General features: G+C 45.0%; 6 protein-coding genes across 25 annotated transcripts in view; 1 reads left to right on the forward strand and 5 right to left on the reverse strand.

Moving 5' to 3' along the window:
• The window catches only part of snapc4 (small nuclear RNA activating complex, polypeptide 4), a 12,412-nt gene extending 657 nt beyond the window's left edge, over positions 1–11,755 (reverse strand). Inside the window, exons 1-21 of one of the 5 annotated variants that reach the window (XM_047381595.1) lie at positions 11,088–11,745; positions 7,902–8,015; positions 6,923–6,966; positions 6,708–6,833; positions 6,501–6,623; positions 5,991–6,128; positions 5,819–5,903; positions 5,537–5,618; positions 5,364–5,465; positions 5,139–5,211; positions 4,905–5,069; positions 4,664–4,814; positions 4,473–4,579; positions 4,249–4,343; positions 4,083–4,177; positions 3,909–4,000; positions 2,400–3,594; positions 2,062–2,366; positions 1,528–1,848; positions 458–1,250; positions 133–383 (exon numbers count right to left, since the gene is read on the reverse strand). In XM_047381595.1, the coding sequence (XP_047237551.1) occupies positions 133–383; positions 458–1,250; positions 1,528–1,848; positions 2,062–2,366; positions 2,400–3,594; positions 3,909–4,000; positions 4,083–4,177; positions 4,249–4,343; positions 4,473–4,579; positions 4,664–4,814; positions 4,905–5,069; positions 5,139–5,211; positions 5,364–5,465; positions 5,537–5,618; positions 5,819–5,903; positions 5,991–6,128; positions 6,501–6,623; positions 6,708–6,833; positions 6,923–6,966; positions 7,902–8,013 (4,455 nt within the window). In that variant the 5' untranslated portion in view covers positions 8,014–8,015; positions 11,088–11,745. Of the gene's footprint in view, positions 1–132; positions 384–457; positions 1,251–1,527; positions 1,849–2,061; positions 3,595–3,908; positions 4,001–4,082; positions 4,178–4,248; positions 4,344–4,472; positions 4,580–4,663; positions 4,815–4,904; positions 5,070–5,138; positions 5,212–5,363; positions 5,466–5,536; positions 5,619–5,818; positions 5,904–5,990; positions 6,129–6,500; positions 6,624–6,707; positions 6,834–6,922; positions 6,967–7,901; positions 8,135–10,966 lie in introns of those variants that run through there. The other 4 variants (XR_007040631.1, XM_047381591.1, XM_047381594.1 and 1 more) reach the window with 4 other exon arrangements.
• An 8,932-nt stretch (positions 11,756–20,687) lies between these two features.
• On the reverse strand, positions 20,688–49,420 carry pomt1 (protein-O-mannosyltransferase 1). 5 transcript variants are annotated; one of them, XM_047382055.1, is made up of 20 exons: positions 49,112–49,408; positions 48,093–48,214; positions 47,912–48,018; positions 47,782–47,832; positions 40,990–41,136; positions 40,554–40,662; positions 38,522–38,581; positions 38,352–38,436; positions 38,070–38,225; positions 37,487–37,617; positions 37,298–37,393; positions 24,824–24,916; positions 24,583–24,679; positions 23,521–23,613; positions 23,306–23,426; positions 22,585–22,682; positions 22,380–22,493; positions 22,173–22,299; positions 21,914–22,091; positions 20,688–21,093 (listed from the first exon to the last, which is right to left on the reverse strand). In XM_047382055.1, the coding sequence occupies exons 2-20, from the start codon at positions 48,203–48,205 to the stop codon at positions 20,919–20,921; spliced, it is 2,151 nt and encodes a 716-aa protein (XP_047238011.1). In that variant the 5' UTR covers positions 48,206–48,214; positions 49,112–49,408; the 3' UTR covers positions 20,688–20,918. The 5 variants fall into 5 exon arrangements, with proteins under 5 accessions (XP_047238011.1, XP_047238009.1, XP_047238010.1 ...); XM_047382053.1 differs by having other exon boundaries at positions 38,343–38,436; positions 49,112–49,404; XM_047382054.1 differs by lacking the exon at positions 49,112–49,408 and adding an exon at positions 48,321–49,083 and having other exon boundaries at positions 38,343–38,436.
• A 4,339-nt stretch (positions 49,421–53,759) lies between these two features.
• Positions 53,760–78,107, reverse strand: LOC124877125 (rap guanine nucleotide exchange factor 1-like). The gene is made up of 23 exons (XM_047380143.1): positions 77,750–78,107; positions 75,734–75,867; positions 72,860–73,071; positions 72,631–72,787; positions 72,208–72,446; positions 70,803–70,923; positions 69,873–69,939; positions 65,695–65,817; positions 65,460–65,615; positions 65,188–65,372; positions 63,778–63,812; positions 63,538–63,652; positions 63,388–63,463; positions 63,071–63,155; positions 62,483–62,572; positions 62,087–62,275; positions 61,918–62,002; positions 61,748–61,842; positions 56,967–57,045; positions 56,761–56,862; positions 56,577–56,674; positions 56,321–56,461; positions 53,760–55,609 (listed from the first exon to the last, which is right to left on the reverse strand). The coding sequence occupies exons 1-23, from the start codon at positions 77,775–77,777 to the stop codon at positions 55,474–55,476; spliced, it is 2,748 nt and encodes a 915-aa protein (XP_047236099.1). The 5' UTR covers positions 77,778–78,107; the 3' UTR covers positions 53,760–55,473.
• A 1,145-nt stretch (positions 78,108–79,252) lies between these two features.
• On the reverse strand, positions 79,253–99,944 carry LOC124877126 (dynamin-1-like). Of its 2 annotated transcripts, none has more exons than XM_047380144.1 (23): positions 99,647–99,944; positions 98,213–98,286; positions 97,980–98,129; positions 97,564–97,767; positions 97,368–97,466; positions 97,048–97,208; positions 96,464–96,606; positions 96,239–96,374; positions 96,093–96,160; positions 95,868–96,006; positions 90,900–90,986; positions 90,747–90,817; positions 89,523–89,574; positions 89,395–89,406; positions 89,122–89,235; positions 86,642–86,751; positions 86,412–86,523; positions 86,291–86,302; positions 86,036–86,203; positions 85,871–85,957; positions 85,617–85,771; positions 85,368–85,541; positions 79,253–81,756 (listed from the first exon to the last, which is right to left on the reverse strand). In XM_047380144.1, the coding sequence occupies exons 1-23, from the start codon at positions 99,805–99,807 to the stop codon at positions 81,696–81,698; spliced, it is 2,550 nt and encodes an 849-aa protein (XP_047236100.1). In that variant the 5' UTR covers positions 99,808–99,944; the 3' UTR covers positions 79,253–81,695. The 2 variants fall into 2 exon arrangements, with proteins under 2 accessions (XP_047236100.1, XP_047236101.1); XM_047380145.1 differs by having other exon boundaries at positions 79,253–81,297; positions 99,647–99,943.
• Positions 99,945–118,193: 18,249 nt separating this feature from the next.
• fhip2b (FHF complex subunit HOOK interacting protein 2B) lies at positions 118,194–136,428 on the reverse strand. Of its 4 annotated transcripts, none has more exons than XM_047382279.1 (19): positions 136,292–136,409; positions 135,316–135,401; positions 130,377–130,455; positions 130,216–130,301; positions 126,525–126,608; positions 125,483–125,587; positions 125,225–125,344; positions 124,998–125,159; positions 124,579–124,778; positions 124,404–124,485; positions 124,135–124,211; positions 123,902–124,058; positions 123,658–123,827; positions 123,467–123,583; positions 122,926–123,016; positions 122,316–122,459; positions 122,098–122,238; positions 121,917–122,017; positions 118,194–120,813 (listed from the first exon to the last, which is right to left on the reverse strand). In XM_047382279.1, the coding sequence occupies exons 4-19, from the start codon at positions 130,249–130,251 to the stop codon at positions 120,663–120,665; spliced, it is 1,938 nt and encodes a 645-aa protein (XP_047238235.1). In that variant the 5' UTR covers positions 130,252–130,301; positions 130,377–130,455; positions 135,316–135,401; positions 136,292–136,409; the 3' UTR covers positions 118,194–120,662. The 4 variants fall into 4 exon arrangements, with proteins under 4 accessions (XP_047238235.1, XP_047238237.1, XP_047238236.1 ...); XM_047382281.1 differs by lacking the exon at positions 136,292–136,409 and adding an exon at positions 135,516–135,556; XM_047382280.1 differs by lacking the exon at positions 136,292–136,409 and adding an exon at positions 135,516–135,551 and having other exon boundaries at positions 135,316–135,404.
• The window catches only part of LOC124878365 (gelsolin-like), a 22,170-nt gene continuing 6,482 nt past the window's right edge, over positions 126,537–142,224 (forward strand). For 3 of the 8 annotated variants that reach the window (XM_047382270.1, XM_047382271.1, XM_047382277.1), the window contains exons 1-2: positions 135,411–135,652; positions 139,198–139,398. In XM_047382270.1, the coding sequence (XP_047238226.1) occupies positions 135,484–135,652; positions 139,198–139,398 (370 nt within the window). In that variant the 5' untranslated portion in view covers positions 135,411–135,483. Of the gene's footprint in view, positions 126,667–126,703; positions 126,874–135,410; positions 135,653–135,680; positions 135,839–136,736; positions 136,873–137,810; positions 137,938–139,197; positions 139,399–142,224 lie in introns of those variants that run through there. The other 5 variants (XM_047382272.1, XM_047382273.1, XM_047382276.1 and 2 more) reach the window with 5 other exon arrangements.

Below are 142,224 nucleotides of genomic sequence, written 5' to 3' on the forward strand. Positions count from 1 at the left end.
GAACCTTCTCAGATGATGTTAAACCTTCTGTCAGGTGTTCTTTTTAAAGTCTGACTTTATGTTCAGTCAGTGGTGAAATACTGACATCTGGTGGCAGTTTATGGTGCAGCAGCTCTACCTGTCTGGACTCACCTCCGCTCTCCTCCTCCTTCCTCTCTCCTGGATTTTTTTCAGCTCCAACTCCAGCTCCTCATCCTCGTCCTCCTCCTCCTGATTGGTTGAACAGTGTGGCTTCTTATTGGTGATTGGGTGGATGGTAGCCAGTAGCGCAGGGACAGTAAAGCATGACAGGAAGCGGGCCTTTAGCAGCTGGTAGGCGGGGTTTGAGGAGAAACGCTCCGCCACCAGCTGACGCACAATCTTCACCTGCTCCTCCTGCTGGTCTGCAGAGAGAAAACAAACACACCTGAGCTGTCTGAGCTAAGCACTATGGTTTACAGTGGGTCTGAAGGGCTACCTGGCTGCTCCTCAGCTGTGCTGCGTTCAGAGACGGGTTCGTCTGAGGCAGAGTGGGTCGGGTCAGGAGGGGTTCGGGGGCATCGATGTTTGTCTGTGATGTTCAAGAGCTGCAGAGACGACATTGTCAGAGACTTCTGGGCCTGCAAAAGTGCACTGAGCGTGCTCAGAGTGCTGACACATGGCGGCAAGTAGGGAAGGGCAGACCTCGCTCCAGGTATGGCCACGCCTCCTTTCCCGCTCAGCCAATCATGCACGGCCTCAGGGGGCTCCAGGAACAACAGGGTGGAGTCAAAGTGCACTCCGACCCTCCGCAGGGGAGGAGGCTTCATTGGGTCCACCTTGACCACACCTTTATAAGGCAGCACAATCTTAGGGGGAGGCAGGAGTGACGAGGTAGGGTTGAGATCATGTGATTGGATAATCGTTGGGAGGAGGGGCCTAAAATTACAGGTGGGTAGAATAGGTGAGGGTCGGGGCTCATTAAGGACTGTTGTAGCAGCTGGATTTAATCCAACAAGCTGTGAGCTTCCTGCTGTCAGGGTGGGCGGGGCCTGAGAAGCTAGCAGTGCATTGTTTGGTACCCTCACTTGTAGGGCAGGGGGTGGAGCCTGAACCAAAGGGACGGGCCCAGTCGAGGTCATGACCCACATGGACTGACTAGGAAGTAAATAAATCCCTGTGGTCTTATTCGGGGGTGGAGCCGGACAAATGGCGCTGTTCTTCGAATGAGACCTGCGAGCACGGCTCTGCTTAGGCGAGGAGGCGGAGCTTCTCTTGTTCTTCCCTTTTGCCTGGAAACAGAAACAGAAAAGCATCAGACTGAAGTCCTGACCAATCAGAGGTGGACCTGAATTTTCATCCCATTCTGATGTCAGCAGCTTTGTTCTGGAACATGAAGGAAGTTTCAGAGCTCAAAGACTCATCGTCTGACTAAACTGTAAATCTGAACCAGAGCCGGGTTCTGGTCCCAGTTGTTGTCCCAGTGATCCAGTCTGACCTCAGTTTGGTTCCCTCAGAAGAAACTGAGATCACTGATCAAAAACCTGCAGCCCGAACCTCCACCCTCACCTGGACCTCCTTGGATTCCCTGATCTTCGGAGTCAGCCTTCGAAGTCTCTTCCCGTCCTGGATCACACCTGTCCCTGCCCCGCCCACCTCCACCCGCCTCCTCTTTCTGCCTCCACTCTGATGAACGGTGGTTTCTGTGGAGGTGAGCGGATCAGTGGAAGAAGGTGAGAGTGATGTTTCAGGAACCCGAGGATCAGAAGGAGCCGCAGATAGGAGTGAGAAGGAGGAGCTAACTCCTGCATAGGGACGAACTGAGCCAACAGGTTCCGGTTCCTTTATCAAATCCGATTCTGGAGAACATGCTGTAGTCACTGATTTAGGCTGAAAGAAGAACCAAAGAGAAGTTAGAACAACAAATCACAAGAACATCCTGACCTCAAAGATCCTTAGTGGAAGACCTCAGCAGAACCACAGACTGGAGCTGCAGGTCCAGATAAACAGGTAGGATCACCTGGAGCCGTTTCCTGGTTCCGGCTGTTTAACTCCACAGTTTAAATGTGAAACCTCTTCTGCAAATAGGACTTTAAACCTTACCTTAGAATCCAGAACTGCTTCCTCCTCCTGACAGGATTCCTGGAGCTTTCCTCCTTGCTCAGAGTCACCTGGAAGAAGTCCATCAGCAGGTGCTGGAGTCCCTCCCTCACTATTCCTGTCCACACCTGCATTAGCCCCGCCCATACCAGCACTAGTCCCAACAGCAGGGATGAAGGTTGGTTGGGAGTTTGGCAGCAGAAGGTTAGGAGGTACAGAAAGAGACGCTCCAGCAGGAGCAATGTAGATGGAAGCAGCAGGAAGGAGGACACTTTGAGGAAACACCTGAGGAAACCTGTTAGGAGCACCTTGAAAGAGGAGCTGCTGGCTTTGAGGAGCACCTTGAAAGAGGAGCTGCTGGCTTTGAGGAGGACCTTGAAAGAGGAGCTGCTGGCTTTGAGGAGGACCTTGAAAGAGGAGCTGCTGGCTTTGAGGAGGACCTTGAAAGAGGAGCTGCTGGCTTTGAGGAGGACCTTGAAAGAGGAGCTGCTGGCTTTGAGGAGGACCTTGAAAGAGGAGCTGCTGGCTTTGAGGAGGACCTTGAAAGAGGAGCTGCTGGCTTTGAGGTGGCCTCTGCAGGATCGGCCCCCTCTGCCTGTGTTTCTCCTGCAGAGCCTCCTCAAGCTGCTGCAGCATCAGTCTGCGCTGATTGTCCTCCTCCTGCTCTGTCCTCCTGCTCCCCATTTTCTTCAGGAGTTCTGAGACGCGTTTTGGACCCAGCATGGTGCTGGTGGTCGGAGCAGCAGGCGGGGCCAGCAGGTCCACCTTGTTCTTCCTCTGCTCAATCATTTCCCTGCAGCCCAGCGTGTCCACGTTCATGGCCTGGAGGAGCGGCAGGAAGATGGAGGAGGTGGAGACCCCGCTCTTCTCCCCTCGCTCCCTCAGCTCATCTGCAGCAGTCTTTCTCCGGGTTTTGGGGATCAGCAGGTTCCCGATCCACGGCATGACGGCGGCCTGCAGCTCGTACTCCAGCTCCCGGCTGTGGGAGGGCGGCGGCCTCCCCTTCTGTCGGGGGGTGCTGAACTTCTTCTTCATGGAGCTCAGGTGGAGATGCAGCTCCTCGTATGACGCCATCAACATGGCAGAAGAGCTGTGGCGCTCCTCCCAGGACAGCTCTCTGGGAGGAGGTCCGGTGATGACGGAAGGTCCGGACCTTTCCAGCACGGTGGAGCGGACCAACTTCCCGTCTGGACCATCGCAGGAAGAAGGGAGCTCCACTGGCTTAAAGTTCAGGGAGGTGGAGGTTTGTGTCTTCTCAACTGGAATCCACTCCTCCATTGGGGGGATGGTGTACTCCTCCTGCTCCTCCTCCATGCTCTTGTCCACGTTCTTCTCAGAGTCTTCATCAGTGTCCATGTACTGCACCACCTCTTCCTCCTGCTGCTCCTCCTCCTCCTCAGTCATCTGCTCCTCTTCTTCCTTTTTGATGTTCAAGATTCTTCTCCGGATTTTGGCTTTGGCAGCTGCTGTCCTCTTCCTTTCTCCTCCTACTGCTGCTGGCGACTTGCGGGTCTTCTTGGTTCTCCTTTTCCTGTCCTGTCAGAGAAATGGAGATGATCACATCTTCATGCATCCATGATGCATCCATGATGTATCCATGATGCATCCATGATGCATTCACTGAGCGTCAGAATGATTCAGTTTTAGTTCTGTTCAGCAGTGAGCTCCTAGCAGCAGAAGACCTGACTGAGAACTTTGAGAACAAGGCTCCTTCAGAACTGGGGTTGATCTTCTGAATGAACATTTCTGATCTTCTGTTAGACATTAGAAAGTCTGATTTCCCAGCAATTCCTGCATTATCAAGCTAAGCTCTTGGACTTCAGTAAACCCAGCAGTGATGAGGACAGTACCTGAGCAGAACATCGGGTCAGTTTCCTCCACTGTCTCATACACTGAGCATCCAAGCGATGAGGGATCTCTGCGGCGATCTTCGCCCAGCGACCTGAAACACACCGACACTCGGCTCACATCCTCTCAGCGGCTGATTCAGAACATCATCATCATCATCATCATCAGAACCTCACCAACTCCATGTTTCTCCACCAGCTCCTTCAGCAGCTCCACCTCATGTCTCTCAAATGGTCCTTTCTTTATGCTCTTCTTCAGACAGTCCAGATACCTGCACACACAGACACAGTCAGAGGTTCACTGAGGAGCACCTAGACACTCTGTCCTCCTGCAGGTTCTCACCGGTCTCTGCAGGCCGAGTCCGTGCGTCCAGGAACTTCCAACCGGACCTTCCACCAACACTTCTCCCCATGACAAGACACGGCCTGCAGCAGGAGCTGAAGAGACAGATAGTTGGACAGAGAAGGAGACAGAGCATGAAACAGGTGGAGACCAGAATCATTCAACGCTGCTGAACCAAGATGGAGCAGATCTGGGTCCTTCCTCCAACTAAGACGGACTCATACCCGGTCCTCTTCTTTGGTCCACGGGCCTCTCTTCAGGCTCGGGTCCAGAACCTGGTTCCACCTGTAGATGAGCTGAGTCGGCTCACGACCTTCAATGAAGTAACTTACTGAAAGCAGATAAGAAGGACCGATCAGAGACCCAGACAGAGGGAGTGATGTCACAGCGTGATGTCACAGCGTGATGTCATTACTCTGCGTGTAAGGGATGAAGTTTCCGATCCTCATCTTCTGGACAAGTTCTCTGAGCTGATCATCTTCTTCTGGAGTCCAGCTGCTGCGTTTCAGAGAGTTGGAGACATAACGCTGGAACATCTGGAGACACATGAAGGCCGTCCTCCCCGTCTGTGAGACATGGGGGGGGGGGGGGGTCACAGAGAGAGGAAGTGAGACAGATGTCGCTTCTCCCTCAACCCTTGGTCCACAGCTCCTCACCTCCAACTCCTCTGCGATTCTTTCCCAGCGTCTCTCCTCGTTTCTTCTGCAGATTTCATTTAGCTGCTGCACCTCCTCGTTACTCCAGGGAGTCTTGTTGATGGATGGATGAAGGAAGTTCTGCCAGAACAAGCGTATGTCTTCTGCATCCTTTGTCCCTTCAAACTGAGGAAGAGGAGTAGACCTGAGCGGAGTGACCACCTGATCGACTGGTTGGTTTATTTAGTTACTTACATCGATGTTTGAGATCTTCTGCCAATCATGTTCTTCATATCTCTCACCAATAAGCTCCTCCTCGCTCTTCTTCCTGACCAATCAGAGCACAGAACCAGACAGAAGTTACCGTTTGATGATCAGCTCTAAGGTTCATCCATCAAGCTCTCGGTCCATGTCTGTCCTCTGTCAAAGTCTCCTACTCCAGCCCAACAAGACCAGGTCTCTCTCTAAGGCCCGTCTCACCTCAGCAGCTGGATCTCTTTCTCCAAGCTGTCTATCTGCTCCGTGAGCTGCTGTCTGTCTGCTTCCTGAGCTGAGAACAGCTTCTTGGTCAAGAAGTCCAGCCTGAGGGACACACAGAGACAATAAAGACCATCCAACTCCAACAGAGGACCAAGAAGAGCGGGTTCTGGTACCTGGACAGTTTGGGCTGCATCAGTCTCTTCAGGCGGTCTCTGGTCACCGAGTGGATCAGTAGAGTCTTGTGCCAGCTCTCCCCTGAACAGAGACAGTTTATTAAAGAACCAGTTCAGAACAGAACCAGCCCATGTCACACGTATCAGAAACGCGGCAGGTTTAATTAGAACCACATCAGAACCTGGCCGGGTCACATTTCTAATACATTAGTTTTAGAGAGGGTACATCAGAATCACTCATTTTATTTGAGGAGTTGAATCAGAACCGGGTTTTCCACCTACATCTTCTCACTCGGAGCTTCTTGTCATCTAGGCATCCTGTGACCTTCAGAGCCTTCAGCTTAGCCTCCTGATTGGCTGGAGGACCCTGGTCAGAACCACACAGTGTGTCATTGGTCAACTGCTAACACTGTATCTGTGTGTGTGTGTGTGTGTGTGTGTGTGTGTGTGTTACCAGTCCTGTCAGTCTGTCCTTGAAGTACGGCTTCAGGAAGCTGCCCAGGAACATCTTGGATGGATGCTGATTGGTCGAGGTGGGACAGTCTCTGGCGGACTCTTTGACTGGTCCAGAAATCTGAGCCTTTAGCTCCCCCTGCAGGCAGAAATGTCACTGAGCAGAGGGATGTGGACCTTATCTGGGCGACTCAGTTCTGGATACAGGTCAGCTCAAGTGGGCCAGACACAAGCATGCCAGTTGTTGGGCGGGTTACAGCCAGAATTAGCCCATGTTACCAATCAGCATTTAGTTTGAAATATGGCACAATATGTCGGCACTAGAACCGGGCCAGATGAGACCATTAGGTTGCATTTGAATTTGGGTTTGTTATGTTTGGGCCAGATGTAGCAAACTAGAGTTTGGTGTTTGGGTCAGGCCATCTCTGTTTCTTTAGAAGATGTTCTGGGTGCCTGTGTGTAGTTCCTGCATCCGGGCCACAACTGGACCACTTGGGGGGTCGGTCCTCACCTGCTGTTCCTGGTTATGAGTCAAGAGTATCTCCAGGTGGTCCAGCGTCTCTTGAACAACCTGCTGGTAGACGAGGTTGAGCTGAAGACAAGAGTCCACAGACGGAGACAGGCCAACGTCACTCTGTGGACAAAAACACACCAGGAGTAAAAGTCACACCTGAGGGGGACACTCATGAACCCAACCACTGACCCGATAGGTACCGACCTCGTCACTGGAGTTGCTGCTGTCATTACTGGACACACTGATTGGACTGTGGGAACCCAACATGTCCTGCAGGTTCTGAATCTCTGTCTGGATCTTCTCTCTCTGAGCCAACAGGTCTGCTGGACTCTGAACACACACACATACACACACTGACCCGTTAGAACCTCTGTGGGGTATCAGAGCTACACTGTGATTTGCTCGCTACTCTGTCTTACCTGTCCAACCTCGTCCTGCTCGTCCTCATTTTCTGATCCATCATCTAAGTACAGAGACACAACATCAGAGAGGACACCGACCCTGTTCCCACCTGGCACCAACATCCATCCTAAATGACCCAAACGGGCTCCTCAGACCATCTTCAGAGGTGTTACTTCATCAGTCTGTCTGGAGACACTGAGGGACCTTCCCAGCAGCAGAGTTACCTGATGGCTCTCAGTTAAAATACAGAATTGATCAAACCGTCACTGCTGCTGGATGATCTAAAGCAACCCATGGAAGTCCTCCTAAACGTTTCAGATCTTTAGACAGAGAGAACCTGAGCTCACAGAAATCATCTAATCAGGGACAAAAGCTCCGCAAACCAACTGGACCCTGTGTGAAAAATAGAATTATGCTCTTGTTAAATCATGAATTAATTTCACAGCCACAATCAGACCTGATTACTACCAGGACCGTAGAATCACAGAACCTGTCTGGCAGCATGAAGTAGACTAAAGGATCTGAAAAGGCAACAAACTGTGTGCCGATCTAAAGAGCTTCAAGAACAGGCCAGAAACAAAGTCTGGAGAAGCTTACAGATCCATTTCTAAGGCTTCGGGACACCAGAGAACCACCCTGAGAACCATGATCCACAAAGACAGGAAACATGGAACAGTGGAGAACCGTTCCACAAGAACCCAGAACAACATCTAAACCTCTGCGGGATGCACTCAACACTGCTGCTTCAGCAACAGAACAACTTACTGTGACTGATGGAACTATGGATTCTGCTCTCTAGCAGATCGAGTGGATCTGAGCTGGTACAGAAACATCAGCAGACCTGTTCAGGTTCTGATGGTGCAGCTAGCAACCTGCTCTGTGACCCATCTGTATCTTTATCTTCTGTAAAGATGCTGCCGAGGTGGGGTCACTGAGGACAGATTTAATACCGGGTCTTAATACCGGGTCTGAACAGAACCTCAGACAGACAAGTACCTGTCTCACTGCTCAGCAGGTCCAGCTCATTCTGAGTCACATCCAGACTGCGTTCCAGCTCCTCCACCTGTCTCTGGATCCTGTCCCTCTGAGCCGACAAGCTGTCAGACATGTCTGGAGGACAGAGAGACAGACAGGTGAGAGACAGACAGGTGAGAGACAGACAGGTGAGAGACAGACAAGTGAGAGACAGACAAGTGAGAGACAGACAGGTGAGAGACAGACAGGTGAGAGACAGACAGGTGAGAGACAGACAGGTGAGAGACAGACAAGTGAGAGACAGACAGGTGAGAGACAGACAGGTGAGAGACAGACAGGTGAGAGACAGACAGGTGAGAGACAGACAAGTGAGAGACAGACAAGTGAGAGACAGACAGGTGAGAGACAGACAGGTGAGAGTACAATGGTATGTGGCAGTCCTCCTGTGGTTGCTTCTGGTAATATTCTGTCTCTGTGCTGCTGGTTCTGTTGGTTTAATCTGCAGGTCCGGTCAGCATTTCCGTCCAGCATTAGGACCTGACCAGACTCAGCAGCTCGGTTTTGACACATTTTCTGGACAGTACTTTTGTTCTTGAGTGGTGTTGGCTAACTACTGTGTGATCGGTCAGAACTTTGAAGTGGGTTTGGTCACTACACACCCACTTCAAAAGCCAGATCCTTTAGTTATCAGGCTCCTCTCCTGTGGAACCAGCTCCCAGTTTTAGTCCGTGAGGCAGACACCCTGTCTACTTTTAAGGCTAGGCTTAAAACTTTCCTTTTTGATAAAGCTTATAGTTAGAGTGACTTAGTTTATCAGGGAGGAAGTCTTCTTCCCTCCCTGTTGGTTGGAGTAAGGGGGAGTCAGGTTTAGCCTAAACCAGCTCAGTTATGGTTGAGGTGCAAACACACCCTCCATTTCTGCTACCTGTATGACCCCTTCTGTTTTCCAATGGTTATAATCAGTCTGACAGAGAGAGGTATCCCAATCCTTGTGGTTTTTAGTATAACAAAGACCACCAGTGGGACCCTTTGTGAGGTTCCTTGAGACAACATTGTTGTAAATAAGCGCCGTTTAACTAAATAATCTGAACTGAAACTATCTGTGTAGTTATGCTGCTATAGGCTTAGGCTGCTGGAGGACATAACGACCACTTTCACCCTCTTCGCTACATTCTCATACTACTCTCCAATTTTGCATTATTTGCTGTTATTTCAGCTTTTAACTTTGTTCTCTCTTTTCTCTTCCTAGAAGCTACACCTGGCCTGGCTCTGTGTCTACCTGTGACACCTTTCTAGAGAGGGGCATCGTCCGAGCTTCTGCTGGTAACAACTTAATGCTCACCTTCTACCGATGATCCACATGGCCCTGTCTTTTAGTGTTTAACCCTTTCTCTCTCCTAGACATGGCTACTGACTGAGCTTCTACTGTAACTAACTCTATGTTCTCTCTTTCAGACTCTAACCTTGAAAACTGGATCAGAGTTTATCTGTTCTTTCTTTCTAGATGAAACGACTAAAGGAGCTACATCCATTAACATTTACTTTTCCTTCCCATAGAAAGTACTCCTGGATCAGTGCTTCTTTGTTCTCTTTGTGTCTCTGCTCTGTTCTCTCAAACCTCCAGTCGGTCGTGGCAGATGGCCGCTCACACTGAGCCTGGTTCTGGTTCTGCTGGAGGTTTCTTCCTGTTAAAAGGGAGTTTTTCCTCTCCACTGTCGCTACATGCATGCTCAGTATGAGGGATTGCTGCAAAGTCAACACCAGTGACTGTCCACTGTCTCTACATGCTCATCCAGGAGGAGTGAATGCTGCAAGTCACTGACTGGATGCAATCTGCTGGGTTTCCTTAGATAGAAAAACTTTTTATCCAATTTGAATAAATAACTGAATCTGACTGAACTGTTCAATGGTTACGATTAATAGGAATGTATGAACCTGACTGTTGTGAAGAACCTTGAGACGACATGTGTTGTGAATTGGAGCTATAGAAATAAACTGAATATAATTGAATTGAATTCAATGCTTCAGCCAACCTTCTCATTTCCTGTTCATGCTTGATGGGTTTCTGTCCTGCTGTCCTAAACCCTGTTCTCAACCATTGCTTCAGTTCAACATGCACTGCGCCTGTGGCATACGCTGAGTCTGTGTAAATGTTTATATTTTGTCGACATGTGTTGTGAATTGGAGCTATAGAAATAAACTGATTTGAATTGAAATATGAATGTTAGAATGAAGATATTGGAACAGACACTGTGTTGAAGATTATGGTGATGGCAAGGAGGACCTCCAGCCTGAATGACTCTGTGCTCTGAAGGAAAATGTTGAAGCATCAGTGGAAAAGCTGGTTAACACTTCAGTCCTTCAACATCAGTAAATGTTTCTCCACTGATTATTGAGAAGACTACAAATACTTTTCTACATACCATTTTATTTATATTTACTTCTAATACATTGTTATATTTTGAACTACACCTGCCTTGTTTCCTACCAATTAAAATCACCAGGGCTTTGAATCATGTTGGGCTTAACTTTATTGTTTTACATTTGGGATCTATTTCATAGGATGGATCTGGCAACAAAAATGTGTTTTAAAAGAATAAAGTAGACAAGTGTTCAGTGATACTCAGAAAGGTGTATTTTTGTTATCAGCAGACATCCAGAAATGATCTCAGATCAGTTTACATGCTGAGAATGTGGTTTATCAAGCCTTAATGTTTTTATGAATGGACTTTATACTGACGTGATTATCCTCTTATTAGGTCAACGCTGTCGGTTTGTTCACGTCTGATCCAATCTAAGAACAACAATAAAAACGTCATTTTCTGTTACAAACCACTAACTGAACGATTAACCAACGACCTCATCTTTAACTAAAGCAAAACTTCACTACTTCCAGGTCTAGTTGGTTAGAACTGAGGGGGAAACAACTGGTTCCGCTCTTCCTCCCGACTCAGGGATGCAGATTCTGTTGGGGATACGGACCTAGTCACGACACCTATTTAAGATCAGAACCTGCTAGAACCCTAGTCCTCGTGTCCTTCCTGAGTCCTAATGATGATGCTGGTTGGATGAACGTCTGAGCCTACCTGAGTGTTCAGGTGTTCTCCTTCCTTCGTCACTGGACGTGGATCTTCAGGTTCTAAAGGACTCAAGTGGACTACAGTTCTGCCTTAAGAACTGGGCCGAATTCTAGCTGCAGCAGCTTACCTGGACCAGTTGTCTCTGCTACCCTGCCAGTGTGTGTCTCTCTGTCTCCACCAATCACCGCCGATCAGTCGTTAGCATTTTACCCATCAAGCAGTGCGGCACAAGAAACGCCGTCTCGACGTTTCCTAGGTCGGATTCGGTTCTGGTTGCTCAGAACCACTAGCATGGATTGCCCTGTTTTGACTCTACAGTAACAGACAGGAAGCTGTGGATTACTTCCGGTTACTGTCCTATTTTTTTTTTTTACCTAACTTTATTAGCAACATAAACATAGGGGTTCCACTCAGTGGCGGCAACACGTCGGAAACACGTGATCTTTTTTCCTTCTTCTTCTTCTTGTTGTTTTGATAGATTGCATCCATGACTAAGGTGCGTACCGCCACCTGCTGTATCGGAGTATGTAGCCTAAACTATGTTAGATGGGATTACTTTATATCATATAAAAAAATCCTATAATATATTCCTATATTTTTCAGATTTTGTATAAAATCTTTCTGTGTTTCTTTTCTCTTTATTTTCATGACTATTTACATTGTAGATTCTCACCAAAGGTCAACAAAACTATGAAGAATATACATGGGATCACGTAGTATTTCAGATTCTTCCAAACAGACTCCCTTTGCTCTGATGACCGCTTTGCTCTCTTGGCGTGTGTGGCGCAAGCTCCACACACAGCCCCGCTCTAAGAATCCCCGCCGCACCCCGCTCCCCCACCACACAGTGCGCCGCAACGGCAAGGCAAGGGCCCTGCGCAGCGCCACCCCCGCCCACCGGCGCAACAGGGCAGACCCCACCCAGCACCGCACCCACAACCGGACCGCCGACCCCACACCATGATGGAACATGGTGCTGCATTTGATACAGTCGACCATAATATTCTCTTAGAAAGGCTGGAATATGTTGTAGGGATCAGGGGAAACAGCGCTAGGCTGGTTTAAATCTTATCTGTCTGACAGATTCCAGTTTGTTCATGTAAATGATAAATCATCTTTAAACTCCAGGGTTAATTGTGGAGTACCACAGGGTTCAGTACTTGGGCCAATTCTCTTTACTATATATATGCTTCCAATAGGTCAAATTACATGACTCCACCATGCCCCTGCAAAATCTTTGCATATGTGTTGCTTTCCCATGCTGTTTTTTTTTTTTCAATGTCTCAAAAAATGTTTTTACACCAGTGACTCAACTTCCTTTGTCAGAACTCAGTGATTGCTTAGTTAAATTTCAATGGATGCAAATGACTGTTATTATGGCAGTACAACTGCATTATACCACCAAACCCAAGGATCATTGGCTACAGTCCCATGGATTTTAAATTTCTGAATAATATGTGCAATTGTAGTCACAGCAACATGAAGCTGCTTGGAGATGGTCTTATAACCTTGACCTTTAGCATGATTGTCTATAATTTTCTTTCTAATCTCCTGAGACAACCCTTTTGTTCGCTTCCTCTGGTCCATGTTGAGTCTGGTACCATGTCACCAAACAGCACAGTGACTACCTGTAGCCCTATATACAGGCCCACTGACTGATTATAAGAATGGAGACACCTGTGATGCTAATTAATGGACACACCTTGATTTAACACGTCCCTTTGGTCACATTATTTTCAGGGCTACCATCATTTTTGTCCAGGCCTGTTTCATGAATTTATTTTTTTAAATAATTCTGTTGAAGCATATTTGAAAAGCAACGTCTGACTTTAATTTGTTAATTTTCATAGAATTTTTATTCATTATTACTTTTGTCAGATTCAAGTTATTTCTGTGACCGTTGTGGGTTTTTCTTTCATTAATCGACTGGTACCAACGATTTTTTCCACGTGAGTATCTTGTCTGCTCCCTTATTCCATTTTATACCTACATGGGCAGGTACCCAACCGAATCTCTTATCTATATGAAGCACCTGTAATTTAAATAAACTCTGATAAATGTCTAGCATTAAATCTTCTGTTAGATGGGCCGCTACAGAATCAACATATCACCTTATCTGGTCTAATCTTATAATAATCAACATCATATCGCCATATACACTAATGCCTGATCAGGTAATCTCTTCCCAATATTTCCATTCATTGTTGGTATGTGTATTCATATTCGGCCAAGAACTTTTCTCTAATGTAATCAGTTTCCAGACAGGCCTGTTTCCTTATGAACAGAACAAAGAATTCATTTTATAATAGTAAACACAATAATAACACTTTTAATCTAACAAACAAAGCTTTAAACTTCCACAATGGATGGATGAATGATGGATGGATGAATGATGGATGGATGAATGATGGATGGATGGATGATGGATGGATGGATGAATGATGGATGGATGGATGAATGATGGATGGATGAATGATGGATGGATGAATGATGGATGGATGAATGATAGATGGATGAATGTTGGATGGATGAATGTTGGATGGATGAATGATGGATGGATGAATGATGGATGGATGAATGATGGATGGATGAATGAGGGATGGATGAATGATGGATGGATGAATGATGGATGGATGAATGATGGATGGATGAATGATGGATGGATGAATGAGGGATGGATGAATGATGGATGGATGAATGATGGATGGATGAATGTGATGGATGGATGAATGATGGATGGATGAATGATGGATGGATGAATGTTGGATGGATGAATGATGGATGGATGAATGATGGATGGATGAATGTTGGATGGATGAATGATGGATGGATGAATGATGGATGGATGAATGATGGATGGATGAATGATGGATGGATGAATGAGGGATGGATGAATGAGGGATGGATGAATGATGGATGGATGAATGATGGATGAATGAATGATGGATGGATGAATGATGGATGGATGAATGATGGATGGATGGATGATGGATGGATGGATGAATGATGGATGGATGGATGAATGATGGATGGATGAATGATGGATGGATGAATGATGGATGGATGAATGATAGATGGATGAATGTTGGATGGATGAATGTTGGATGGATGAATGATGGATGGATGAATGATGGATGGATGAATGAGGGATGGATGAATGATGGATGGATGAATGATGGATGGATGAATGATGGATGGATGAATGATGGATGGATGAATGAGGGATGGATGAATGATGGATGGATGAATGATGGATGGATGAATGTGATGGATGGATGAATGATGGATGGATGAATGATGGATGGATGAATGTTGGATGGATGAATGATGGATGGATGAATGATGGATGGATGAATGTTGGATGGATGAATGATGGATGGATGAATGATGGATGGATGAATGATGGATGGATGAATGATGGATGGATGAATGAGGGATGGATGAATGAGGGATGGATGAATGATGGATGGATGAATGATGGATGGATGAATGTGATGGATGGATGAATGATGGATGGATGAATGATGGATGGATGAATGTTGGATGGATGAATGATGGATGGATGAATGATGGATGGATGAATGATGGATGGATGAATGTTGGATGGATGAATGATGGATGGATGAATGATGGATGGATGAATGATGGATGGATGAATGAGGGATGGATGAATGAGGGATGGATGAATGAGGGATGGATGAATGATGGATGGATGAATGATGGATGGATGAATGATGGATGGATGAATGATGGATGGATGAATGAGGGATGGATGAATGAGGGATGGATGAATGAGGGATGGATGAATGAGGGATGGATGAATGATGGATGGATGAATGATGGATGGATGAATGATGGATGGATGAATGATGGATGGATGAATGGATGAATGTTGGATGGATGAATGATGGATGGATGAATGATGGATGGATGAATGATGGATGGATGAATGATGGATGGATGAATGAGGGATGGATGAATGAGGGATGGATGAATGATGGATGGATGAATGATGGATGGATGAATGAGGGATGGATGAATGATGGATGGATGAATGATGGATGGATGAATGATGGATGGATGAATGATGGATGGATGAATGATGGATGGATGAATGTTGGATGGATGAATGATGGATGGATGAATGATGGATGGATGAATGATGGATGGATGAATGATGGATGGATGAATGAGGGATGGATGAATGAGGGATGGATGAATGATGGATGGATGAATGATGGATGGATGAATGATGGATGGATGAATGTTGGATGGATGAATGATGGATGGATGAATGATGGATGGATGAATGATGGATGGATGAATGATGGATGGATGAATGAGGGATGGATGAATGATGGATGGATGAATGATGGATGGATGAATGATGGATGGATGAATGTTGGATGGATGAATGATGGATGGATGAATGATGGATGGATGAATGATGGATGGATGAATGATGGATGGATGAATGTTGGATGGATGAATGATGGATGGATGAATGATGGATGGATGAATGAGGGATGGATGAATGAGGGATGGATGAATGAGGGATGGATGAATGATGGATGGATGAATGAGGGATGGATGAATGATGGATGGATGAATGATGGATGGATGAATGATGGATGGATGAATGATGGATGGATGAATGTTGGATGGATGAATGATGGATGGATGAATGATGGATGGATGAATGATGGATGGATGAATGATGGATGGATGAATGAGGGATGGATGAATGAGGGATGGATGAATGAGGGATGGATGAATGATGGATGGATGAATGATGGATGGATGAATGATGGATGGATGAATGTGATGGATGGATGAATGATGGATGGATGAATGATGGATGGATGAATGTTGGATGGATGAATGATGGATGGATGAATGATGGATGGATGAATGTTGGATGGATGAATGATGGATGGATGAATGATGGATGGATGAATGATGGATGGATGAATGATGGATGGATGAATGAGGGATGGATGAATGAGGGATGGATGAATGATGGATGGATGAATGATGGATGGATGAATGTGATGGATGGATGAATGATGGATGGATGAATGATGGATGGATGAATGTTGGATGGATGAATGATGGATGGATGAATGATGGATGGATGAATGTGATGGATGGATGAATGATGGATGGATGAATGATGGATGGATGAATGTTGGATGGATGAATGATGGATGGATGAATGATGGATGGATGAATGATGGATGGATGAATGATGGATGGATGAATGAGGGATGGATGAATGAGGGATGGATGAATGATGGATGGATGAATGATGGATGGATGAATGATGGATGGATGAATGTTGGATGGATGAATGATGGATGGATGAATGATGGATGGATGAATGATGGATGGATGAATGATGGATGGATGAATGATGGATGGATGAATGAGGGATGGATGAATGAGGGATGGATGAATGATGGATGGATGAATGTGATGGATGGATGAATGATGGATGGATGAATGATGGATGGATGAATGTTGGATGGATGAATGATGGATGGATGAATGATGGATGGATGAATGTTGGATGGATGAATGATGGATGGATGAATGATGGATGGATGAATGTTGGATGGATGAATGTTGGATGGATGAATGATGGATGGATGAATGATGGATGGATGAATGTTGGATGGATGAATGATGGATGGATGAATGATGGATGGATGAATGTTGGATGGATGAATGATGGATGGATGAATGATGGATGGATGAATGTTGGATGGATGAATGTTGGATGGATGAATGATGGATGGATGAATGAGGGATGGATGAATGATGGATGGATGAATGTGATGGATGGATGAATGATGGATGGATGAATGATGGATGGATGAATGTTGGATGGATGAATGATGGATGGATGAATGATGGATGGATGAATGTGATGGATGGATGAATGATGGATGGATGAATGTGATGGATGGATGAATGATGGATGGATGAATGATGGATGGATGAATGTTGGATGGATGAATGATGGATGGATGAATGATGGATGGATGAATGTGATGGATGGATGAATGATGGATGGATGAATGATGGATGGATGAATGTGATGGATGGATGAATGATGGATGGATGAATGATGGATGGATGAATGTTGGATGGATGAATGATGGATGGATGAATGATGGATGGATGAATGTTGGATGGATGAATGATGGATGGATGAATGATGGATGGATGAATGTTGGATGGATGAATGATGGATGGATGAATGATGGATGGATGAATGTTGGATGGATGAATGATGGATGGATGAATGATGGATGGATGAATGTTGGATGGATGAATGATGGATGGATGAATGATGGATGGATGAATGTTGGATGGATGAATGATGGATGGATGAATGATGGATGGATGAATGTTGGATGGATGAATGATGGATGGATGAATGGATGAATGATGGATGGATGAATGTTGGATGGATGAATGATGGATGGATGAATGATGGATGGATGAATGTTGGATGGATGAATGATGGATGGATGAATGATGGATGGATGAATGTTGGATGGATGAATGATGGATGGATGAATGGATGAATGATGGATGGATGAATGTTGGATGGATGAATGATGGATGGATGAATGATGGATGGATGAATGTTGGATGGATGAATGATGGATGGATGAATGGATGAATGATGGATGGATGAATGTTGGATGGATGAATGATGGATGGATGAATGATGGATGGATGAATGATGGATGGATGAATGATGGATGGATGGATGAATGATGGATGGATGGATGTTGGATGGATGAATGATGGATGGATGGATGTTGGATGGATGAATGATGGATGGATGAATGATGGATGGATGAATGATGGATGGATGGATGTTGGATGGATGAATGATGGATGGATGGATGTTGGATGGATGAATGATGGATGGATGAATGTTGGATGGATGGATGTTGGATGGATGAATGATGGATGGATGAATGATGGATGGATGGATGTTGGATGGATGAATGATGGATGGATGAATGTTGGATGGATGGATGTTGGATGGATGAATGATGGATGGATGAATGATGGATGGATGAATGATGGATGGATGGATGTTGGATGGATGAATGATGGATGGATGAATGTTGGATGGATGGATGTTGGATGGATGAATGATGGATGGATGAATGATGGATGGATGAATGTTGGATGGATGGATGTTGGATGGATGAATGATGGATGGATGAATGTTGGATGGATGAATGTTGGATGGATGAATGATGGATGGATGAATGATAGATGGATGAATGTTGGATGGATGAATGAATGATGGATGGATGGATGATGGATGGATGAATGATGGATGGATGAATGATGGATGGATGAATGTTGGATGGATGAATGTTGGATGGATGAATGATGGATGGATGAATGATAGATGGATGAATGTTGGATGGATGAATGAATGATGGATGGATGAATGTTGGATGGATGAATGTTGGATGGATGAATGATGGATGGATGAATGATAGATGGATGAATGTTGGATGGATGAATGAATGATGGATGGATGGATGATGGATGGATGAATGATGGATGGATGGATGTTGGATGGATGAATGATGGATGGATGAATGATGGATGGATGAATGTTGGATGGATGGATGTTGGATGGATGAATGATGGATGGATGAATGTTGGATGGATGAATGTTGAATGGATGAATGTTGGATGGATGAATGTTGGATGGATGAATGATGGATGGATGAATGATAGATGGATGAATGTTGGATGGATGAATGATGGATGGATGAATGATGGATGGATGAATGATGGATGGATGAATGATGGATGGATGAATGAATGTTGGATGGATGAATGATGGATGGATGAATGATGGATGGATGAATGATGGATGGATGAATGAATGTTGGATGGATGAATGTTGGATGGATGAATGATGGATGGATGAATGATGGATGGATGAATGTTGGATGGATGAATGTTGGATGGATGAATGTTGGATGGATGGATGAATGTTGGATGGATGAATGACGGATGGATGAATGATGGATGGATGAATGTTGGATGGATGAATGTTGGATGGATGAATGTTGGATGGATGAATGATGGATGGATGAATGATGGATGGATGAATGTTGGATGGATGAATGATGGATGGATGAATGTTGGATGGATGAATGTTGGATGGATGAATGATGGATGGATGAATGATGGATGGATGAATGATGGATGGATGAATGTTGGATGGATGAATGATGGATGGATGAATGATGGATGGATGAATGTTGGATGGATGAATGATGGATGGATGAATGATGGATGGATGAATGATGGATGGATGAATGAATGTTGGATGGATGAATGTTGGATGGATGAATGTTGGATGGATGAATGATGGATGGATGAATGTTGGATGGATGAATGTTGGATGGATGAATGATGGATGGATGAATGATGGATGGATGAATGAATGTTGGATGGATGAATGTTGGATGGATGAATGATGGATGGATGAATGATGGATGGATGAATGATAGATGGATGAATGTTGGATGGATGAATGATGGATGGATGAATGTTGGATGGATGAATGTTGGATGGATGAATGTTGGATGGATGAATGTTGGATGGATGAATGTTGGATGGATGAATGATGGATGGATGAATGTTGGATGGATGAATGTTGGATGGATGAATGTTGGATGGATGAATGTTGGATGGATGAATGTTGGATGGATGAATGATGGATGGATGAATGTTGGATGGATGAATGATGGATGGATGGATGAATGATGGATGGATGAATGATGGATGGATGAATGTTGGATGGATGAATGATGGATGGATGGATGAATGATGGATGGATGAATGATGGATGGATGAATGTTGGATGGATGAATGTTGGATGGATGAATGATGGATGGATGAATGATGGATGGATGAATGATGGATGAATGTTGGATGGATGAATGTTGGATGGATGAATGATGGATGGATGAATGTTGGATGGATGAATGTTGGATGGATGAATGTTGGATGGATGAATGTTGGATGGATGAATGTTGGATGGATGAACTTTGGATGGATGAATGTTGGATGGATGAATGTTGGATGGATGAATGTTGGATGGATGAATGTTGGATGGATGAATGTTGGATGGATGAATGATGGATGGATGGATGTTGGATGGATGAATGATGGATGGATGAATGATGGATGAATGTTGGATGGATGAATGTTGGATGGATGAATGTTGGATGGATGAATGTTGGATGGATGAATGATGGATGGATGGATGTTGGATGGATGAATGATGGATGGATGAATGTTGGATGGATGAATGTTGGATGGATGAATGATGGATGGATGAATGATGGATGGATGGATGGATGAATGTTGGATGGATGAATGTTGGATGGATGAATGATGGATGGATGAATGTTGGATGGATGAATGTTGGATGGATGAATGTTGGATGGATGAATGATGGATGGATGGATGTTGGATGGATGAATGATGGATGGATGAATGTTGGATGGATGAATGATGGATGGATGTTGGATGGATGAATGATGGATGGATGAATGTTGGATGGATGAATGTTGGATGGATGAATGATGGATGGATGAATGATGGATGGATGGACCGATGAGTAATGTTCGGCTCTCACTGAGCAAACAGAGGCTTCAGTCAGTTGATCTGCAGACAGGAAGTCTGTCTCCTTCAAAGTAAAGGAGACAGTTTTTATTGTTTGAATCGGTCATGACAGAAAGCAGATCTGTTGACAATCATTACTGTTACATTATCAGGTCACATGACTAAAGCTCCTCCTCCAATATGACCTCAGAGACGCAGCTGATGGTGCATTCAGGAGGCTCTCGTCAGGTTGTAAAGAACAGTGTTTTTTAGTGTCTCTCTGTCTCTGTATGTCTCAGCGGCGGCGGTACAGGATGTCCCAGGTGTCTCTCCACTTAAGTGCCTGCAGCTGATTGGCTGACAGCTCAGGGCTGCCATAGGTCAAAGGACAAAAGTTCCAATAGGACGTGAAGATGGACACGAGGACAGCTGACGTGCATACACACAGTGCACGGCGGGGTGTCCCACTGCTGCAGACAGAAACAGATTTATAGATTTAGAATCGGATTCTGGATGAAAACCATCATTCTCCTCTGCAGCCTGCAGGCAGCCCCAGGAAGCAGATGGACAGGCTTTCAAAGTAAAGGCAGAATAAAAAGCTTCTGGTTTGATTTTAGGTTCAAATCCCGGGTCAGGACTTTCTGCTTGGGGTTTGCATGTTGCATGCTTGGTTCTGTCTGGGTACTCCAGCTTCCAGTCCAGAAACATGACTGTTGGGTTAATCGGTCTCTGAATCGTCCTGAGACAACGGTCTGGACGGGTGTCTGTCCTGTGGTTCTGTGTGCTTCTGCAATGGACTGGAGAATCTTTTCAGGGTGGACCCCACCTCTCTCACCACTGGAGATAGGGACCGGACCCCCGAACCCAGCAAGGACAAGCCGGTATGGATGCTGGATGGAATGATAATAATAAAACAGTTCTGGGCCCGGTTCTGATCAGAAACCTGAACAATTAACAGGGTAGAGAGAGCCTGTTCTGTTTGAGGAACCAGCTTTAAATAGCTCCTCCTGTCCTAACATAAGAGGAAGAAACTGTGGCTCTGAGCTGTGATTGGTCAAAGCCAGGCAGCACCAGAACCAGAACCCGATCAGAAAGAGTTCAAAAACCCAGCCAAAGTTTAGGTGAGGAATGAGGAGAACTGCTGGCTGAATGTTACTGCAGAGCTTCTTTCTGCAGGGGAACTAAACTCTGCAGATCCCGTTCAGAGCAGCACAGCCCTTCATCCTGACAGGTCCTTCTCCCACTGCAGCCTACAGCTATGTGTGTGTGTGTGTGTGTGTGTGTGTGTACCTGAACAGGTGAGTGTACACATGCTCCAGCAGGGCGGGGCTCAGCAGGTACAGGTAGCACAGTGCAGGCAGGTAGTGATACAGGAAGAGAGTCTTGTCCATCAGCAGGAAGGGAAGGAAGTTCATCATCCAGCCACCGACACAGACCACGCCCAGAGATACAAACTGCTGCCACGCCCCTGCAAACACACAATGAGGGTCAGAACCAAACATCCGGGCTGGGTCTGCCACCAGAACTTGGGCCTGCGAGGAAACTGTACCATCAGTCAGGTCTTTAAGTCCCCGCCTCCTTCTTAGCATGTACACAGTCGCCAGCAGCTGATAGGCCAGCAGGCTGAGATTGGCCACGCCCCATGACACTGGGTTACCAATGAGATGGATCTGAGCCTAAAACACAGCTGGCCAATCAGAGATCAGGACCACAGGTTAAGTGTGTGTGTGTGTGTGTGTGTGTGTGTGTGTGTTACGTTGGTGGAGGCGTGCAGCCAGTAGGCAATGTTGGTGTTCATGGTGATCCACTCCAAAGGGGCAGAACTGTACTTGTGTTCAGACTCTTCTTGTTTCACAGTCAGCATCTTCCACTGCAGTGACATCACGACATTACATCATCAGGGAGATCACAGTATCACACAACAGTGATGTCACTGTATGATGATGCGTTCACCATCATACCTGGAGCTCCATAAACTTGGACCAGAAAGAGATTTTTCTGTCCACGTCGATGTGCGTTGGAGAATGAAGCTCCGCCTCCCGCTCCTTCCACCCCTGACCTGCAGGTGATGCATCATGGGAGATTGTGACGTCACTACAGCGATAATGACTGACTGACTTCCTGGAGGGGCCATCAGGTGAGCTGCTGCTGCCAATACCTTCATGTTCTCCTCCTTATAGATGATACAGCTGACCTTGCCTGCCTGTGTTTAACCCCACTGAAGGAGTAACTATTACCAGGAGAACTCTACTTTTCCTTCCCATAGAAAGTACTCCTGGATCAGTGCTTCTTTGTTCTCTTTGTGTCTCTGCTCTGTTCTCTCTAACCTCCAGTCGGTCGTGGCAGATGGCCGCTCACACTGAGCCTGGTTCTGGTTCTGCTGGAGGTTTCTTCCTGTTAAAAGGGAGTTTTTCCTCTCCACTGTTGCTACATGCATGCTCAGTATGAGGGATTGCTGCAGATCCAATCTGCTGGGTTTCCTTAGACAGAAAACATCGTCATCAGGTTCTGCAGAGACCTGCTAATGAACCATCATTCAAGCATGCTAAACAAGGAAGCATGTGAAACCTGCAGGATTTTGAACACCATAGGATGGAATGACAGACCCATAACAGCGGCTGAAGATCAGATGGTTATTTATGTTCTATCTACAGGGGGAGGACTTTGATCTAATGCTCCTACTGGTTCCATATCGGTGCTCCTCCACTGTCCAGCTCAAACTGCTTCTGTGTCCCTTTGGCAGTTTCTCTGCTACGACCTCCAGCTGACGGAAACCCCAGTCTGGAAGAGGGACGCCGCTCAGCTACACACAGACACACACACACAGGTTAATACTGAGACTCTGCTCAGGTGATACTGTGACACCATTTCCTGTGAGGGTTAGTGTCCATGAGCACCTTGAGGACAGCTGATGTGTTAACATGAACCAGTCGGACTTCGGAGAGGATGGTCTTCCACACCTCTGACTCCGCCTCCCTGTTGTTGATGTCCTGAAGTCACAAGAACAAAAACTCGGTTCAGTGAAGACAGAAGACTCAGTTGCTCCCTGCAATCTAAACTCCTCCACTAGATGGCCCTGCTGGGTCTGTCATTATTAAAAGATGATTGACGTAGTTGGCCTGAAAGTAAAAAGCAGTCAACAGCTAAGCTTTCCCTTTCTATTTTATCACAGCCTGAAGACCTTGAATGTTTAATGTCATTTCAACTTCATTTGGATGGATCCATGTTCCATGAACATGGATCAGATGGATCAACTCTCCAGATGTTTGGTGGTAAAGGAGCATCCAGCATGTGGTCAGCAACCAGTCAGGCTCTGTGATGGTAGGAGGTTGTATCATGGTATGGACTTGGATCATCTCGTCTACAGTGATGGCAGCACTGATGCAGCAAACATTTTAGAGTAACATCTGCTGCCTTCAATTCAATTCAAAAGATCCTTTATTGATCCCCGAGGGGAAATTAGAAGTCCAGTACAACCCATCCAGACAGACATCATGACACAAGACAAGGGGGGGACCGGTCACCAAAAGGACCACATCTTCTCCATACCTACGTTCCAAAGACCCGGCTGAGGAAGAGGAGGGTACAGCTGCTGGACTGGGCTACCTGCAGTAGAGCTGAGCATTTAATTTGGATTTCAGCTCCAAAAGGACCACAGAAATAATGTCACTGACAAAGAAATGATTCCTTTCTGATTTCTGCTTTGTGTAAAACATTCCTGGAGGGATGAAGTGTAAACTGCTCAAGGAGATCAGTTTCTCTCTTCAACCTTCCATCATTATGTTGTCATGTTCAGGAGCTTCTACCTTCTCCTTAAATCAGACTGAAAGGTCTCAGGTGGATGTGTATTAATCCTACAAGCCAAGGCTTTGACTAGACTCCGTCTGGATGGATGTTACTGCAGTAAAACGAGGTTCAGTCTGAGGTGGAGGAGCTCTGCAGTCACCATCTGGACTCACCACCCTCCACAGGTTCTGAGCTGCCATGGACACATTGAAGTCTATGTATCCAGAAACTTCCTGAGCGTGAGGACTCATGGGAGCTGCCACATCATGGCTAAGAAAGCAGCAGCAAGAGAGAAGAAGACGAAGAGGTCAGCTGATTGTCTCTGATGGAGTCACAGCAACACACAAAGAACGGCAATTGTAGTTTTGTCTTTGAACACAGACAGTATGACATCACACCAGGTGAACTATTTACCTGTTGAGAAGACGTGAGGTCATCCCATGAACCAGCTGGATGACATCACCATGACGGATGGGTCGGGGAGGCGTGTCCACCACTAGTTCTTGTCTGAAAAATACACAAACACCAGATAGACAGGACTACATTTCCCAGCAGGCCACAGGACAAACAATAACCCGAGGTTTCTGTTCAGGACAGAGCAGACTCGTGGCTCTGGTGAACACAAATGATGACTTTATGGGATTCTTTAAAAATAAAATTGAATTCTATTAAAAAATTAAATAATTGGCTCAGGTAACTTTAAACGTCTATACTTGATTAAAACGTACCCAATAAATGACAAATATTGGCATCCCAATAAATACAATTAATGCAGGCCTGAACCACATCGTCTATTAAATGCAGAAGGTGTCTCTACACCTTATTTAATTCAGCCACAGCCGCAGGAACAAAGCTGTTTCTATGACGTTGCGTTCTGCACTTTGGGACAAAGAATCTCCGTCTGGAAGGAAGAAGCTGCAGCTCTCTGAGGAAAGGATGGGAGACACCTTCTAATGTGGAGGAAGTTCTCTGCTGTAGTTGCCTGGTGAGCAGGGACAGAAGACACGGTCTAGACGACCTTTTAACTTTTTGATTTAAGGCCTTATGCTCCTTTAAAGATGTGTGGCTGAACCATGACACCACTGAAAAACATTCAATAAAACATGATCATTATGGTTGGGTCGACCTGAAGGGATGAGAGTTTCCTTAAACAGAACAGAAGCTGCTGAGTCTGTTTCCCCACAGCTTCACAGATGGCTTCAACTTGCCATCAATGACAGTCCCCAGATATTTATGAGCTTGGACCTTTGATTAAAATGTTTCCTCCTAAAATCAATGATCATATCCGGTTCCTCCTGTGTTCAGCTGGAGGAAGGACTCTTCACAGCACTGAATGAAGGAACGTCACTGGGCCACAGCTGCTTCGTTCTCCAGCAAACTGGCAGCAGAATCATCAGCACACTTTATAATAAGTCAGTCGTCATGTCTGCTTTGACTCGTTTTTGTGTTTTCGTCACGTTTAATAACCATTTGAAAATCAAGTTCTGGAAAACTGCTAAAATGAACAGATACAGAAACACAGTCGCGACCACTAGGCGGTGCTATGAGCAAGCTTTCATGCAGTCTTTGTTCATGCCAAGTTGTGCTCATGTGAGTAGTGTTCAAAATGTTGTTGAACCTTCTCAACTGAAGCTGCATCCACCTCCTATTTGGTGGCGAAGGTATTAACGAAGACTTCCTGCCATGCTTGGAAAATCAGTCAGTGATTTTCTACCGCTTCTTCCATTGCGGGTTGCAGGGAAAATGTTATCCAAATGTATTATGCTTTATTAGACAACGTTAGACATTTCTGGAGACTGAGGGAAGGTCAGTAAGCTTAAAACCTGTCATTTGGTTGTTAGTGGGCAGAGCTAAAGTGAGGTCATCAACTGACACTGCCAACATGTTCAACATTTGTCCATGATGATGTATGAGGGAGACAAAGTGGTTGAAGTTTCCTAGGGGGCGCCGTTGATCCAAATTCCAATATGCTCCAATAGAGCAGTTTGGGGGCTGACAAAGATCAAACATTTTCAATTTGGAGAAAATTGGACCATGCATGTGTAATTTACAGCCAAACGTATGGCCACGGCGTGACGTTGGACTTGGTCACGCTGCCACCCTTCATCCACACGTTTCAGTACAGAGACCAACTTAGACCATCTCGTTATCTGTCACTCAGTGGCGAATGATCTAAGACTGCAAGGGAAGCTCAGCTTCTCCTAAAATGTCTAAAAATAAGTGATCAAATATAAACTGTTGTGAGTTCAAGTCATTGACTAAATAACTTGTTCAGAATCAATTTATCATCTCTGGTAACGACGCAGATTTCCTTTCATTCACAGCGAAACAGAAATGCTGGGCTTTGTCCCGCCCATCGGACGCTCAGCTTCTGCATGATGATTGGATGATCTGTCTGAGGCTGAATCCCTTGTTGATTGACAGCGAAATGAGTGAATCAGCGATCTTGAAATTGAGCTTCACCTCCTTGAAAGACCAGCATCCGTCACTGCTGTCACTAGAGACCGTTTCATGTTGGTTGTAGTCCTGTAGATCATTTCCGCTGTAAGTCGCGCTGCAGCTCCTCGCTGCTTAGCAACAAAAAACAAACCGAAACTTCCTGTTACGAAAAAACAAAACTGCAGTACCGCCCAACCCCACTAGAGGTCATCGTTGTGCTGCTTATTTTACTTGTCCTGTGACGCGCTTTTCCCCAACTGCAGAAAATGAAAGCAAACATCTTTATATTGAAGGAATTGGGCAGTAATTGACATATTAGGATTAAAGACGTGATAAAAGACAATTGTGACACAAAATTAGCATATTTCAAAAGTCCAAAGTTGCCTGGAAATGACGTCTTAGGTAAAGTCTCCGCTCATTCATTGTGTGAACATCAATGATAAACCGTTCAGGTAGAAGCCAAGTTACGTTAAAAACAGTGTTAATATGGAGAAGCGATGCATTGCTGGTGGTGGCAGCAACACTACGACAACAGCCATTAGTCTGCACTACTTTCCTGAAGCAAAGAGGATCAGAGCTGCCTGGATCAGAGCTGGAAAACTGAGGAGGAACAGATCAGAGGACTATTCGGCAAACTGCTTCGAACAAGAAACCTTTGAATTGACCAGATAAATGATGTCAGAGGTCAGATATCTGCAGATGAAGGAGGACGTTGAAGCAGAGTCTATAGCTACGCTGTTCAGAGCATCTGATGGAAAAAGATCTCCAAAGAAAAGGTTGTTGCTGCTGTTGCTAAACTCATCAAGGCTCAGCAGGTAAGAACTTCCTTGTTGCAAAAGTACATTTAGATATCAGCAGTTATTGTTATTAAAAATAAGAAATTATTATTAAAATTAGATCAATTACAGGTGCATACGATATATTTAAATAAATGTTTCTCTAAAGATTCTGATATAAAGTTAAAAAAGGACACCAGGTGGTGTCTTCAGATCTTGAATCATCTCTTGTGTTGCTGCTGCTGCTCCAGGCTGCTCAGCGTCACCTCTGGATGTTTCACTCAGTGCCGTATTTACTATAACCCTGGATTCACACCGTATCCGCTCTGCTCCGGTCCGGTCCGGTCCACTGCGAAGCCCGAGGAGCTCCAAGAACCATAGGCAGATCCCTCAATAAAAACTGGTGATAAATGCGGCAGCAAGTCCAAACCAAGTCATTCTGTGGAAGTTAAACAGCTTAATTTTCTGTTTTATGCTTCCAGATATTTTCATGTGTTTTGTTCTACAATGGATGAGTTCACTGAGAGAAGAGAAGCTATATTTGGTGCATTTAATGTTTCATTGCTCAGTTTATAATCCCTTAGTTAACCCACTAACTGATCTAATTGATCTAATGTTAACAACTGCTAATATAAAGACGTGTATATATAAATATATGTGTTTATTAATACAGCCAGATCTAGTCCATCTTTAGAGAACTATTTTGTAAATTTGGATGTTGTGCTGGTTCTGTTTCCTTGTGGTCCAGTATGATTCAGATTGACTCCAGCATCCGGGAACAATAGACTCTGATAGACTGCAGGCTGCAGCATCTGGTGCTCTTCTATCTGATGAAAGCTGACTTTCTTCTCCTGACTCTGCTGCGTCTCTCTGATAGTGACTGAAATACAGTGCCTTGTGAAAGTATTCAGCCCCCTTGAACTTTTCAACATCTTGCCACATTTCAGGCTTCAAACATAAAGATATAAAATTATAATTTTCTGTGAAGAATCAACAAGTTGGACACAATCATGAAGTGGAAAGAAATTTATTGGATGTGTCAAACTTTTTTAACAAATAAAAAACTGAAAAGTGGGGCGTGTAATATTATTCAGCCCCCTTGCGTTAATACTTTGTAGCTCCACCCTTTGCTCCAATTACAGCTGCAAGTCTCTTGGGGTTTGTTTCTATCAGTTTTCACATCAAGAGACTGAAATTCTTGTCCATTCTTCCTTGTAAAACAGCTGGAGCTCAGTGAGGTTGGATGGAGAGCGTTCGTGAACATCAGTCTTCAGCTCTTTCCACAGATTCTCCATTAGATTCAGGTCTGGACTTTGACTAGGCCATTCCAACACCTGGATACGTTTATTTGTGAACCATTTCATTGTAGATTTGGCTTTATGTTTTGGATCATTGTCTTGTTGGAAGATAAATCTCCGTCCCAGTCTCAGGTCTCTTGCAGACTCCAACAGGTTTTCTTCCAGAATGGTTCTGTATTTGGACCCATCCATCTTCCCATCAATTTTGACCATCTTCTCTGTCCCTGCTGATGAAAAGCAGGTCCAAACCATGATGCTGCCACCACCATGTTTGACAGTGGGGATGGTGTGTTCAAGGTGATGAGCTGTGTTGTTTTTACGCCAAACATATTGTTTTGCATTGTGGCCAAACAGTTTGATTTTGGTTTCTTCTGACCAGAGCACCTTCTTCCACATGTTTGGTGTGTCTCCCAGGTGGCTTGTGGCAAACTTTAAATGAGACTTTTTATGGATATCTTTGAGAAATGGCTTTCTTCTTGCCACTCTTCCATAAAGGCCATATTTGTGCAGTGTACGACTGATTGTTGTCCTATGGACAGACTCTCCCACCTCAGCTGTAGATCTCTGCAGTTCATCCAGAGTGATCATGGGCCTCTTGGCTGCATCTCTGATCAGTCTTCTCCTTGTTAGAGATGAAAGTTTAGAGGGACGGCCGGGTCTTGGTAGATTTGCAGTGGTCTGATACTCCTTCCATTTCAATATGATTGCTTGCACAGAGCTCCTTGGGATGTTTAAAGCTTGGGAAATCTTTTTGTATCCAAATCCAGCTTTAAACTTCTCCACAACAGTATCTCAGACCTGCCTGGTGTGTTCCTTGGTCTTCATGATGCTCTCTGTGCTTTGAACAGAACCCTGAGACTATCACAGAGCAGGTGCATTTATACGGAGACTTGATTACACACAGGTGGATTCTATTTATCATCATCAGTAATTTGGGACAACATTGGATCATTCAGAGATCCTCACTGAACTTCTGGAGTCAGTTTGCTGCACTGAAAGTAAAGAGGCTGAATAATATTACACGCCCCACTTTTCAGTTTTTTATTTGTTAAAAAAGTTTGACACATCCAATAAATTTCATTCCACTTCATGATTGTGTCCCACTTGTTGTTGATTCTTCACAAAAAATTTGAATTTCATATCTTTATGTTTGAAGCTTGAAATGTGGCAAGATGTTGAAAAGTTCAAGGGGGCTGAATACTTTAGCAAGGCTCTGTATTTCTACAGAAACATCAGATTCTTGGTAGCAGTCAGTTTACCTGCAGGAGTTCCCCTCTGATGTCATCAATGGGCGCAACAAAATGCAAAGGAGTCGTCTGGAAAAGCCTTTTAGTGCTATTTATGACCATATATCCCAACAATTGTTCATTTCAGTGGCATGAATTTACTTTTTAACATATTTCTTCAATGTTTCCTTTCCATAAATTTAACTGGATTTATCATGAAAATTCACATGGAGGAACAGCACACACACAATATATGTATGTAGAGAGGTAGCGACCTCTTTATGGAGTGAGTTTGCTGCACTGGACGTGGATGCTCTGTTGCTCTGGGTAACGTCACTTCCTGTTGTTCATTGTTGGATTGTTTGGTGTGCGAAGACTCTCTCGTTTGATCTGATTTCTCTCTACTGTGATATCTCCGAGGCCCCTTAGCCAGCGCGGAGCCACCGAGGGTAGCTCCCCGTAGCAGTCCTCCAGCAGAGCCCGCTCAGCCGGGGCTTCAGGCCGGCTGGGTGACGGTACGTAGAAAGCATAGTTCTAGATCCCAGCCCACAGGTCACCACCAACCCGTCTGCGTTTCTAACAGATTTTCCCCGCTCAGTGACACACCCGCTGAGAAGCCAACTCTGGTAATTGGCAGCTCCATAGTCAGAAACGTGGCACTAGAGACACCAGCGACCATAGTCAAATGTCTGCCAGGGGCCAAAACGGGCGACATCAAATCCTACCTGAAACTGCTGGCTAAGGATCAGCGTAAATACAGTAATATTGTTATTCATGCTGGTGGTAATGACACCCGGTTACGTCAATCGGATGTCACCAAAGTTAGTGTTGCTTCGGTGTGTAATTTTGCCAAAATAATGTCAGACTCCGTAATTTTCTCTGGTCCCCTCCCCGATCTGACCAGTGACGACATGTTTAGCTGCATGCTGTCATTCAACCGCTGGCTGTCTAGATGGTGTCCAGAAAACAATGTGGGCTACATTGATAACTGGAAAACATTTTGGGGAAAACCTGGTCTGATCCGGAGAGACGGCATCCATCCCACTTTGGATGGAGCAGCTCTTCTTTCTAGGAATCTGGTCGAATTTATTAGTTCTCCAAACCTCTGACAACCCAGGGTTCAGACCAGGAAGCAGGGTCGTAGTTTAATACTCCTCTCTGCAGCTTCTGTACTGCTACCCACCCATTACCCTATTAAGACAGTGTCTCGCCCACGGCCAAAAATTGAATAGATTAAAAAATAATCTAAAAGGAGGAAATCAGGAAAATCTCATAAAAATAAACACAACTCAGACTAAAAAGAAAAATAAAACCATTAAATGTGGCTTACTGAACATAAGATCTCTCTCTTCAAAGACATTGCTAGTTAGTGACCTGATTTGTGACAATCAGATTGATTTATTTTGCCTCACAGAAACCTGGCTGCAGCAAGAGGATTATGTTGCTATAAATGAGTCAACTCCTACTAATTATTTAAATTTTCACATTCCTTCAAATACTGGGCGAGGAGGAGGAGTAGCAACCATCTTTCAGTCGGATTTATTGATTAGTCCCAGACCAATCAATAGCTACAACTCTTTTGAATATTTAATCCTTAGTTTTCCTCATCCAAATTGCAAAGCACTAAAACCTTTTCTGTTTGTTGTTTTGTACCGTCCACCAGGCCCTTACTCTCAATTTTTAGATCAGTTTTCAGACCTTTTATCTGATTTAGTGTTAAATACAGATAAAGTTATTATAGTAGGGGATTTTAACATTCATGTAGATGCTGAAAGTGATAGCTTAAATATAGCCTTTAATGCTATCTTAGACTCAGTTGGCTTTGATCAAAACATTAACAAACCTACCCACCTTTGTCTTCATTCTCTGGACCTTGTGCTGACATATGGCAGTGAGTGTAAATACATAACAATATTCTCTCATAACCCTGTCCTGTCTGACCATTTCTTAATAACCTTTGAGTTTAATTTAACCGAGTACTCCACATCTGAAATAAAATTTCATTATAATAGATCATTATCAGGCGATGCTGTAACAACCTTTAAAGAATCTGCTCCACTTTTAATTTCCTCATTATCACAGAAAAGCACAATGGAGGGCAATAATTTTGTTTCTGCCCCTTCACAAATTGATTCTCTTGTTCATAGTGTTTCTTCATCATTGTGTGATGCATCATAAAATGCAGCCCCCTTGAAAAAGAAGTTAATCATTCATAGGAGGCAGGCTCCTTGGTTTAATTCAGAGCTGCATACTTTAAAGCACAATGTTAGAAAATTGGAGAGAAAATGGTGCTCTACACACCTAGAGGATTCCTACTTAATCTGGAAAAATAGCCTACTGTTGTATAAAAAGACACTTCACCAAGCCAGAACAGCTTATTTCTCATCATTAATAGAAGAGAACTAGAATAATTCTAGGTTTCTCTTTAGTACAGTTGCTAAACTTACACAGAGTCATAGCTCTGTTGAGCCATCCATTCCCTTAGCTCTTAGCAGCCATGACTTTATGGGATTCTTCTTAAATAAAATTGATTCTATTAAAAATAAAATCTTTGACGTACTCCTGAAGATGATTACTTCATCCTCAGCAAGTGAGACAACATTGGAAATAACTGTAGAACCTGATTTGTGTTTGGACTGTTTTGATCCTGTGGAGCTTCCTGAGTTATCAGAAATATTAGCTTCATCTAAACCTTCAACTTGTATGTTAGACCCAATCCCAACCAAATTATTTAAGGAAGTGTTCCTTCTGATTACCAGCCCCATTTTAGATATGATTAATCTATCTTTAGTAAATGGATCAGAACCACAGGCTTTTAAGTTAGCTGTAATTAAACCTTTACTTAAGAAACCTTCGCTTGATCGAGATGATTTAATAAATTACAGACCTATATCCAATCTTCCATTCTTATCTAAAATTCTTGAGAAAATAGTTGCTAATCAAATGTGTGAACATTTATACAGCAATGACCTGTTTGAAGAGTTTCAGTCAGGTTTCAGAGCTCATCATAGCACTGAAACAGCTCTGCTGAAAGTCACTAATGATATTCTTATGGCCTCAGATAATGGACTTGTGTCTGTTCTGGTTCTGTTAGATCTCAGTGCTGCATTTGATCCAGTCGATCATAATATTCTCTTAAAAAGGCTGGAATATGCTGTAGGGATCAGGGGAACAGCGCTAGGCTGGTTTAAATCTTATCTGTCTGACAGATTCCAGTTTGTTCATGTAAATAATAAATCATCTTTAAACTCCAGGGTTAATTGTGGAGTACCACAGGGTTCAGTACTTGGGCCAATTCTCTTTACTATATATATGCTTCCAATAGGTCAAATTATCAGGCAGCATAGGATAAATTTTCACTGTTACGCTGATGATACTCAGCTTTACTTATCCATAAATCCTGATAAACCAAACCAGTTAGATAGACTACAAGCAGGTCTTGAAGATATAAAAACTTGGATGACTTTAAATTTTCTGCTTCTAAATTCAGACAAGACAGAAGTTGTCGTCTTTGGACCGGAGTCTTTAAAAAAGAAACTGCTTAGTCAATAACTTAACCTGGATGGCATTAAATAAAGTAAAAAACCTTGGTGTTAACTTTGACTAGGACATGTCATTTAAATCCCATATTAAACAGGTTTCTAGGATTTCCTTCTTTCACCTCCAGAACATTGCCAAAATTAGAAATATCCTGTCCAGGAGTGACGCTGAAAAACTAGTCCATTCATTTGTTACTTCAAGGCTGGACTATTGTAATTCTTTACTATCAGGATGTCCACAAAATGCAGTTAAAAGCCTTCAGCTGATTCAAAATGCTGCAGCAAGAGTTCTGATGAAAATTAAAAAGAGAGATCATATTTCTCCTATTTTAGCTTCCCTTCATTGGCTCCCTGTTAAATCCAGAATAGAATTTAAAATTCTCCTCCTCACATATAAAGCCCTTAATGATCTAGCTCCATCATACATCAGAGATCTGATTGGTCCATATGTTCCTAACAGAGCACTTTGTTCTCAGACTGCAGGTTTACTGGTGGTTCCTAGAGTCTCTAGAAGTAGAATGGGAGGCAGATCCTTTAGTTATCAGGCTCCTCTCCTGTGGAACCAGCTCCCAGTTTTAGTCCGTGAGGCAGACACCCTGTCTACTTTTAAGGCTAGGCTTAAAACTTTCCTTTTTGATAAAGCTTATAGTTAGAGTGGCTTAGGTTATCCTGAGTTATCTTCCTTATTTCTTTAGTATAACAATGACCACCAGTGGGACCCTTTGTGAGGTTCCTTGAGACGACATTGTTGTAAATAAGCGCCGTTTAACTAAATAATCTGAACTGAAACTATCTCTGTAGTTATGCTGCTATAGGCTTAGGCTGCTGGAGGACATAATGACCACTTTCACCCTCTTCGCTACATTCTCACACTACTCTCCAATTTTGCATTATTTGCCGTTATTTCAGCTTTTAACTTTGTTCTCTCTTTTCTCTTCCTAGAAGCTACACCTGGCCTGACTCTGTGTCTACCTGTGACACCTTTCTGGAGAGGGGAATCATCCAAGCTTCTGCTGGCAACAACTTAATGCTCACCTTCTACAGATGATCCACATGGCCCTGTCTTTCAGTGTTTAACCCTTTCTCTCTCCTAGACATGGCTACTGACTGAGCTTCTACTGTAACTAACTCTATGTTCTCTCTTTCAGACTCTAACCTTGAAAACTGGCTCAGAGTTTATCTGTTCTTTCTTTCTAGATGAAACGACTAAAGGAGCTACATCCATTAACATTTACTTTTCCTTCCCATAGAAAGTACTCCTGGATCAGTGCTTCTTTGTTCTCTTTGTGTCTCTGCTCTGTTCTCTCAAACCTCCAGTCGGTCGTGGCAGATGGCCGCTCACACTGAGCCTGGTTCTGGTTCTGCTGGAGGTTTCTTCCTGTTAAAAGGGAGTTTTTCCTCTCCACTGTCGCTACATGCATGCTCAGTATGAGGGATTGCTGCAAAGTCAACACCAGTGACTGTCCACTGTCTCTACATGCTCATCCAGGAGGAGTGAATGCTGCAAGTCACTGACTGGATGCAATCTGCTGGGTTTCCTTAGATAGAAAAACTTTTTATCCAATTTGAATAAATAACTGAATCTGACTGAACTGTTCAATGGTTACGATTAATAGGAATGAATGAACCTGACTGTTGTGAAGAACCTTGAAACAACATGTGTTGTGAATTGGCGATATATAAATAAAACCGGACTGAATTGAATTTATGGGCGGAGTATTGAAGAGCAACATGGTCTAACTAATTTTAATTTTTATAGATTTTTTCAAGATAGAACTTATACTGAAGAATTGCTAAAAAAATAGAAGAACTTAATATTGGTCTTTTAAAGGTCTTCGTGGCAAGTTATAAATCAAATCCATGTATTGAGCTTATTTCAGCACTGTATCATGGACTTACTGGTTTAAATGAAGAGGACAGCACGTATATAAAGGGAGAATATTACGTTATAATTGGAGATATGGGACAATCCTACCAAAACAACAATGGAAAAGTGTGCCTGGCCTTTTCTGGTGAAGGAATCTTGTTAAACACCTGAACAGCAGAGCTTTTCAAATAAAAAGGTGTGGTGCTGGAGGGCCTGTGGCCAAGAGAAGGCAAACCACTACCACGTGTCCTGGAGCTGCCCGCCACTCCACCAATCATGGGGAGAAGTCAAAACGATTATAAGCAAACTATTAAAGACACGTTGGGAAAGAGGCCAGACGGTTCCGGGAAAATAAATGTTTTATATTGTAAATTCTCTCCTCCACCAGAAGTTCACCCAGCTCAACGTCCCAGCCTCCACCTGTCAGTGGATCAACAGCTTCCTGATGGACCGACAGCAGCAGGTGAGACTGGGGAGCATCTTCTCCCGATCCAGATCAATAAGTACTGGTGCCCCCCAGGGGTGTGTTCTATCCCCACTCCTCTTCTCTCTGTACACAAATGACTGCACCTCATTGGACTCGTCCGTGAAACTCCTGAAGTTTGCAGACGACACCACTGTCATTGGACTGATCCAGGATGGTGATGAGTCTGCATACAGACAGCAGATGGATCGGCTGGTACACTGGTGTTGTCAGAACTACCTGGAACTGAACCCACTCAAGACTGTGGAAATGGTGGTGGACTTTCAGAGAACACCACCCCCATACACCCCCCTCACCATCCTCAACAACACTGTATCGGCCGTGGACCACTTCAGGTTCTTAGGAACCACCATCTCTGAGGACCTGAGATGGTCTTCACACATAGACACTGTTCGAAAGAAGGTCCAGCAGAGACTGTACTTCCTGAGGCAACTCAAGAAGTTCAACCTTCCACAGGAGCTGCTGGTCATCTTCTACACTGCCATCATTCAGTCTGTCCTGTCTTCATCCATCTCAGTGTGGTTTGGATCATCCACCAAACAGGACAGGTCCAGACTGCAATGAATAATCAGGACTGCAGAGAGAATAATCAGGGCTGCAGAGAGAATAATCAGAGCTGACCTTGCCTCCATCCAGGACTTATACAGGTCAAGGGTCAAGAAAAGAGCTGCTAAAATCTCTGCAGACCCCACACACCCTGCACATAAACTGTTTAGAGTTTTACCTTCAGGTGGCGCTACAGAGCACTGTTCACTAAAACCAGCCGCCACAGAGACAGTTTCTTCCCCCAGGATGTTTCTCTGATGAACATTTAATAGAGTACAGAACAACAGCATACAGATGTTGCAAATGTACCTTTTATTATATATGTGTAAATTGTAAATATGTTTATTCTGTAATACAAAAACAAAAACCAGAGAGCAAAGTGTACCGGAGTCAAATTCCTTGTTTGTATGTAAGAACTTGGCAATAAAGCTGATTCTGATATCGAGTAAAACAGCTCTCACAATCAGATCCCTGCAGCTGCCTGGATTCATGTGATTCAGGGTACCTCTGTGCTGTTCTGAGATGCAGATATAAAATCTTTATATATATCTGCTTCCAATAGGTAAAAGTCAGGCAGCATAGGATGAATTTCCACTGTTTGTCCAAAATGCTGCAGTATCTAAGAGTTCAGAGGGAGGCAGGGCTTCAACCTTCAGGCTCCTCCCCTCAAAGCATTATAAATCAACCCCCTGTCAGTCAGGTGACCTACCTACCTGCCTGGGTCTTTGATGATCCACCAGTTGTTGACATCTTTGAAGGGATAACAGGTAACCTGCTGCTGGTGAGAGCTGCCCCGCCCATTTTCATACCTGAACACAGAGGATCGTAACAGGAAGTTATCATCTTCAGATCTACGTCAAAGGCTTGTGATCAGCTGCTGGGTTGGACTAAGCTGGCAGTACCTGATTGGATAGTTGGCTTTATGTGAGTGGAGCCAACAGGAGACAGGCTGGGAGGCGGAGCTTCTTAACGTTACCTGACTACCATACACCACTTCCAAGGGCTGACCCTGAGTGATCCTGGAGAGACCCCCCTAAGACACACAATCGGTCAATCAATTAGCAAATAGACAACTTAATCAGCCAATAAACGTTTGTACCAACCAATCAAATGATCCCACAGAGAAGCAGATAAAAAGGAACTCTGTAGGCTGTCCAACACAAATAAACATGACCAAGCAACAAGTGGAACTACTTTAACGTTAAAGGAACCCCTCTAAAGCGGCTGTGTTCTACACCCCTACAGAGGAACATCTGAACCGGCTGAAGAACCATTAGAAACACTTAAAGGACATTCATACAGCTGGTAAATGGCTCTAAATCCCCCTAGAAGAGCAAAAGTATCTCCGAAAACGGCTCAGTGCTCTGCACCATTCAAGGGGAACCTCCTAATGCTGTGCAGTTGTTCTACACCCCAACAGAGGAACAAAGAAACCTCCTGAAGAACACCTGAACTAGCAGAAAACATCTGCGTGGGCGTAGTTACCTGCAGGCTGGCCTGGAAGGCCGAGCTCATCAGCTGGTCATGTGGTCCACTGCGGTTTAGGACACTCAGGTGAATGTAGAACCAGAACACGTAGAGTAGAACCGGAACCACCAAAAGACACAGAACTTTGCACACACACTGAATAAAGACACTCAGCTGCACCAACACACAGAGACAGAACACGAGCCAATAAGAACCGGGTAACAGAATCTTCCAGGACCCATCACCGTGATCAATGGCTACAGAGCATATTCAGCATGAAGCTGCACTCACATGACTCACAGCTTGGTCTCCAATCAGGTTCCAGCTGTGCACAGAGGCCACGCCCAGCAGCAGCAGGTAGGAGAACAGGCCCATGTACTTCACCCTGACCAGGCCACGTTATGTTACATGTTAAACACGTTAAAGTTCCTGTTAAACATGATAATAACATGTGGCAGATCAGTTCTCACCCGACGGCAGCCGCGCAGGAGACACCTGACAGGAGGAGCCAGCTGTACCTGGACCAGGACCTGAGGAGGAGAAAAAAGGTCAGATATGCTTTGTGACTGGGGCAACTACAGTGCCCCCTGCTGCCAGGATACTGCTGTCGTTTGGACACATCCACACAGTTTGGACCCTGAAACCCAGCTGCTGGAGAGTGGCTGGTCACCCTCCAACTCTGCCCAAGAAGGGATGCTCCAGGCAGCTGTGGGACGAACACCTCAGTGCTGGTGTTCTCCACAGCGATTAAAAGGTTCTTCTGTTTGTGCCTTCAAGCTACAAGAATATGTGCCATCTAGGGATTCTGTTCTGATCCGGGATATGTTAACTCTCCATCTAGGCAATGCTGGTGTTACTGGGAAGAGCTTTATTTGGAGAAGAAAGGGACTCCCAGTGATTTGTTAGGGGACTTCTGTGCTAGCCATGGGATGTCCACAACAAACACCATGTTTGAGCACAAGGTGCTCCACAACAACTTGATACCAGGCCACCTTGGACCAAAGATCAGACCTGCAACATTACATCTTAAAACATGCAGGTGAAGACAGTGGAGAGATGTCAAATGATCACCAGTGGTGGAGGAAGCTGCTGGGTAGACCTGGTGACCCTAAACGGGTGGTGAGGGCACTGTGGGAACAACTGCCAGAGGAACCTGGTCAGGACTTCAATCTCCAGGAGTTTCTGTCATGTTCTTATGAACTTAGGGTAATGGAATCTGAGTGAACCACATTCAGTTTTCTTTGAAGGTGTGACTTCCAGGAGGTCATTGGTGCCTGCTGAAGGGATAACCATAGGACTGGAGACCCGAGTTGATGAAAACTGTCAAGCTGGAGAAGAAGGCTTTCATGGCATGGTTGTCTGTAAGGACCCCTGAAATAGTTGACAGGTACGAATGGTCACGAGGACTACCATTTCTGTGGTTGCAGAAGCAAACCTCGGGCAGTGGAGGAATTTAGAGGGGCTATCAAGAACTTTCTGTTGGCCTCAAGGAAGTTGTGGAAAACTGTCTAGAGACTCATAAAGAGAAAACAGAGTTTGGTTTGGGGGTGAAACTGTGGACCCAGACTGATGATATTGTTGGGTGCTGGAAAAAGCACTTGGAAGACCTCCTTAATCCAATCACCCATTTCTCAGTGGTGCAGGAAGAGTCTGAAGACCCTGTTCCAACAAGTTGAGTGCATCATCGAGGCAGAGGTTGCTGCTTTGGCAGAAAGCTCGTCAGCATAGGGGGGGCCAGGGGTTGGCAAATTTCACCACAAAACATTTTCAATGCTCCATGAAGGACCCACAGAGCAGAAGTTTGAAGTTGTGGTCCCAGTTATTGAGAAGAGGTATGGGATGCATGGCTCCACAAACGCTCCATTTCCTACTGAAAGGCAGCGTTCCAGCTCACCCTGGATAACTCGGGTGGAGTTGTCACATGGATTCACAGAAGAGGGCCAAACCTTAGACATGGATTACAGGCCAGGGAACTGGAAGGTTCTCTGCAGTATCTTAGCTGTGTTTCAGAAGCGTCCTTGAAGAGCCTGGATCTTAGGTTGTGTCTGCTGTGGTAGACCCTGGCCTCCATATCTCTTGTCCTGAGTCACGGTTGCTGTGCTGCAGTAATGTCCTTCAGTCTAGCCCTCCTGTGGCCATCAGTAGCACTTCTCAATATCAGCCACCTCTTCAATCATTTGTCCTGTCTGTCCAACGGTGTTGGTTGTGGGGGGATCATAGGAGTTGATCAACTGGTCAACATGTGTTTTGTGGATCTGGACACAGCTTAGAAACATTTCCCTGAGGCATTTTGTGGGGGTACAGCGGGACGTCTTAAGGGTTATCTGGTCCTTTCTAAGCTGAGCAAAAGCTGTGTCCAAATTTCTGGAAAAAGTTCAAGCTTATTCCTGTTCAGGTCTGAGTCCAGCAGAGCTGCCAGTTGTCTCCATCCTGAGCATGCTCATCTAAGGTAAAACGGATGAAACACAGTGAGAGGGGTCAGTGGTTACAGGAGACACTCACCTGCTGTGAGCGTTGTGGAAGCGCAGGTATGAGAAGAAGGCCAAAAGCACAAAGAAGATGAGCAGGGACTCCAGCAACATGAAGCGTGATTGGACGATCAGAGAGTTCTCTAAAACAACAACAAGCAGAAAATTACTGAACAGTCTCATGTTCATCTACAAGTCCTACGCTTACGTCCAGGCCCTGAACCTCCCTCATTCCTTTCAGTCCCACAACGTCCCATGGTCGTTTCAGTCCCTGAACATAACACTCCTGCAGTCCCCAAAACTAATGCACTCCTTTCGGGTGAAAAATGTCCTACAACCCCTGAACATCTCACAGCAGAACTAAATGCTTCTCTGAATTAGTTTTACCATCTCACCAATCAAAGGAAAGATAAAAATGTCAGAACTTTTTGAAAAGATAATCAAAAGTGTTTTAGTGTTTGCAGACTTACCCAGCAGCAGCAGCAGAGCAGCTCCCAGAGCCGACAGGTGAGAAAATCCAAGCTCCAGAGTCAGCAGGTAAACAAGAGGAACGCACAGAGCTCCACAAAGAGCCGGCAGCAGCCGCAGACTCCACACACTCACACTGCAGGGGTAATCTGTGACAGATTAACTTCTTTTAACCACAGAAGAAGAACGTTTTCTTCAGATGCCTTGAAAATATCTCAGCACGGTAAAAAAAAATACCCCCAATGAGACATCTCAATAGGAGGATGATATAATTCAATTCAATTCAAAAATACTTTATTAATCCCAAAGGGAAATTAAATGTTGTTATAGCTCATATTATGAAGGTTTCTTCAAAGAGCCGTTGTAGATGCTGATGTCTGTGGGCAGGAAGGATCTCCTGTAGCGCTCCGTCTTACAGCAGATCTTAAGAAGCCTCTGACTGAAGACACTCTGTTGTTGTAGGACAGTCTGATGAAGAGGATGCTCAGGGTTCTCCATAATGTTCTTCATTTTATGAAGAATCCGTCTTTCCACAATGATCTCCAGAGGTTCTAGAGGAGTCCCCAGAACAGAACCAACCTTTTTTGTCAGCTTGTTGAGCTTTTTTAAGTCCCTGGTTCTGATGCTGCTTCCCCAGCAGATGATGGTAGAAGAGATCAGATTCTCCACAACAGACTTATAGAAGATCTGCAGCATCTTGCTGCAAACACCAAAGGACCTAAGCTTCCTCAAGAAGTACAGTCTGCTCTGTCCCTTCTTGTAGACAGCTTCACAGTTGCATCTCCACTCTAGTTTGTTGTCCAGGTGAACACCGAGGTATTTATACTCCTCCACCACCTCCACTTCTTCTCCCATGATGGAAATAGTTTTTGACTTATTCCTGTTTCTCTTAAAATCTACAATCATCTCCTTTGTTTTAGTCACGTTCAAGATGAGATGATTGTTTTTACACCATGCCACAAAGTGGTCCACCACCTTCCTGTACTCATCTTCTTGTCCATCTCTGATCCACCCCACGACTACAGAATCATCCGAGTATTTCTGCAGATGACAGGAGTCTGTCTTGTACTGGAAGTCTGAGGTGTACAGAGTGAAAAGGAATGGTGAGAGTACCGTCCCCTGTGGTGCTCCTGTGCTGCTGACTACCTGGTTAGACTCACAACCCTTCAGTCTCACAAACTGTGGTCTGTTTGTCAGGTAGTCTTTGATCCAGGAGATTGTTGAGGCCTCTTCCTGAGTCTTCTGGAGTTTCTGACAAAGCAAATCAGGTTGGATTGTATTAAATGTTCTGGAGAAATCAAAGAACATGATCCTCACAGTGCTGCTGGCTTTGTCCAGATGACAGTGGGTTTGTTGAAGCAGGTGTATGATGGCATCTTCAACTCCAACTCCACAGCGATAAGCAAACTGAAGGAGGTCCTGATGGTTTACCGTTTGCTTACTCAGGTGGACCAACAGGAGTCTCTATAGGACCTTCATGATGTGAGATGTCAGGGCAACAGGTCTATAGTCATTGAGGACTGTCCAGACCTCCATCGGTCTGATCTTCTTTCTGCTTGAAGCCTGTGATCTTCTTCATCCCTGTCCACACATCTCTGATATTGTTTTGCTGGAGCTGCTCTCCAGCTTCTTCTTGTACACCTCCTTGCTGTCTCTCATCTTGACTTTAAATTGCTTCTGTAAACTCCTCAATAATTCTCTGTCTCCCTCTCTGAAGGCTCTTTTTTTCTTGTTAAGCAGGTCCTTCAGGTCACTGGTGATCCAAGGTTTGTTATTGGGGAAGCATCTCACGGTTCTGGTGGGGATGATGTTATCCACACAGAAATTTATATACAGGTTCTTCTCAAAATATTAGCATATTGTGATAAAGTTCATTATTTTCCATAATGTAATGATGAAAATTTAACATTCATATATTTTAGATTCATTGCACACTAACTGAAATATTTCAGGTCTTTTATTGTCTTAATACGGATGATTTTGGCATACAGCTCATGAAAACCCAAAATTCCTATCTCACAAAATTAGCATATCATTAAAAGGGTCTCTAAACGAGCTATGAACCTAATCATCTGAATCAACGAGTTAACTCTAAACACCTGCAAAAGATTCCTGAGGCCTTTAAAACTCCCAGCCTGGTTCATCACTCAAAACCCCAATCATGGGTAAGACTGCCGACCTGACTGCTGTCCAGAAGGCCACTATTGACACCCTCAAGCAAGAGGGTAAGACACAGAAAGACATTTCTGAACGAATAGGCTGTTCCCAGAGTGCTGTATCAAGGCACCTCAGTGGGAAGTCTGTGGGAAGGAAAAAGTGTGGCAGAAAACGCTGCACAACGAGAAGAGGTGACCGGACCCTGAGGAAGATTGTGGAGAAGGGCCGATTCCAGACCTTGGGGGACCTGCGGAAGCAGTGGACTGAGTCTGGAGTAGAAACATCCAGAGCCACCGTGCACAGGCGTGTGCAGGAAATGGGCTACAGGTGCCGCATTCCCCAGGTCAAGCCACTTTTGAACCAGAAACAGCAGCAGAAGCGCCTGACCTGGGCTACAAAGAAGCAGCACTGGACTGTTGCTCAGTGGTCCAAAGTACTTTTTTCGGATGAAAGTAAATTCTGCATGTCATTCGGAAATCAAGGTGCCAGAGTCTGGAGGAAGACTGGGGAGAAGGAAATGCCAAAATGCCAGAAGTCCAGTGTCAAGTACCCACAGTCAGTGATGGTCTGGGGTGCCGTGTCAGCTGCTGGTGTTGGTCCACTGTGTTTTATCAAGGGCAGGGTCAATGCAGCTAGCTATCAGGAGATTTTGGAGCACTTCATGCTTCCATCTGCTGAAAAGCTTTATGGAGATGAAGATTTCATTTTTCAGCACGACCTGGCACCTGCTCACAGTGCCAAAACCACTGGTAAATGGTTTACTGACCATGGTATCACTGTGCTCAATTGGCCTGCCAACTCTCCTGACCTGAACCCCATAGAGAATCTGTGGGATATTGTGAAGAGAACGTTGAGAGACTCAAGACCCAACACTCTGGATGAGCTAAAGGCCGCTATCGAAGCATCCTGGGCCTCCATAAGACCTCAGCAGTGCCAGAGGCTGATTGCCTCCATGCCACGCCGCATTGAAGCAGTCATTTCTGCCAAAGGATTCCCGACCAAGTATTGAGTGCATAACTGTACATGATTATTTGAAGGTTGACGTTTTTTGTATTAAAAACACTTTTCTTTTATTGGTCGGATGAAATATGCTAATTTTGTGAGATAGGAATTTTGGGTTTTCATGAGCTGTATGCCAAAATCATCTGTATTAAGACAATAAAAGACCTGAAATATTTCAGTTAGTGTGCAATGAATCTAAAATATATGAATGTTAAATTTTCATCATGACATTATGGAAAATAATGAACTTTATCACAATATGCTAATATTTTGAGAAGGACCTGTATATAAGCTCGTGAAGCTCCAAAAGATTTGTATGAATGTCAACCATCGGTAAACCAAGACGTTTCTCTTCTCTCTCCAGCTCAACCCAAGGTGTTGCCAGGCCAAAGGAGCTTTGTCGTCTCTTCAGCAAGTTCTCTTAGTGGGATCTGCTGTGTCCTGGGCCTCTGCTGGGCCTTTTCTGAACAGGGTCTATGTGTGAAGACCACCTCAGGTCCTCACAAAGGCTGGTTATTAGGAACCAGAAGACGTGATTCACAGCAGACACGCCATTGTTGAGGATAGTGAGGGGAGGCAGTGTGCGGGATGTTTTTCGGAAGTCCACCATCATCTCCACAGTCTTGAGAGAACACACCCCTGGGGGACGCTGGTCCTGATGGTTCTTGTGCAGGAGAAGATGCTCCACCTGCTGCTGCTGGTCCTTCAGGAAGCTGGTGATCCACTGACAGGTGGAGGCCAGCACTGTGAGCTAGAGGAGCTTCTGGTGGAGGATGTCTGGGTTGATGGTGTTGAAGGCCAAGATGAAGTCCACAAACAGGATCCTGGCGTACGTCCCTGGGTGGTTGAGGTGTTGCAGGATGAAGTGTAGACCTAAGTTAACAGCATCATCTGCTGACCTGTTTGCTCGGTAAGCAAACTGCATGAGGTCCAGCAGGGGGCCTGTGATGGCCTTCAGGTGCTTCAACCAGAAGCTCAAAGGATTTCATGATCACTGACGTCAGGGCTACAGGCCTGTAGTCATTTAGTCCTGTGATGGTGGGGTTCTTGGGTATTGGGATGATGGAGGAGTGTTTGAAGCAGGAGGAGACCTCACACAGCTCCTGTGACTCGTTGAAGATCTCAGTTAAGATGGGGGCCAGTTGGTCGGCGCAGGTTTTGAGGCAGAAGTGGGAAATACCATCAGAACCAGGAGCTTTCTCCCCACTCAGATGCTGGAAGACCCTATTAGCATCTTCTTCTCTGATCTTCAGTGTAGGTAGGGGGAGAGAGGAGGGGGTTGTAGAGTCATTGGTGGGAGATGCAGGTTGACCGTTTGAGTTGGAGTGAGGAGTGAATGACTGGTAACCAAACCTACAGAAGAAACGGTTGAGATCCTCAGCCAGGCGGGGTGTCGTCACAGCATGGGGGTAGGGCCGCTGTAGTTGGTAATGCCCCTTTTCCACTAGTTCCTAGTCAGCACGGTTCCCTAAGGTTCGTCTTGGTCTTTTGGCTTTTCCATTAGTAGCGGTTTCATGGAGTGGCTACTATTATTAGTACCTGATTAGATTCAGTTCCAGCTGTGCCGAGTTGGGCTGAAAACGCGACGTCAGAAGACTGTCATTCACTGATTGGTTAGGGGCGGCGTCACTAGTCACAAGTCACTAGTCACAAGTCACTAGTCACTAGTCACAGCATATTGCAATAACTACTATCTTCAACAGTTAAATCCTGGACGCAGGGCTTCTTATGAGTTCTATGATAGTACGCAAGCATTAGCTTAACCTCACATGCCCTATAGTTCGTATCCTTCTGTTTTATACGGCATGGCTTCCCTCTCTCTCCGGTACCGACACACATTGCTTTGGGTCTTGCTGCCCAGAACCTTCTCTGGTTCTCTTCTTTCACTTCGAGTCTGAGAGCAGTCATAAACGGAGCAGCAGTCCAGGATGTTGTTGTTGTGCTTGTGTCTCTATCACAACACTTTGGTACGCAATCGTAATGGAAAATGGATCAAATCGTGTTAAACTGACCCGATCCAACCTAACCCGACCAGATTAGGTACTAATAAATAAAGGTATAATAGTCTGAAAACTCCACCACACCGAAGTAGTGCCATCAACTGAAAAGCTGTTTTTTCCCCTCGCTGGAGAATCTTTTTGCTAATTTGATCTCCTTAGTTTGTTTCTTGTCTGCTTATTCAGGTCCAGGTCTCCACTGTTTTTTCTCCAGGTCAGCCGCTGTTGAAGTACAGGATGAAGGGATGTAAACTCCGATCAGAATGAACAAGGGCTCGTCGGTGAATTAACGGGTTTGCAGTTTATAAAAAATGACACTAGGTGAGGACTACAGGTCTTCTGTAGCAGTGTGACATCTGACCACCAGCCTTCGTTTATATGATAAAAGATCACACCTCCTCTGTTTTTCCTGGGAGCTCCATGTGTGCTCCGCACGAAGCATCTGGAAGCCTGACAAGAGAAGCTCGCTGTCCAGGATGTGTTCTCCAAGCCAGAGTTTGACAAGCTTTCCTGCTCATTTCTCTCGCCTGCGTCTTCAGTAAATCCCACAGAGAGCTGCCGCACTTCCAACTAGGATCTCTGAAAAACACTCTGGTTCGAAAATCGGGGAGAAACCGTTCAGAGAAGACTCCCTGATGTTTGGGAGCTGCTGTCTTGTAAACGTGGCTTCAGTACAGCAGGAAATGACAAAGACAAAATATACAAAATACGAGCAAAGTACCAAGGTGGCGCTGTCTGAAAAAGAAGAAAAAAAGGAGGAAAGGGCGTAAAAACAGCCCGAGTGTGAAGAAATAATAGCATTTTCTCATAACCTCGTCCTATCTGAGGATTCTTCAATGACCTTTAATCTCACAGAGTACCCCGCCCCTGTGAAGACATTTCATTATAGTAGCTCTCCATTTTTATTTTTCTCAGTGTCACAGAACCGCCAGCAGAGGGCCCTACCCTTACACAAATTAATGTTCTTCTTCATGGTGTTACTTCTCTAAAGCGTGTAATCGACTGAATTCAGTTTATTTACACGGGTCAATTCACAACCGATGTCATCTTAAGGCACTTTATAGAAAAATATCAATTTTTACAGAAATATGGTCCATTCAGACAGCGTTGCATCGAATACATTCCAGTTATGTTCCTATTCCACCAGTACCTAATCTTATCTGGTAGGGTTGGATCGGGTCATTTTAACACATTCTCATTCATTTTCCATTACAATTGAGTACCATCTCACCATTGAGTGATGTGATAAAGACACAAAAAACACCCCAGCAGCCCAGACTGTTGCTCCGTTTATGGCTGCTGTCAGAGTGAAAGAACAGAACCAAAGAAGGTTCTGGGCAGCGAGACCCAAACCACTGTGGATCAGTACAGGAGAGAGGGAAGCCAAGTCATATCAAACTACATGTGAGGGTAAACTAACAGCAAAAAGCGAGTCAAACCGTAGTGACTCGTTTTGAGTAGGGACCAGTGGGTCATAAGATCCTAGCTGTCAAACAACAATCAAGTTCAGATTTTTATTCAAATTGGTTAGAAAGTTTTTTATCTAAGGAAACCCAGCTGTAGGAGAGTTTAAAGCAGTTTAACAGGACATAAAAGAAACTGGTTCAAACTGGTTTGCCTGAACTGGTTGCTGTGTACCTGCTCCGATTCGGTTCCACACAAAGTTCCCATCGAAGCCGCCCAGGTAAGCTGGAACAGGAAGCACAGGAACAGGATGTTGGTAACAGACACTGCTGCAGCATGACAGATGGTTGTCATAGTAACCGACCTCCAAGAGCCAGGATCATGTGACCGAGCGGAGGCCCGCTGTCATCGACGAAGAAGATCCTCTTCATGTAGAGAGACACAAACTGGCCGTAGTAGACCTCATCGAACCTGCGCAAACACATAGAGTTTCAGAAACCAGTCTGACATACTGGGAGGCTCTGGACGCTGTAACACACACTCACACCACTGAGCTGGGGTAGCTGAGCCGGCCCAGTCTGGTCCACAAGGACAGCAGGGACACCAGGACCAGGACAAGGTCCAGCTGGGCCGTCACCAGCAGGGGGAGTTGCAGCATTGCTGTCACCTGCACAGGGGAAACAGGAAGGATTAACGGCAGGAGAAGGATGATGTCACAGAAGCGGGTCAGAACCAGAGGTTTTAGATTCATTTAGGATCAAATCTGAACAAACATTTCCAATAGTTCCTGAACGCCTCACAGCCAGAGAGCCCCTCAGATCTGCTTGTTCTGGTATCGGACCAACACCGGCAGCAGTCTCAGAATCTCATAACAGCGATTCCCAGACTTTTTCTGGAAAACATCTTTCAGGATGGATGGTTTTTATTTTCCTGAATCAGTCTGAAGAAGTCTGATATCCCGTCCTACAAACAGAACCCTCTGAAGAGGATCCAGTTTGAACTCAGCAATAAAAACTGATCGTTTGAAACTCTTTGTGATAGAACATGATCCAGACCTCTGTATTATAACCAGGTCCAGTTCCGACTCAGATCAGTACTGTGGACTTCATTGAAACGTGTGCGCTTCTCGAGTTTTCCCCCACGTCACGTTTCGTTTCGGACCAGGGCCCCAGATTTTTGGTCCATGCTTGACCCGGATCAGTGCTGTTGTTATAGATCTGGACCGGTTTTGACTTGGTTAACACTAAAATATACTGAACATTTTTACATGTCAGCAAACAGAAACAGGTTTAAAAATGAGAATCTGGGTTTTCATTATCCCAACTCTCTATATTAGAGCCTGGTTCCGTTCCGGATCCATGTGTGGTTTTAGAACCGATTCTGAATGGTCATGTTCTGTCAGCGGGATTCAGATGACTGCCTGGAACAGCACCAGTTTCTCCTGTTTATTCTAACACCTGCAGCCTGGCGCAGGCGCAAAGACGGCAGTTCGGTTTGGTTCTGCCGGGATAAACGCTTCCGCTGCTGGTATTAGCTTGTAGCATTCTATTCTCGCGAGACTTGCCTTCTTTCCACTTGGCGCCGCGGGTCACCTGCTGGCGTCATTCAGGTACCGGTTCGACTGTTCCGTTCCGGATCGAACATGCCGATCCGTTTCAGTTTCAGTCGCTGCAGACAGTCAGCGTCGCTTTTCTTCTTCTTTTTTATTTCTTCTTGTTTTTCTTCTTCTGGGGTTATTGGTGGTTGGCAAAAACTGAAAGTGTGTATTACCGCCACCAGCTGGTAGTGTGCTTCCTCATGGTTTAATTTCTCTAGGGTGTGTGTGTACATATTATATAATCAAATTATATTAATTCTATTCTAGAATTATTGTTTGTTTGTTTGTTTGTTTGTTTGTTTTTTCCGGGGACTTTTGGCGGGGCAATATGGGGACTTTGCCATATCCCAAAACTCACCAAATTTTACCCAAAATTGTCCCCAAAGTTCTTTAATGTCGTCCTCAGTGGGCGTGACCAAAACACTTAGCCACGCCCCCAAACGTGAGATAGGCTGAACCGTAAATCGTACAGATCTGAAATTCGCCACAATACTAGAACTCCTAAAACCAAGAAAAAAAGTCTCTTGGGGGTATGTCCTAAAATGCACAGGAAGTCGGCCATTTTGGGTCAAAGGCCGATTTTTGTCCGTTTTTCACTTTTACTCACCTCGAACTTTAACGAACTCCTCCTAGAGATTTTCAGCTATCAGGTTCATATTTGGTCAATATGCAGTTAAGGGATGGGGGATTAAAAGTTATCAAAATCCTGAGTTTTCGGCCATGTTTAGGGGGCGTGGCCGTGGCACGAATTTGGTCTTCGCGCCCAAACTAAAAATATGCAATAACTTTCACATAAAAACGCCAAATCACACCAAAGTTGGCATGAAGGACATTCGGGTTCCCGACAATCCTATGGGGTCATATGCTGACATCATCAAAGCCACGCCGCCTCAGAACAGGAAGTCACTTTTTTCACCTGGAAAGGTGCCTCTCCGACCCTCTTCACCCAATCAACTTCAAACTGTGTCAGAAGAGAGATAACTAGTGGGTCTAACTTCATTTGAGGCACAGTCACTTTTCATTAAAGGGCGTGGTCGTGGCGGCGAAGTCAGACGTCACGCCGTGGCCATACGTTTGGCTTTAAATTCCACATATATCATCTGATCTGCACCAAATTCAATGTGATTGATCCTTGTCCAGTCCCCAACAGAGATCTGATGACATATTCGGTGGGCGTGGCCTAATTCGACCACAGCTTTTTGATACATGAAAGCGTGTGGGCGTGGCCACACCTCAAAATATGACTTCTCGCCATAAAAGACTAAATTAACATAGCTCCTACAAGGACAGTCACAGAGACCTGAAACCTTTTGGGATTGATCTGCCTCTAGGCCTCAACAATATTCACTTGTCAGATGCTGACATCATCGAAGCCCCGCCCCCTGAGAACAGAAGGTGTCCCGTTTTCCTTTAGAGAGTCAATGTTTGATGTTCTTCACCTAATCAATGTGAAACTGTCCCAAGTAACAGATAACATGATGGTCTTAGACAGTCTCCAGTACTGACTGCTTTAGCTGGAGAGTGTGGCTATGATGGCGTGGCGATTCTGATGTCACGCCACGGCCATACGTTTGGCTCTAAATTACACATGCATGGTCCGATTCACTCCAAAATAAATATAGTTCATCTTTGTCAACCCCCAAACACCTCTCTTGGATTGCATTGGAATTTGGATCAATAGCGCCCCCTGGGACACGTCAAGGGTTATATCACCCTGTACATCATCAGATCCACTTGAAATGTAGTATACATGATCAAGAGTTAATGATGGACATTTTGACACAGTCAATTGATGATGTCGTTTTAGCCCCGCCCACAAACAAACAAGCGACTGCAGCGTCCTTCTGGAAGATCCGATTTACTCCAAATTTTCAATGCTTTTTGCCAGTCTGAAACTCTGCATGACCGAAGATCATATGACATGTTGCTCAAAGTGCCACCTACTGGCGACGTGTAGAAGTGAAGCGGTGTCATCATGTGTGGCGTGTAGGAGGCGATACCAGGCTCCCGCGGTCGCTGCACTGAGGTGCGAGGGCCTTCAATGCTGCTTGCAGCTTTAATTCATTTTGTTTTTAAAAATTTAATACTTTTTATACGTTTTCTTGCTAAATTGCTTTGTAATGTATATGTTGTGTTTAATCTTTTCATCTTCTTTCTTGCTCATATTTCTGACATGTTCCATTATTCCATCCTGCCCACAGTGGTCACACAAACTGGATAATTAGAGCATTTGTCATTTTTCTTCTGGACAGGAAATGGTCACCCACCAGGAATCCCACAGGACAGCTTGCTTTGTGGGTGTTTCCTAATATATATACATGATGTTCAAGCTGTGCCAGTAATAAATCTTACATTACAAAGGCAGCTGACAGTTCCATGTGTCACACAAGGTGCCTTTTTTAACTATGGAGTACCACAGGGTTCAGTACTTTGGCCAATTCTCTTTACTATATATATGCTTCCAATAGGTCAAATTATCAGGCAGCATGGGATAAATTTTCACTGTTACGCTGATGATACTCAGCTTTACTTATCCATAAATCCTGATGAACCCAACCAGTTAGATAGACAACAAGCATGTCTTGAAGATATAAAAACTTGGATGACTTTAAATTTTCTGCTTCTAAATTCAGACAAGACAGAAGTTGTCGTCTTTGGACCGGAGTCTTTAAAAAAGAAACTGCTTAGTCAATCATTTAACCTGGATGGCATTAAATTGACCTCTGATAATAAAGTAAAAAACCTTGGTGTTAACTTTGACTAGGACATGTCATTTAAATCCCATATTAAACAGGTTCTAGGATTTCCTTCTTTCACCTCCAGAACATTGCCAAAATTAGAAATATCCTGTCCAGGAGTGACGCTGAAAAACTAGTCCATGCATTTGTTACTTCAAGGCTGGACTATTGTAATTCTTTACTATCAGGATGTCCACAAAATGCAGTTAAAAACCTTCAGCTGATTCAAAATGCTGCAGCAAGAGTTCTGATGAAAATTAAAAAGAGAGATCATAATTCTCCTATTTTAGCTTCCCTTCATTGGCTCCCTGTTAAATCCAGAATAGAATTTAAAATTCTCCTCCTCACATATAAAACCCTTAATGATCTAGCTCCATCATACATCAGAGATCTGATTGGTCCATATGTTCCTAACAGAGCACTTTGTTCTCAGACTGCAGGTTTACTGGTGGTTCCTAGAGTCTCTAGAAGTAGAATGGGAGGCAGATCCTTTAGTTATCAGGCTCCTCTCCTGTGGAACCAGCTCCCAGTTTTAGTCCGTGAGGCAGACACCCTGTCTACTTTTAAGGCTAGGCTTAAAACTTTCCTTTTTGATAAAGCTTATAGTTAGAGTGGCTTAGTTTATCCTGAGGTATCTCTGTAGTTATGCTGCTATAGGCTTAGGCTGCTGGAGGACATAATGACCACTTTCACTTTCTTCGTTACATTCTCATACTACTCTCCAATTTTGCGTTATTTGCTGTTATTTCAGTTTTTAACTTTATGTTCTCTTTTCTCTTCCTAGAAGCTACACCTGGCCTGGCTCTGTGTTTAGCTGGACATTAATGGAGCAATACCCATTAATGTTTTACTTTTCTGTTTTTACTTCCTAGATGAAACGACTAAAGGAGCTACATCCATTAACATTTACTTTTCCTTCCCATAGAAAGTACTCCTGGATCAGTGCTTCTTTGTTCTCTTTGTGTCTCTGCTCTGGTCTCTCAAACCTCCAGTCGGTCGTGGCAGATGGCCGCTCACACTGAGGCTGGTTCTGGTTCTGCTGGAGGTTTCTTCCTGTTAAAAGGGAGTTTTTCCTCTCCACTGTCGCTACATGCATGCTCAGTATGAGGGATTGCTGCAAAGTCAACACCAGTGACTGTCCACTGTCTCTACATGCTCATCCAGGAGGAGTGAATGCTGCAAGTCACTGACTGGATGCAATCTGCTGGGTTTCCTTAGATAGAAAAACTTTTTATCCAATTTGAATAAATAACTGAATCTGACTGATTGATAGTTAGGATTAATTGGAATGTATGAACCTGATTGGGAATCTGGATGATTGAATTGACTGTGTAAAGTGCCTTGAGACGACATGTGTTGTGAATTGGCGCTATAGAAATAAAGCTGAATTGAATTGTGTGATATGTGTGGCTCACTCACATAGAGAAGCTTCATTGCCTCATTGTGGGAGATCTTACTCTGAACTCCAGGCGTCTGTATTTCGTTTTATTCTTCTTACATACTCCATTTAGCACACTGTGATCACCCCCACGGATGCAACATTTTGACTGGTCCTGATCACACTGTTACCATTCATGATCTCCTCAGCATCTAACGCACCTTCTCCTGACTTATGCATGTTTTGCATTATGACCGAGGTTAACACCTGTGTTAGGGTATCAAAGACCCAGGAGGGCTGGGTGCCTGAGAACTAGATACTCCTCGTCGTTCTGCCTGATGATTGGTCCGCTCGGTGAGACTAGGTCAGCTGCTCGGTGCAGCTGGGCCTCGGGTAACCATGGAAACAGAGTCGATTATACAGAAAGATCTAAACAGAGAAGCAATTTGTCAGTAACTTCCATCTGATGTTTTGAACTTTGAAGAGAACAGAACTCGTCTTTTACAGCTTAGATCATTTATTCATCCAGCTGCTCTCATAAAGAAAGTCAGAGACCAGAGCTCCTGCTTGATTCAACTTTAAATTCATCTTCTCCACAATAGCTCCTCACACTTCATCTGTCATTTAGTGTATTACCTGGGTGTGTCCAGGTGTGTGTTTAGTTCACCATGTTTGTGTACAGATGTGTGTTCAGTTGTGTGTCCAGGTGTGTGTGTCCCCATGTGCTCACAGGTATTATGTCCAAGTGTGTTTCCACATGTTTGAATACAGGTGTGTCCAGGTGTATTATTCAGTATGTGTGTGTCCAGGTGTGTGGACATTATCCCAGTAAAGCTCCGTCCTCCATCCTGAACGCAAGTTCCTGATCTGTCACCTTTACTCTGGTTCTGTCGGAGTTGAACTGAATCGGACTGGTTTGCCTCAGTTTACAGGTTTAAAGTCAGAGTCCAAGTAAACCAGCTGCTCACATCCTGCTCATCAGGTGCTGGGCTGAACCAATAATAGATTAGCTTTAAAGAGCGCTGACAGATATTCAGCTCTGACATCAGAGACTCGTGATGGAGTAGAAACCAGTAGTAAAAAGTTTAGAAGAACCTCCTGATGAATGTGGATAGGGTTCCTTCCATCTATGGTCATGAACTTTGGGTCATGACCGAAAGAACGAGATCATGGATTCAAGCGGCCGAAATGAGTTTCCTCCACATGGTGTCTGGACTCTCCCTTAGAGATAGGGTGAGAAGCTCGGTCATCGGGGAGGGACTCAGAGTAGAGCTGCTGCTTTTCCACGTCAAGAGGAGCCAGTTGAGGTGGCTCGGGCATCTGGTTAGGATGTCTCCTGGACGGCTTCCTTTGGAGGTGTTCCGGGCCACCGGGAGGAGGCCCAGAGGAAGACCCAGGACACGCTGGAGGGACTATGTTTCTCGGCTGGCCTGGGAATGCCTTGGGATTCCCCCGGAGGAGCTGCCCCAAGTGACTGGGGAGAGGGACGTCTGGGTCTCTCTGCTTAGGCTGGTGCCCCCACGACCTGACCCGGATAAACGGAAGATGATGGATGGGTTCCTTCATCCAGCTGGGCTGCTGCTGCTCCTTTCATGTTTCATGTCAAACAAACTAATCAGTTATATTTACCATAGAACTGTATGTTTTCTCCTGATCATCTGTTGATGTGATCAATAACTGATTAGTGCAGCCCGGCAAGCTGAAGGCTCCAGGATGGCCTCATCCGGGTTCTCATTGAAGCTGCTCAGGTGCGCTTAGAGGTGAGGTCAGATGCGTTTGCAGGTGAGACTGACAGTGAGAAGATAAAAAAAAATTTCCAAACATATAAAAGATCTGTTAAATGGTTCCCTCTGAGTGGACTCTGAAACCTGGTGAAGCAGGTGGAGAATATCTTCACTTCAAACACTGGCGTTATACTGGGACCCAGTCTGAACATCAGTGAAAGAGACCACGCCCACTTGGCCCATCTATCTGAACCCAGACCTTATTTCACTCACATCAGCACAAGTGTGAATCCTGCTGGGAGTGGTCCAGTTTGGTACCAGTTCAATTTAGGTCAGGACCAGATATATAAAGCCCATATAATGTTTCTTCTGGAGGAAACAGGTTTTTGTCCAGTTTACCACTGTGTTAATCCTGTCAGTGACTGAGTTAGATGCAGCCATACTGAAACAGTCTTCCTGCTTCCTGATTGGTCGCTGTTCCTCCACAGCTCATCTCTGATTGGTTCGAGAAGCGTTTCTTGGGCGGATCCTGAGGGAGAGTTCCCAGAGAGCCTCCTCTGCCAGGTGATCGCTGAAGTCATTGAAGAACGACATGATGTCATCATCACGCTGCAGAGAGTACCGCCTGCACAGAACAACACCCTGAGTACACAGAAATACTACACACTGGTACTACAGACTAGGGCTACATGATATAGTGTGGATAGATCATCATTACATCAGTGTGTGCAATATTAATATTGCAAGGGGGATGGATGGATAGATAGATAGATAGATAGATAGATAGATAGATAGATAGATAGATAGATAGATAGATAGATAGATAGATAGATAGATAGATAGATAGATAGATAGATAGATAGATAGATAGATAGATAGATAGATAGATAGATAGATAGATAGATAGATAGATAGATAGATAGATAGATAGATAGATAGATAGATAGATAGAAAAACACCAGCGATGAAGATGTGGATTTATCACAACAGTTATTGTTGCAGGATTTTATGATATTTTAAAACACTGAGAGATTGCAATACAGATCACCTTGGAGACAGCGTTGGAGCTAACACTGCAGACTCCACTAAAAGGGTCAGAGATCACACTTTAAGGGTGAACCTATGCTACAGGTCACTATCCAGACCACACAGAGGGCTCCACGCAGGCTGTATGGAGGGCCACGCTACACACACAACAGAGGAGCGCACACTCAGCGAAGGGCAACTCAGACTGTAGTACAGTTGACACAACAGTCATGCTGCGCACTGCCCTAACTGTAATACTACTGACTGCCCCAGAAATCACACTCTAGACTGCACTACAGGTTGTACTCACACTTGCTGGAAGCTCCTCAGAGTTTCCAGGATGTTAAACTGCTGCCAACATTTGGAGAAGTTCACAGTTGGACCTTGTGATGTCATCAAGGTGTTAGGGTTGCCCAGGTGGACAAAGGTCAGGTCTTGTAGGATTAACCCCCTAAATGTAGGGCAGGTCAGAGAGAAAGATGGGTGTTTGGTGGAGAAACAGGGTATAACACCACAGGTGAGTGGTAGTTTCTTGTTGACCGAAAGCCTTTGGAATATTAACCTACAGGTAGGGTATACAGGGAGGTTCCACCTCAGCCAGCGCTGCTCTGTAGGCTCTGAATGATGATGAGCTGTCAATAAGGGAGCTGAACTCCTCCAGAGTCTGACAACAAAGAAATATAAAACTGTAATCAAAGCCCAGATGTGATCTAAACATAGAGCAGATAAAACCAAGCAGCACAGCCGGACCTCAGACGTGTTTCTCTGCCAGTCAAGACGTCGCAGGGGGGCGGAGTCAAGGGCGGACAGTATCGACAGATAGGAGTTGAAGTTATTCAGCTTTCTCAGGTGCTGCAGGGACACAGCATGGTATGGTTTAACAAATAAAAGAAGAGAATAGAAGGTGAAGGAAGAACAAGAAGATACTCTGCCTCCTTCATATCATCAGGGGTTACCTTCATGACCTTCAAGAACTTCAACAGCAGCTTCTCTCTGTCCTGAGGTTTATCTTGAAGGATGATGACTGAACGAACCCTAGAAAGAAGTAAAGTATTAGCTGAGCAATACGGAGGGAACTACAGAGGGAACCACAGAAGGAACTACAGACGGAACTACAGAGGGAACCACAGAAGGAACTACAGAAGGAACTACAGAAGGAACTACAGAGGGAACCACAGAAGGAACTACAGAGGGAACTACAGAGGGAACTACAGAGGGAACCACAGAGGGAACCACAGAAGGAACTACAGAGGGAACTACAGAGGGAACCACAGAGGGAACCACAGAAGGAACTACAGACGGAACTACAGAGGGAACCACAGAGGGAACTACAGAAGGAACCACAGAAGGAACTACAGAGGGAACCACAGAGGGAACTACAGAGGGAACTACAGAAGGAACTACAAAGGGAACTACAGAAGGAACTACAGAGGGAACCACAGAAGGAACTACAGAGGGAACTACAGAGGGAACTACAGAGGGAACCACAGAGGGAACCACAGAAGGAACTACAGACGGAACTACAGAGGGAACCACAGAGGGAACTACAGAAGGAACCACAGAAGGAACTACAGAGGGAACCACAGAGGGAACTACAGAAGGAACTACAGAAGGAACTACAGAGGGAACTACAGAAGGAACTACAGAGGGAACCACAGAGGGAACCACAGAAGGAACTACAGAGGGAACCACAGAAGGAACTACAGACGGAACTACAGAGGGAACCACAGAGGGAACCACAGAAGGAACTACAGAGGGAACTACAGAGGGAACCACAGAGGGAACTACAGAGGGAACCACAGAGGGAACTACAGAGGGAACCACAGAGGGAACTACAGAGGGAACCACAGAAGGAACTACAGAGGGAACCACAGAAGGAACTACAGAGGGAACTACAGAGGGAACCACAGAGGGAACTACAGAGGGAACCACAGAAGGAACTACAGAGGGAACTACAGAGGGAACCACAGAGGGAACCACAGAAGGAACTACAGAGGGAACTACAGAGGGAACCACAGAGGGAACTACAGAGGGAACCACAGAGGGAACTACAGAGGGAACCACAGAGGGAACTACAGAGGGAACCACAGAAGGAACTACAGAGGGAACCACAGAAGGAACTACAGACGGAACTACAGAGGGAACCACAGAAGGAACTACAGAAGGAACTACAAAGGGAACTACAGAAGGAACTACAGAGGGAACCACAGAAGGAACTACAGAGGGAACTACAGAGGGAACCACAGAGGGAACCACAGAAGGAACTACAGACGGAACTACAGAGGGAACTACAGAAGGAACTACAGAGGGAACCACAGAAGGAACTACAGACGGAACTACAGAGGGAACCACAAAAGGAACTACAGAAGGAACTACAGAGGGAACTACAGAAGGAACTACAGAGGGAACCACAGAAGGAACTACAGACGGAACTACAGAGGGAACCACAGAAGGAACTACAGAAGGAACTACAGAGGGAACTACAGAAGGAACTACAGAGGGAACTACAGAAGGAACCACAGAAGGAACTACAGAGGGAACTACAGAAGGAACTACAAAGGGAACTACAGAGGGAACCACAGAGGGAACTACAGAAGGAACCACAGAAGGAACTACAGAGGGAACCACAGAGGGAACTACAGAAGGAACTACAGAAGGAACTACAGAGGGAACTACAGAAGGAACTACAGAGGGAACCACAGAGGGAACCACAGAAGGAACTACAGAGGGAACCACAGAAGGAACTACAGACGGAACTACAGAGGGAACCACAGAAGGAACTACAGAGGGAACTACAGAGGGAACCACAGAGGGAACTACAGAGGGAACCACAGAAGGAACTACAGAGGGAACTACAGAGGGAACCACAGAAGGAACTACAGAGGGAACTACAGAAGGAACTACAGAGGGAACCACAGAAGGAACTACAGAGGGAACTACAGAAGGAACTACAGAGGGAACTACAGAAGGAACTACAGAGGGAACCACAGAAGGAACTACAGACGGAACTACAGAGGGAACCACAGAGGGAACTACAGAGGGAACCACAGAAGGAACCACAGAAGGAACTACAGAGGGAACCACAGAAGGAACTACAGAGGGAACCACAGAAGGAACCACAGAAGGAACCACAGAAGGAACTACAGAGGGAACTACAGAAGGAACTACAGAGGGAACCACAGAAGGAACTACAGAGGGAACTACAGAAGGAACTACAGAGGGAACCACAGAAGGAACTACAGACGGAACTACAGAGGGAACCACAGAAGGAACTACAGAAGGAACTACAGAGGGAACTACAGAAGGAACTACAGAAGGAACCACAGAAGGAACTACAGAGGGAACTACAGAAGGAACTACAGAGGGAACCACAGAAGGAACTACAGAGGGAACTACAGAAGGAACTACAGAGGGAACCACAGAAGGAACTACAGACGGAACTACAGAGGGAACCACAGAAGGAACTACAGAAGGAACTACAGAGGGAACCACAGAAGGAACTACAGACGGAACTACAGAGGGAACCACAGAAGGAACTACAGAAGGAACTACAGAGGGAACCACAGAAGGAACTACAGACGGAACTACAGAGGGAACCACAGAGGGAACTACAGAAGGAACCACAGAAGGAACTACAGAGGGAACCACAGAGGGAACTACAGAAGGAACTACAGAAGGAACTACAGAGGGAACCACAGAAGGAACTACAGACGGAACTACAGAGGGAACCACAGAAGGAACTACAGAAGGAACTACAGAAGGAACTACAGAGGGAACCACAGAAGGAACTACAGAGGGAACTACAGAAGGAACTACAGAGGGAACCACAGAAGGAACTACAGACGGAACTACAGAGGGAACCACAGAAGGAACTACAGAAGGAACTACAGAGGGAACTACAGAAGGAACTACAGAGGGAACCACAGAAGGAACTACAGACGGAACTACAGAGGGAACCACAGAGGGAACTACAGAGGGAACCACAGAAGGAACCACAGAAGGAACTACAGAGGGAACCACAGAAGGAACTACAGAGGGAACCACAGAAGGAACCACAGAAGGAACCACAGAAGGAACTACAGAGGGAACTACAGAAGGAACTACAGAGGGAACCACAGAAGGAACTACAGAGGGAACTACAGAAGGAACTACAGAGGGAACCACAGAAGGAACTACAGACGGAACTACAGAGGGAACCACAGAAGGAACTACAGAAGGAACTACAGAGGGAACTACAGAAGGAACTACAGAAGGAACCACAGAAGGAACTACAGAGGGAACTACAGAAGGAACTACAGAGGGAACCACAGAAGGAACTACAGAGGGAACTACAGAAGGAACTACAGAGGGAACCACAGAAGGAACTACAGACGGAACTACAGAGGGAACCACAAAAGGAACTACAGAAGGAACTACAGAGGGAACCACAGAAGGAACTACAGACGGAACTACAGAGGGAACCACAGAAGGAACTACAGAAGGAACTACAGAGGGAACCACAGAAGGAACTACAGACGGAACTACAGAGGGAACCACAGAGGGAACTACAGAAGGAACCACAGAAGGAACTACAGAGGGAACCACAGAGGGAACTACAGAAGGAACTACAGAAGGAACTACAGAGGGAACTACAGAGGGAACTACAAAAGGAACTACAGAGGGAACCACAGAAGGAACTACAGACGGAACTACAGAGGGAACCACAGAAGGAACTACAGAAGGAACTACAGAGGGAACTACAGAAGGAACTACAGAGGGAACCACAGAAGGAACTACAGACGGAACTACAGAGGGAACCACAGAAGGAACTACAGAAGGAACTACAGAGGGAACCACAGAAGGAACTACAGACGGAACTACAGAGGGAACCACAGAAGGAACTACAGAGGGAACCACAGAGGGAACTACAGAAGGAACTACAGAAGGAACTACAGAAGGAACTACAGAGGGAACTACAGAAGGAACTACAGAGGGAACCACAGAAGGAACTACAGACGGAACTACAGAGGGAACCACAGAGGGAACTACAGAGGGAACCACAGAAGGAACCACAGAAGGAACTACAGAGGGAACCACAGAAGGAACCACAGAGGGAACCACAGAAGGAACCACAGAAGGAACTACAGAGGGAACCACAGAGGGAACCACAGAAGGAACCACAGAAGGAACTACAGAGGGAACCACAGAAGGAACTACAGAGGGAACTACAGAAGGAACTACAGAGGGAACCACAGAAGGAACTACAGACGGAACTACAGAGGGAACCACAAAAGGAACTACAGAAGGAACTACAGAGGGAACTACAGAAGGAACTACAGAGGGAACCACAGAAGGAACTACAGACGGAACTACAGAGGGAACCACAGAAGGAACTACAGAAGGAACTACAGAGGGAACTACAGAAGGAACTACAGAGGGAACCACAGAAGGAACTACAGATGGAACTACAGAGGGAACCACAGAAGGAACTACAGAGGGAACTACAGAAGGAACTACAGAGGGAACCACAGAAGGAACTACAGATGGAACTACAGAGGGAACCACAGAAGGAACTACAGAGGGAACCACAGAAGGAACTACAGAGGGAACTACAGAAGGAACTACAGAGGGAACCACAGAAGGAACTACAGATGGAACTACAGAGGGAACCACAGAAGGAACTACAGAGGGAACTACAGAAGGAACCTCTCTATTGTACAGCAGACTGCAGTCTAAGATCACTCTTTGCAAAACCTACCAGAAGGAAACGTTGTTGAAGTGCTGCGTGAACTCTGTCAGGTGTGGACTCCTCTCCTCATTCTGTTCTTTGGACCACAACAGCACCTCTGGGAGCTGCAAAGGTAAGACAGACCGGTGAGATACAGACAGGTGAGGCAGAGTCACGGGTAAGGACAGACAGATCTGCACCTCAATCTTGCAGAAGAGGTCTGAGTCCATCAGAGTCAGCTGTTCCGCTAAATCCTGACTCCTGAAGTCCAGCAAAGTTCCTGGTCTGTTAGGAAAAGAATTACAGGTGAGAAACAACCAATCACAATGCAGCATGTGTGGACCTGTCCAGTCAGGTGGGAGGGATTACCTGGCAGCTACGCCTTTGGCTGCAAGAGGGCGGAGTGACTGAGGGGAGTCAATCAGCTTCCATCTCTTTTCCATCTTGGACAGGACGTTCGAGTGCAGCACATGGGCCGTTCCCAGCTCTCCACCAATCAGAAGACGGAACACCAGGTCTATCAGCAGCAGCAGCAAATCAGATTCCAGCTCCACAACACTGCAGCATTATTCAGAAAAAGACAACTTGAGAAGAACAGAAACAGTTTCAGGAAACCAGCACCAGAGGTCTGGTCCCAAACCATTCTACAGATCCCATTTTGAACCAGGTTCAGACACCACAAAGTTAGAGCCCTGAAGCTAGAGTCTGTCAGCAGTCCATCTAAAACTGTTTTGAAAAGGTTTGGGTTAGATCTGAATGTCTCACCTGAGGTTGTCCACTACTCTGACCAGCAGCTGGAAGGTGCTTTTGGCAGCTGTCAGGTCTGCAGGGGTTCTTTCTCTGAGGCTTCTGTATGTGTTTATGGTTAAGGAGTCAAATGAAAGTAGAGACAAAGACTCAGACTTTGGTTTTGACAAGTTGAAACCACCTGGCTGGATGAGTTCCTCGGGTGTTCTCTAATGCCCCTTTTCCATCATGAGCTCCACTTTGGCCTGCTCCACTTCACTCAGCAGTTTGCAGCCGTTTCAGATAATGGCGTTCTTGGTACCTGCTATTAGCAGGTACCATTAGGACTGGGTAGGGCCGAAATGTAACGTGAACAGACTGCTGTTCACTGATTGACCGTGGGCGTGGTCAGCCGTATGTCAGCGGCAGGAGGAAGTGGGGAGAATTACATGAATGTTGAGTGGCAGGAAAAGCTCCAAAAACTCAAGAGCAACTGCAAAACTATAAAGAACCACAAAGGTCGAAACGGGTCAAACTGAAAGCTGTGGCGGTGGCAGAGCAGAGCAGAGTGGAACTATGCAGTGCTGGAACCGTGACTAAAAAACAGGAACACGCGTTTAAGGATATCTGTGCTGCAGTTTGCTGATGATGTCACTGGGTCTGATGAAGCCCCTGTAGGTGCAGAGGAAGGCCTCTTGGTACTGGTCCTGTTCTGTAGGAACCCAAACAGAAGGTTCACAGATGGACAGGTTTTCTCCAACATCACAAGACAAGCTCAGCTGGCTCATGTTCCTGCAGGTGTTCTTTCACAATCTGTCTTTGATGACTCTGTTATCATCAAAGCTCGGTTCCTGTTTGATTCCTGCTCACCAGAAAATGACACCTAACCAGAGTTACCTGTGATTGGTTGTTTCTGCTACGTGTTATGACTCCCAAAGACTTACCACTGCTGCCAGACACTGTGGCTTGGACCAATAGGATCTCAGGAGATGCAGCCTTTACCTCTGGTCCCTCTTCTTCCTGAGATGAAGAGGTCAGAGTCAGAGCACAGGTGCGATTAAACATGATGTGACAGGAGAGAGGGCGGGACCAACCTTAGACTTCAGAGTGATTCTATGAAGGATCTCATTTGGGTCAGTCAATAAGAGTTCCTGTACTTCATCCTCCTCACTGCTTCTCTGGCTGAACTCCTGCTGGTTGTCCAGAAACCTGCAAGGCAGATGAGGGTCTGAGAATCTTTACATGTGTGTACCTGCATCTTCATTTACAGGTGTGTGTGTGTGTGTGTGTGTGTGTGTAGAGGTGCATCTAACAGAAGGTGTGTAACGTCTCACCTGTCCTGATTCTCCTCAGCTTGTGTGTCAGTATCCTGATGACAGACAAGACAGAAAAAAACACATCAAATCAAACTCCAGATGATGTTTCCCAGAAGATTATTAGTAGAACCTCTGGGGACATTGTGAGAATGTTAGTTAGTAGAACATCAGCCAAACTTCCCCTGAACATCAGTGGAATGTCAGTAAAATGTCAGAAGATTCTCTGCAGAACATCACTTAGTTCTGCAGATACTAAAGCAGAATCTCTGTACAATGACAACAAAACCAAGGTTCTGTGTCCTGATTATCAGCAGCAGGATGTTTTTGCCTGTTTGTTGGAACTTTTTTTGTTTGGTTTTGAACTGGATCAAATGAAAGATCAACGAAGGTTCTAGTTCCAGAAAGGTTGTTCTTACTAAGGCCATTTCTTAATATGCGTACTTGTCTGTACTTTTGTACTCGTTTTCCTGTGAAACGTCGATGTGTTCCTGCTCTGCCAGTTTTATCAAGGATCCATCGATTCATCCTTCTGCAGGCTTATGAAAGCTAGGTATCCCACAATGCACTGCGCCACCAGCAGCAGTAAATGGAAAAGGTGAGTGCAGAAATGTATCAATTTTATACCACTATCAATTTTTCACAAAAAGGAGTTTTAAGATGTTTTCATGTGAGAACGTAGACCTGAAAGCTTCATCTAGTCCGTTCACCAGGAGTGAGCTAACTTTGAAATGTGCTCCACAGTCTTCAGAGCAGCTTTAATGAAGCTCTGCTGAAGGCCACGGTAGCTGCAGGCTCCGCGGGCGGTTGGACTGGGTTTTCACCAGTAAATAGTCTTTTGAACGACCTAAAGGTTTTGGTGGATTAGGTCACAGTCATGTTTAAACCGACATAAATGTTTTTATGATCAAGATTTGAAAACTTTAGCTCATTATTTTAAAACTTAGCACTGACCCTGAAGTTAACATTTTTTTCTTCGTTTTCTGTTTTAAATGTCAAAATAAAACAGAACCATCTAGCTGAGTGGTGACGTCAACAAGTACAGTCTGTTCCAGTCACAGAACTACCGTACTGCGTCCTTGCGTTCTCGATAAGAAAGTACTATGAATTGTACTTACCAAGTACGTACAAGTACATACCTGCCAAGCACGCTAGAATGTACATTAGAATGTAGGCATTGAGATGTGTTGTATGACTTCAGACTAATGTGAGAAGATGCAGGTGCTCAGGTGATCATGAAGCTGTTTGGACATCAAGAAACTCAGATTCTGCTGCAATGGTCACATTTCCTCTGATGTTCTCATTAGAACCCAGAAATCCTGTTCTTATCAGTCAGATAGAACCCCACTAGAACTCCTGGAGTTTTGCTGAGGAGCTGCAGCTTTCTGTTGTCTCACAACTAAAAATGCTAAAAGCATGATTCTTCTTAACCTGCTGTTTCTTCTTCGGTGGTAAAGCAGGGACAGGAAATTGTTCCACAGAGGGGGTGGAGTCTGTGGTCAGGTGAGTCTGCTGGTGGGCTGAGTCTTGATCTCGCTGTCTGACTTTATACTTCTGATAGAACAAGACTGCAGACTGATCGGTGTAGGACGAACAGAACTGAAGGTACTGATGGACTGAAGACAGAGGAGGAGGGAGAGACAGACAGGTTTATAAGGACTTTGATCTCAAACTTCAACCAATCAGCTGCTGTTTTCACTCACTGTGTCGTTTCTTCTCAGGGAGGGGAGGGGGTGTTTTGCTGGGAGACATGGGCGAGGACGTGGGGGCTTCAGCATCTATGGCATCATCAGTGGGGGTTGTGTCCAGATGGGTGGAGTTAAATCTAAAGGAGGATGCGTTCTGAGAACTGGCAATACCTACGAGGACAAAACAGAAAAAGTGAAGACAACCAAACACAAGCAGGAGGACAGACAGGTGAGTCAGGTGTGTCCTTGCCTGTGGTGCTGCAACGTCTCTTTTCTGGCAGTGCAGGGGGCAGGGAGGAGCCGGGGGGCAGAGGGGGGAGCTTCTCCGAGGAGGACAGGTCAGCGTGGAGGAAGTCGTAGTCTGGATCGTCCTCTGAGGACAGACACAGAAAATCAGAACCCAGCAAGTCCAACTGGTCTAGCCAAGACCTGTTTCAACTGGGAGTAAAGCTAACTAGCAGCCCTGAATCGGTTTCTGCTCCCAGAAGATTTGTCGCAACTGCTTATGAAGCAACCAGAGGCTAGTGCCAAGAATCCAGAGCAGACAGCTTCAGATGGTTCCTGATGATGGAATCAAACTGACCAGGGAGATAAGTAAAGCAGTGAAGAGAAGCTACAGTGAGAAGCTAAAGAAAAGCTTCTCAGATGGAGATGCTTCTACTGTTTGGAATGGTTTACAAAACCTGACTGGTTCTGTGGTCATGAAATCCTTTGAGCAGCTGGTGTTGAAGCACCTGAAAGACATCACAGGCCCCCTGCTGGACCTCCTGCTGGACCTCCTGCAGTTTGCAAACAGGTCGGCAGATGATGCTGTTAACTTAGGTCTACACTTCATCCTGCAACAACTTGACCACCCAGGGACGTACGCCAGGATCCTGTTTGTAGACTTCAGCTCGGCCTTCAACACCATCAACCCAGTCATTCTCCACCAGAGGCTCAGTTGTCAGTGGACCACCAGCTTCCTGAAGGAACGGCAGCAGCTGAGGCTGGAAGCATCTTCTCCCGCACAAGAACCATCAGCACCAGCGCCCCCAAGGGGTGTGTTCTCTCCACATTCCTCTTCTCCCTCTACACTAATGTCTGCACCTCAGCAGACCTGTCTGTGAAACTCCTGAAGTATCCAGAGGACACCACTGTTATTGGACTGATCCAGGACAATGATGAGTCTGCATACAGACAGGAGGTGGATCGGCTGGTGTGGTCAGAACCACCTGGAACTAAACCCATTTCTCGAAACCTGAGATGGTCTTCACACATGGACAATGTTCGAAAGAAGGTCCAGCAGAGACTGTACTTCCTGAGGCAACTCAAGAAGTTCAACCTTCCACAGGAGCTGTTGGTCATCTTCTACACTGTCATCATACAGTCTGTCCTGTCTTCATCCATCTCAGTGTGGTTTGGATCACGAAGCAGAACAGGTCCAGACTGCAACAAACAATCAGGTCTGCAGAGAGAATCATCAGGGCTGACCTTCCCTCCATCCAGGACTTATACAGGTCCTTCTCAAAATATTAGCATATTGTGATAAAGTTCATTATTTTCCATAATGTCATGATGAAAATTTAACATTCATATATTTTAGATTCATTGCACACTAACTGAAATATTTCAGGTCTTTTATTGTCTTAATACGGATGATTTTGGCATACAGCTCATGAAAACCCAAAATTCCTATCTCACAAAATTAGCATATTTCATCCGACCAATAAAAGAAAAGTGTTTATAATACAAAAAACGTCAACCTTCAAATAATCATGTACAGTTATGCACTCAATACTTGGTCGGGAATCCTTTTGCAGAAATGACTGCTTCAATGCGGCGTGGCATGGAGGCAATCAGCCTGTAGCACTGCTGAGGTCTTATGGAGGCCCAGGATGCTTTGATAGCGGCCTTTAGCTCATCCAGAGTGTTGGGTCTTGAGTCTCTCAACGTTCTCTTCACAATATCCCACAGATTCTCTATGGGGTTCAGGTCAGGAGAGTTGGCAGGCCAATTGAGCACAGTGATACCATGGTCAGTAAACCATTTACCAGTGGTTTTGGCACTGTGAGCTGGTGCCAGGTCGTGCTGAAAAATGAAATCTTCATCTCCATAAAGCTTTTCAGCAGATGGAAGCATGAAGTGCTCCAAAATCTCCTGATAGCTAGCTGCATTGACCCTGCCCTTGATAAAACACAGTGGACCAACACCAGCAGCTGACACGGCACCCCAGACCATCACTGACTGTGGGTACTTGACACTGGACTTCTGGCATTTTGGCATTTCCTTCTCCCCAGTCTTCCTCCAGACTCTGGCACCTTGATTTCCGAATGACATGCAGAATTTGCTTTCATCCGAAAAAAGTAGTTTGGACCACTGAGCAACAGTCCAGTGCTGCTTCTCTGTAGCCCAGGTCAGGCTCTTCTGCTGCTGTTTCTGGTTCAAAGGTGGCTTGACCTGGAGAATGCGGCACCTGTAGCCCATTTCCTGCACACGCCTGTGCACGGTGGCTCTGGATGTTTCTACTCCAGACTCAGTCCACTGCTTCCGCAGGTCCCCCAAGGTCTGGAATCGGTCCTTCTCCACAATCGTCCTCAGGGTCCGGTAACCTCTTCTCGTTGTGCAGCGTTTTCTGCCACACTTTTTCCTTCCCACAGACTTCCCACTGAGGTGCCTTGATACAGCACTCTGGGAACAGCCTATTCGTTCAGAAATTTCTTTCTGTGTCTTACCCTCTTGCTTGAGGGTGTCAATAGTGACCTTCTGGACAGCAGTCAGGTCGGCAGTCTTACCCATGATTGGGGTTTTGAGTGATGAACCAGGCTGGGAGTTTTAAAGGCCTCAGGAATCTTTTGCAGGTGTTTAGAGTTAACTCGTTGATTCAGATGATTAGGTTCATAGCTCGTTTAGAGACCCTTTTAATGATATGCTAATTTTGTGAGATAGGAATTTTGGGTTTTCATGAGCTGTATGCCAAAATCATCCGTATTAAGACAATAAAAGACCTGAAATATTTCAGTTAGTGTGCAATGAATCTAAAATATATGAATGTTACATTTTCATCATGACATTATGGAAAATATTGAACTTTATCACAATATGCTAATATTTTGAGAAGGACCTGTACAGGTCAAGGGTCAGGAAAAGAGCTGCTAAAATCTCTGCAGACCCCACACACCCTGCACATAAACTGTTCAGAGTTTTACCTTCAGGTGGCGCTACAGAACACTGTTCACTAAAACCAGCTGCCATAGAGACAGTTTCTTCCCCCAGGATGTTTCCCTGATGAACTCTTGACAGTCAGAGCTCCAGAACAACACCAGGCATGATTGGACTGATCCCACAGTTTTGTTTATATCTACATTAAAAAAGATATTCTTTATTATTGAGAGCAAAGTGGACCGGAGTCAAATTCCATGTTTATGTCACAAACTTGCCAATAAAGCTGATTCTGACTCTGAACTGCATATGGTTACTGATGGCACTTCTTGATGACCAATCCGATCTGCAGATGGTACCTGATGACCGATCTGACTGAGAAACAGACTGTCTCTGGAGGCATAGCTCAGTGACTGATTACTAAAGCAGGAGCAGAAGATGAGGACTAGTAATAATAATTCAGACTTTATTGATCTCACAATGGAGAAATTGTCTTCTGCATTTAACCCATCGCTTGGGCAGTAGTGGGCTGCCATTGTGTGGTGCCAGGTGAGCATTCTGGGGCTAAGAGTCCTGCTCAGGGACCCAGAGTGGGAAGCTGTGGGATTGGAACCAGGGTACTTGTGGCTTCTCCAGGACGCAAACACCCTGCTCTCTAAGCACTAGGTCACCACACTGATCATGTCTTCCTGCAGTAGTTCAGAAGATCAAGGTGTGTCCTGAACTGTGATCAGGTTTCCAGATGGCAGCAGGACAGGACCAGAACATGAACACCCTCCCATACTGGTGTAGAAATCTGATGGTTCTAGAAAAACTGACCAGTTCCATCTGGCTGGAGCCGTATAGCCTCCATAAACTGCTCCAGTGTGATGGAACCGGCAGCCTGGTTCTACATCAGATGGATGGATCCAGATACTTGTGAAGATGAGAATGAGTCATTTCTTATGGGACGACTCGGATCAGCTGGGGTGGATCGGACTGTGTTCAATAACTTGATCCAATACAAGTCCTGCAGGTGGTGCCAGCAATCTAGCAGAACAAACTCTGAGAGAGCTTTTTATTATGCCTCATGGTTCTTCACTCTGTCTGGTTCTGGTTTCACTGTGCAGCTGGTTCTACTTCCTATTTGTTGTCCAGCTTGAATATTGAACACTTGATGAAATCACTGTCAGCCTGTGGCCAGCAGGGGGCAGCAGTCACCCAACACAGGAAGTGGGAGCTGGCAGGATGTGATGTCATTCACACGTCCCTCTTGCGGACATGAAGTGTGTGTGTGTGTGTGTGTGTTACCACAAAGTGAGGTGTTGGCTGCAGAGTCTGCAGAAGAAGAAGAGAGCCGCTTCCAGCAGCAGTCATCCTGAAACACAGAAACAGAGTGTGTGTTGTCAGCTTTGGAAACTTTTGAAGGTTTCAGCCAAAGCTGCAGCAGAAAGAGAAGATCTGAACTCTTTCAGATAAAATGGAGAACAACCACAGATCATTAAGACTTTGTTAGAACTGAACCTTTTTTACCAACAGGAAGTGAGAAATGAAGGACTGACTCCAGAACCAGATCATTACAGTAGTTTGGATGTGAAGCAATACTGGATAGAACAGAAAAGACTGATGTCCATCAAGACTCCAAGCCAGAGCAGACCTGGCACTTCCTGGAAACGTGAATCAGTAGGGATCTAATCTGCTTTTATGTTTCCATGTTAGCTGGTCTCCTTCAGGTTGTCTGGAGATGGCTTCTAGGAGATGGTGTGGAACATTAAATCTTTGACAAACCACTGAATGATGTTTCTGAGGTCCAGCTAATAAAATGCTGGGTTTACCACTCAGAACTGAATAAACTGGTTCAGAAATCAAATTTGTGTATGTTGCACTGATGATGGAGCAGCAGAAGTTTAATCTGTGTTGGTTCAGGAGTTTAGCAGCATGATCCTGGTTGGAGCTCAGAGGAAGCTCTCCTACAGAGAAACTGTTAAAATGATGCTTACCCTGCAGAGATGTTCCTGACCTCTGCAGAACTATCAGCTCCTAATTGTGTGGATTTCCTCTGAAACATGTTTGGATAATTTCAGGACTTTCAAAGGCAAAACCGACCCAAATAAAACTGATCAGAACAGAAATAACCAAACCTCACCACCAGTCTTTGTAATATACGGCCCTGTGACACATTAAGGCAGGAACAAGGCAAGAAACATTCAACTCCTGTTGAGGGAGAACACATGTGCATACCTGTTCAACCTGCGTGTCTTCTTTGGGCTCCCGTATCATTGGTGTTACTATGGCAACCCTGCAGTGGGTGGTGATAGGGACCGATGGTGTCTGACGCTTTTTAGGAGGCAAAGCAGGAGGACTGAAACAGATAGAGAGGCTGGTTAGTCCCCTGGCCATGTCCCCGAGGGACGGTACACATCTGTGGACATGTTCCTGTTTAAGGAGAGTTTTCCTTTCCACTGCCTCTACATGCTCATTCAGGGGGACAAAATGCTGCAAGTCGATGCAATCTGCTGGGTTTCCATAGAAACCCAGGAAGAGGCTGGAAGAATAAGGTCCTTGTTGGTCTGGTCTGACTTCATCCGCTACATTTTTCTACAACAATTTTCTGTGATGAATAAATGCTGCTCACCAACAGAGCGGTTTGAACTATGACAGTAGTTTACAGTTTTTACTTCTTGTGCTGCCAATATGCCCACAGCTAGTTTGATGATATAATGAGAAAACGCGGCGTTGGTGAGGGTCATAAGGTCCTCACCAACGTCTGTGTGAACTAACTGAGTCAGAATCCACACAAGTTAACAGGTTCAGATGAAAAGAGAACCCGACAGTGTCTGAAACTGTCGCCTGTCGTCTATCTGCTCGTCTCTCTCACTTCTTCTTCTGCTGCTGCACTTAGCACAGACAGGAAGTTTGTGGCCGGTGTGATGTGTGTACTTCCTGTTTCAGCCCCATTTCTATTTGTGCTCACTTTATGTTCTCACAGTCTGAGCCGATGGTCTGATTCAGCAGCAGGCAGACATAAAGAACACCTGAACCAGACTGGACCAGGAACAAACTGGGCAAGCCTGACCCAAGCTGTCCAGAATCTCACTGCCGCAGAGATTTCAGGATAAATCGTCACAGCAGGTTTATGTGATTTACAGCATCATGTGACCAGAACCAGGAACTGAATTCTTCATTAGATGTGACTTAGACCAAATCCTGGAGAAACCTAAAAACACCAATAATGAGTTTAGCAAAGCAGACTGAAGCAGACCGGTCCAGTTCAGTGTGAATGGCACTGAACATCTGGACTGCCTGACCTACTGTAGACCAACAGATCCATTCTGAGCGACACCAAGACTGACCCCCATTGTCCCAAACTGGATTAGATCAGATGACCCAGACTAAACTACACACCCTGAGTGGACATCACTACGCTGATACCAATCCAGTCTGATCCAAACTAGACTGAACACGGCCAAACTTATCTGGATCAGGTGATCCACGTCTGACAAGACCACGAGATCCACAGAGACCCAAATTAGGCCAGAAAATTATATCGAAACTGTACCATACCAGTTGATCCAAACTGATCAGACTGGTCTGAACTGGGCCAAACGTAACAACGAACAGTCAGCCAATCAGAGGTCAGACTCACCTGGAAGTCGGTTCTTGTGAGGAGGTCACCTGAGGGAGGAGCTCTGGGAGAGGCATTGGGGGTTTAGGTGGAGCTAATTTCTGATGCTCCTCCTTTTGTGTCTCTGTCTTCATCCCCTTGTCCTTGTCTGAAGGACCGCTGCAAGTTGATGTTCTCTCTGATGTCCCCTTTTTATGTGGCTGAAGAGGAGACAAGGGGGCGGAGCCTTCTCGTCTTTCTGCAACCAATCGGACCAGTTCCTGAAGGACAAAAGACAGTTATTGCAGCAGCAAGCATTGATAAGACTGTACATTATTTATTGTCCATCATAGAGACATTGAGGACAGTCTAAGGACTAAGGTAGGCAGGGTGTGACAGAGGTCATAGAAACAGGTTTAACCTACTGCCCTCCTGAACTGGAACACCACAGATACTGGTCCTCACCTTGACACCGTTCAGCACGCCCCTGATCACCGTAGTGACGCTCTCTGAAGAGTCCTCGTTGTCCTGGGAGACGCCCCGCAGCATCAACTGATCGGCCCAGCGGATCAGCCCAGCCACAGAGTGGTAGAGACGAGTGAGACAGGCTGAGACTGTTTTACTGCAGGAAGACAGACAGGATGAGGACATGGAGACACTCTCTGATGTTCAGGGACCAGTAAGTGATACTTGCCTGTTTAACAGGTGAGGTTCCAGCTGGACCAGAATCTGGACTGCCTCCAGGATTCTACTAGAGGCTCCGCCCAGCAGGCCACCCACCATGGACTGGTCCAGGACCAGTTTGTCTCCTCCAGGTCTGTCGAGACCCAGTCTGTCCACCAGAGCTTTGAAGTACTGCAGAGAGCTGACGACAGCCCGCTCCCGATCCACTAACACACCCACCGACTTCACACAGCGCCACACAAAACAGGTTTTAGTCAGAATTTGAAAGAATAAAGAAAATCACAGAATTAAAGGGATTAATGAGCTACTTTGACTAAAAGAATTGTATCGATAATCAAAAGTCATTAACAAATCAAAAACTTACAACAAACAAAAAAAAACTGAACAGAAGATTTGTTAGTAGATAAAACTAACTAACTGTTTCTCATTTATTGTCTTTGGTCACAGTTAAATATTATATCTGTAACTTCTCTACTCTGAGGCGGTGCTGGGAGGCAGCAGAACCTTAATGATCAGAGTGGACCCCAAGAATCCAGCTGCTGACCTGAAACAGCTGATCTAGTGCCAGACTTATGATTGGCCAGTTGGTAACTAAGCATTTAATCTTTTTCCCAGTCAGTGAATGCAACATACCTGAATGCTAACAGGTTCACTGACAACAACATTTGGTGTGTTTGGGGTGACCGATTGAAAAAGAACAATAAAAACTGTGAGAAACTGCATTTCCTGCAGAGACATGTTGGCAGCTGCTAACAGCAACAACAGCTAACAGGAAGCTGAACGTAAAACAGGAAGAGGCTGTTTTTCCTTGAAGGCGTCTGATCCCTGTCAGGACAAACTGGACCAGGAAATGTTGCCATTCTTTCACAAATGTGAAAGAATGGCAACCCCCCCCCCCCCACACACACATCCATACACCCCCCCCCACACACACACACACATCCATACACCCCCCCCCACACACACATCCATACACCCCCCCCCCACACACACACACATCCATACACCCCCCCCCCCCCCCCCCACACATCCATACACCCCCCCCCCCCCACACACACACATCCATACACCCCCCCCCTCCCCCCACACACACACAGGCAGACACAAAGGGCTCTGTATCTTTGGGCTGTTTTTGACAGAGCTAAACTGTCTGCATAATTTAATGAAGACAGAGTGCAGAAAGGTGTACAGGTCCTTCTCAAAATATTAGCATATTGTGATAAAGTTCATTATTTTCCATAATGTCATGATGAAAATTTAACATTCATATATTTTAGATTCTTTGCACACTAACTGAAATATTTCAGGTCTTTTATTGTCTTAATACGGATGATTTTGGCATACAGCTCATGAAAACCCAAAATTCATATCTCACAAAATTAGCATATCATTAAAAGGGTCTCTAAACGAGCTATGAACCTAATCATCTGAATCAACGAGTTAACTCTAAACACCTGCAAAAGATTCCTGAGGCCTTTAAAACTCCCAGCCTGGTTCATCACTCAAAACCCCAATCATGGGTAAGACTGCCGACCTGACTGCTGTCCAGAAGGCCACTATTGACACCCTCAAGCAAGAGGGTAAGACACAGAAAGACATTTCTGAACGAATAGGCTGTTCCCAGAGTGCTGTATCAAGGCACCTCAGTGGGAAGTCTGTGGGAAGGAAAAAGTGTGGCAGAAAACGCTGCACAACGAGAAGAGGTGACCGGACCCTGAGGAAGATTGTGGAGAAGGGCCGATTCCAGACCTTGGGGGACCTGCGGAAGCAGTGGACTGAGTCTGGAGTAGAAACATCCAGAGCCACCGTGCACAGGCGTGTGCAGGAAATGGGCTACAGGTGCCGCATTCCCCAGACCTGGGCTACAGAGAAGCAGCACTGGACTGTTGCTCAGTGGTCCAAAGTACTTTTTTCAGATGAAAGCAAATTCTGCATGTCATTCGGAAATCAAGGTGCCAGAGTCTGGAGGAAGACTGGGGAGAAGGAAATGCCAAAATGCCAGAAGTCCAGTGTCAAGTACCCACAGTCAGTGATGGTCTGGGGTGCCGTGTCAGCTGCTGGTGTTGGTCCACTGTGTTTTATCAAGGGCAGGGTCAATGCAGCTAGCTATCAGGAGATTTTGGAGCACTTCATGCTTCCATCTGCTGAAAAGCTTTATGAAAATGAAGATTTAATTTTTCAGCACGACCTGGCACCTGCTCACAGTGCCAAAACCACTGGTAAATGGTTTACTGACCATGGTATCACTGTGCTCAATTGGCCTGCCAACTCTCCTGACCTGAACCCCATAGAGAATCTGTGGGATATTGTGAAGAGAATGTTGAGAGACTCAAGACCCAACACTCTGGATGAGCTAAAGGCCGCTATCGAAGCATCCTGGGCCTCCATAAGACCTCAGCAGTGCCACAGGCTGATTGCCTCCATGCCACGCCGCATTGAAGCAGTCATTTCTGTAAAAGGATTCCCGACCAAGTATTGAGTGCATAACTGTACATGATTATTTGAAGGTTGACGTTTTTTGTATTAAAAACACTTTTCTTTTATTGGTCGGATGAAATATGCTAATTTTGTGAGATAAGAATTTTGGGTTTTCATGAGCTGTATGCCACAATCATCCGTATTAAGACAATAAAAGACCTGAAATATTTTAGTTAGTGTGCAATGAATCTAAAATATATGAATGTTAAATTTTCATCATGACATTATGGAAAATAATGAACTTTATCACAATATGCTAATATTTTGAGAAGGACCTGTATACATTAAAAACAACTAAACTGAAAAGCAGCGGAGATAAAAAATAAAATAAAAAATAATGATGGAGTCACTGCAGACCCACAGATCTGCTCTGAAACAGAGTAAGCGTTCAGTTATGTGTTCAGACCTGGTTCCGAGTCAGGTTCAGGTCCGGTTGTTTGACTCTCTCAGTTGGGGTGTGTTTGATTGGATCTGAGCGTCTGCCCCGCTGCGGATTGAACTTATCCTTCAGTTTCGTGGTGAGAAACGCAATCTGTGAGGCTGAAGAGGAGATCATCATCATCATCATAGGGAAACTACCAAAATAAAAGCCTCTCAGCTGAATTAGTAGAAGGTCAAATGTGTGATTTTTCTCCTCTTGGAACAGTCATAAACTACACCAACCCCGCTGCTTCCAAAAGATCTCAGAGTTAAAGCCTCATCCTAGGAGCTGCTGATCAGAAGCATTGACTAACTGATCATCTTCAGTGTGAGAACCTCCATAAGAGCAGGAGCTCTGTCAGTTTGCTACTCAGGTGTGTGTTAACACAATGCTGTGATGGAAAATTCTTTTAAAATGCTCTGATATTCCCTTCACCTCTCTCATTTGTTTCTGTGTTGTATCACTCACAGGTGACCTTCCATCTACCTCTCACCTCTGACCTCTGTGTTTGATTAGTGTTCTGTTTTTATTAGCAGATGGACTCTAAATTCAAATGCTGGAGAGTGATTTTCTCTTGTTATGAGTCAACTTCTACCCACTTTGATAAGAAAATTCCACAACAATGCCAAGATGGAAAGACACCAGCAATGACCTTAGATCAGCAACTCTTGCTGGCTGTCAACATGGGAAAGGTTAGAAGGTCATCTCCAAACTATCTGAAGTCCATCATTCTACAGAGAGAAAGATCAATCCCAAGAGGAACACACCTCAGATTCTAAAGGCCTCAGTTAGCAGGTTAAAGGTCAAAGGTCATCATATTGAACTGTGAACTTAACTGAGGCTGTTTGGAAGATTTGAAAGAGAAAAGCTCTTCTCCCTATAAAACAAGATGGAAGCTGGACTTAGGTTGCAAAGCTGCATCTGAATGAAGGACAAGACTTCTGGAAAAATGTCTTCTGGACAGATGAGATCTAAGTGGAGATGTTTGACCACGATGGACAGAACTGTGCTTGAAGGAAACCAGGCCCAGCAGATCAGCACAAACACCTCAGACCAACATGTTGGTGGAGGAATGATTGTTTGGGCTTGTTCTGCAGCTGCAGGACCTAAACACCTTGCAGTCATTGAGTGGACCATGAGCTCCTCCGTTTACCAAAATATTCTAGAATCCAATGTGAGTTGATTTGGTCCAAACTGGGCCATCAACAGAACAATGATCCAAAACTCAGCAGCAGATCTACAACAGAATGGCACAGTCAAAGTTCACACCTCTGCCTGTTTGAAATTCCGGGACCTTAAGCACTGTATGGGTTGTTCCAGCAGCGTAAAAAGCTGTTACTGGTTCTGACCCGCTTGTTTGTTCTCTTGGAACCTTGAGGTGACCTTTGCTATAACAAGGTGCTGAATGAATGAATATGACATCAGGGAGGAAAAACAGAGAGAGCTTCTAATTGGACAGGTTCTGACAGGAGGTTCTTTAGATGAAGCTGCTACTGGGTTCTTGAACAACCATCACTAATTACCCGTACAGAATTTCATCAGAACATTTGGTTCGGACTGTCCACCTTATAGACAGAAGCATTAAATTATGTGTTGATGCAAACTTTAAACTCAGGTTGTAAACAGGTGACTGGAGGCTCTAATCAGAACCGAGATGGTCCAAATAAAACAAAGCCTGGCTGAGTGAGTTAATCTGCTTGGGTTGGATGGAACCAGAACCAGGTAAACTGGGATTATTTTGTCACAGACAGGTGGCGCTCTCTATACAGAAATCTCAGTGTTTATCTCTTCCTGTCTGATCCCAGAGCCTCGATCAGTTACTGTTCAGATCCATTCGCCTGGATCTGAACTGGATCTGTATTGAGAATTGACTGTCTCTGCTTTGCCAGCTTTGACCCGTCTGGACTGATGCTTCCTTCACTGTCGTCATAAAGCGTGGGACAGAACCAGTCTCAGTTCTCCTGGAGGAAGTAAGACTTTTTGAGACACACAGAGACTCACCTGACTTTGTGTCCGAGCGGGAGGACATCTTTGCAGACAGCTGGACCGAGGTGAGACAGTTGGGTCCTCTCCTCTCCTACTCAGAAGCTTCGTTTCTGTCGACCAGCCGCCACACTTCCTTCCTCCTTCTCTTCTTCCTCTTTCTGTGAAAGTCAGCCTCCCCGTAACCATGGCAACAATAATGCTGCACTGAGGTCACAGCAGCACTTTTCTTATTCTGTAGCCCCCCCTGCTGGCTGAAACTCTCAACACAAGCAACATACCTCTGATCTGAAACTCTCATCAAACTCCTGCAGCATGACCAGAGCCCCAGATCTGATCTTGGTTCTGGTTCTGAGGTGGTATCAGCAGAGGTCTGGGAGTCTCTCTCACCATTAAACTGCAATGTTAAAACAAGACTAGATGTTATTTCCATCTGGAATGAGGATCTGAAAGTCCTGAGTCAAAGCTTCAGGCCCCTGTTCCTCAGAAACTCAGGTCAGAGTATGATCATCTGCATCAACCACATCAGAACGTTCAGATCCATTTCTTTGGGTTCGTCCAAGCTAAACCATATTAGACCTTTCACATGTCCCGGGTTTCCCAGTGGAACCCCTGATTTAAATCTTTGCTAAACGTGGTGAGTGGACCCTGGACAGTTGGAACCTGTCTAAGGTGTAGGGCCTACAACCCTAAACACGTGATCAGCTCTGGGAACCAGCCTGAACCTTGGTTCTGATAAAAGATCTCAGGGATCTGGAGGGCCCATCAGGTTGCAGGAGCTCAGGCAGATACCCTGGAGCTGGTCCATTCAGGGCCTCATAGGTCAACAATAAAACTTGAAAGTCCAAATAAAATCTATTTCAGCCCATGTTGGTTCAGGACTTGCTTTACAATGGATAATGATTCAATCAGCTTCAGCAGCATCTTCACAAGATATTTAGCTTTTTGTTCTGGGGTTTGGACCAGAACCTGTTCATGTCTAAGACACGACACCCATCTTGTTCCTGAACCGTATGATGGCTGGACTTCCCCATGCTGTTTATACCTTCAAACAAATGTTTGAACAGATGAAGGTGGAACCTTCAGGCATCTGGAAATTGGATCCAAGCATGAACCAGAGTGGTGGAGGTCCAATTATCTGGGCTTATTTCTTTAGGTTTAGGTGTTTCTCCCTTTGAGGCATAGTGATCTTATTGTGTGCAAACTCTCATTATTCTGACATTCAGCATATAGAAATAATTTCTTTAATCCTTACTGAGCTGAAAGAGAAGTTCAGCCTGATTTAAAGTCAGTCAGTGAGAAAAGACAGGTGGTGTTTTTTCATACAGTGTATGTAAATATGTGGTTTCATTGTATTCAATGTAATATCACTGAATCCATTAGAAAGGACAGTTGTTACAAATGTTAAAACGCCGATTTAAACAGTTTTATGTAATCAATAAAGACCAGTTCCATGATTCCAGTTGAACCTGTTTAACCAGTAGCCTGCTTTGGTTTGCAATAAAGAAGTGAGGTCAGTGGTTTTGATTGACAGAACTTTATTGAGGTCACCACATTTGATCACGACTCACAGTAATCACAGAGTTACAGCAGGGGGCGCTGCAGCTTGGCAGTTTATTATTATCATCATTAGAGTTGAACACTGAACTGCTGCTGAGTCCAACATTTTACCACCAAACAGCACAGAGAAGCTACTGGGCATGCTGGGACTAACACTGAGAACACGTCACGCCTACGACACGCTGACATGGAGCTCCTCTAACACGGCACCGACACCACAACACCAAGAGAAAACCGAGTAAACTCATGAGAAGATCCATCAGAGACCAGTCATTTAAAACCACTCCTTTCATCAGAACCTACCCAGGTCATCAGAATCAAATTGTGACAAAGGTATCAGTTTAGCAAAAGGCAGTCGGGTTCTAGAAACCAATCAGCTCATCAGAACCTGGTCAGAAACAATCAGCTCATCACATGGTTGGCATTAAAGAACAGACAGGAGAAAGCTCAGCAAACATATTTTACTTCAGGTTGAAAACCAACATATTTCTGATTGGTTCCTCTGTGTCTTCTCTGGTTGGCTGATGATCACAGGTGAGACTGGCGGTATCAGATGCTCCTCAGATTAGGACCATCCTGAAGACTAGCCGGGCCGGGACTGCTCTGATGAGTAGGAAGATTTCAGTCCTTCCTTTGGTTAGTTGATCAACCTTCACGGATCAGAACCAATCACTTGGCTGTGTACCAATCATGGTACAGATATGAATCTGAACCAATAACACCCTGATGCTCCATTAAAGGACAGAATCTAAATGATTAACCAACAGAAACAGGTTTTTCAGCTGCTGTCGGGTACAACTGAAGTCCAGACTGCTGCATTGACCCAGAATCCCTTTTAGACCAGTCTTCTGCATTAAGGAACCCAAAGAAATGTCACCTTAAAACCAGGAACCTCATGAAGATTCAAACAGGAACAAAATGGCCGGGTGTCTGATGATAACTGGGAGGAGTGGGTTGATTTAAACTAACAAACATATGAATGTAATGAAGTCAAACTAAGCTCAGGTGGATCCACTGAGGAACTACTGGAAGTAGTAGGAACCAGTTGGAACCGGTCTGGAACACCTGGTTGCTAGGACCAGTCTAAACCTGTTGGAACAAGTTCAAGATCAGCTGGGACCAGTTGGAAATGATTGAAACCAGCTGGGACCGGTTGGAACCTGTAGGGCCTAAATAAAGCCAACTGAAGCCAGACTGAACCAGATGTAATCAACCGTTCGATCTGGTTTGGACCCAACCAAAACATCTCCCAGTGATCCAGGCCAACAGCAGCACCAACAACAACAGGGAGTCTAACCTGAATGTGGATTTAGATGACCATCTTGGAACTTCTCCCTCACTGGCTTTTTATTGACGAAGCTCTTTGAACGAAGAGCAAAATGTCTTCAACTACAAGATCTAAAGTCCAGTTGTTTTTTTGACCTTCTTTGGACTTATCATGGCCGGGATGACTGAGAATCTTCACCTGCATACAACCAACTGGAATCTGATGAGAAGGTCCGGATGAGGCAGCACCACTAATACACAGAACAGGGTTTTCAGTACAGACCAACTGGATCAAACCACACTGGATCAGTAAAAACCCAAGTCCAGCAGAACATGTGATCAATAAGAGCAGCAGACAATAAATAACCAACAAAAAGACTAGAAATAAAACTTTACACTGTAAAGAAACATCTCCGAACATCTCCGCTTCATTCTGGAGACCAACCAGGAAACTGAAGATAAAAATCCATAACTGATCCTAGACCAGCCTGAAGATCCAAAGCGGAGTGATACGTCATGGTCTTTAGTTTAGGACGTCTGGAGTTGTCCATGTCCACACTGTCTCACCTGTCTCACCTCAGACAGCAGATGGTTTGGATTCATCACAACAAGCTAATTATGATCATCAACATGAATTAAACGGTTCACAGACAGACACAAACACTCAGAGGTCTTCAGGTCAACCCTCGATAGAGGACTGGGGGCTCTCTCCATGGGCGGGGCTACCTTTACTGGGACGACTGGGGAACAAAATGCAGGACAGGAAAAAACACAGAGAGAAAACAAATGACAAGAAGAGTGAATCAGCAAGAACTGAATTGAATCAGAACCAGATCAAACCTAACAGGACAACTGGAGAACCCAGGAATCAGATGGGCCTGTCTAGAGCCACTGGAAACCAAATCCTTCAGACCCAGCTGACACCAGACAGAACCAACACTGGAACCATCGAGAACCATCAGCTGAACTTTCTCAATGTCTGTGAGGTTATCAGCATTCTGCTGAGATCACTGGACCAACAGAACCGGGACTAGTACCAGTATTAAATCTTCACGACTGAATTTGTGCTAGTTGGTGCATATTTGTGCTTAACTGTTTGTGATTGGGTGAAATCAAAAGGTGGAGCCAGAGGGCGGAGTCATGGGGCGGAGTCAGAGGCTGGTCTGGTGGGTCGGGATGGAGATGCAGGAGCTCTGTGACTGACAACAAACAGGAAACGGATCAACAGAGACACAAACCGGTACAGGGCAATGGACAGCTCAGTCACATGACTAACGATGACGCAGAGGAGGTGAGTGGGGTCACAGAGCAAGAATCTGATTGGAGATTGGGATGCACAGACAGTGACATCAAACAGACAGCTGACGTACCATTGGTGAACTCCTCACTGGTCACTGATTGAGATTCTGAAAGAATAACCATATATGGTCAATATGGGGGGTGGTCACTGACACACCTGATAGCTTCCTCTTTACCTTATATGGTACTGGTAGAACAGGATCACACAAACAGAGAGGACAGGTACACAGACAGACAGACAGAAACTTGGATGGATGGATATTTCTCCTAAGGTGGTGAGACGACTCAACTGCTGTCTTACCTGGGACAGCCAAAGAGACACAGAACTGTTACTGAGGGAGGGATGATGGATGGATGATGGAAGGATGGATGGATGGATGGAATGATGGATGGATGGATGGATGATGGAAGGATGGATGGATGGATGGAAGGATGGATGGATGATGGAATGATGGATGGATGGATGGATGATGGAAGGATGGATGGATGGATGGATGGATGGATGATGGATGGATGGATGATGGAAGGATGGATGGATGGATGGATGGATGGATGATGGATGGATGGATGATGGAAGGATGGATGGATGGATGGATGATGGAAGGATGGATGGATGGATGGATGGATGATGGAATGATGGATGGATGGATGGATGATGGAAGGATGGATGGATGGATGGATGATGGAAGGATGGATGGATGGATGATGGAAGGATGGATGGATGGATGGATGATGGAATGATGGAAGGATGGATGGATGGATGATGGATGGATGATGGAAGGATGGATGATGGATGATGGATGGAAGGATGGATGGATGGATGATGGATGATGGATGGAAGGATGGATGGATGGATGGATGGATGATGGATGGATGATGGATGGATGATGGAAGGATGGATGATGGATGATGGATGGATGATGGAAGGATGGATGGATGATGGATGGATGATGGAAGGATGGATGATGGATGATGGATGGAAGGATGGATGGATGGATGATGGATGGATGATGGAAGGATGGATGATGGAAGGATGGATGGATGGATGGATGGATGATGGATGATGGATGGAAGGATGGATGGATGGATGATGGATGGATGATGGAAGGATGGATGATGGATGGATGATGGAAGGATGGATGGATGGATGGATAAAACAATGATTGAAGGGGCGGGGCAAAAGAAAGATGTTTCTTTCTTTTCTTCATCTGTGCGGTTGTTTGTGGATCGCAGCGTGTCGTTCTACAGCACCAACAAAGAAGAAGGAACTTCCTTTGTGTGACTTCATTTCAACCAATCATGGATCAGTTTCAGACTGGATTTGCATCCTCATTTGTTTAACGACAGACACTTTAAAGCAGAAAGGTTAGCTTTTATTTTGAAAAGGCTTTTCAAAATAAAGGACAAATAATTCTGTGCTGACGTGGACTCACTGATCTGAACAACTGGAGAACCTGAACACCTGCTGCATTCAGGTGCTGCTGGTTGATGGGAAATCACAGCGTAAAGAGCAGATATCATGTTTTAGAAGCAGAAATCCTAAAAATACTTAAAGTTTTAAAATCAATAGATCAAGCAAAGCCTTCTGAATTCCCAAAATGATTTAAGAAGTCATTCTAAAACACTTTTCTGAGACAACTTGAAGCGATGCCTCTCTAAACCAGGAAGGCATTACCATATATGGATGAAGATGCTGTGTCTCTGTGTGATGAACACAGAAATTGAACAGTTTGATAAAAACTAATGTTTTACGGCTGAGTGGCTGCTTGTTGTTGACACAGAAAAGATGGAGTGAGACCCCGTCCTTCCTTCAATAATCATGTGGTTCTCCTCTTTCACCAAAAACGGTCTCTGTTGGAAACTTTTGTCCAAATTATAAAACAACTGGAGTGTCAGATACAAGGGAAGCAACCAAAGCTGAAGGAAGAGGACAGAACACAGTTCATAGTCTGGCTCCAGCAGAGAGCTCTAGGAGTGAGCAGGCAGACCGTGTAGCTGGCTGTAGGTGTTGTTTATGAACGTATGTGTTGCTTTCTCATGGTTTTTACTTTTGGATGTGGTTTTTACACTATTTAAAATAGTGCATCAATGGTGGCTTGCCTCAGACACCCCGTTCAGATCAACAGGTGAGAGCTTATGTTGATCATGTGACTGATAGAAACCATATAGAATCAAAGCAGGGATGAAAATGTAAGAAATATTAAGAATCTGAATATGATACATTTCAGGCTGTCTGTGTACTCCACAGCAGGTAATATTTTATCTTTGCACATTTAGGTAACCAGCGTTTAATGAAATAATAACATAACTGCCCTTCCATCCAAATGTGAAGGAGAACTACCTGAAGACAGTGACAGCGTTTAGCGGCAGGCAGCACCTACATCTAGACCATGACGAGGACAACAGACGGACGGACTGTTTAGAATATTGAGACTTTCAGCTACTTCCGTTCACTGCTGCTACTGCATGTTTAACACCAAACCTGCACAGCTCCCTGATACAACATATCCTGGCAGCACTGTTGTTCCTATTGGATTGCTGTCATCACTGTGTTGCTTTACAGGCAGACTAGACTCAACAAGGAGCTTTTAAACCCCTTGGTAAGGTGCTGGATTGGTAGGTCTCTCAGAGAACATTCCTACTGACTTCAACCTCCTCACTGGATTATTCACCAAATAATCTTTATCGTATGAGCACAGACAGGAGCGGCAGACTTCACTGTCGCCCTTCTCCTCTTGGTTGGACTCTGTGTTATGGACTGATACCTGAGATCTTTGTTCTAACGTCATCTTTCCACAGCTTCGGGCTAAACCTTGGCTGCATTTCAGGCTTTATAACCGATTTCTGGTCATGTGCTGAAAAAAACCAACCTGAGCTTAAATTCTGATGTAAAAACGATGATATCTGCTCTTTAATGATAACATACAATAACTCATCTGAAAACAGAGGTTCTGCTAGAAACTTTTATTCAAATCTAGTTTCCGGTCTTTAACTGAGGTTCTGCATGTAAGGAACCGGATTATTTCAGGTTCACATTATAGAAGAAATGTTGGCAAACATGCAGAAACCATGTTTGGTTTAAAGGATCCACCGTCCTATCAGGAACCACATGTCCATCTTCAGCAAGCTGGATGAGGTCCAGAGCCGTGTGGAACCTCATAAGGGATGGAGAGTAAAAACAGACCTCAGAGTTCTCCTGCTGAATAAAACCAAACTGGATCTCTGTGATTCAATTTGGTTTGGTGAGCTTCCGAGTGTTCGGAGCAGGGAGCAGGGGTCAGTACTCTGATATCCATGTTATTCTGGTGGTTCTCTGTTAAAACCGGTCCTTCACACTCTGAGGTTCCGGTTCTGTCACATCCTGAGCCTAAATCACATCCCCAAACTGATCCGGTCCAGTCTGAGACAGACAGACACCTGAATCTTCTCAGACTGTCTCAGAGTGTAAAGAACTAACCTGCAGAACAGGAACACGGAAAACCAGTGTCGGACTGGGTCCAACCACACTAACCTTGGGACTCCAGGAGGGGGCACTCTATTGGGCCGTGAAGGGACAGAGGGTGGTGGTCCTCCAGGATCAGGTGACACTGCGGGACGAGAAGGAGGGCCAGGAGCTGCACGGCCGCCAGGTCGGGGTGGACCTGGAGGGGCCCGGCGCTGGGGGGTCGGACTGGACATTGGAGACCTTCAGAGACAGTCAGAGTCTCTGAGTCTCCATCAGACTGTCCAAAAAGGATAGACTGGTTCGTTACCAGGTTACCTGCGTCCAGATGGCATCCCCGTCACCTGCAGCCACGAGTCATCCACAGGCGGAGGGGCTGACGTGGTTACGGTGGAGGTGCTGATGTCACCGATGATGTGTAGGCCTTCTTTTAGAGCAAAGTACATCCGGAGCATCTCATCCCGGTGTTGGGCCTAGACCAAAGACAGAGTTCGAGTCAGGGACAGAGACACTTTCTCGCTGAGGTCTCTTTTGTCTATTTGAATGTCCCACCTGCGTCTCTGAGGTCTCACCTGTTCCTGGGACTCTTCCATCAGGGTATTCTGGTCTCCGCAGGAGTAAAGCTGGGCCAGCAGGTCAGAGTGGATGAACTCCTTGGTCTGAGGAGCAGAAAGAAGGTCACATGACATCATGTTCTGTGTGTGTTTGTGAGCACCTGTGCATTGTGTGTTTCATACGTTGTTGACCATCAGGTGCATGATGGTCTTAGGGATCAGGTCTCTGATGGTGCGGTGGATGATGGACAGGTATGAGTCCACCAGGTTCCGGACGATCTCCACCTGTCGCTCCAGCTGAGGGTCCATGCTGTGGATCTGCCCGTCAGAACTGGACTCCTCCGCTTCCACCTGTTGACACACATACTATTATACTTCCAGAAACACCCAAAACCAGTGAGTCAGCCCATCTCCACCACCCCTACACCCACAACTTACCTTCTCTTTGTCCTGCAGGACGGAGACAGGAACAGAGAGACAGTAAGACAGAGTCAGAGTAGAACCCTGCAGCATCACAGGTAATGTTTAGTAAAGGTGAAGAAGAAAGACTGAGGAGTACCACGCTGCGTTCAGGGTACACGCCAGCCCGTAGGAAAGAAGCCTTCCAGCTGTCCACCTCCTCCTGGGACTCACTGGCCAGCTCCAGCTGCCGGTAGTCTTTATACACGTTCCTGCAGCAACAACAGACCATAAACATTCTGTGGTTCCATCAGAACAGAACCAGCTGCAGTTTTTGAAACACAACCCATGTAACACAGAGACAGGGTCACTGTGAGGTATGAAGTTGACCTGTGCTCAGTGCTGAACAAGGCGAAGACATGTTTGCTGGACATGAAGCTCTTCTCGATGTCCTTCAGCTTGAGGTTGTCCACAGGCAGCATGTACTTCTTCTCCTTCTCCTGCAGGGGTGCATCAATAACAAGCCAAGAGTGTTCAGGTGTCCCTCAGGTCCGGTTTACCATGTATCCTGCTGGCTGATCCAATTAACAGGGTTTTATAACACATCCAGAGCGACTGCTCATACCAGAACTTATTTAAATCAATTAAATCCGATCAGTCGGAACAATAATCAGGTCAACAGTAGTTCTGTTCAGATGCCTTGAGTCACCTGAACCACTTCATCACCATCATCATCCGGACCGGAACATGGCGGGTAGTTCGGGAACACATCAGATTTGAAGTAAACAGATCTCATTTATAAATAATTTCCACGCAAAGGTTCTGATCTATAAAAACCAACCTGATGAGAGAATGTGCGGTCCCTCAAGTGAACTCTGACCCATGGGTCGCTTTAGAGATAGGAGAAACTGGCGACGCGGATGGAGAGGTGGAGAACTGAAGCCACATCGCAGACATTCATTTTTTCTCCAAATCAAACTTTAATCATAGATCGACATCATCATAAGTTTTCAGAACCGCAGTGTTATTCATGCTTTGTTTTGCACCGTTTATTTTGGATCAATGGGAGCAAAACTGTGAATGTAAGAAGTTTCTGATGTGAAACTCAGAAGTAATCTGTGTACCTGACAAACTGTAACTGTTGTTTAGTAAATGTGAAAGAAAAATTCGATGATTACAAAACTCCTGTAGCTCTTCTCTCTGGGGCTTCTTCTTCACCACATTTAGCTTCATAGTTTAGAACCACAGATATAGAGACGGAGGTCGGCGGTCCCGTCACTTATCGCCAGTTTGTGTAGACGCCATTTTTATGAGTTATTTTGGTTTGTCAACAAGGGGAAAATCACAGGATGTGAGGAGAGAGACGAGGACACAATGCTGGGCCTTAAACTACAGAACTACAGAACAGTAGAGAATCACTGTCCATTAGCAACCTTCATGTTGATATTTAACATTCTGTGGAAACAGTTAGAACAACCAGCAGGACATGCTGAAGTCCAGCTCAGTAGACCCTGAAGAGGGTGCAGGTGTATGTATAGTTTATTTAGGTGGAAATCAAAGGACAATGTCTACAACCCTCCACCTTTAACTACAACTAACCCTTACTGATGTACCAGCTTACCTGCGTCGCACACCTTCCTTCATTCCATGGAGAAAGCGTCTATGCAGACGGGGAGAGCGAGGCGGTGTCATGGTCCAGATCAAGGCTCTCAGGAGGTCATCTGGAGGGGATCCCTGACCTCCTCGGAGTTATCATTTTTCCAAAGGCCTGATCCTGCGTGTGGTTCCTGGAACTGCAGTGGACCAAGTGCACCTGCCGGAGGCAGCCCCACCTCCCTGCAGGTGAGTGCAGCGTGGAGCTCACCAACCTCCGACCACTGAGTTGTCCACGGCCAAGGAGGAGGTGATCGTCTCTAGCTGGCAAGACCTTTATTCTGAATTAAAGTTAATTTTATGGTCCTGACCCAGATGTGGCTGCTGACTTCGGAGCTTCTACCTCCAGACTGCAGGTTCTTAACACCTTTGACTTCAGGTAAATGTGTCGCTGTCGTGTTCAGGGAGATTAAAACGATTTAGGCAGGTTCTCAGAAGGCCCTCTTATCCAAGCTAAACCCAGTTATATCGCTTTCAAGGTTCCTCATAATTAATGAAAATAATCATATTTATAATAAATATAAACCACATTTTGAAAGAACAAAGTTTGTTTTTTATATATCCAACTTTAATACAGAATAAAAACTGAGATCATATCTTTATTTTTTGCATCTTCATAAAGCAAAGATCGTTACATAACTTTAAAAGTCAGTGAGAAGCAGGTAAATTTGTGGTATGAGGCGATATTTGCACATCTATCAACACATCAAATCGGCGCCTGGAGGTCCACGCCACGAGCTGCAGCGCCGTCATCAGCTGTCCAGTCTCTGTCTCTATAACTGTGTTTAGAACCATTACAGGCGCTGCCTTTTACTGATGGGAGTCACAGTCTGCATTCTTTTACAACTAAGACTCAACTGGGTTTGGGTGGAGCAGACCTCTGTCTGTATCTGAACACAAAGATGCTTGGCCAAAGCCAGAACTTTTGTTCTGATCATTACAGACCTTATAATGCATGCTGGGAAATTTTGGAAAATCAAATAAAAGCACAGCTGCAGAGAGGAGCCTCATTAATCCACCCTGGGTCAGTTCATACATGGGGTAACACCTGTCCACTGTGACCGGACCAGCCAGGAAGCCCATTAGAACTAGGTCCAATAGTTACAATAGCTCCTTGAACAAAACACCAGCTGCTTCCTTTGCTCTGTGTGTGTGTGTGTGTGTGTGTGTGTGTGTGTGTGTGTGTGTGTGTGTGTGTGTGTGTGTGTGTGCCCTACCTCATCATCCTTGTACCAGGACAGAGCCTCAGCCGTCAGGACGAACCAGTACTCCTTGGCTCCGCCCTTCATGATGCCGATGTTGTTGATGGTGAGCCAACCTTTACGGATCACCTGCACCACAGAAACATCAGTCCGGTTAGGATGTTACCAGGAACCTAATCAGAACAGAATGTAAAGTTAACCAGAACGAAACCAGAACTAAAGATGAGCCGAAGCTTGATCTGAACCAAACCCAACATTACCCAGCATTCCCACCTCTTACACACTCACCATGATCTCGTCCTGGTTGCCACAGTAACAGAGGCAGAGAGATAGAGGTGAGAAGAATGAGAGGAACATGTGAAGAAGTAATCCACTGATTTGTCTGTAGCCCCGCCCCCTCACCTCCAGAGACTCACCTGGTTTCCTGCAGCCTTCTTCTTATTTATCTGGCTGCTCTTCTGCTGCGCGCTGACACACACACACACACACACACACACACACACACACACACACACACACACACACACACCATGTTAGAGGTGACAGTTCCAGCTCAGGTAGGTCATGTGACATAATTTTAATGACTACCGGCCAGTTGAAGGGCAGTGGTGATGAAATGCTTTACTTGTCTGGTCATGGGTCACATCACATCACCCCCACCAGCTGGCCTACAGGGCTAACAGAACCACTGAGGATCCAGTAGCCACAGCCCTCCGACGCCTCTATTTAGGCCACGCTGCTCCACTGCGCTCAGTCTCACGCTGCTTCCTGGTGGTTTGTTTGTGTGTTTTGGGGGAAATGTGTGTGTGCTTCCTGTCAGGTCGCAGCCAGAGGGCCAGACTGGGTCAACATATATCTTGGCCCTCAGCCTCAGTGCCAGGGTGGTGTGTTTAGCCCCCTGCACTGCACCCTCTACCCCTACAACTGCACCACCACTCAACACAACAACACCACAGTAAAAATGACACCTAGTGGTGGGACTTATCTCTGGGGGGATGAGTCCACCTATCAGGACGAGGTGGAGCGGCGGACAGCCTTGTCCACTGAGAACAACTTGGTCAACATCTTCCGAGACCAAGGAGATTATAGTGGACTATAGGAGGACGGACATTTCACCACTTGTCAGCAGCGGGGACTGACTTCTTCTTCCTGGGAGTCCACATCATGGAGGACCTGACCTGGGTGGTGAACACCTCTGAGCAACTGAAAAAGGCCCAGCAGAGACTGCTCTTCCTGAGGGTTCTTAGGAGAAATAACATCCAGCAGAGACTGCTGGTGTCCTTCTTTTGCTGCTCTTCTGAGAGCATAAAGACCTACTGCATCTGTGTGTGGTCCACCAGCTGTATGGTGGCTCAGAGAAAAGAGCTACAGTAGGTCAATAACGTGACCCAGAAGATCCACTCCTCACACTTCTCAAAAGGCCCCCAAAAGCCTAGAACATCATAAAGGACCCTTGTGACCGGGTCAGACCAGGTAGCTTTTTACTCAATGTTGTTGTACATGTGACAGTAAAGGATGTTCTGATTCTGACATTTAGCTGGGAAACAGGTGAGCTTATCTGATCTGACAGGTGGTACCAACAGAGAACAGTGGTGCAATGAATGCATCCGATCTGATTCCAACAAATGAAAGGTTCTTACTTTGCAAAGCCAATAAAATCCTCATGGTTGGTGTTAACATAGGCCAGCTCAATGTCAATCAGCAGCATCACCTGAAGACACATATCAGAGAAGGATGTTACCAACACACCTGAGGGCTCAGAAATGGAACAGATGGAGCAATGTGGGACTCACTTGGTCTTTGGTACGGCTCTCTCTGTCTCTGATGTGCTGAGTAACGATTCTTTCCATTTCCTCACGGAGCATCGGATACGGAGCAAGCTGCAGACAGGAAGCAGGGGACAAAAACAGGAAAAAGAAAACATGGAACAGGAAGAAAGGAAAGGTTAAAATGTCCATTCCTGGCCAAGATGTAAGACTCTGTATTGGGACCCCTGTGGGTCTGGCCCATTTTTTCATGTCAATATTATTCAATCTGACTGGGCCCTCTGCTCCTTTGACACAACATCTACCAATTACCAACATCTACACAGGTACACTGCAGCCATATGAACTCTTATAGTTAGCTTTCTGGTGTTAAAATTACACAAATGTTTCTTCTCATTTCTGTCTTCAGGTCTGACACTGGACCCTAACCTCGTGTTTCACACTGGATTAAAACCATGTCTGACTTACATGTTTCGTTTATTAATGTGTGCAACTTGCCTGCAAAGATTCTGCAAATTTGGGCAGGCACACCTGATGCTGATGTTACTGTCATTACAGAAACTTGTCTTTCTCAATCTGTTCTGCACAAAGACGTCACTCAGCTCATCCAAGAACAAGTGGTTGAGCAATTTATGATAAATCTAGTTTCACAGTCTAAATATTTCTTTCTAAATCTTCTTCTATACAATTTGAATTCTTAGCTTTAAGCATAAATGTGTCTGCTAGTCAGTCTGTTACAGTTGTTAGGTGTTATAGACCTTTAACAATAATGGTACATGTCATGAATGTACTCTTTTTGTAGCTTTGGGGACGAGGCAATTGGAAGTGGTAGCTCAGCTCAGCTCAGCTCAGCAAACCAGCAGAAAGCCGATGCCTTTAACCAGCGCCACCGTGGGGTAAGTCCATGTAGTAGTCCTCCAGCAGAGCCCATGCAGCCTTGAACTCAGGCCAGCAGGGTGATGGTATATCAGAAACATTGTCCTAGATTCCAGCCATTCACCACCAACCAGGTTTCTAACCGATGTTCTCCATTCAGCAATACACCCACCAAGAAGCCGATCTGGTAAAATTAATGGTATCTTCGATTAACTCGGGTTTGCTCAAAACATCCACAGACCTATTCACTTCTGTCTTCATACTCTGAACCTTGTGCTGACATATGGCATTGAGTGTGAAGAAATAAGAATATTTCCTCATAACCCTGCCCCGTCTGACCATTTTAATAACATTTGAGTCTAATTCAACTAAGTATCCACCCCTGAAATTAAATTTCTTTATAGTAGATCAGGGGTGGGCAACTCCAGTCCTCGAGGGCTGGTGTTTTGCAACATTTAGATGTGTTATATATATGTAAACTACTACTAAAAGTTTAGGGTCACCCAAAAAATGTAAAGAAAACCCACATTTTATTAACTAAATGAGTAGCAAAATGAATAGAAAACATGGTCAAGCCATTGTTTAGGTCAGAAATAAAATTTTCCACTAGAAACAATAATTTTGTCTTTCAAATTTTGCTTTCATTAAAGAATTTTCTATTTGCAGCAATTACAGCTTTGAGACCTTTGGCATTCTAGCTGTCAGTTTGTTGAGTTAAACGGAGGGAAGTTCACTCCATGCTTCTTGAAGCACCTTCCACAATTTGGATTGGCTTGATGGGCACTTAATACGCACCATACGGTCAAGCTGGTCCCACAACAGGCTCAACAGGGTCTAGACATGGTGACTGTGCTGGCCACTCCATTAAAGCCAGTTTGTGCTTTTCTTTGAAGAGAGAAATACGCACCGTTGTGTGAGATCTTCTGTTTCTCTCCTGGACTATCCCTCATTCCTCACAACATGAATAGACTGAAAGTCATTTTTTCTGCTGATGCTCCAGATACACAACTAGCCAAATGAAGACCAATTTTATGGCTTCTACAATCATTAGAACAGTTTTCAGCTGTGCTAACATGACTTTTTAAATGATCAGTTAGCCTTTTAACATGACACACTTGGATTGGTTGAAGGAATGTGCCACTGGAACACAGAGGTCATTGTTGTAGACCAATGGAAATATTACAACAAAGAACAGCTGTATCCTGCTATATTGGTCATTTACCACATTAATATACTCTAGACTGTATTTCATAATAATTAAAATTTATTTTAATTGAAGAAACTTGTGCGTTTTATTAAAAAATAAGGACATTTCTAGGTGACCCTATACTTTCCAGCAGTGTTGATTGCTCTAAGACTGCAAGGGAAGCTCAGCTTCCCCTAAAATGTCAAAAAATAAGTGATCAAATATAAACTGTTGTGTGTTCATGTCATTGACTAAATATGCGCTACAACTTTTGTTTAGAATCAGCTTCTTATCTCTGGTAACGACGCAGCTTTCCTCTCACTCATTTCCGCAGCTTCACAGTCCCGCTCATCGGACCCTCAGCATCTCTGGGGGTCTATGGGGCAGTGGGCTGGCCTCGGCCGGCCCGGACGCTCAGCTTCTGCATGATGATTAGATGATCTGTCTGAGGCTGAACCCCTTTTTGATTGACAGTGAAATCAGCGAATCAGCGATCTTGAAATTGAGCTTCACCTCCATGAAAGACCAGCATCCACCACTGCTTTTGAGCCATGGTGTATCTCTGCTTCAACACACCAGAATCAAATGTGTGGATCATTACCAGACCAGTGCAGAACCTGACTGTATATTCAGGTGTGTTGGACCAAGAAGACATCTAAAAGTTGCAGGTCACCAGCCTTCGAGTACTGGAGTTACCCAGCCCTGTAGTAGATCATTATCAGACAATTTGTTCTATTTTTAATTTCCTCATTATCACTGAAAAACTCAGTGGAGGGAAATAATTCTGTTTCTGCCCCTTCACAAATTGATTCTCTTGTTCATAGAGTTACTTCATCATTGTGTGATGCATTAGACAATGCAGCCCCCTTGAAAAAGAAGGTAATCATTAATAGGAGGCTCCTTGGTTTAATTCAGAGCTGCGTACTTTAAAGCACAATGTTAGAAAATTGGAGAGAAAATGGCGCTCTACACACCTAGAGGATTCCTACTTAATCTGGAAAAATAGCCTATTGTTGTATAAAAAGACACTTCACCAAGCTAGAACAGTTTATTTCTCATCATTAATAGAAGAGAACTAGAATAATCCTAGGTTTCTCTTTAGTACAGTTGCTAAACTTACACAGAGTCATAGCTCTGTTGAGTCATCCATTCTCTTAGCTCTTAGCAGTCATGACTTTATGGGATTCTTCTTAAATAAAATTGATTCTATTAAAAATAAAATCTTTGACATACTCCTGAAGATGATTACTTCATCCTCAGCAAGTGAGACAACATTGGAAATAACTGTAGAACCTGATCTGTGTTTGGACTGTTTTGATCCAGTGAAGCTTCCTGAGTTATCAGAAATATTAGCTTCATCTAAACCTTCAACTTGTATGTTAGACCCAATCCCAACCAAATTATTTAAGGAAGTGTTCCCTCTGATTACCAGCCCCATTTTAGATATGATTAATCTATCTTTAGTAAATGGATCAGAACCACAGGCTTTTAAGGTAGCTGTAATTAAACCTTTACTTAAGAAACCTTCACTTGATCGAGATGACTTGAAAAATTACAGAATGAAAATTAAAAAGAGAGATCATATTTCTCCTATTTTAGCTTCTCTTCATTGGCTCCCTGTTAAATCCAGAATATAATTTAAAATTCTCCTCCTCACATATAAAGCCCTTAATGATCTAGCTCCATCATACATCAGAGATCTGATTGGTCCATATGTTCCTAACAGAGCACTTTGTTCTCAGACTGCAGGTTTACTGGTGGTTCCTAGAGTCTCTAGAAGTAGAATGGGAGGCAGATCCTTTAGTTATCAGGCTCCTCTCCTGTGGAACCAGCTCCCAGTTTTAGTCCGTGAGGCAGACACCCTGTCTACTTTTAAGGCTAGGCTTAAAACTTTCCTTTTTGATAAAGCTTATAGTTAGAGTGGCTTAGTTTATCCTGAGTTATCGCTGTAGTTATGCTGCTATAGGCTTAGACTGCTGGAGGACATAATGACCACTTTCACCCTCTTTGCTACATTCTCATACTACTCTCCAATTTTGCATTATTTGCTGTTATTTCAGCTTTTAACTTTGTTCTCTCTTTTCTCTTCCTAGAAGCTACACCTGGCCTGACTCTGTGTCTACCTGTGACACCTTTCTGGAGAGGGGCATCGTCCGAGCTTCTGCTGGCAACAACTTAATGCTCACCTTCTACAGATGATCCACATAGCCCTGTCTTTCAGTGTTTAACCCTTTCTCTCTCCTAGACATGGCTACTGACTGAGCTTCTACTGTAACTAACTCTATGTTCTCTCTTTCAGACTCTAACCTTGAAAACTGGATCAGAGTTTATCTGTTCTTTCTTTCTAGGTGAAACGACTAAAGGAGCTACATCCATTAACATTTACTTTTCCTTCCCATAGAAAGTACTCCTGGATCAGTGCTTCTTTGTTCTCTTTGTGTCTCTGCTCTGTTCTCTCAAACCCCCAGTCGGTCGTGGTAGATGGCCGCTCACACTGAGCCTGGTTCTGGTTCTGCTGGAGGTTTCTTCCTGTTAAAAGGGAGTTTTTCCTCTCCACTGTCGCTACATGCATGCTCAGTATGAGGGATTGCTGCAAAGTCAACGCCAGTGACTGTCCACTGTCTCTACATGCTCATCCAGGAGGAGTGAATGCTGCAAGTCACTGACTGGATGCAATCTGCTGGGTTTCCTTAGATAGAAAAACGTTTTATCCAATTTGAATAAATAACTGAATCTGACTGAACTGTTCAATGGTTACGATTAATTGGAATGTATGAACCTGACTGGGAATCTGTCTGGTTCGACTGAATTAGATTGATTCAATGACTTTATAAACTGGATCTGTTGTTAATAAACACAGCATAAATAAACTGAATCAGACTGTGTAATAACCGTAGTAATATTGTGTCGTATTGTGTAGTACTCTGTAGTACCTTGTTTGTACACTGCCTGACGGTGTTGACAAGCTCACTGATCACCAGGTCCACGCACTTCTGGCACGGTTCTTTGAGCTGAGCGATCTGCCGCTTGACGATGGTCTCAAAAGCCATGTCTGGTGTGAACAGACCCGTCCTGAGGACAGAACACGGGTCATGAAACACGTGTCTTACGTGTCCTGCAAACGCACCTGTACCTATACCAGCAGACATGACTCCCACCTGATTCCGTGGATGTTCTTGATGGCGTAGCTGATCTCCTTGCGAAGGGTCTTCTCGTCACTCTCCAGCTACAGTTGAGACACATGAGAACCTGTTTACCTGCCACAGGATGCCTAGTCACATGGTACACCTGTGTGAGCCATTACCTTGACCAGTTCGAAAGGGAAGCGCTCATGGAAGACACGGTTGATCTTGGCTCCTCCTGACAGCTCATAGGTGTCCACCTGATCTCCAGAACCTTCGATCCGTTTCTCAAAGTCCACCGCAAACTGCTGCACCATTCTGAGATAGACAAAATACAGCTAGTTCTGAGTGGTTCTGTGTATTCATGTGTATAACTGTGTGGTTCTGTGCCAGGATCTGGTACTGACTGTAGCAGGGCCTTGGTCTTGCGACTAGGGTCATCTGGTCTGAAGTTCTTGTACTCCTCCACCTCCTTTTCAATGGACAACAGCTGGCTCTGCAGCTTGCTCCGTAACCCCGGCAACGTGTCTCGGATGTGATTGGTTAGTTGCTGGGGTGACAGAGAAATGCTAGGTTACTGTGGCAGCTGACACAGGAACAGGAAACTGGTTTTAAAGGTGGCTGATGTTAGTCATGGAGATATGATGGTCAGCCAACAGAACACCTGAGAGGACCAGACACCTGCCTGGACTGCAGGAAGCTAAACTGGCACCGCAGGCGGTCGGGGCGGACCTGAATGTTCACATGATGAGATGTAAGACATCAAATACAGGAACCTGCCGGAGCCTTGAACTGGACCTCTGACGCTGGTGTGAGAGATAAGTAAAGGTCCAGCTTTCACTAGACAAAAAACCTGTTAGTAAAACCTCAGAGCTGTTTCAGAGAACCTTCTGGCGATCTTCTGATGTGTAGACCAGCTGAAGTTTGAACTTTCACCTGGTTCTGACTCATTGACATCAGGTCTAAATGAGGACAGATGCTGATTGTTTACCTGGTTGAGGACTTTCTGCAGGTAGGCGGTGCCCATACGGTCAGCCAGGTGACGGTAGGCAGGATGTGACAGGAAGAACTTCCTCTCAGCCTGCAGAGCTGCTGTGATGTCTTTCTTCCCATCGATGTCCTTCTGACTGCGGTTCACCACCCCGATGTAACCTGATACCACAAGATGCCTGTTAATGTCTCAGTGTTGACACCTGGAATATGTCCTGTCTCTTATTGGACACCTGGACTCTGACTGGTCTGCTTTTTTTGCCTGACTTTACCAGAAAGCTGAGAACCAATGAGCAGTAAGGACTGGCTGTTAAGTCGTACCCCTGCGGAGTGGCAGCAGTTTGTTCTCCAGGATGTCTCTGGCGTCGGTTCCTTCATCCATTAGGTCCAGTTTGGTGACGACGCCGATGGTCCTCAGACCTGCAACACATTTACAGACCTTTACTTCCAGTCTCTGACCTCACGTGGATATGTGCAGGATGCAGGGAGAGGTTACAGTCCAAGATATAGACTTGACCTTGTGGATCGACCTCCTTTGCGATCTTCAGAGCGTCAGAGTTGGCGAGGTCAGAGTTGGCCGGTGAAACAGCCAGTAGGAGACAGTTGTCCTTAGTGACGAACTGCATGAGCATGTCTCTGATTTGGTGCTCAATGTCGGCAGGCTGGTCTCCCACTGGGACCTTCGTCATCCCCGGGAGGTCCACCAAAGTCAGGTTAAGCACTGCAGACAACCACCAGAGTCAGCATAGAAATGTTGTTTCTGTCAGATGAGTCGGATGTGCTTCAGGTGTGACTCAGTGGGAGTGAGGTGTGTCAGGTGCATGTCAGGTGACAGTTAGATCTTGTCAGGCGTAAGACAGGTGAGAGTCAGGTGGGTTTGTGTTGAGTGTCAGCTTAGTGTCAGATGTGTATCAGGTGTTTCTGGTGTGTTACCATTGGGAGAGTACACTCTCAGGTTGATTGGGACTGGACTTATTCCCTTGTTGTGTCCCGTCACTCGATCTGTTTCAGCTTCGATCTCCTGACGAATTTCATCAAAGTCAGTGAACTTCTTGCCTTTACACTGCAGGAACTCTGCATATTCTGATCAACGCACAACACATCCGATCTAAGAACATCACATCTGATAGTTATGGGATGGATACAGGTTGTCTCTGCAGCCTCACCTGTTGGACAGTTGATGAGCTGAAGCACCAGGGGTCGCCTAGTGACGATTCCTGAACCACGAGGAAGGAAGTCCCTGAGCGGAGGGGGAGGAGCTTATTAAAGACACATGTGGTTATATGGAAAAACATGTTACCAGTTAACTTCCTCTTCTAACACTATGCCACTGGTCAAGAGGGAACACCAGCACCTGTCCCCTCCAGGCTCATTACACCTTAAAGAAGCTCCAGAGAGAATGTCTGGACCAGCTGCATCCTGTGGACAGCAGGTAAAAAGTTTACTGGACCGGCCTTCGCCTCAGGGAGCCCCGACTCCCTCACTCTGGACTGTTCTCTCTGCTGGGGTCAGGGAAGAGGATCCACAGTACAAGACCACCAGGGTCTGGATCTCTAAATGAGAACGTACTGCTCATTCAGCAGAACATGAGGATGTTCTGTTCTCTTGTTAAATCACATGCAGAACATTAGTTACTAAGTGATCTAATCTAATCTAATCTAATCTAATCTAATCTAATCTAATATATTACAGTAAGAGTGATGGAGTGTGAGGTGTGGTTGCAGCTCGAGCTGAAACATCATCACGACATCCTGACACTAATGCTGGTACTGTCAGAAGACACTGACTGAAGCCCTCCAAAGTCATGTGACCTGCAGTGGCCAATCAAAACAAAGTTGAAAATAGACCATCCTGAGGGTGAAGATAAAAATAATCAGCCAATCAGGCATGAGCTTCCAGCAGGACTCAAACTACAGACCTCAGCAGGTAGTGTCCTCCTCAGCTCTCTGCAGCAGCAGGAGGAGAATAGCTGCTCAGCATGTAGATCCTGAACAAATGTGGGCCTGCAGACCAGGATGTAAGAGACCTGGAAGCTGTTAGAACCGGTCTGATGTTCTGATCCATCCTCAGATGCACAGCTGCTGAGTCTGTGATGTCTTAGCTTTGACTGAAGGGGATAAGGTGAGGTGGAGATCTAGATGTTCTAACTAGGCCACTGATCTGGTTTGCTGGGACCACAAGAAGCTGAAGTCAGGACGTCCTTGCAGATTAGAGGCCCCTGCATGTGGGCATCATGGCAGCAGGGGGCCAAAAACAAACCGTCATTGTGTCAGGGCAAACACTGCTGCCAACAGTTTTAAACCCTGGGTTTTACCAGCCAGAACCATCAACTGGACCCTATTCTAAAGGATCCTGATAGCTGCGTCACATGATTCTTAGTTGGGTCAGGTGACAAGTGAGCTGATCATCCCAGATCTCATCAGTCATGTGACCGAGCAAGTGTTCCTAACCACGTTTAGCAGCCAATAATCAATCAGAACCAGGCCCCAGGCTCAACATAAAAAGAACCTGCAGCGGTCCCGTCCGCCGCATCATGGCTCTGTCGGTTGTGGCCCAGTCTGGTTCGATTCGGTCAAACACAAACACTACGCTGGACTTACTTGCCCACAAAATTCTCCAGCACCGAGCTTTTCCCGGCGCTCTGTCCGCCCACCACCGCGATCTGCGGCAGGTCCAGATTCGCGTTCTGACCGATGGAGGAGAAGGCGTCCTGCAGCTGGTTGACCAGCGGGATAAGATCCTCCATGCCCCGGTTCCCCATGACTGCTGTGGGGGGATTTGGACCGACAGGTGATGGAGGTTCGGTGGATGGATGTTGAGGATGCTCCTGTAGCTGTGACCTTCAGCTCCTCCTCCTCCTCCTCGATGTTCTGCTGCTGCAGGGAGGAACCACACACACATCCGGTACACGTCTTCACAATAAGAGCCCCATTCGGTTTGATTTGGGAGTTTTGACTTGAAAAATATCCCGCTAACATCCTGTGACGTCAGACTGCGGGTTATTATCAAATGTTGAGTCAGATGTTTGTTAGGATCCACCCAGCAGACCAGGCTGGAAGAATATGGAAGCAAATCGTTACCATATTTCAAATGAAAAAGCATTTCCAGAAATACTTTTACATTTTAAGAATGTGGCTGCATTGTTTAACTCATAAATAAAATTAATAATCAATCATCCTATTTTAATTTTCTTCTTCATGACTTCACATTTTATTCCATAATCAAAAAGAAAACAAAGCAGACATTGATTTTTCGTTTTCGTGGTCTGTCCGTAAAGTTCTGCCCAGAACTTGAAAACGAAAAAACATTCCGAGCTGCGGGCGCAGCAGAGTGACGTCAGCAGCCGCTCTTCCTCAGCTCCCCGCTGACCGAGCTACCCATCTTGTTCGGTAGGGGGCGCTGTGCACGTCTGCATTGCATTTCATTGCAAACGTGCTGAGAAATTGATTGAATTGCAGCAGGACCGAGCTCAGTTTGTGGCAGTTTCAGGAAGAACTGGTAGTTCTGGTGGCATCCTTATGGCATGCCTGTCTAGATGTTTCCTCAGGAAGCTGAGTGTCTCCATGTTGCCCGTAGAATGAATGAATGTATGAATGAATGAGTGAATGAGTATGGAAAGGATCAGAGCACAGCTGTGACAGTCTCCTCCAGTAGGAAAGGATTTGAAAGTTCTTCTGGTTCAGCAGCTCAGAATCACCTGGATGGAGGGAAGGTCAGTCCTGATTATTCATTGCAGTCTGGACCTGTCCTGTTTGGTGGATGATCCAAATCATACTGAGATGGATGAAGACAGGACAGATTGAATGATGGCAGAAGATGACCAGCAGCTCCTGTGGACTGATACAGTTTGAACGACTGATATCAGTGGACTGCCTAAAGCTGCATGTGGAAGTTGTTTAGGTGGTGATCTCCTCAAGGTCATCTCAGAAACAGACTCGCTTCAATTTTTCCACTACATTTCCACCCTTTTCATTATTCATTCATCACAATAAAACAAAAGAAAAATTAAAAAACCATAAAAAGATATTTGTAAAAAAAAAAAACAAATACAATGCAAATCATGTCAGCTTGATGCAGGCTTTTCCACAAGGATCAGATGCATTCAGTACTTTAATGTTTCATTAAGTCATGGACATTTTGAGCAATGTAATATTAATCATCTTCACAGTTTTCTGCAGAACTCCGATAGGCAGAAGGTTTAGAGAAAGATAACATGTAAAATTGTACACTATTCTCATTGGACCGCATCATAAGCCACACACAAAACACGTGTTTACTCTTCTCAGAAGTTATCATCTGAAATCCATCCTCAGCCATGTTCTCAGAGGGATTAAAACATGTGTTGTGAATTGGTGCTATATAAATAAAACTGAATTGAATTGAATTAAACCTGGGGATCTGAAGCATTATAACAGGGTGACACACAATCCATAATCTTCCTTTCTCTTGGTACAGCAACATCAGTAATTCAGTTCAGTTTATTTCTATAGCTTCAATTCACAACACATGTCGTCTCAAGGTTCTTCACAACAGTCAGGTTCATACATTCCAATTAATCGTAACCATTGAACAGTTCAGTCAGATTCAGTTATTTATTCAAATTGGATAAAAAGTTTTTCTGTCTAAGGAAACCCAGCAGATTGCATCCAGTCAGTGACTTGCAGCATTCACTCCTCCTGGATGAGCATGTAGAGACAGTGGACAGTCACTGGTGTTGACTTTGCAGCAATCCCTCATACTGAGCATGCATGTAGCGACAGTGGAGAGGAAAAACTCCCTTTTAACAGGAAGAAACCTCCAGCAGAACCAGAACCAGGCTCAGTGTGAACGGCCATCTGCCACGACCGACTGGAGGTTTGAGAGAACAGAGCAGAGACACAAAGAGAACAAAGAAGCACTGATCCAGGAGTACTTTCTATGGGAAGTAAAAGTAAATGTTAATGGATGTAGCTCCTTTAGTCGTTTCATCTAGAAAGAAAGAACAGATAAACTCTGAGCCAGTTTTCAAGTCTAGAGTCTGAAAGAGAGAACATAGAGTTAGTTACAGTAGAAGCTCAGTCAGTAGCCATGTCTAGGAGAGAGAAAGGGTTAAACACTAAAAGACAGGGCTATGTGGATCATCTGTAGAAGGTGAGCATTAAGTTGTTGTCAGCAGAAGCTCGGATGATTCCCCTCTCCAGAAAGGTGTCACAGGTAGACACAGAGTCAGGCCAGGTGTAGCTTCTAGGAAGAGAAAAGAGAGAACAAAGTTAAAAGCTGAAATAACAGCAAATAATGCAGAATTAGAGAGTAGTATGAGAATGTAGCGAAGAGGGTGAAAGTGGTCATCATGTCCTCCAGCAGCCTAAGCCTATAGCAGCATAACTACACAGATAGTTTCAGTTCAGATTATTTAGTTAAACGGCGCTTATTTACAACAATGTCGTCTCAAGGAACCTCACAAAGGGTCCCACTGATGGTCATTATTATACTAAAAACCACAAGGATTGGGATACCTCTCTCTGTCAGACTGATTATAACCATTGGAAAAGAGAAGGGGTCATACAGGTAGCAGAAATGGAGGGTGTGTTTGGACCTCAACCATAACTGAGCCCGTTTAGGCTAAACCTGACTCCCCCTTACTCCAACCAACAGGGAGGAAAAAGACTCCCTCCCTGATAACCTAAGTCACTCTAACTATAAGCTTTATCAAAAAGGAAAGTTTTAAACCTAGCCTTAAAAGTAGACAGGGTGTCTGCCTCACGGACTAAAACTGGGAGCTGGTTCCACAGGAGAGGAGCCTGATAACTAAAGGATCTGCCTCCCATTCTACTTCTAGAGACTCTAGGAACCACCAGTAAACCTGCAGTCTGAGAACAAAGTGCTCTGTTAGGAACATATGGACCAATCAGATCTCTGATGTATGATGGAGCTAGATCATTAAGGGCTATTACCCATTGCTATTACCACAGGAGGTGGCAGTTATTAAATGCAAAGGACACGACAGTAGTAACACCAGAATAGCACTGGGGAACCAGGCGGCAGATCAAGCAGCGAAGCAGTGTGCTGAGTATCAACCAAAAAATATATTGTTGTGTTCAGAGGTAGGGTAGACACCAGGGCCCACTGTCAAGTTAATCTAACAAATCTGACAGTTTTAAATGGTTTACTATCTCCATGCAACTGGGGTGCACTCTTCAACGAATTAAGCGCACCCATCCCTGTCATTGCTCTATCTCAGCAGGCAAATCTAATAAGGTAATCCTGTTCACCTGTGCTCAGAGGAATTCTATTCAGAGAAAGAACTTCAGCTGAAAGCTTCTCCAAAGACACCACTAGTAGGAACGGGACAATATTATTTGAAGAACATAATACATATTTAATTTGAAAAGCTAAAACTGTGCTGAGATTTGCTGATTGTTTGTGGTTGGATGTGAGGGGTCAAAGAGAACATTGTTGTTTCTGACGTTTGTAGTTTATCAACCTACTTAAGTTCAAGAAATGGTGCACTGATGTTAAGATCCATCTCAAAAGAAAGGATGAATAAACAAAATGTGATTGAGCTGAGTTGTTCCTGTGTCTCTTTGGAGAAAGCAAGCCTTTTCAAGTTTGGGAAAATGCTGAAGTGACTTCAGATGAAGAAAAACTTGACACCCACTCTGGAGGAAGTAGTGAAACTAAAAAAGGGGGCCTCACCAGAAGAAAAGTCGATGTGGAAGGTGAGAGGAGGCAATGAGGACCAAAATGGACTTTGGAGGAGTCCAGACGGACATCCAATCCTGCCACCAGGGCTCACTACAGCAGCCCTGGAGGAAGCCCATGGCATGGGGCATGTAGGAACCACACAGATGGTGAAAAATCTTGAACATTGGTGGCATCCTTATTTAAAACCAATGGCAGTGCATTGGATAAACTCATGTGAAATTTGCAGACAGTTCAATGTCAAACCTACCTTGAAACCAGCACCAGGGAAATTCCCAGTGGATCCTATTGCAGGGAAAGAAATCATCATTGACTATACAGACATGACTGAGAGAGTGAATGGGTTCAGATATTTGTTGGTATGTGTGGATGCTTTCACAGGTTGGCCAGAAGCCTGGCCTACAAAAACATTCTTTTGGGGCAGTGTACCATCCATAGTCCCAGGGCAAGGTGGAGAGGATGAATCAAACACTCAAAACCAAATTGGCTAAAATCTGTGCACAGACCAAAATGAATTGGGTCACAGCCTTACCATTAGCCTTAATGTCAGTAAGAAGCTCTGTAAATCAGAGGCACGGTCTAACTCCACATGAACTACAGACAGGGAGACCATTTCCAGGTCCCCAAACCAGACTACTGTTGTGGAATTTTCTTATCAAAGTGGGTAGAAGTTGACTCATAACAAGAGAAAATCCAGACTTTGTCTTTATAAGTTTTATTCAAAGGCATTCAGCGTTTGAATGACTCTGTCACCTAGCAAGTCAGTTGAACAGAGACCTGATCAACATTTACACACAGTATTTATACCAGAACAAGACAGTGTTATCTCAACTGCAAAGAGTCTATGTTTTATGACCCAAACCCTTCTTAAGTTCAAAAGTGACAAGGTTATCTAGGAACAGACCTAACTGCCCTTCCTGACATTGTCCTAAAGATGGGTCTGAACCATCAAACTTCTGATAATGGCTTTTACAGCTTCCTCCTCTAACACAGATGTTCATAGGAGTGAGATAAAAAAGGTCGCACACTGTAAAATGCTTACTGCAAGAATTTCCATCACACTCCCTTCTTCTGATTACAAGATAATCACAACTAAAGGAAAATTCTTCAAAACCATCACCCCTCTCAGCTAACAGATAATCCAAAGCCATTCTAGTTTGTAAACTCATCGTTCTTCTAGCCTGCTGCTCCGTAGTTAGAACAGTGAACCCTTCCTCAGATAAAGCAGTAAGATTAAAAGTTAACACAAAAGGATCTGGAGCCAAAGATCCTGAAATAGTAGAAGGATCAGTTCTGATAGGACATGACTCAAATTTATGTCTGTTGATTAAAGCACATAAAACAGATATAATAGCTTCGCAACCTACTGTCTACCCAAGGAAATAAGGTCTACTTTCCTCCAGTGTAATACAAATATCTGGACCTTTAATCGGATTTCTAATACCCTGAATTCTATAAAGAGTTCCTGTAGACGCACACGTTAAATTAATCTCACTAGAAAATCTACTAACATTTCTGCTTTTTCTTACAGTATAATTCCTCACAGTTTTGATGCATCAGTTGCCACCAAACATTATCAGTATGATCATAATAGTCAGAAAAGTGATGAATCTCTCTTTGAATTTGCTGATGAGTATTATTAGTCAGATTAACCACACATTGTCTTTGCTGTACCTTTCCCCAAATGAACACAAGAGTTATAAAAAATACTTGCAATACCAATCATTAGCATCAGAACAGAACATCTTCCATATAGCTGCATCGTGACCTTGAAGTGGAATGTCCTTTCTTCTGGTACTGAAAACAAATTATTAACAAACTTAAAAATCCTGCTGTCTCTCCTGAGTGGCTTCAAGCTGCTCTGTTACCAGTCTGGTACAGGTGGGCGGTCGTAGGAAGCTCCTCTAGAAATATATTTAGAAACAGGAACTCTAACATGCTGGAAGTTAGGCTTCCATAGTCCAACTAAACAACGGTGGAAATGAACACATTCAAATTTGTAATAATACCATAATGATAAATATCAAGCAATAAACATAAAAGTTAGATAAAAGCATCCGAGATTTCCTCCTCAGAGTCAGTCTCGCTGTCAAAGTGGGAGGAAAGAATCTCTCACTGTGGTGTGTGTGCAGTGAGGCAAATGACCTTATGATTTCTAACTTTCAGGCAATGCGATGGCCTTAAGTAGATTCTGAAATAACGTTGCACTGCCCGAGAGATTATTGTGTCCTTGTAAGAACAGTGTTCTTCAACCACCTCTTCAATCACTCGCCAGTGATCAGCTTACAGTTCTTTGTCTTGTGGTGGTCAGCTGTCCTCACACCTTTCAGGCCGTGGATGATCCAGTTAGAAGATGACTTGTGTCCTGGAAGCCAGATGAAGCTGGAGGAGCTGGAGCTTTCCTGCAGCTTTCCTGCAGCTTTCCTGGGTGTCTAGTAGGATCTGATATGGGCCATTCCAGCACCTGGACTTCCAGTGTTTTCTCCTAGATTCTCTGACCAGAATCCAGTCGCCAGGAATAAAGGACTGGAGGGTGGAAGTGGCTGTTTCTGGTAATGCAGCTTTCACCATCTGTGAAACTTGAGAAAACACAGTGGACAGGTTTTGACAGTAAAACAACATCCTATCTTCACACAAAGATGTGGAAGAAAATGATCTTGGCAATATCCCCATGTCCAAATTAGGAGACCTGCCACACAGCACTTCATAAGGACTGAGATTTACCTGTGTCCTTTGTCTCAATCTCATATAAGTGAGAACAATAGGTAGAGCCTTCACAACACTTGGCTAATTTTCAATTCAAAGTCCCATTCTCAAACCTAAGTGCTTAACTACATTAACTTCATCAAAACATCCAACAAAATCAAAAGAATTGATCTTCTGACTTCACCTGATATACTAGCAATGACCATCAGCAAAATATTATGAATATTAAAAATGTGACCTGATGTTTGAGGAAGGTCTGATTACAGGTCAATATTTCATAGTTTCAGAAAACCCAAAAAGAATTTCAAAAATGGTCTAATCTGTGGAGATATAACATTTCACAAAAGAATCAACACCATAATTTCAGAGATGTTTTCATAATGTGGTCTTAGGGAGCTATGCACCATTTATAGAAACAAAGTACAACGTCTCTCTCGCATTGTCACTAAGTCCTCACTGGAGGTCTGAGCTACCCTTTTTCCCATGAGTGCTAAAACTTTTGGAACCCCATGTTACTTTATTCTGACATTCCCCTCTTCTGGCGCAGGGTCCAACCCATGCGACAATCCAGCAAAAAGTTTGTACAAAAATGTTCTAGTAACCAAGATCACATTACATAGAACCAAAGAAATGAATTCTGACATAACTATGTGTCACTATGAATTTAACGAAAGCAACATAAAGAAAATCCAGATGTTTTTACCTGCAATTCAGTTCCATTAACAACAAAACACAAACTTTAATTATTCAGTTCATCAATGTTTCACTTAGAAATTAGTCACATATCATCCTGATTTGTCTTGTATGAAGATGAATATTAGATTAATGGACATCTAATGTAATTTAGATGAATAAACCCTACAAATTGAATCTAATAAATAATTCCCACCAAGTATAAAGTCATAACTCTGATTCTTTATCAAATATATATTCCTTACTTTTGCATATCTTGAACTGTCAGTTAGTTTAATGGTACCAGGGAAACTTTCAATCTAATAAATCACCAATGATTCTGTATGCAAAACTAATTCTTCAAACTAGTTTAAACTATTTCATTAACCTTTTAGTAATAAAACACATAAATCTAAAAGTCATGCTACATCCAAAAAAACATGTTTTTAAGGCAACAATCACTACAAGCATTTTGATTCTATTGTCTCTTAAACAATGTTAAAACTCAGGAAGGGAGGTGCTGAGCGTTACCATGACAACAAAGGTATGAACCAACCTGGTAGGTGGGCGGAGTCAGGTAGAACTAACCTCTGATTGACAGCTTATGGGCGGGACCACAGTTTCTTCATCCCAAACCATCTTAATGAACCTTAAACTACAAAACTGTTAACATGAACCTACCTCAGAAACAAGCTGCTTCTTAACTCTCCTGAAAACTCAAAGTTTAATCAATCTGGGATTTAGAAACATTATTCTAAACATGGATTATTGTTTCATGCAACATATAAACAAACATTTATTCCATCAAAACAAACAAAACATCAAAGACAAACAAATGAACAAATTTGAAGCTTCAAGAATTAAAAGAAATTTTGAACAATCTCTTTTCAGAATATGTTTTCTCAGCCATATCTTTTAATGCTATAATTGATCAATCTTGTTATGACAATCTTCAGGATCCTTTTTTTAAAAATGAGTGCACATAGTCCAAAGAGATCTCAAACTATTTAGAAGCACAGCAACAGTTTTCTCTTAAATGAATCCAAATTCACTGATGCTGAAACCTTTTGCTAATTCTTTGTACTGTAACTCTATAATAATAACTACAATCCTGAGAGTTATTGTTATAATTCTCTTTTTGTTTGACTCAATTTGATCAAAGCTGTATTGCAGAATTTCAAGTTAAATGCAAAGAAGTATTTTAATTCAATTCAATTCAAATTCAAAGATACTTTATTGATCCCCGAGGGGAAATTAGAAAAGTCAGCGTTGACATTTTTATGTTATACCCAAATTAAACAAAACTGCAGTGTTTGACTTAATCATAAATTAAGATAAGAAGCTTGTCTCCAAACTGGACTTTTTCCCACATAATGTTTCAAAAAGAACAAACATCATTTTCTTTAATTTGGCTATTTAAATTTTGACAGTTGGGGAGATAATTATTACTAGAACCCCTCTTTAATAATCCAAATGCTGATAAATGTTCCAATATTTTATTTCTTAGTAATCTGAAATCACCTTGTGTACCTTTGTACTCCTATGTATTCTTTTAATCTTTAAACCCTAAGAAATCAAACAAGGAGACTTGAGTTTGAGCCGACCATCTTCTTACTGTTAAGAGAGCCTTTAATTCTTTTCTTTTCCTAAAATGAAGGATTTTACTTGTCTTGATTCTGTTATAAAAATCCTAACCTTGGTTCCAAAACTAAACTCTTCAACCCCAATCTGTGTCCCCAGAGTAGAAATGTTGAGTATTATTGCATTTCAAAGTCACCAAATGACTGGAACTCATCATTGGCTTAGATCTATTTTAATAGTTAATCGGTCTACCTTTAATTAAGTATTATAATTTCATGGACCCAAAATCTATGGCTTACAGGCTTCAGGAGTCCAGGAACCACAAGTTGAGTACTACTGCATTGAACAATGATGTTAACTTTCTGCAGAGATTGAAGGATTGGCTAAATATATTATTTCTGCTTGGACAATAATCAGATTTAAAATTATTAGTTCACAGCTTCTAATTTACCTCAGATCATATTTGCTTCTAACACAGTTCATAAGCAGCTTCAGACAAACATTATGTTAAAAAAACCAAGAACAAAACCCAGATCTGTTTTAAAATAAAGAAAAAGCATGCTTAAAAACTTAATACTGTGGTGGAAAATAACTCCACGGTTCTGAAGGCCTTTTCATGCAGTCTTTTAGGAAGCATGAGATTAGTTTAATTTTTGTGTGGTACCACTGTCCAATCAGATTCTTTCTAAATAACCCAATTTTTCATTCTCATTTTAAAGGTTTGTTTTACCAAGGAAAATGTGTTTAACAAAACCAATTACTCTCAAAAGTTTTAAAAGTTTTTAGCTGCTGATATCTTAGAAAACAACAAGTGTTTTAATATTTCTATGCAACACAGAACTGATTAGGTTTCTCTTTCTTTCTCCAAAGGGAGAAAAAAGAACCTACAGAACCAAACCTTTCATAGTTTTTATCAGGACCTGATATAAGGTACAGTATAAATCAACACGCTGCATGAATCAGAAGAGGGAAGAAAAAAACCTAATATAACCTCTTCCCAGCAGCTGCTGTGAAAAACAATGAATTTGTACTTTCCATAAGCGTCAGTTAACACTTGCGGACAAAAACTGCACCAAACTGTAAATACTGTGTCAGAAACTGTATGAAGACCATCTGCAGTAAAACTAAGCCTGTTTTAATGAGGTCTCTACCCATTAGATTTATGGGATACAAACTCTGACAACAGAAAATAATATCTGAAGGAGAAACCCATCAGGTTTTACGCATGCGCTGGGTTTTATAAAAATACTCCTTCATGAGATCTGTCCTGAGAATAACATAGAAACACTTGGTTACTGCTGAGTTTTGGAGATGTTGTAAGTTCCTCTGCTTTTTCATAACTTTTAATAACTAGAATAATTGACCCTGAATATTCCACGACGAAAGAGAACTTGTTTCTCTAAAAGAATTAACTGGAAAGTATCAAATGAGTTAAGTTATCACCCTTTTAAAGATACTTTTCTAACCCTAAAATAATATTTTAACCCGCTATATCTGTCAACGTCAAGCAAGCGTCACATGAGCAGCGGTTAATAAGCGTTCTTCATTGCAGAAAATATGAAAAGATTTATGCAAATGTGTGTGTGTTTGTACGTTACCTCCATCAGTTTCTAAATCGCTTCAGAGTCAGACTGTCAGGCACACAGTTCTCTATCAGTCCAAAAAACAACCAGGACCTTCAGGTCTGTTGGTGAGACATTCAATCATTCTTTGTCTACTTTAACTTCTCCAGGAGGGAGAAAGAAGAAACTTTGCTCCGGTTTCTCTTCTGCCCGCATAAGATGCTTTCAATATAAATCCAGTGTATCGCTCTTCTGGCTCTTGCAAACAGCATGGATCGTTGTCCATCTCAGTGGGTTCGGGCCAGACTTCTTCTGAGTTTCGTTCTGGTGGAAACTCACACTGCGATTTGCAGCAAGCAGGAAGGCAGATCTCTCTCTTTCAGGCCGTGCTGGAGAAGCGTCTCTGGCGGAGTAGCCATGGAGAAGGGCAGGTTTCTAAAATCCAGACTCAAAAACGCAGATGTTGAACTTAAATCCCATATATGTGTGTATTTGTGTGTGAGAGAGGCAGATGAAAAGTTTAGTATTGGTTCAGATTTTGTACAAATAAATATTATCAGTCAGTCAGTCAGTTGTCCCCCTGCCTGTCACTTCCTTCCACAACATGAACTATACTCCTTTCTAAAACAACTTTCTTTTCGCATCTCTAATGTCCCTTTTCACTTTTACCTTCTTTTCCGACTGATCGCAATATTTAAGACAAACAAAACTTCCTTCAGGAAAGTTTTAACTCTTTAACCCCTTAATTGATGCACTCTGTGCTTTTTAATCTTTTCTTATGTTTTTTTATTTTTCCATCAACTGTTTTACTTGAAACTTTTTAAACTATTTAACTTATTTACACTCAAACTTCCACGCTGTGAAAAAACAAACTTATCTTCCAAATTAAAGCACATTTAACACAATCATCCCCACTTTTTTCTTTCATTATTTTATAAATCAGAGTATGAAGAAGGAGACACCCCTGATGTCTCAAGGTTCCAGAACCATATTTTTTACCAGTTCAGCGGCACGTCTGCCGTCTGGCTTTTCTCCTTTATGAGGTGTAGAAAATTGCTAAAAACCACCCGCAAAACCCTGTGTTCTGCTTTATCTTATTGTTACCAATGAGAACCTCCCTGCCATTCCTTTACAGGGTGACTGGGCCCTCAGCTGATGTCCTCCCTCTTGCAACTCTGGAACCTAATTAATTAGTTAGGAGATGATGGTTAATGTGTAATAAAAATAATAATATACATTATATCATACAGAGCAACTTCTCACCCAGATATATTTGACGACAAATAGTTCGGATCCAATCGGCCAGAAGCCGCAGGCGGACATGAGAACTCCCCTCCGTAAAATGGAGGTGGACTGAGAACAACTCTCAGGCTGGCCAGGCGTCCGTGTCCCCTCCTGCGGTCTCCTCTGGCACGTTAGATCCTGTTCGTGACGCTAAAATTGTTGTGAAATTTTCTTATCAAAGTGGAGAGAAGTTGACTCAGAACAAGAGAAAATCCGGACTTTGTCTTATAAGTTTTATTCAAAGGCATTAAGCGTTTGAAGACCCTGACACTGAGGTTAGTCAGTGAAGCAGAGCCCCGATCAACATTTACACACAGTATTTATACCAGAACATGACAGTGTTATCTCAACTGCAAAGAGTCTGTGTTTTATGACCCAAACCCTTCTTAAGTTCAAAAGTGACAAGGTTATCTAGGAACAGACCTAACTGCCCTTCCTGACATTGTCCTAAAGATGGGTCTGAACCATCAAACTTCTGATAATGGCTTTTACAGCTTCTTCCTCTAACACAGATGTTCTGAGGAGTAAAAAAGGTTATACACTGTGAAATGCTTGCTGCAAGAATTTCCATTACACTACCTTTCCTAAATAAATGTGAACTGTCCATGTCTCACCGTGATTATTATAGATCTCTCCACAGTCTTGTTGCAGGATTCTCCAAACAGGTCCCATCCTAACCGTCTGGGGACCAGAACTCCACGTCAGAAGCAGAGTGGGTCCTTCTGAAGGTCATCAAACGAAAGTGGTCTGAACCAAGGTGACCGGTCCATTCCAGGTCACCGAGAGGACTTCACACGCGGTGAGGCTCAAAGGTAAAGGAGACACATTGTACCATTGGAGTCAGTGCGCCGCAGCCGAGAATCCACAGAGGTCTCTCACGGAAGTCCAGGAAAACCTGAGAGAGAACACAACAACAGAAGAGCCACCTTCTCACCCTACAGAAGGAGCAGAATAATCCCCTAGGGGTGAGGAGAAGTCATCATACCCATAGGTTAGTCTACACCTTGGGTTCAACAATCTGCAAAAGTATTCATACCCACATAGGGGCAGAATAATCCCCTGGTATGAATCCCAGGCTCCAGGTCAGTCTACACCTGTGAGTTGAAGACCAGGACAGCATACATTAAATGCGGGGGCAACCAAATAGCCTGGAGAGGGTATGAGGTTTATGTATGCATGAACCAACAGGCGTCGAACCAGTGCAAAATGATTAACCTCGACGGGACGGGAACTCTATGCAGCAGTTGGAATTATGTGGCCGGCTGGTCTGGGCCAGGGTGGACCCCAACCAAAGAATACGCCCCGTACGACATCCAAGGAAAGGTTTGTATCCAACGGAACGCGTTAGGATCCACAAAAGGAGGGAAGGGAGTAAATCCTCTCCTTCTCTCTCTAAAAGGTATTAATCGCCGATACGGGACCCCAAGCAATGACTATCTGACACTAGGGGTCAGGGCCAGATGCACAAGGAATGATCAAAATCAATTGGAAAACGCAATCCACCCCGGGCACCTCTTCCACACAGTCCTCTGCTGGAAGTAAACCCACTGTGGAACCTCCAACCGACCCGAGAGTAGTTAAAATAGATTATTCCACTTTAAAACCCTTAGAAATCATTCAAATGGCGACAGGATATACTGAAGATAACCTCTGGATCCAATGGATAGCTCAGACTGCCAAAGAACAAAGTAAATCAGATAGTGTGGCATGTGCGGCAGCAAGACCACATTTAACTACCGACCCTGCTCCTCTGTACCCAGAGGACACTTGGGGTTATAATTGCATGCTTAAACTGACCATCGAGGCATCTCCAGCTAACTGCACCACCTTAGGCAGCATCTTCCCTCCTATCCCTAACAATACCAAAACAGGATCATTCTCACCCAATAAAGGTAATGACACGTATACATCTTTACATCAATCTCGCCCAAAATGAATGTAGGACAGATCCCGTCAGATTGGTGTAATATTACTACACCAGGTAGTGTTATTGGTCCTTGGGCCAGATCTGGACTTTATTATTACTGTGGTGGACATAGATTACTTACCAACATACCTAAGAATACCATAGGGGTGTGTGCAATGGTGAGATTACAGGCTCCCCTTATTCTTTTGGGTAAGGACCTTAAACGTCTACCCACTAAACATGCCCAACAAACAGCTCTCACCCGCAGAAGGCGACAGCATATTATGAAACGAAGCACTGCTGGATTTGATTTAAGTCAGGGCTCCCCCACCTATATAGATGCTACAGGTGTCCCTAGGGGAGTACCAAATGAATATAAATTGGCTGACCAAATTTCTGCAGGATTTGAGAATATACCAATTATTGCTGCCCTTTTCCCTGTGACCCCTAACAAGAATGTCGACCACATCAATTATATTCATTACAATATCCTACGCCTCGCGAACTTAACTTGAGATGCAGTTGAGAGACTCGCTGATCAAACAGGACCTACTTCCCTTATGTCAGTACAAAATAGAATGGCGCTGGATATGCTTCTAGCAGAAAAGGGGCGTGTATGTGCAATGTTTGGTGATATGTGTTGCACATTTATTCCAAACAATACAGCACCAGACGGATCGGTGTCAAAAGCCTTAGCAGGCCTCAAAACGCTATCCGCCACCATGCATGAACATTCAGGTATTGATAACCCATTTGAGGATTGGATGATTGGTATGTTTGGACATTGGTCAGGTTTAATCATGTCTTTGTTTATTTCCATAGCAGTATTTGTGGCTATTATGGTGACGTGTGGATGTTGTTGTGTACCATGTATTAGATCTTTGATTGTGCGCTTTATTACTGCAACTATTGAAGGCAAGGCAACCACACCCTCTCATATGATGCCTTTGTTGGCTATCCCTGATGACGACGAGAAGCCTGAAGGGGTGTTGAGAATTTGATTCAAGTCCGCTGTGCTTAGGCTTCTGGTATAGACGTTTACTTTCTGTATTCTTTTAGTGAAGTCTTAACAGACTTCAAAAGGGGGAATGTTATATATAACTAAGTGTAATGTGTTCTTATGTTCATAACTGTGGAATTAGTCTGAACCTGTAGCGCTTAGAAAGTTAACTGTGCAGAACAATATGTATTATTTGTGAACTTGAAAAAACAGGCACTAAAGGGTGTGAGTGAAGGTGTCAGTTTCATCAATAGAAGATGCCTCAGAACTGACCTTCAGCAAAAGATTGTGTGAGAAACTGATAAGGCGCTGCACAACAAATGTGAAATGTATATTCCCTGGTATGAAGAGCAGAAGTGTTCCCCGGCCGGGTGAATCAGCTTCAACCTCTAGTCCGTGTTTTACTTTCTTAGACATTTAAGTTTAGTTTTTTCTCGAGCAGAATTAAGATGCTTTGACCAAATAAACGAACACGCAGGAGTTTAGAAGAAACACTCCGACACACATTTTTTAATTCTTCTTCAACAGTGGCTGAGCTTGCTGTGAGGTTGGTGCTTTTGAAGAGGGGGACCATTACTCCTGTCCAAAGTGGTAAGTAACTTGCTAGTCTTATTATGTGTGGAACAATATCAGGGAGGAAATGGATGTTATCCCTAACCCCATTGGCTGCAGCGAGTGACCTGCTCTCCTCGCATATATTTGATACCCAGCTGCGTAGGTCAATCTGGATCTCGTCAAAAGGATCCACTTGATGCATTTCATTTGGATCTTCAGCTGGAATGATGATGGAGTCTTCTGTGATCTGGGTTTTTAGATATTTTTTGCACATCTCTGATTCGAGAGGGACTCCAGAAATATCATCACCCTCTGCCTCACTGAGGGCCACAACAGTGATGGCATGTATTAGCTGTTTTGCATGGTCCAAGCACTGTGATTGAAGAAGCTTTGCTATTGCCCTGACAAAGAAATCTTTGACACGGTGTGACTTGTTTTTCAGGCAGTCCCACTGACAGATTATCTTTATGCAGTGTGCCACATCAACCCTGATAAAACAAGGAGGACGTTTTGCAGACTGGTTCCCAAGTAGCAAACGGAAGCATTCGTTAATGTATGTCTTCAGATCGGGGTAAGGAGTGAAGGCCTTCACCAGAGCACCAAGAATAGCCAGAGAAAAGTCTCTCATGGCTTCCTTTGGTATAGCAGCACCTGTACGAAGCCATTCTGTCAGCCATGTTGCATTAATGTCGTGTCTCTCTGACAGCATTTGCACAACTGGGACTGAGCAGTTGTCCCCTGTCAGAACGCCTTGATATAAGAAGATGTGGCCAGATGTACCATCTGGTCTCACCAGTCTTCTCACAACTGAGCCAGTTGCATCAAAGCAAACTACTGAGGGGCATTTTTTGGACAAAGCCTTATACACATGTAGCTGTGTTTGACTCCAATAGTGGCAGAAGAACTTGTCTAGACCAATGTCTCTTATACTACCACTGTGAGGTGTGCTGACCTCCATACAGCCGGCTCCATCCTGCCCTCACACAGCTCTTTTGAAATCTGTGCACAAAGGTTTCCAGACATGAACCTCTTGGATTGCCCAGTGTGCAAGGAGATATCAGTGTCTTCGATGGACCACTGAAGCAGCATTGGGCTGTTTACCGTTGGCTCTCTAACACAAGTCATTTTAATACGGCCTTGACACTCTTTACAGAAGCCTTTGATATCTATATATTTGTTTGTGACAGTTGGATAAACCTTTGCTCTCTGGAACACAAATGTACATGTGCTTTTGATCTTTTTCCAAATCAGATGGTTAATTACATGACTCCAAGTGCCAGGCTTCAAAATCATGTATTCCCTTTTGCCAGATGATGAAAACTTGTCATTATATTCCACTTTCTCAGGTACAAATTTGATCCATTCCTCAAAAGGAACTTCAAGCTGAAAACCTGAGCAGTCGTCTTGTCCAGGAGAAATGGAGCCAGAGTCAAACTCTGTGTCCACACTGCTCTCACGATCACTTTCCTGCTCACTGATCTCCAAACATGACCAGATGTTGTGTCTGTTAGATTTTACAAAAGTGTACAGGGCTTTTGGAGACATCTTATTTTCCAGCTGCTGACCAAATAGTGGCAGCTGGAGTGGCTATTTTCCCATTTAGAAGAACAGCCTCTTTTGAACTGCAGAGAACTGCAATAAGGGAATTCCTGTCTATTGATGGCTGTCGAGGCATCTAGTTAAAGAACAAAAAGGCTTTGATTAGCATTAATCAAAATATTATTCCGGCCTAAATAATCTCCCAGAAACCACAAAACATTGATATTTCAGCATTCTATCACAACTCAAAAACTCAGTTTAAATTGTTCTCTCAAATCTGTAAGCCATTTATGCTGTGTTGTAATTATAGTATGTTTTTATTTTATTTTAAATGTTGCATTTTTTACTACTACTTGTCTTGTGAATTTTCAATTGAAGTATCTGTTCAACTTTAAAAATGTGTCTTTGTGGAGTCTACTGATGTGCCTAAACATCGATGACTAAAAATGAATGGAATAGCTGCAAAATGAAGCCTTGCAGAATCTTTGTTTCAACATTTTTTAAAAGTCTGGACTTAAAATGTCATTGAATTGCAGGTTTACAGAAATATATATATGCAAGGCATGCAACCATGAATCTCTCTCTTCTAATCAGGGACTGGATTGCAGTAGCAAGTGTTTTATCTAAAACCTCAACATTATTAGTTTACTTACCTTGAACAACAAGTGTAGTAAAAATTCTAAGGATGTAGCCAACATTTTTCATAAAAACACACTAATCGATGTTTTAAAAGCTAAGTGGAAAATTTTGAACGGGAAGTTTAAATTACCGCCAAAACAAGGTCAGTGGTGGGGTCAATCCCTAGGACATTGCGTGAGAACTTCGTATATCAAAGTTGCCAATCATTCAATTCTCTTAAAAATGATTATATTTAATGTCAGAAATTAGAAATTAATGCTTGATGCATTTCAAATTTTATTTAAACAAAAAGTAAATTACTTGGTTATGAACTTTGAGCCAATGACCTACTCGCACTTCCGCTTTTGTCCAACGTACACGAGCTGAATTATATAATTAAAACCACCTTTAAAAAATACTGTTATAACAGAACAGTTATTAAAATGATAAACATTACATCATAGTGGTCGCAGACCATGTCAGGGTTTGGGTAAGGAATGTGTAGCTGCAGCTGGTGGTTTTTTCCCCATTTGTGAGAGGATAATATTGAATTACTGTGTAGAAAGATACATTTATTGGTGACTTAGTTGACATATTTAAAGCAAATTTCTTTGAGACCAAAAAAGTTTCATAATCTTTATTAAGGAATAAAGTGCAAAACAATATAACAAGGCATACATTTTACAACTTCGGATAAAAACACAACTTGGATGATGAAAGAAAAACATGAAATTAATAACTGCTTGCTTTGTGGTGATGATGTTCAGCGCAGGCCATAAACGTCATCGATTTAAGTCATCAGTGATCGCCTGAAAGAAAATTATATAGCTTGTACATAAAAGCGGCACAAACAGCAATAAAAAGGTAAACCACTCCGGTTCAATTTGGAGCAAAATGGGGGGATGGTGACCTCTGGATGACCTAAAAAATTATCTTTAATATCTCAGAAACCAAACCTGGACAAACGAAGCACCATTCTGTCTATTTGCTGAGGAAATGTCAAAAGAACAAAGGCATGTGTAAGGAAAAGGAAAAACAAAATATATATATTTGTACTTTTAATTTGAATTTTGTCAGGATCGGTCCTCCATACTTTGCTACTTCCGTTTGAACAATGTGCTTCAACCCGCAATGAATCATGGGACATGGAGGATACACCAGACCCATCCTTAAAATCTGGAGATAAGAAGGATCCATTAGTTGGAACCTTGGAGATTGGACAGCATTCGTTGTCTCATCTAGGACGTTATCGGCCTACAAAGCAGTCCTTAATTTGGACCCAGCGACAGTGAAGGACATCCGTGAATCAGTAAATCTGTGTTTGATTAATCTGTGGCTTCAAGAACCCGGATGTGGGACACAAAAAACTGAATTTCAGACCTGAAAGTGAAAGTAATCAAACTGAATTTTCAATACAAATAAAGCAGTTTTTGAAGCAAACAAATTCAGTTTTAAACCATTATTTCCAGAGACCCACTTCAAGCTCTAAATGGGTTCTTCTGCTCACAGACCCACTAACTGCCTGCATGTCCAGAACCATAGATTTCTCAGAGCTCGTCCCAGATTTAAAACTAGAGATGATGTGTTTAAGTGTCCATCTTTTAACAGGAAAACTGAGCTGTGGTTGGACTCATTGTTTAATCAGAACCTGGATTCAGACATAAGGACTCAAGTTTTAAACGGGCCCAGGTTCTCATGTCTGCACCAAGGTCCTGCAGACTCCTCCCCCAGCGATACAGGTCCAAAGGCTAATTTTTTGACCATCCAGGCTCCCGTAGCAGCTCTCACAGCATTAAACACGTCACCTGACCCAAAGACAGACTCATTGTCTGAATGTTGAAGGTAATATTTTAATTATAAAATCATCAGACACACACTGGATAATATTTTGTATCCAACTTCCATTTAGAAAATCGTTACGTCGATTCTACCAACTACAAGCGATTCATAAATTGTGCACCAAATACCTCAAATATCCAATTGCTCCAAAAGCCAAAGAGATTCCAGTGACTTAATTAAAAAACGATTTGGTATTGAAACCAGAAATTGTGCTTTCTGTGATGCTGTTGAAACAACTGAGCATCTATTTTTTCAGTGTATTTATGTTGAGGCTTTGTGGGCTGATGTTTTTGACTGGTTATTCCATAAAATTCCCTCTCTCAATATCTTCTCTGACAGAGACATAATATATGGCCTTATTTTAGACAATCCAAACAATGACTTTCTTATCAACACTATTGTTATCCTTGGGAAATGTTTCATTCATAAGGCAAAATACCTTAAAATCCAGCCAAAGTTTTATGCTTTTCATAATGACTTTCTGTTATATCTCAAAGCTCTTATAAAAATGCCTTCAAATTACTCTCTTTAACTGAAGAATATGATTTAAAAGCTAAACCCTAACCCTTTTATTTCAGATTTATTGTTATTGTCCTATGTTAGACTATATATATATATATTTAATGCATCCTGTTTGTACTTGAACTCTGTTATTCTTGTATTTTGCCTTTTTGTTTGTAAAAGAACAAAGTGTTTATTAATAAAATATATATTTTAATTAGATTTTTGTATCTAGCTCTCCTCCTCTGTGTCCACTAGCACCCCCTGCTGACTCAAACCAGTTCCTGCAAAGTCCAAATATAAAACAGGACTTCAATAAACAGAACAGTTCTGATCTGTTGAAGGGCTGCATGCTTCATCCCTGATATTAATGTGTTTCTACTGTTTAATTGTTTATTAATAAACAGGATTGTTGCCTGAGTCACACTTTGTTGTTGACAAACAAACAAACAAACAAACAAACAAACAGCCAGCGGTCCATCTGCAGCAACTTAAACTCTGATGTTTGATCTTTGGCATAAAAACACAGTAACTGGACTGAGAATAATCAGGATAAATTCTGATTAGTTTTGGCTGGTTCTGTTCTGGTGGTTTGGATCTGACTCAGGTGTCAGGTTCTAGTCTTAGTTTGCAGAGCTAAGGTTTCATAATCACAGAAAAAAAAAACACCCAATCAGCTTTGAGTCTTAAATCTTCTGTCAGGTTTCTCTGGTCTGATTGGCTGTTACCTGAAGCAGCTGGACCATCATCTGTAACAGGAAATAGTGGCCAATGATTGGCTGCTGGGTGAGTGGGCGGGGCTCCTAAGCAGTTGATGAAGAGTCTGATCACTGTCCAATCCTAAGACAAGTCTTTCCAGGTCCAGAAAACCAGAATCCAGCTGCTTCATTCAGAAAGTCTCATTGCACAGGTGGACTCAGACCTGTGGACCCAGAGAGGACCGGTTCACACCCATGCACAGGTACAGCATGGGTCCCGGTCCTGGTCGGTCTTTCTGTCCAAGCTAAACAGAGTCAATATCCCAATGAATCACTCCCGGTCCAGCAGGGTCATTCCAAGTCCACATAGGGCAGTTCTGCCCCAGCAGCTCAGTTAGTTCCGGTCCAGAAGACGCAGTTCTGATCCAACAGTACAGTGAGTCCCAGTCAAGAGGGTCATTCCCACTCTGACAGTCAGGTTGATTCCAATCTAGATGACTCAGTCCCTGTACAGACGTCCTGTTGGTCCCGGTCCAGAGGCATCTTGATGAAGGCAATGGCAGCAAGCTCTTTGCAGAACTCCTCAAGGACGACGATCCCTTCGAGCAACGTCAGGTGTTCCAGCCTGAGGACACGCCCACAAGAGTCAGGTGAGTGACATCATCATAGAACTTCATCAGAGTCAGCAGGCATTTTAACTCGACCCTGTTTACATTGATACCCTTAAATGAACTCCAGTGCAACCAGTTACCTTTAGAAGTCACCTAGTCAGTGAACCGACTACAGCTGTGTGTCTGAGACTCACATGGTCCAACAAGGCATGGAGGTCCACCTAACTAGACAGGCTGGGCAAGGAGAGCATTAATCAGAGAAGCAGCCAGGAGGCCCATGGTAACTCTGAAGCAGCTCCTGACAGGAGTCTGTCTTGTACTGGAAGTCTGAGGTGTACAGAGTGAAAAGGAATGGTGAGAGTACCGTCCCCTGTGGTGCTCCTGTGCTGCTGACTACCTGGTTAGACTCACAACCCTTCAGTCTCACAAACTATGGTCTGTTTGTCAGGTAGTCTTTGATCCAGGAGATTGTTGAGGCCTCCACCTGAGTCTTCTGGAGTTTCTGACAAAGAAAATCAGGTTGGATTGTATTAAATGTTCTGGAGAAATCAAAGAACATGATCCTCACAGTGCTGCTGGCTTTGTCCAGATGACAGTGGGTTTGTTGAAGCAGGTGTTTGATGGCATCTTCCACTTCACATGATCAAATGAGTGTAATTTGATTGGCTAACAGCCACTCGACTCTTCTTCTTCTTGGATTTTTTTGGGCAGGTGGCATCCAATGTTAAGATGCATTATGAGCCGCTTGACTCGACCTCGTGCTGATTGCCTTGGCATGAATCACCAAAGGTCAACACATTTGCAGGCGAATTTGAAGTAAAAAAAATGTCTGATTGTAATGAGACTAATTTACTTCCATTAAGGACGTCAGGTCAACAGGTCTACAGTCACTGAGGACTGATGGTTCCGTTTTCTTTGGTACCAGAACAAGACAGGAGGTCTGGAACCTTCTTCTGGGTTTAGTAGATTATTGTTTTAATGAGGAATAGAATGAAGTTTATTATCTGTAAAAAACATTTACTCAGATGCTTGGTTTCAACTGGACTCATGGCAGAATATCATCAGAGATCAGATCATCTTCAGAAATAAAGAAGCTGGATAAGAGAGAGACAGTTACCCAGTGTGCTGGTTCTGGCCCAGCAGGTGTCTCCTGGTGTCCAAGAGACGCTCTGACAGGCCGGAGACTTGCTGGATCCTCTGCATCAACTCTCCCATCACCTGAGACACACATGTTAGACAGACATTATCCAAGAGGAGAGCAAAGGCTCTGAATGTTCTGGTTCTGCAGCCCGGCTTACCCTGACGAGGACAGAGAACAGCGACCTGCTGCAGGAAGACAGGTGGATGTATGGGTCCAGCAGGTACTCGTCCAGCAGAGGGTGATTAAAGGCAGACAGACGGGACAAAATTGCCGTCAGCTGCAGGTTCAACTCGTATGGCTGTAAACACACACAACACCTGCACAGGTGAGTCATTCCACAGGCAACTTATCAGCAAGGATCTCAGGTGTACATACCTGCTGCAAGATGCGTCCCAGACGTTCAAACAGAACTCTCAGCAGGTGACCTTCAAAGAAGTCTCCCTCCTTACCTGAAGAACCGGGAGGAGGAAGAGTTTGTGGCCAATCCCAGGAGAGAGAGAGAGACTGACACTGGGTCACCTGACAGGGAGATGAGCCATACAGGTGACAGTTTATCAGGAGTTGGTGTTTTATGATCAAACTTTGGGTTGTCCAATTACAGAGAGATACACCTAAAGGGGCGGAGCCTCCACCTGTACAGGTAAGACCATTTCAATGTATTGATGTTCTAGAAACACCTTAAGTCAGCAGAACCTTTAAATAATGAAAATGTTACCTGATGTTTTACATGTTAAGACTGAATGAGACCATAAACAACTGGGTTCTGTCAGATGGTTCTTCTCCAACATCAACTGATCCGAATCAGGTGAACATGTGATGTCTTCTTCCAGCCAACAGAAACTTGGTTTCATTGTTCTGAGCTCTACAGACTTCAGGTCAAAACGCAGCTTAAACAGGTAGAGGCGTAACCATGACAACTAGACTCCACCTGGATGGCACTTGATGGGAAAAGGTGGAAATAAGAAAAGTGTTTGGATTTTCTTACCAAAGTGCGCGCGTCGTGCACGTATGACTCGTAACCTCCTTCCTGCACCAAGTGGGCTGATCGCGCCTGGACCGGAACCAAACACAGGAAGCTAAACACAGAGAGAGTTCAGTCAGGCGGCTGACATGTTGATTCTTGTGGACAGAATGCAGGGAAATCTACTTCAGAACTTCTCACAATGAACCCGGGGCGTCAGAACCTTTCAGACTGAGACTAGACCCACAGAATCTGTCAGGCTAAACTCGGAACCTCAGAACCCAATAGACTGAATGCAGGACCACAGTACCTGTTGAGCCAAACGTGGGGACGTAGCACCTGTCAGAATGTCTCATCACATGACCAGCTGCAGTGACCTACCTCGAAATCAGAAGGTTCTGTTCTTTCTAAACTTGACAAATATTATCAATGCTAGTTGAAGGATCTCTGTCCTGTTTTGGTCGTGACTGGACTGTTTGGAACAGAGAGGTTCTGATGGTAGAAACTGAGCCTGATCAGATGTTTCTGAGTCCTGCTAACATGGTGATGATGCTGCAGGTGTTACCTGTTGACAATATCTGCAGCTGATCCTGGAGCAGCAGGCTGCTGCTGCTGATGATGATGATGAGGAAGGTGTTCGTCAGGAAAGCCATCTGAGAAGAACGGGTCATCCTCCAGATCTCTGAGGGACACAAGACACTTGTCAGTCTGAGGACACACCTTCACTTGTCTGGGTCTCCCCTGTGATGGACCTACTGGGTGTCCTCGCCGTCATCGCTGCTCTCAGGCGGCCTGTCCTCCTGACCCCCTATAGGTAAGGACAGGTAACTTCGGGTCTGCACAAAGCTCAGCACCAGGGTGTCCAGAATGTCCCTGTGAGGCTTCTGTAGCAGTTCGTCCACCAGAGACAGAGACACCATGCTGATCTGAGGACACACAGAGGCTCAGCAGACTGGTGTGCTCAGGTGCTGGGCTTTATGGGCGTGTCTTGCAGCCTCACCTGGTCAGAGATATGATCGCAGCGCTGCAGCAGCAGCTCCATTAATGAGGGCGTCCTCAACAAAAAATCAAGCAGCTGGTCCAACAGAGATGGAGACTGGACAAGTCTGACTGCAGAGCAGAGGACTGAAGTGGAGACAAGGATGTCCTGCTCACACCTGAAAAACATACAGCTGAATGATAGGCTCCGCCCCCACATGGGAGACAAAAAGAAGGAGCAGGAGGAGAACATACGTGTGCAGCAGCTGAGGATAAAGAGTCTCCACGAGCCACAGCTGACGGACACACCGACACACCTGGACGGACAGAACCTGCACATAGAAACAGTCCAATCAGAACAACCGTTCAGTGATCAGGTGATAACTGACGAGGTCCAGCTCACTGAACTGTCCCTCAGGTACTACACATCTGCAGTATTACTGCAGTACATCTGTAGTATAACAGGAGTAACAGCGGGAGTATTTCTGAAGTACACCTGCATTAATACTGCAGTATAAGACTACCTGAGGAGCCTCTCTGGTCAGATGATCTAAGAAGTCGAACCAGGTGAGGAAACTGGTCACGTGATCGTTTTGAGATTCTGACCTGAGAACACAGAGAGGTCAGGTGACTGCCACTGGCCTTCATTGAGGTCTGTTTCCATGGTAACCGAGTGTTTGAGGTCCAAGTTCTGCCTACCTCCATGAAGGGCGGGGCCAGCTCCTCAGCTCTGCTGCATCCAACTCCTCCAGTGGCAGCAGGCAGTACAGCTCCTGTAGCCTCCCAGCCAGCAGCTCTCCCAGCTGGGTCCCAGCAGGGTCCAGCTCCCCAGGAGATCCATCAAGTAAAGACGAGAGCAACATGAGCCCCTCACAGGCCTTCTGACGCACCTTAGATCTCTGGTGGAACAGGAGGACATCAAGAGAGCAGAAAGAGAACATTAGGAAAACATCAGAACTTTGTGAGAACAGATTGAGAACATCTGGAGAATATCAGTAGGTCTCTGATTGATAGAAGAACGTCTTCTTGAGCTGATCAATAAAGTCCATCAGAACAGCCAATAATGAAGCTAGCTGACCCGTCTGTTCCATCTAATTCAGCTAAACCCGCTAACTCACCTGGTTCCTGCTGAGTTGCAGCAGAACCCACAGCATCCCGTGCTCTGATTGGACAGGGCTGGAAGCAAGGGATTCTGATTGGCTGCTGGGTGTCTCTGTGCTCTGATTGGAGGCCTGTGAGCAGTGCTGTGATTGGCCAGAAGCCAGCGGTCGGTCTGAGAGCTGAAAGCAGAAACATGATCAGCAGGAAGTGGTGGTAAAACATCACAGTCACATCAGCTGCTCACCTGTAGGACATATCTGAGCACGCTCGGATCCTGCGTGACTCTGGTGCACACAGCCAATAAAAACTGAGCTTCCTCCTTCTCAGTGCAGGAACCAGGTAGTGCACAGAGTCCAATCAGCTTCTGTGGGCGGAGCAGAAACAGGGAGTCATGTGATCATTAAATGTACCATCAAGTCAAGCAACGTGTTCTAATGCTTCTGACTGAAAACTGAATATGTTCTCCACCTGCTCACCTGTTCCTGCGTGAAGAACATCTTACCTGAACAGGTCTGTAGACAGGGACGAGCTGCAGCAGAGGTTTCTGCATCTGAGACAGCAGCTTGAAAAAGAAGAGGAGCACCTGCTGAGACATCCCTGGAGGATACTGATGAGGAGGAAAAACGTCAGCATGAGACCATACAGCCGGTTTCTAAAGAACATTCACGTGTTCACACAGCCTGACAGCCGAGAAACCTCGGAGGAACACCAGGAGCCATCTGAAGCTCCACGAGTCCAGCTGGAACACAGTTCTGGTGAAACCTCGGAATGAAACAGACCCAGATTCGTCTCCTGTATGGAGAAACTAGTCACATGTTGCTCAGGTGTGATTCTGATCCATTCTTCCACAAATCCTTAAGGTTCTGGAGGTCCTTCCTATGCTCTCTGACCTTCAGTTCTTCCCATGGTTTTGAATTGGGTCCAGTCAGCTGATTGACCGGACCAATTGAACAGTTTTAATCCCTGGTTTCCTTGGTTCTGTGTGTTTGGGCCCGTTGACTTGCCGTGACATCCATACGTTTCATTGTCAGATTTTGAATGTCCCGGTCCATTTCTCCATTCAACCTTCCTGCCAGAACCATATGCTGTAAGACAGCACACCAGTGGCACTGTTGGCATGGTGTTTCTGGGCTGATCTGCAGAACCGTTCTGCATCAAAACCTGCTGTGTTCAATGCCATTTGGACCAGACTTTATTGCTTGTCCAAATTTGTCTGCAGCAACGTTCTGTCGGGTCTTGTGTGGTGAGAGCATTAATGATTATATTCATAGAAACATGAGGGGAACCTGGTTATGGCTGGTTCATGGTCCAACAGCTCACACTAGAACCTCACAGGAATGCAGAAATGCAGCAGGACCATGTTTTCTAACATACTGATGGGTCCAATTATTCAATCTGTGACTGCTAACCAATCAGGAAGCAACGTAGCTGGTATTGTCCAATCAGCATCACCCTGACAAGATGTGGCTGATCTTGGATCAGATCTGAGCTATCATCAGAACTAACCCATCCAATCAATCAGAGTGTTCAGCAGGTGATGTTACCTGAGCCTTCCCCAGGGTGCACAGAGTCTCCAGCAGTTTGTGCTGCAGCAGGTACTCCAGACAGGGTCCCATGTCCTCCACATCCTGATCAATGACACAGCAACAATCAATCATGGATCAGAACATTCTGGGATGTTTACAGGTACCATTTGTTGGTTAAATAACTTGTATTATCCCTGTGAGAAATATGTGTCAATGTAAAATAGACTAAAGCTGAAGTGATCCTTCAGCAGCTTATCGTTTTACTCTAGATGAAACTGGACCAACACTTTCCACAAAGGTCCGCTTTCGTCTCTTCAGTCCACAGAATATCTTCCCAGAAGTCTTGAGGATAACAAAATGTTTTCTGGTAAATGTGAGACAGGCCGTTGTGTTTTTCTGGGTCAACAGTGGTTCTGGCCTTGGAACTCTCCAATGGAGGCCATTTTTGCCCAGTCTCCCTTTTCTATTGTTAAATCATGACCTCTGACCTTAACCGAGGCGGTGAGGCCTGCAGAGCTTTAGATGTAGTTCTGGGTTCTTCTGTGACCTCCTGGATGAGTCGTTGATGAGCTCTTGGTGTAGTTTTGGTAGGTCCGCCTCTCCTGGGAAGGTTCTGCACTGTTCCATGTTTTCTCTACAGGTCCTTCTCAAAATTTTAGCATATTGTGATAAAGTTCATTATTTTCCATAATGTCATGATGAAAATGTAACATTCATATATTTTAGATTCATTGCACACTAACTGAAATATTTCAGGTCTTTTATTGTCTTAATACGGATGATTTTGGCATACAGCTCATGAAAACCCAAAATTCCTATCTCACAAAATTAGCATATCATTAAAAGGGTCTCTAAACGAGCTATGAACCTAATCATCTGAATCAACGAGTTAACTCTAAACACCTGCAAAAGATTCCTGAGGCCTTTAAAACTCCCAGCCTGGTTCATCACTCAAAACCCCAATCATGGGTAAGACTGCCGACCTGACTGCTGTCCAGAAGGCCACTATTGACACCCTCAAGCAAGAGGGTAAGACACAGAAAGAAATTTCTGAACGAATAGGCTGTTCCCAGAGTGCTGTATCAAGGCACCTCAGTGGGAAGTCTGTGGGAAGGAAAAAGTGTGGCAGAAAACGCTGCACAACGAGAAGAGGTGACCGGACCCTGAGGAAGATTGTGGAGAAGGGCCGATTCCAGACCTTGGGGGACCTGTGGAAGCAGTGGACTGAGTCTGGAGTAGAAACATCCAGAGCCACCGTGCACAGGCGTGTGCAGGAAATGGGCTACAGGTGCCGCATTCCCCAGGTCAAGCCACTTTTGAACCAGAAACAGCAGCAGAAGCGCCTGACCTGGGCTACAGAGAAGCAGCACTGGACTGTTGCTCAGTGGTCCAAAGTACTTTTTTCGGAGCAAAATTCTGCATGTCATTCGGAAATCAAGGTGCGAGAGTCTGGAGGAAGACTGGGGAGAAGGAAATGCCAAAATGCCAGAAGTCCAGTGTCAAGTACCCACAGTCAGTGATGGTCTGGGGTGCCGTGTCAGCTGCTGGTGTTGGTCCACTGTGTTTTATCAAGGGCAGGGTCAATGCAGCTAGCTATCAGGAGATTTTGGAGCACTTCATGCTTCCATCTGCTGAAAAGCTTTATGGAGATGAAGATTTCATTTTTCAGCACGACCTGGCACCTGCTCACAGTACCAAAACCACTGGTAAATGGTTTACTGACCATGGTATCACTGTGCTCAATTGGCCTGCCAACTCTCCTGACCTGAACCCCATAGAGAATCTGTGGGATATTGTGAAGAGAACGTTGAGAGACTCAAGACCCAACACTCTGGATGAGCTAAAGGCCGCTATCGAAGCATCCTGGGCCTCCATAAGACCTCAGCAGTGCCACAGGCTGATTGCCTCCATGCCACGCCGCATTGAAGCAGTCATTTCTGCAAAAGGATTCCTGACCAAGTATTGAGTGCATAACTGTACATGATTATTTGAAGGTTGACGTTTTTTGTATTAAAAACACTTTTCTTTTATTGGTCGGATGAAATATGCTAATTTTGTGAGATAGGAATTTTGGGTTTTCATGAGCTGTATGCCAAAATCATCCGTATTAAGACAATAAAAGACCTGAAATATTTCAGTTAGTGTGCAATGAATCTAAAATATATGAATGTTAAATTTTCATCATGACATTATGGAAAATAATGAACTTTATCACAATATGCTAATATTTTGAGAAGGACCTGTATGTGTTGACCATGATTCTCAGAGTGGTTCTTTGGAGAACCAAAGCCTAAGAAGATCTGTAACCTTCTCCAGACTGATAAATGTCAGTGACTTTGTTTCTATTTAAGTTTCCATTTTGTTCAGGCAGCAATGAGGCCTTGAACTTAGCTTCATGAACAATCTGGGTAATCCCAGTTAATTCATGATTATTTTCCCCATAGGGCCTGGTTGATTTTCTCCCTTCATCTTTCTGTGTTCACTCAGGTCATCTCTGTCTGATATTAATATTTGTTTGGTGATCTGAAATATTAATTATTTCTACTTTCCTTCCCATAGAAAGTACTCCTGGATCAGTGCTTCTTTGTTCTCTTTGTGTCTCTGCTCTGTTCTCTCAAACCTTCAGTCGGTCGTGGCAGATGGCCGCTCACACTGAGCCTGGTTCTGGTTCTGCTGGAGGTTTCTTCCTGTTAAAAGGGAGTTTTTCCTCTCCACTGTCGCTACATGCATGCTCAGTATGAGGGATTGCTGCAAAGTCAACACCAGTGACTGTCCACTGTCTCTACATGCTCATCCAGGAGGAGTGAATGCTGCAAGTCACTGACTGGATGCAATCTGCTGGGTTTCCTTAGATAGAAAAACTTTTTATCCAATTTGAATAAATAACTGAATTAATTTGGACAAAAGAGCAAAAACAGAAGAAATCAGTGAAGATGTAGATGTTGCTACATGACACTGTATGTGGTTTGGAGTAGCTGATATAAACATCTCCACCTTGGTGGTGGTGTTCTCTTAGTGGTCCGGAAGTGTTTGGTTCTATTTAGATGCAGCTTTGCAGAACTGTATTTATTGTTTCTGCATGCGTGCACATTCAGTACTTTTCAGTACTCATACTTTTTACTCTGCACAGGCAGTGTCCTAAACAAAGTTTGGCTTAGGTTTGACATCAAACCTAAGCCCTGCAGCCATCTTGTTTTTAGAGAGAAGAGCCTTTCTCCTTCACCTCTTCCACATGGCCATACTGGTTCAGTGTCATGACCTTTAACCTGCTAACTGAGGCCTGTAGAGTCTGAGATGGAGCTCTTGGGTTTTCTAAGCAGCAAACTGACAGAGCTCCTGCTGTTATGGAGGTTCTCACACTGATGATGATCAGTTAATCAAAGCTTCTGATCAGCAGCTCCTGGATGAGGCTTTAACCCTTTTGGAAGCAGCAGGGTGGGGGGAGTTTTTATGACTGATCCAATTATTCTGTGAGGCTCTTATTTTGGCAGTTTTCTCCATGATGGTGATGATCTAATCCTAAATGGAGGTTGTCCATGTCCTGAGCTGAACTACTGAAATGTACGAGTTTATTTCATCCTGATGATGGAGGAGAAACTCAACATGACAACACGCAGCCAGATCAGACACTTATCTTCTTACAGGACGGGGCTTCCTCTGTGTCAGTGTTTCCATGGTTACAGATGTCTCTGTGGGTGGAGTTAATCACCTGCTGTTTTTCCTCATACACAAGAATGTCGGACATCTGCCTGAGTCGCCACGGGATGTCCGTCTGAGAGGCGGGACGGCTGTCATCTGCAAACACACACACAGACTCAGGCAATCGGGTGGCCAGCAGACAGCCTGAGGCTACAGGTAAATGCTGCTCACCTGTGGTCTGGATGTAGTAATTAGTGATGGATTTCCAATGATCAATGAAGGAGTTCAGCAGGTCGACTGTGGGCTCCCTCTGGAACACAGGCACAGGTGAGACAGCTTAAACTGGGGTTCTGTTTCTGCTGGTTCAGACGGGTTAAAGCATCGATCAACGCATAGTTTGCTTCTATCCCCTTTCTGATTCAGACCCAGGACTGGATCTGGAGATTTTCACACCGCTTTATTCTGCTGTTTTATCCTGAATCACTGAGAGTCACTAAAGTGTTTGAACTGCTGCTGAAACAACCAAAGCTGCAGGACGTAACAGGAAGTTGACAGAAACACAGAGCGTAGAAGATAGCAGGATGATCTGGGTAGGTCAGGATGTGATCAAGTTTGGAGCTCCAAGATGTTCCTGAAAGAAAGCCATAGAGTTCAGCGGTTTTCAAACAGGAAGTCATGAAGCTTCGGGAGAAAACAGTCTGCTGGAAGAACAGGAGATGAGCTGCCTCTACAGAAGGTTAGTAAGTCCAGTATGTCCTAAAGGAGCACTGAGGAACATGTGCAGCGCATGGATCAGCACCAAGATGTCTCTCCCAGTCACTCCCAGTTCAGTTTGTGTAGAACTCCATGGATTGAAACAGGACTGTTTCTGAGTAGCAGCAAACAGTCAGGGAAAGACCCTGAAAGTGTGGATCAGCTGAGGTTCTTTAGAACGTTTTTCATCCTTGGTTCTGTTCCTTCAGAACAAACTCTGGATGCTTCAGCTGCTGTCGTCACATCAGCACAATAACAGACGTTACGCTGTAACTATGGTTCTGTTTCATTCCTTCCTGACTGCCAGTGGCAGTAAACAAAGTGGATGACTTATGCCAGCAATGTCACGAGGAATGCAGTAGTCACGCACCTCTCAGTTAGTAGAAGGGGCCAGAGGCAGGATTGCCGAGGCCAGTGCGGACTCATGTGCCACATTGAGGCGGTAGAAGCGTGCAAACGTGCACGGTGTTGCCCATGACGCCTCCGCGCAGATATTGCCCTGCGGCACGCCCCTCAGTGCCACCCAGGACGTAGACACACTCCTGGTGGAATGGCACATGAGTCTGCCCCCACAGACTCATAAGCCAGCGCAATAGCATCTACGACCCAATGCGACAGCCGGTGCTTAGAAAGGGCTCGACCCCTGTTCTGTCCCCCGTGGCACACAAACAGCTGGTCCGACTGGCGAATAGCGCTTGTAGCCACCATGTACAGCTGCAATGCCCGGACCGGACACAGCGTGTTAGCCAACCTCTGTTCCTCGGACTGAAATGGGGGAGGGCAGTATGCCCCCAGTTCAATGGCTGTATTCACGTAGCCTGGGGGCAGAACCTTAGGGAGAAAGGCTATGTTCGGCCACAGCGTTACTCCGGACCCGCCTGCCTTCCAACACAGGCAGGTAGGGGTGATGGCGAGTACGTGGAGCTCACTGACCCGCTTGGCTGTTGTTACCGCCAACAAAAAAGCAGTCTTAACAGACACCAGTTTCAATGAGGCAGCCCCCATAGGCTCAAAAGGTGGCCCAATCAGGGCCTTCAACACCAGTGGGAGGTCCCATGCTGCCGCCGGTCTCCGTAACGGGGGCGCAGCCTCCTTGCACCCCGGAGAAACTGTGACACCCAATAGTGTGTCCCTAACTCGTCTGCCATCCACGACATCGTGGCTGGCTGAAATGGCAGCCAGGTGCACCTTCAGGGTTGATGCTGCCCGTCCGGCATCCAATAGACCCTGCAGGTACCTCAAAATATTATGCAGGGAACACGAAACTGGGTCAACTCCTCTGTGTCTGCACCACTCCGCAAAACGCTGCCAGCAACGGGCATAAGTCCTCAATGTGGAAGGAGCTCTGGCATTCCGCAGTGTCCGCTGAATGGAGGGCTCCAGATCCGTCAGGGGCTGCCAGCACCCCTCAGCGAACACACCATGAGGAGAAGATGGCCCGGAGACGGATGCCAAACCTTCCCCTCCAACTGAGACAACAGGTCTGCCCTGACCGGGAGCCGCCATGGCTCCCCGTCCAGCAGACTGAGGAGCAGTGGGAACCAGACCCTCATGGGCCACTCGGGGGCCACCAACAGAACCTTCAGGCTCGACGACCTCACTCCGTGGAGAGTGGGCAGAAGCAACGGAAACGGGGGAAAGGCATACAGCAGGCCGGCAGGCCATGTGTTCGCTAGGGCGTCCATCCCCAGTGGGGAGCTGGCCTCCGCCAGGGAAAACCACAAGGGGCATTGTGTACTGCTCCCTGAGGCAAAAAGGTCGACCTGGGCCCTGCCGAACCGACCCCATATCTGCCGTACGACCTGAGGATGCAGCCTCCAATCCCCGGGGTGGAGCCTCTGTCGGGACAGATAGTCGGCAAAAGAGTTCCTCGTCCCCGGTAGGTGCATTGCCCTGATGTAGGCGAAGCGAGGGTATGCCCAGGTCCACAGCCTCCGGGCCTCCCTCAGGCACTGCAGTGATCTGGTCCCACCCTGGTGGTTGATGTGGAACTGGAGCAGGGACTGAATCCTGTCCACCCTGTCCGAGGTCGGCTGAGCCAGCATGGCCATGCCGATAAAGACCACCTGCTAGGCCGGGATGAGAGAACTCTTCTGATAGTTCACTGCTATCCCCGGTGCTCTGACGTGGGCCAGGACCATTAACGTCGCTCGATCCGCCCCGCCAGAGGAGGGGGCACAGATGAGCCAGTCGTCCAAATATGTCAGGATCTTTAATCCTGACAGGCACAGAGGGCTCAGGACCGCCTTCATGCACCCCGTGAAAATCCAAGGGGCTAAAGAAAGGCCGAACGGCAGGACTGAAAACTCGTAAGCCGCGCCGTGGAAGGCAAATCGCAGATACTTCCTGTGTTCTGGGTGGATCGGAACATGGAAGTACGCGTCCTTCAGATCCACGGATGTAAACCACTCGCCTGGACAGATTACCCGAAGGATGTCGCAGGTGCGGAGCATCCGAAATGGCAGCACCTTCAGAAAGTGGTCCAGCCCCTTGAGGTCCAACACCGGCTGAAGGGAACCGTCCTTCTTTGGGATCAGGAAATAGGTTGAGTAAAACCCGTCGGCCTGCGAATGTGGCGGGACCACCACTGTGGCCTCCTTGTCCAGCAGTGTCTTTATTTCCTGCAGCAAGATCACAGTTTGTGCAGGATCTGTGACGGGAGTCACCCTGACCCCCGATGGGGGTGGAGGCCGACGGCAGAACTGCAACTTGTACTCTTGGAACATAGTTCTTAACACCCACGCATCCTTGCAGTGGGTTTCCCAATAGGCCAGGCGCCGTTGTGAAAACCTCCCTGCCGTCGGCCTGCAGCCTTCAGGCCGCCCTCTGCCGCCTGCTTCGGCCTCTGGGGGGGCGTCGGCTCCTGTCCAGGCCCGCCAGAGCCCCGCGAGGTGGTGCCCGTTCCACCCCGGGATGCCGCCAAGCTCCTGCCACAGCACGGCTCCGCAAACTGTGCGGGAGTGGGGGTTCGAAACTGACGCTGTGGTTCCCACATGTTACGTCTCCTGGGTTGCGGAGCAGGGGGTCCCATGGCCCCGCTGCGACCACCCCAAGCTTCAGGGGCATGGCTGGACTGCCGACGGCGCGCCAGTGCCCTCTCGGCCTCCGGTCCAAACAGCTGGCCCGGTATCACTGGCAGCCTCCGCAAGCTCTGCCTACAGTCATCCGAGATCGGGGCCTTTGCAAACCAAACTTGGCGTCTGGTGACCACCAGAGTGGACATGAGTCCAAAGGCCTGGAGAGCTGCGTCATTTGTTTCGCCCAGTGCTGCTCCCGCCATGCCCGGCTGCAGCATCTGGGACTGTGCCAACAGGAGGACAGAGAGGGAATTGCCAATACGTGCCATACGAGCCGCAATGTCGTAGGCACGGCACAAGAAGTCGTCCGTCACCCGACACTGAGCGCTTAGACAGCGGGCCCTCTCCCTGAGCGCCTCATCTGGGGAAAGAACCAGTGATGCGATGCAGTGATCCACAGGGGGCATACGGTCCAGACCATGATCTCCAGGATTGCGCATGCACGCCAGGATCCGTGCGTCCCGACCATGGTGGGAGAAGCTTCTAGCAGCGCTGAAGCTCTTCCAAGAAGGCCGACGATGGTGGCACCTCGAACGGAGTGGCCGCCGGAGCCTGGCGAAAAAATGGGTTTCCCGTTGGCCTGGCCACGGGTGCATCGTCCAGGTCAACCTTGGCCAAGGCTGCCAAAATAATTGCCCGTAGTGGGCATGGCTCCTCTCCTGGGCCAGAGCTAACTGAACTCCCAAGGGAATTACCTGAGCCATCATTTCCTCCAATACTCGGGGGATCCCCCTCCCGATCCCGAGGGTCTGGGAAGGGGTCCCGTTGATTCTCGAGGGACTGGAACTCCGAATTGGAAGCCCTCACAGAGATTCCATCATCTTCCAGGTCCTCCCCTGACTCCCAAGTTGCTGCTGCTTGGAAGGCAGGCGTGGGATCTGGGGCCTTGAGTAGAGCCTTGAGGTGCTCCACCTCGGCCCTCAAAAAGTTCACTTCCTGCCGAGATGGGCGCTCCAGCCGAGGCCTCTTCCTGCGTGGGCTGTGGCATTCTTCCGCTGGTGCATCCCCCCGCCTCCCGGAACACGGTTGAGGCATCCCTGAGGGTGGCAGCTTGGCCGCGAAGAGGAGATTCTCCACCTGACGTAGCCTGTTCTCTCTAACAGGCAACGGCAAAATGCTGCAGTTCATGCATGGGTCCGTCAGAGCTTCCCTGAGATGACCCACGCCCAGGCATTTGGGGCACAGATCATGTCCGTCCTCTACCTGTAGAGGAACCCCACATGAAGCGCACGCCAGCATCCCGATCACAGACGTGGGAAATGCAGGCAGGCACCAGGCCAACTGAGCGAGGACTTCAATAAAACTGAAGAACGCAATCAGAACATCCAGCTTCCACTCACCTGAAAACGGCAGCTATCTGCTCCTCCCCACCTGGTCTCAACAGGGGAAAAGAAGCGCCAGCATCAAGCTTCCGGCTACTAGAATACTGCTAACACAGAAACAGAGAAACGTCAACCGCAGCCTTAGAGGGCTACAAAAAGCATTCCGACGAAGAAGTCACAGGCAGGATGACGTCGAATCACACCAACAGTGTGCTTACCTCTCTTAGACCTGCAATAAGTACCGAAACACGGACTTATAGGAGCGACCAACCTGCGAAACACGCAACGGTTGACAGCGAGAAGATCAAAGAGACCGAACGTAGCCTTCCACGTGCTACTTATAGACCACGCCCAGGTGAGCTACGTGTCACGTGCGTGACTTTGTTTACATTTAATCTCGACCTGCGCGGAGCGCGAGGAGACATATCTACTTTGTTTACTGTGACTGGCAGTCAGGAAGGAATGAAACAGAACTGGGTTTTACAGTAATAACTTAATATGGTCCAACCCAAACCCGGCCATATATGACGTCAGAACCTGGGTCAGTTTGACAGCATTTCGGTTTGTTGGGTCCTAATTAGCATTTTTATGTAATAATGATCCCATCAAAGGACTGACGTCACAGATTAGTTTAGGGTAGAGATGCGCTTGTGTTCGGAGCTGCTGACCCACTGGTACCGAACCCTCGTTCCACAGATATAAACACGTGTTGCCATCTTTAGAAATTAACTTTAATTTCAGATGGAAAAATCCTCCAACACAAACATTTAGCAAGTAGAAGCACTGCGCATGCTCAGTTCCAGGTCAACAGCTAGCATTAGCAGCGGTTAGTTTCCAGCCATATTCCTAACATTTCCAGAGGAAAACTGTAGCTGAGCTGCCGGGAGGAGTCTGACGGGGACAGACAGACTGTCTCCATGACCTCCGGTCTCTCTCTGTGACTTTTAACTGTGACTTTAACGGAAGCAAATGTTGCCAACTTCCGCTGACTCACCGTTTCCAGCGCATGCAGCAGCATTCCGCTCAGTTTGCTGAACATCTCCATCCTCACGGAGCCAGGTCGGGTTCGGTTTACTGCGACACGAAGATCCGAACCCTGACCCACAGAAAGCTTCTCCTAACAACTTCCTGTCTGACCTTTCAAAATAGCATTTTCAGGTGTTCACTTCCGGATGTGACGTGTAATGGACGAGTTCCGGTTGGGAAATATTAAATGACCTAACTATCTCTTTCTGCCCTCTGAGAAACTGGAACAAGTGTGAGGATTCGTTTAGAAGGACCAGAACTGAGCCAGAATCTGAGGTTTGGGCCAGAACCAAATGCAGTGGGTCTTCCCGTTCTCCATGCTGCTTTGACTGAGGTTCAGGACATAATCACATCAATATGGTAAACATGGAATCATGATGGAGGTCCTCACACAGCATCAGGTTCCTCCTGGGTTCCTCCTCTGGACCCGTTCCACTGCCGGACCTCATGCTGCTCTGACAGAACACGGGTTTGCAAATAATCCCAGAAGTTCCTCAGACTGAGCCGATCTGCTCAGGTTCCTTCCTGAGGACTCATCGTCCCATCAGGGTTAGTCAGTCTGTCTGTGTGCAAAGAATGAGAAATATGAAACCAGGTCATAGAATCAGAACCAGTGAGGCTCTGGGTGACAAACTCAAAGCAGGTTGTTGATTCTGTGTTGCCAACAAACAAATAGTAACTGGTATAGAGTTATACCATTAGAGCAGGGTGTGTATGTGACATACTGAGAGAAGGTGAAACATCAAACTGGACCTGACAGTGGTTCTGCTGGATTTCGTCCAAAGACTGAAGAGTTTGCTTCTTTCTGGACCTGATTTGAGAAGTACTGTCATCAAACGTTCTGTTCAAAACAGTCAGGTAAAGGGTAAATACAGGTGGTGTCTCCAGGGCCTGTTTTAGAAAGCAGGGTCAGTGAGAACTCAGAGTAAGTTCTGGGGTAAGTAGTCACTGGGTTTTCGGTTTCAGAAAGCCAGGTAGCCGTTACCCTGAGGCAAGTTACCACAGCAACCTTCTTCGTAAACCAACCCTGATTGTTAACACCTGTTCTGAAACCGAAAACTCTGAGTATCACAGAGCAGAGCGGGTCATAGTTTCTGAACCCTGCTTTCTGAAACGGGTTCCAGATGTACCTCACTTGAACCTGTGACAGGTGGAATAAATCCAAAGGTTCTGTTTTTATTAAAAATCTGATGGTTCTGAATGTTCCACCACAGCACTTTGCTCTCAGAATGCAGGTTTACTTCTGGTTCTTTTTTTAAATTTCTGATCCATTTACCAACCTTGCTCTGATCTCAGAACTCTGAGGTTCTGCTGGAGTTAAACTGAGCTGATGTGGATCATGAAAGTAGATGTTGTGAAACAGATCCAGTCAAACAGGCCGTTTCCCAGCCTTGGTTTCATGGAGCAAACATTAAGGAACCTGTGTGGCTGTGACCTGAACAGAGCGCCCCCTGCAGGCAGGCAGCGCTGCATGTTATCTGGATAGATTCAGCAGGGTGTGTCTGCAGCAGCCCAATGGGGGAAGGTGAACAGGTAAAGTTACCTGCAGCCTCACCCTTGTGTCTCAGAGCAGCTTGTGTCCAGCTGAGGAAGACATCTCAACAGACGCTGAAGGTGAGTTTCTACCTGTTTGGGTTTTGATCAAACTTTCAGCCTGAAACTAGTTGGAGAAACAGGAAGTTCAGCTCTTCATCAGTTACCTTCATCAAGCCTGGTGTTTGGTCCTCTTCATCAACACCAGTCTGTGTCCCTCATTAGTGTTTCAGAGTTTCCTCCTCAACTGAGCGAGGGGACATGGCAGCGGAGGTACGGGACAGATCACTGGCCGGATGTTTTAGAACCTGGAAACAGAACCTGCAGGTGGTCTGAAATGTTTGGTTTGCTTGTGGAGCATTCAGCTCAGCTCAGGTGTGTCTCCTCTCTGGAGATTTAGTTGTTTGGTTGATGAGCTCAGAGACTTCCTGGTCCCAGCAGTAGTTTTCTGGATGAGCTGAAGGATTTGGGTCGGGCCTCGGGCTTAAATTAGATCAGCTTCAGCTCTGAATGGTTCTGAATGTATCATGTTGGCCTTCAAAACCAGAGAAGAACCCATCGGACAGAAGCTGCTCGCTGCCTCACAGCAACAGGAAATGACATCGATTTATGTGCATAGATAAAGAAAAACTACCAAGAAATGAAAGTATTTTTTTATTATTATTTTAAATGTTTTCTGCTTTTCTCTATATTTCTTTTTCTTTTTTTGGACAAATTTCCAATCTTTTTCCCTTGTTCTCGTCTGTCTTTGAATCACTTTCTTCGTTTTTATGAACTTTTATGACACATGCATTCTGAAAGTGAGCCTTTTTCCTGCTCAGCGGGTCAGAACCTGCCTCTGAGAGATTCAGCTGAACTCTGTTCTGAGAAGTTTAAATTTAGGTCCATGCCAGGTCAGTCAAACACTGAAAACCTTTCAGACGTAAATCACCCTTGGCAGCAGTTGCTATGGTAACTCTCCCAGGTGTGTTTGTCGGGTGCGCACCATTTGTCACCTGGCGAGACGTGTGGGAGGGGTTTGTACACCTGAGCCTGGTTCCCCTTTGAGGCTCGCCAGTGGCTGAAATAAACACAGAGCTGCTTTTGTGGTTTAGTTTTAAAATGATGGATAAAGTCAGCGACTCGCAGGATGATGTGGATGTCCAGGCAAGTTAATGATGTCATAAACTCAGATGGTTCTGACGAGTCGTCTCTGCTCGCAGAAACTCTTTCATTGATGGTAGAGGAAAACTCCCCTCACTCCACTTCATCATCCTTTCTGTCTGACCATTCGCTCAGCTAGCTGTGCAGGACTGTGTACTGTGCCTAACTGGAGGTGTTTCTGTTGCCCCGCCCACACAGGTGACATCATGGTGTTCCATCCTCAATTTGAGCGAGCAGGTAAAGAGGCTGGGCTTCAGGTGTGGCGAGTAGAGAACATGGACCTGGTTCCTGTGCCTGAGAGTCTTTATGGACAGTTCTACACTGGAGATGCCTACGTGGTTCTGAACAGCACCAGCAATCGTCGAGGAGACCTGCAGTACGACCTGCACTACTGGCAAGGTGAGGAGACCAGGTGGGGGTCACAGTACACATGTTCTGTGGAAATGAAGCGAGCAGCAGAGGCTGCTGGGAAGTAAACAGCTAAAAGAGAACCTTTGTATGAACTTCAGGATTGAGTTCAAATTTATCGATATTTACAGTGACAGCATAGCGCCTGGACCGGGATGGATCCAATAAGTTGGTTTTGGTGGAAACATAAAACATGATTCAGAAAGTTTTGCAGTAAAACTGAAGCAGTTGTTAATTTAGCAGATTCAACACGATGTTCACACTGACTGACATCAACACAGAGATACCTCACCCTGTTAATTCGGCACCTTCTACTTACTCCTGGTGTACTTTCACACCTGTGACATTTAATGATATGGTGGCTCTTTTGGAGAAAATGAAGCCTTCCTGAAGCCCCTCAGATGTTCTCCTTACCAAGCGTTTTATCGGAGTGGTTGGGTTGTAAACCTTTTTGATGTTTTTCTTCAGCTTATTAAAAGAACCAACCTGGAAAAAAACATCATCTATGACAGTTTCCACTGAAACAACACTACTTAAAGTTACCAGTGGTAGATTCTGGAGAAAACCCAGTCCTGGTCCTGGTAGAGCTCTCCTAAACCATTAGCAGTTAATCATACTAACCTGGAAAACCAACTGAGGGATCTGCTCTAAACTAGTTTTCATCCTACAGTTCTGGCAGGAGTTTCAGTGCGTCTGCAAACCAGATGATCTCTGAATCTAGAGAGCTGCTATGTGGAGGACCTCAGGGTGTCATGCTGGGACCTATCTTGTTTTTAGGCCAGATAATTCAGCAGTTTAATGATGTTTTTTATCAGCGTTATGCAGATGATATTCAGCTATATTGCTCCTTTAAGCCTCAGGTTATTGTTAACAAACATTAACCAGTGGTTGAATAACAACTTGCAGCTAAACCTGGACAAACCTGAAACTCAGGTTATTGGACCGGACAGCACTGTGTCTGACAATGAATAGCTACTGCGTGATTTAGGACTCTAGCAGAATGGTAGCCTCAGAAATGTAGATGTTTGATAAAGCTTTTTCCTGGAGCATAATTTAAAACGAAGATTAGGAACAGTCTTTTTTCATTTGTGGAACATCTCAAAGCTTAGATCAGTGGTGGCAACAAGTGAACTTGAGATGCTGAGTCATGCTTCGTCTCTGCATCACTGGCCGTCTCCTCTTTAGGTTGTCCCCAACTCTGCTGTGAGACTTCTGACCTTCTCAAACAAAGCAACTCATAACCCCTGTTTTAAAGTCGCTACACTGAAAACGTACTATACACACTCACCGACCACTTTATTAGGTACACTTGCTAGTACCGGGTTGGACCCCCTTTTGCCTTCAGAACTGCCTTAATCCTTGGTGGCATAGATTCAACAAGGTACTGGAAACATTCCTCAGAGAGTTTGGTCCATATTGACATGATAGCATCACACAGATGCTGCAGATTTGTCGGCTGCATCCATGATGAGAATCTCCCGTTCCACCAAATCCCAAAGATGCTCTATTGGTCTGAGATCTGGTGACTGTGGAGGTCATTTGAGTCCAGTGAACTCATTGTCATGTTCAAGAAACCAGTCTGAGATGATTCATGCTTTATGACATGGCGCGTTATCCTGCTGGAAGTAACCATCAGAAGATGGGTCCACTGTGGTCATAAAGGGATGAACCTGGTCAGCAACAACACTCAGGTAGACTGTGGCGTTGACACGATGCTCAATTGGTACCAAGGGGCCCAAAGTGTGCCAAGAAAATATCCCCCACACCATTACACCACCACCACCAGCCTGAACCATTGATACAAGACAGGATGGATCCATGCTTTCATGATGTTGACACCAAATTCTGACCCGACCATCTGAATGTCGCAGCAGAAATCGAGACTCATCAGACCAGGCAACGTTTTTCCAATCTTCTATTTTCCAATTTTGGTGAGCCTGTGTGAATTTTAGCCTCAGTTTCCTGTTCTTAGCTGACAGGAGTGTCACCCGGTGTGGTCTTCTGCTGCTGTAGCCCATCCACCTCAAGGTTCGATGTGTTGTGTGTTCAGAGATGATCTTCTGCATGCCTTGGTTGTAACTAGTGGTTATTTGAGTTATTGTTGCCTTTCTATCAGCTGGAACCAGTCTGGCCATTCTCCTCTGACCTCTGACATCAACAAGGCATTAGGCCCACAGAACTGCTGCTCACTGGATATTTTCTCTTTTTCAGACCATTCTCTGTAAACCCTAGAGATGGTTGTGCGTTAAAATCCCAGTAGATCAGCAGTTTCTGAAATACTCAGACCAGCCCGTCTGGCACCAACAACCATGCTACGTTCAAAGTCACTTAAATCACCTTTCTTCTCCATTCTGATGCTCGGTTTGAACTGCAGCAGATCGTCTTGACCATGTCTACATGCCTAAATGCATTGAGATGCTGCCATGTCATTGGCTGATTAGAAATCTGCATTAACGAGCAGTTGGACCTAATAAAGTGGCCAGTGAGTGTAAATAAACGTTTCCCTACATGACCTCTGGTGTCACCCTGAGTTTCCACAGGGACTGGATCAAGGACCTGAGGATGGGCATCTGAACCTGGGCTCCTGTCCTGCAGTCAGTCTCATTTAAATGATGCTGAGACCAGGCCTGGGGTCAGGACGCTGAGGTCAAGGTCAGGATGCTGAGGCAGCAGCAGGGAAAAGGAGGCTCTGTCCTCCAGCAGGAAGCAGTCTAAATTCTCCTGCAACTTTCATGGAGACATTTGAGTTTGTTGAACAGAGAAGGAAAGAAAAAGGTCCCTTACCACACACTGATTTGAAGCATGTTGTGGTGTGTG

Source organism: Girardinichthys multiradiatus, chromosome 12, assembly GCF_021462225.1.
Source record: "Girardinichthys multiradiatus isolate DD_20200921_A chromosome 12, DD_fGirMul_XY1, whole genome shotgun sequence".
In the NCBI taxonomy this organism is placed as follows: Eukaryota; Metazoa; Chordata; class Actinopteri; order Cyprinodontiformes; family Goodeidae; genus Girardinichthys; species Girardinichthys multiradiatus.

What these genes read in the sequence shown, in the direction of transcription:
- pomt1 (XM_047382053.1), bottom strand. Translation starts at nt 48,205, where the DNA reads ATGCTGCAACTCCCCCTGCTGGTGACGGCCCAGCTGGACCTTGTCCTG. An exon ending in ACACATCAGCTGTCCTCAAG is followed by an intron (nt 23,427 to 23,520) that starts GTGCTCATGGAC and finishes GTCTGTGTGTAG; the next exon opens with CTGAGCGGCGTCCCTCTTCC. An exon ending in GGCTGCACGCCTCCACCAAC is followed by an intron (nt 22,300 to 22,379) that starts GTAACACACACA and finishes GCTGTGTTTTAG; the next exon opens with GCTCAGATCCATCTCATTGG.
- LOC124877125 (XM_047380143.1), bottom strand. Translation starts at nt 77,777, where the DNA reads ATGTCCTCCCGCTCGGACACAAAGTCAG. An exon ending in GAACCTCACCTGTTAAACAG is followed by an intron (nt 72,788 to 72,859) that starts GCAAGTATCACT and finishes GTCTTCCTGCAG; the next exon opens with TAAAACAGTCTCAGCCTGTC. An exon ending in CTGAGGAGCTTCCAGCAAGT is followed by an intron (nt 55,610 to 56,320) that starts GTGAGTACAACC and finishes TGTTCTGTGCAG; the next exon opens with GCGGTACTCTCTGCAGCGTG.
- LOC124877126 (XM_047380144.1), bottom strand. Translation starts at nt 99,807, where the DNA reads ATGGGGAACCGGGGCATGGAGGATCTTATCCCGCTGGTCAACCAGCTG. An exon ending in ACTGCTGCCACTCCGCAGGG is followed by an intron (nt 97,209 to 97,367) that starts GTACGACTTAAC and finishes TTGTGGTATCAG; the next exon opens with GTTACATCGGGGTGGTGAAC. An exon ending in TGCACCTGATGGTCAACAAC is followed by an intron (nt 85,958 to 86,035) that starts GTATGAAACACA and finishes TCTGCTCCTCAG; the next exon opens with ACCAAGGAGTTCATCCACTC.
- fhip2b (XM_047382278.1), bottom strand. Translation starts at nt 136,342, where the DNA reads ATGGAGATGTTCAGCAAACTGAGCGGAATGCTGCTGCATGCGCTGGAA. An exon ending in TGCTCAGATATGTCCTACAG is followed by an intron (nt 125,160 to 125,224) that starts GTGAGCAGCTGA and finishes TTCTGCTTTCAG; the next exon opens with CTCTCAGACCGACCGCTGGC. An exon ending in TGTTCTCTGTCCTCGTCAGG is followed by an intron (nt 122,018 to 122,097) that starts GTAAGCCGGGCT and finishes TGTGTGTCTCAG; the next exon opens with GTGATGGGAGAGTTGATGCA.